The sequence below is a fragment of the Colossoma macropomum genome, unplaced genomic scaffold (assembly GCF_904425465.1).
Source record: "Colossoma macropomum unplaced genomic scaffold, Colossoma_macropomum, whole genome shotgun sequence".
In the NCBI taxonomy this organism is placed as follows: domain Eukaryota; kingdom Metazoa; phylum Chordata; class Actinopteri; order Characiformes; family Serrasalmidae; genus Colossoma; species Colossoma macropomum.
Genome location: NW_023494786.1, coordinates 30,522,668 through 30,666,846, shown reverse-complemented (window position 1 = coordinate 30,666,846; position 144,179 = coordinate 30,522,668). Strand labels below are relative to the sequence as shown.

The 144,179-nt window shown below is 39.1% G+C and overlaps 2 protein-coding genes across 2 annotated transcripts; one reads left to right on the top strand and one right to left on the bottom strand.

The window, feature by feature from the left end:
• Positions 1-42,412: 42,412 nt before the first annotated feature.
• olfml2bb (olfactomedin-like 2Bb) lies at positions 42,413-65,444 on the bottom strand. The gene is made up of 9 exons (XM_036565309.1): positions 65,003-65,444; positions 62,023-62,289; positions 59,857-59,964; positions 56,198-56,359; positions 51,858-52,044; positions 48,946-49,419; positions 46,645-46,821; positions 45,925-46,211; positions 42,413-43,011 (listed from the first exon to the last, which is right to left on the bottom strand). Exons 1-9 carry the CDS (start codon positions 65,195-65,197, stop codon positions 42,694-42,696), a joined length of 2,175 nt encoding a protein of 724 aa, XP_036421202.1. The 5' UTR covers positions 65,198-65,444; the 3' UTR covers positions 42,413-42,693.
• Positions 65,445-80,486: 15,042 nt separating this feature from the next.
• On the top strand, positions 80,487-128,520 carry si:ch211-267e7.3 (ADAMTS-like protein 2). Its single transcript, XM_036565308.1, has 18 exons — positions 80,487-80,589; positions 91,729-91,865; positions 99,261-99,336; positions 99,590-99,692; positions 100,052-100,197; positions 101,910-102,033; positions 102,335-102,415; positions 103,357-103,532; positions 110,090-110,516; positions 112,418-112,781; positions 114,902-115,005; positions 116,369-116,495; positions 117,800-118,013; positions 119,991-120,146; positions 121,614-121,784; positions 123,137-123,313; positions 125,509-125,653; positions 127,796-128,520. Exons 1-18 carry the CDS (start codon positions 80,521-80,523, stop codon positions 127,915-127,917), a joined length of 2,919 nt encoding a protein of 972 aa, XP_036421201.1. The 5' UTR covers positions 80,487-80,520; the 3' UTR covers positions 127,918-128,520.
• The last annotated feature ends 15,659 nt before the right edge of the window (positions 128,521-144,179 follow it).

Genomic DNA, 144,179 nt, shown 5'->3' with positions numbered 1-144,179 from the left:
TGGAGTGGGCAGCTCATGTTTTATCAGCTTGTGTAATAATTTCCATCTTAGCTGGTGCACCTGTTTGGACACAGCTGGACTCAGTATGGTCTTTGAGCTGCTGGAGGTGTAAGGTTGGCGTTGGGCAATGTTGGGTTGCTTCCATTACTCAGAGTCTAATGAGAGACCACTCCTTTTGGCACACAGGAGGCCTTGTCCTTTGTTCATTCAGAGCAAATGTAGTTGTTTTGCTGTCACTCATTAAAGTGGCAGTTCAGAAGATTGTTATTAAAGGGCTCATATCATAGAAAAACCCATTTTCCTCTTTTTAAAGAAAAACAGTTTGATGTAGTATGTAGAGATTGCTACAGTTTGAAAACATACCGCTCACTCCTCTGTCCATACAACATTCAGAATTCAGTGTTTTTGTGATGTCACCACAACCGACACATTTACATACACCTATCAGGCATAACATCATGACCACCTCCTTGTTTCTACACTCATTGTCCATTTTATCAGCTGCACTTACTATATAGGTGCACTTTGTAGTTCTACAGTTACAGACTGTAGTCCATCTGTTTCTCTGCATACTTTGTTAGCCCCCTTTTACCCTGTTCTTCAGTGGTCAGGACCCCCATGGACCCTCACAGAGCAGGTACTATTTGGATGGTGGATCATTCTCAGCACTGCAGTAACACTGACGTGGTGGTGGTGTGTTAGCGTGTGTTGTGCTGGTATGAGTGGATCAGACACAGCAGTGCTGCTGGAGTTTTTAAACACTGTGTCCACTCACTGTCCACTCTATTAGACACTCCTACCTTGTCAGTCCACCTTGTAGATGTAAAGTCAGAGACGATAGCTCATCTGCTGCTGCATAGTTTGTGTTGGTCATCCTCTAGTCCTTCATCAGTGGTCACAGGATGCTGCCCACAGGACGCTGTTGGCTGGATATTTTTGGTTGGTGGACTATTCTCAGTCCAGCAGTGACACTGAGCTATGACTGACTGTATGTGGTTTTGGGTGCGACTTTGAGAAATCGGTTTGTGAGGATGCTCAAACAGTGAGACAAGCGACCAAAATTTCTGACATGCCAGAAGGCCATCCAATCATCCGACTGTTCAGTCAGAGCTCGTTTGGCGCAAATAATCAGGCATTGCTGCCCTCCTCACATTGCACAGCAAACAACGGTCATTGAAGCTAAAAATTGGCCCGATCATGAAATTCAATCAGCTGCAAACAAATCAGCCTTAAAATGGGCTTAAATCACACAATGTATGCCTGGCTTTATAAGGCGTTTCAACCCAGACTGCTTTTTGAACGAGGTACAATTCAGGTCAACCAATCAGAACAGAACATTTGCATATATCAGTCTTGAAGGCACAGTAACAAAAACAGCCTGTTTCATTCTAAGGGATATTCTAAGAGAGATTGGAAATGGTCATGTAAACATGAATTACTTTTCTTGAACATAAATGCACACAAACATCAACAGTGGGCCTCATGAGAAAAAAATAAAATCTAAAAAAATGTAGGATGTGAGCCCTTTAATAGTAAATATTACTTAGTGTGTATAGTCTAGTGCAGAGGTGTCAAACTCAACCAGTAAAAGGGCCATATTAAAAAATCTCATCAGATCTGTGGGCCAGAGATACAAATGTTTTTAATTCATTTTTAATTAATGTGGTGCTGTAACCCGAACTGGCCACTGTTTATTCAAAACATCAAAAAAACGTGTTGTAGTAGAGCTTGAAATATTACATGGACACTTGAAATATTCAAATTTTAAATGACCCCAGGAGCTCAGTCTTTTAAACCTACCTACCTGCTTAAACTAGACACCTGGTATCGTTTCTTTGTTGAACATTCATTAAGTCTTGGGCTTAATTTCCAAGCTTCTGAGCTGACGTTAAGTGTTTTTGCTGGTTGAACTGCAGCTGAAATGTATTTTGTTGATATGACTGGTGTGGAATCGTGTAGAACTTAGACGTAACCGCCGTCCCATAGACTGTTGTTGTGGTAGGAGAGTCGGAGTGCATATTAAGTTGCAGTGCATGCTGGGGACTGTAGTGCAGCACATTGTGAAACGGGCTAATATTAATAGAAAATTAAAATACTTTTGTGGGCCGGATAGGATTGTGTGGCAGGCCTGATCTTGTGTTTGACACATGGGGTCTAGCGTACAGTCCGCTGATTAACTGTCCGTCAAGAGAAGGTGCAGCTAACCGTCTGGCTTGTGGTACTGAAACAACAGCAAACAACATTAGAGCTATAAGACTGACTCTATAGAACATCCTTCAGGGCATCTGGCCTGGGTGCCAAGTGATTGTTCACATTTCTCTATGAACACTTGTAGTTTGCATACTTGTGTCACGTCAGAGTAAATGTGTGAAAATCTGAATGCAGCGCAGCACTTTGCTCCATAGAATCTGCTTCATTCTGACGTCGACTTCTGTGTGTGGCTTTATGCCGTTCTCTAACACGCTGCAGGTTGTGGTGGTTTGTCAGAATGCAAGAATGTAAGAACAGACCACTGACTGGAACCTGAACCACATGAAAGATTTTTTCACCACTTACGTGTTTTTTTCCAAGAAATTGATCATGGAGCATTATTAAGATGACAGAGAGAACATTCAAGCCTGCTCCATAAAAACCATTTGGCATTATCTGACTGCTAAAAAATCCACTGCATTAACCCTTTAAACTCTGAGGGTCTGTATGTGCCCCACACTTCAACTCCTCACTCTCAGAACTAAAGAACTTAACGCTTTAGTCTCATAGCAGCCAACAGAGCCATAAAACTGTGGTAATATCAGGTTCAGTTCAGTCTCGCTGAGGCAGACGTGATCTTTCGAGAATACAGATCTTTTTTGGGCTAAATATGGGGGCACGTAGACTTTTTAAGGTGGGAACAAACTGAGTGTTGAATTTCTAAACCAAAACAATGCTTTGTGAAAGTGGAGCTCAAAGTAGGGTATAATATATCGTACTGAAGAGCTCAGTGACCTTAAACATGGCACTCTCATAGGATGCCATCTCTGCCACTAGTCAGTTTGTGAAATATCTCTCCTGCTAGATCTGCCACTGTCAACTGTAAGTGCTATTATTGCGCTCATCAACACTGCCTATGATTGTAATGTGAATATTATGGTTGAAAAGTCCCCAAAAAAGCTTCAGTTGAGCATATACATGTTACATACAATGAAATTAAACATGACCTCTTGCATTGTAAAAAAATGTTTCCAACATTGTTGACTGACCTCAAAATGCTCTTTTGACTAAATTGGCACAAATTCCCACAAATACATTCCAAAATCTTGTGGAAAGCCTTCCCAGAAGAGTAGAGGCTGTTATAGTCATAAAGGGTGGGCAACTCTATATTAATGCCCATAGTTTTGGAATGAGGCATCTAACAAGCTCATCTGGGTGTGATATATAGGTGTCCACATACTTTTGGCCATGTATGTAAATGCTCTACACTGAGCAATGGTGTGAAATTTGTCCACAGCTATTCCAACAAGTCACTGATGGAATAAATCTGTCTGCAAAGCTACTTTCTCATCTGTTTCTGCACAATGACCTGTGTATGTGTTGCATTTGTATTTCTCTATTATGGACAGTAATGGACATCAAACCAGGACCGTCAATTTTTGTGCTTTAAACTTCAAGTTGTGAACAGCTGGCCTGACCACACCCTGTTGGCAAAAAGGCCTGTAAAGCCTGAAATGGTCATTTATAAGTCAGAGGCTTCAGGTCGGGAGTTTAACGTATTAACGTATTAATGTCACACACAGAGGCTCAAAAAGAAGGTCCAGCTTGATGTTTAGGCCTCAAATGATCTCAAAATTCGCATTATACTGATGAAGATATGATGAGAACTGGACATAATTCACTTACGTTCTCAGAAGATGCCTCCTTCACCAAGTTTAGACTGAGTTCTCTTTGAGTTCTCTTTCAGTCATCAGATTTATCCACTTGGGGAAGGGGTCCGAAACACAACCCACATTACAAAATGTTGCATGTAATTACACATTTCCACCAGAGAGGTCTCCAAATCACCAAAACGTACATAGTGCAGCTTTAAAGAGTTCAAACTATTTGAATTTCACTGAACAGATTTTGTATATCAAGCTCACCTCAGACAAAACTAAATTGAAAGGTGTTTCTGAAACGTTATTTTACGAGTTATTGATTGTACTCCAGACATTAAAGGAGCCGCACTCGAGGGATTTGGGCTGGGTTTAGAGGGGGCATATCACCACAATCCAGCACCAAAAGTTTAACAGGTTGTCCTGAGAGATCAACAGGTTATGCGAAATTAGGTTCAGCTCAGCTTGTTCAGTATTTGCCAATTCAACCTGAATGTGATTTTGTTCCTGTCGGTCTGTTAAACATTTCACAGCTCATCTTGTTTGCTGGACTGTATTGAGTTTCTGGCTAATTCCAGTTTGTTTAGTTGCTGCTGACCAAAAAGAGCACTTATAGATCACCAGTAGGTTGGGAATGTGATGTCGTCCTGCTTCACTCTCGTCTTCAGAATCTGACTAAATCTGTTAAATATTATCTTACAGTAGTGAACATAAAGTCATATGCAAATGTTTGGGTGCGCTTGGTCAAATTACTTGTTGGCTCAGTATTGGCTCGGCTACACTGTAAATGAGGATCATCCTCAATGTACTCTAAGTTTAAATAAAGGTTAACTGATTGATGTCTTGTTGATTTTGGAGGTGAAAATAAAACATTCTCTACAAAGAACACAGTTTAATGCACAATGTTTCTTCGCTAAATTTAACATATTGAAAAAAAAAACACAAAACATAAAATATGACTTATAAAGTTTAGATTTAACCCTGGAGGACTGGTGTCCAGCACAGTTTAGAGGTTCCCCACTCAAACACACCCACTTAACCTGGCAATTAAGAGACAAGTGTAATTTAGTGTGTTGGAGCAGGTAAATCACCAAACTGTGCTGGACACCGGCCCTCCAGGGCCGGAGGTGTGCACCCCTGCTTTAGAACCAGCCGTCTCACTGGTGATATGAAATACAATTCTATCTTTAAAGCATCTCTGCTCCTCATTTGTTTGAGCTATAGAGATGTGTTTTTTCACCTTGAAACTAGAAAGAGCACAAAAATGCAGGCCAGACTTTGACGTTGTGGGTCATTTATTTCCACGTAAACCTCAAGATGACTACCTTTTCCAATGCCTTCAGCAAAATGCTCGTTCAGTCTGTTTGCATCATGATGCAGAAGATACAGACTGTGTAAAAATGCAAAATACTGGCCTCTTCTTGTGTGCAGTTTGCAAAGTGCTTGTTTGTAACTGTGGACAGGAACTGCCAGGAGGACTTTCTTATATAAGCAGTGTTCCATAAAAATGCAGTGGGACGCTGCTCAGGAAAAGGGGCATAACTTGAAAACAAAAAGGAGTAAAAACTTCGAATAACTTGTATTTTATGTCTAAAAGTTTTGTGCATTTTTTTTTATTAACATTGACTTTCAATATCAAGGCTTAACATTTATTTTTTCAATAAAACTGCAAAAAAATTAAGCTCTTTTTGTGCTACATTGGTTTTATGGGCTAAATCATAAATATAGTATGTAGAAATATTTACTGAATGCCATATATCATTAGCTGAGGTTGTGCTGAATCTGGTGATGTATGTAATTTATGGTTCTGTCTGTGCAAAATGAAAAAGTATGCAAAGGCAGATGTGTGTAAATGTAGGTCTTTGTAGGGTTTATGTTTTTTCCAGTATGTAAAACTCTAAACTAAATAGAAATTGTGCACTAAAATTTACAGAAAAAAAGTCTCATTTAAACGTGTTTTTTTATTTTTCTATCTTATTTTCACTTAGAAAATCGACAAAACACATCATTTGACTGGGGGTGTTTACACTTTTGCACACAACCAAGTTAACTTAGCAACTGGCTCTCAGCAGAATGATACAGTTATTGTGAAAAAGTTGACCGTGTCGTCAGATCTAACTCGTATGTTCTCCGTAAAGCCCAGTTTACAGTACATGCTTTAGTCGTTTCAGGCCACTTCTCACTTCTGGCTGTCCTGCTGCTGGTCAGAGTGAATGATTGAGTCAGTGCAGTGAGATTTTGTCTGCTTTAAGCTGCATGTGGCTCTGCTGCTCCACGCTGTTTGAATTAAGTCCATGTTTTTTTTCCCCCTTTTTTCCCCTCCTCACGATGTCGTGGAAAAGCGGACTTTGTCCAAGCACACTTTTTGATGGACGCTCTGGAAAGTTGGCCCCTCACGAGCCCCAGAGCCGCTCTGACTTTTCCATGCGCTCAGGCTCCTCGGGAACAGGAACGCTGAAGCGTCAAACTGAGGCTCGGCTCGCATTTATTTTTAGAGCGATTGCGTTCTGTCAGGCCCAAGTGGCCACGTCCTTGCAAATCCATCTGCAGTGTTTGTTAAATAAACTGTGAAGAGGGGCCAAATGTGCTGTAAGTCTGTCCTGGCCGTGCCGACGGAGCGCAGGGGCCTTTGTTTGCTCTCATTGTCCACTGCCAAGTATTTGCTTATTAACAAAAGCCTGCTGAGTTTACCTCCACTCCTGGGCTTTGTTGAGCTCCTCTGTCGGGTAGAAGGACGCCCATCGTCGACACTGCGCAACATCAAAGCCCGCTGTTGCTTCGTTCGCCAAGTCTGTGCTGTCTTGCTGCGGCTGTCTGTCTATTCATCTGTCTCCACTTTGTAGTAAATATTGTTCTTATTCGCCCAAAATGCAGACATGAGACACACTGCAGTGTTGGTGCGATGCCGAGCGTCTGTGTGGGGCTTTGTGAGGAATAAAGTCACGCTCTCAGTCTTTCATATGTTGAGCTGGACTTATTTTCCCCCCTCAATTACTTTATCATGCCAATCAAATAAATATGATTAAAATACATTCATATGTTATAATTTTATCAAATTAATTCAAACAGCTGTTTAAACAATTCAATATTGAGAACTTAAATATTGCAAGGCATCAATAGAGACAGTAATAAGCTAAATATATACAAAATCATCATTTATAGGGTACTTTCTATTAGGAGGTGTCTATCCGAAACCCTGACCCCTATATTTACACTTGTGAAAACTATATTTACATACTTGATTTTGATTATTTTCAACGTAGTTTTTTAAAAAAAAATGTTTGACTTCTTTTAAAGTGAAGTTGAAAGATTTAGATTCATCATGAGTTTCATTTTTACATTAAAAAAAAAACAACTGTGTCACAATTTAATGTCAGTACCGAAACACAGAGTTCTAGTATGTGGGCGGAGTCTCATTTAGCCACGCCCCTGTATTTTAGAGCAGGAAGTGAGACTGTCCCTCATGGCCACATGGTGAGCAGTTAGATCCCAGATTGTTTTGAAGTAAATGTGTCCCAAAGTCTGATAATCAGTGTGGAACGTTCAGAATTGTCACCACCGAAACACATATTTTTGCAAGTAAGTAAACTTTTTTTGTATTTTCATGAAAAATATGATGGTTTTATGTGTGAACAGCTGTTCAAAGCTGTGTCTGCTGGTCATGTACTGGTTAGTGTTTTTGAGTTCTGCTCAAAATGAGTCACTACCGAAACAGTCACTACTGAAACATTTGGTAAAGTTTCAGTAGTGTTATGATTGTTTTGGTAGTGACAAAATGGAGTGTTCAGTGGTTTATTTTAATAAAATAAACATAACTAAGGTACAGGGTCACTCAAAAGCAAAAGTCCCTAATGTGTTTTCAACTCTGACTCTGAACCAGTTCAGTAGAATCTTTCATACACAGCTGCAGCTTCAGTTCCACTTTCGGAATAATGCACATCTATGTGTTTCTCCCCTTGTTGTGAGGTGAGCACTCATCATCTCCATCAGGTGTTTCAGCTGCCTGTCACTTACACTCACTGGCCACTTTATCAGAAACACCTAAACACCAGCTCAGTCAAATCAGCCAATCAAGCAAACACGGGTCACCGGCTTCTGTTAATATTCATCAGAAATGTGGAAAAATATGATCTAATGGTGTTTTCACATTTAAAGGAACCTGAAAGGGAACCAGCTGCAAATGACCTCAGTGCTTTTAGTGTTCACAAGGCCATCTTTGATCTCAGACCACTTCTTCTCACCACAACTCTACATCTCAGATCCCACCTGAGTAATGCCGAATTGTGTGTATTGTTGTTCAGGTTCATCTTATAACAGATCTGACTGGCTGAGTCACATTCAAACCCATGATAACCTTTTTCAGTAACACCAAGCTATTAAAAGCCATTAAATGATTACCATCATTCGTGGAATTATTTTTAACCTAAATTATTTTTTTTATTATATTACATTATTATACTGTTTATGATATTTTGGACACTGTTTTATAAAACAAAGGAGCCACTCAGGTCTACCTTACAGTGATTTTAATTCTGTTTGGGGGATTAACGTAGCATCGCGCTTAACACCAGCATTTAAAGTTTGCTGAAATCATGTTTCAGAAACTGCAGAAAATGTGCGATCAAAATATTGTAGGACTTGTAGTACACGTTTAACCATATGTGTTTACTTTTATTTATTTTTTTATCTTTTCTTTTCTGCAGAACAGATGGATTCTGCTGATAAAACAGCCACTTTTGACAATCCAGTCAAATTCTGCAGGATAAAATCATATTCCATCTAAATTATTTCCTGCCTGAGTATCCTGTATCATTCATAAATGCATCTCATTAAGGACAAAAACTGCGTTATGATTTCTGATTCACATTGACTTTAACCTCAGTGAAATCAGACGAGCTCTCGTCTCTTATTGCTTTAGTATGTCAGCAGTGCTGTCGATTCACAAGCTCATACAAACCTGCTTGGTTTGGTCTGTTTAAAGAGGTCTGAGTTCATTTGACCCAGAAAACTACGAGACAGCGGCCTGAGTGCACTTAAAATGGTCCAAGTGTCCAACACCATAAGTCAAGTCAAGTCAAGTCAAAGGTGTTGTCACAAAGCAGCTTTACCGAAAAATCCGGGTCTGAGCCCCTATGAGCGTCGCCAGAGGCAACAGTGGCAAGAAAAACTCCCTAAGAGTAGGAGGAAGAAACACTGAGAGGAACCAAGACTCAAAAGGGGAACCCATCCTCCTCTGGTCGATACCGGATAGCAAACAGGATTAGTATGAAATGTTAGAATAGAAAAACAGGTGGAGCAATGGTTAATTAGGTAGTTTGAGTTTATGCAGCAGCATCAGGAGGGTCAGGAGGGTAAAGCTCCATGGTGGTTGAAACCCTGGTGGTGACTCTAGCAGCTCTCGTGGCTCCCATGTGGCAACTCAGGCAAATGTCACTCAATGGCTCAAATAAAGAGAGAGAGAGAGAGAGAGAGAGAGAGAGAGAGAGAGAGAGAGAAAGAAAGAAAGAAAGAAATTGATTGACAGGACAGGTCAGTTTATGGAGCAATATTAGAGAGTAATAGTGCAAACTACTGATATTGGCAAAATGCTTGTGCAAACATACGTTTTGAGTCTAAAGTGACTTAGACTGTGTCTTGAGTCTCGAGTCTTTAGTAGAGAATTTTAGTTTAGTGTTGTCATTATAGCTGCAGGCATTACATTGTATGAACCTAAACCCTATTAAAACCTGTCAGGTTCAACATAACAAAGACTTTTATTATAGAAAAACCTTCAGTCAGCCAACCTTTCAGTACGTTTTAAAGGAATGTGATCTGTAATTTAGTTTCCTTCAGCTAGATTTGCTCTCAACTTGCACTGAAATAGCTGGTGTGCTGGCCAGCATAGACTGTCCAAACTCTGTGGTAGCCAACAGCTTCAAGTTGTTTTTCCTCTTTCCTTTAAACGACACATTTACTGCATGTAGTGCTTCATTGTGTCAATCAGCCTGAAGGTTTTTCTATAATGAATGGCTCAGTATTTGAAGCCATATTGGGCCTCAAACTGCTGTGAGCTGCATGAGAGTTGCTGTGCAGTAATGATTATGCATGACCGCAGCAAAACTCACAGAGAAACACACGTCAGTCAGTATCAGGAGTTTCCACACCTGGAATAAAAACGATTAAAAGCTACAGAGAAAACGGGGCTCCTAACACCCACCTGGAAGACCTGATAGACCACCAAAACTGCCCCCATCAGATAAACAGCACTTAAAGCTTTCATCTTTGAGAGAGAGGAGAAAATCAAGCTGCTTCAGATCTGAAAACATCCACAGGTGTTTCTGTCCATCCTTCCACTGTGAGAAGACGACTCAGCGCTGTGGGTCTGAAAGGATGTGTAGCTGTCAAGAAGCTCTAACTGAGAAGCTCTTACAAGATGTCTGTAACTTTTGATAGGCGTTTAGATGTTATTATTTCACTTGCTTAGTTTATCTAAAATACAAAAAAATATGCTAAAGTTTGGCCCAAATGACATTTGATTTGTTATAAGTGAAAATAAGGAAAGACCATACAACGATACATACTTTGCACATTTTAATACACAATTACTGACAACAAACAAACAAACAAACAAACATAAATGTGACCTGTGAAAAAGTCCAGCTCCTTGTATCTACACTCGTTGTCCATTTTATCAGTTCCACTGACCATATAGTTTCACTTTGTAGTTCTACAGTTACAGACTGTAGTCCATCTGTTTCTCTGCATACTTTGTTACCTTGTTCTTTAATGGTCAGGACCCCATAGGACCCTCACAGAGCAGGTACTATTTGGGTGGTGGATCATTCTCAGCACTGCAGTGACACTGACGTGGTGGTGGTGTGTTAGTGTGTGTTGCGCTGGTCTGAGTGGATCAGACACAGCAGTGCTGCTTGTGTTTTTAACTGCAGTGCTTAGAATGATCCACTGTCCGTTCTATGGTGGTCCTGTGGGGGTCCTGACCATTGAAGAACAGGGTAACAAAGTATGCAGAGAAACAGATGGACTACATCTACTCTAGAAACTGCACCTATAAAATTAGTGTACAAAGGAGGTGGTTTTCATGTTATGGCTGATCAATGTAAACAGTAACTGTGCTTTAAAATGCACTTTCACTGAGAAGGTCAACAAAACGTGCAGTCTGACCAGGGGAGCCCGGACATTTGTGTCGTATATATGGACCAGCAGAGTTGCAGCTTATAACGGTACGTTTGCTAGTTTCTGACAGAACATGCGTTGTTCTTTGTATGTTGGGGTGAGCCTGTGCGTTCCTCTGCGTACTGAATGTCTCTGGTGGGTTTGGATTGTGTAATCACCCCTTCACTGCCCAGCGTCCATCTGCAGACTCTACCAGAATCCAGACCAGCCGAGCAGAACAGGAAACACCTGAAGGAGGTTCTTCCTTCTGCTAATGTTGCAATCATTACACAACCCAGGCTGTAGAGACCCCTGAAGTTTACATAATCATCCCCAGCACAGATTAGTCCTGAACTAGACTCAGTTCCAGCTGTTCTTGAAGTATGCAAATGGCCGAGTGGAATGAAATCCGATTGGGTCCCACCAGACCTCAACGGGACCCAAAAAACACGAGTGAACATACAAAATTCCACCATCTTCCCCAGTGCTGAGTTGTCTTTCAGATGTTCTCCTCTAACCAAAGAGCTGAGACAACATAAGTTTCATTCTGCACTAAGAAAAATGGTAAAAACAATAACTTTATGTGGTATTTAACTTTTTTATTCAACTCACATAAATACTTGCACAAACAACATTTTACATTCGTTCAGTCCTCAACAACACATCTTCTGGCTGCTTCACTTTTTACAGTGAAACAATAACAATAATCTTCATTTATTGTGTTAATAATCTTCATCTCATTTCAGTTACACAATCTTAAAGTTCTTAGTAAAGATAGATAAGCAAATCTCTGCTGTTGGAACAAAACCTCATAACTTCAAAATATGAACTTTACAGGAGAAGGAAAGAACATACTTTTCTTTTAATGTAGGTCAATGGAACCAGACATTTTTCCAAGTAGGTTTGGGTCATTTCTTTTGGTCCATTATATCATAAAATTTAGACACAGTGTAAAGGACAAAAGGAATTTTAAAATTATGCCAAAAACTGAAAAACGACAAAAATGAAGATACAAGGTTTTCTTCTGACAGCAGTGAAATGTTGGATGTTTTAGCTGTTGTAGAATTCCTGATGCTGTACAATACATCAGAAACTCAAAAATCCTGTTTAATTAAGTGGCTAAGATGTAAACAGAGTCATTCAGAGTGGTTTGGTGTGAAACGCTCTGTTATGGAGAAACTTACTGAGTCAGAATTGTTCACAGTGGTGGTGATAGGAACCAGACGTCCACCTCTAAAAGCTCCCTCACAGACAGTTATTACATGAAATGGCTATGAATTCACTGCCTTAGACATTGCTTTATGACAGTTTTGAAAAGGCTTTGCCCAAAAATATATTTAAAGTCCCTTCATGGTGGATGAATACATGCAGGGTGTTGTGAGGCAAAATAGTCCCAAAAGAAAACTTATTTTTACCACTTTTTACCACTATTGAACCATCATCATTATTCCATATAAAAACTCAGAAGACTCGTTTTGTTTCACTGGTGCCAATAACCACTGTAAAGAAACTAATTGCTAAGATTCCATAATTTTACATTTAGCCATTCAACAAAATATCTGTATAATTCTATCGTTAAGATGTACACAAAGTCATTCAGAGTGGTTTGAATTAAAAGTAACATTAATTAAAATGAATGAAATAATAGCTCAATTACAAATTATAGAAGGAAAACAGTGGATGTCGGTGAATCACTTGCGTTTTGTCACCGTGCTTAATGAACCTGGGCTTTGAAACTCTGTCCTTTCCCCAAAAAAGCAGTGACTGATCCTATTTTGATTTACTCTCATATGAAAACCATTCCACTCAAACGAACCCATGTAGCACCAAACCAGTGAAACTAATGCTATTCTAAGCGGCTTGTGTCGAAACCTTCCTACTCAATGCTGAGCTGTCTGGTCATTTTCAGTGCTAATTGCTGGGGCTAGCTGTGGGTTAGCGTCTGAACTAGGACGGCTATAATGCGTATGTGTAGTGTGGGTCTGGCTGGGAGCGAGCAGAACTGTGCTGAATCCATTAAGAGCAGACTGGGTTAGCTTATGTAACCCAGCGCGAGTTTTTCCACTGAGTTATGACCCAGCTCTCCAAAACTGGCCTCCCTCATCATCTAAAAGTGCTCCCATACCACCAAACACTGCTCCACCGGCCTTACATCCGCTTACTGTGGCCCACTCTGCACAAAAAAACCAGATATTTTAAGTTTTAGGGTCTTCTTGGATTCTGTTCTCCTTCGAATGGATCTCTTTCAGGAGCAGCAGTTCTCTAATGACTGATATGATGATATGAGTTCTTCATGCCACTTCAGATGAACAGAAGTCCTACAAGTGTTCACTGATTGAAGCAGAATTGCATAGTGATGTGTTATTCATGAACAGGTCGGCTCTTAAACGCGAACGTTGGGAGCTGAGTCGTGTTCTACGTTAAAGTGAAACAAATGGGTAGATCTTATGAAACCGTAGCTAAAAACCTCAGGACCCTCCTCCAGGATCTTCTTGAAACATTCTGGCTCCGCCCACTCATCATCCTTCATTATCTCCCACACCTGTTGCTTGTTAGTCTGGCTCTAGTTTTGCTCTTGGCAGTTTCTTATCTGTGTTTCCAATTGTGCCTTGTTAGATCTACTGATTTTTACTTTTACCTGCCTTTGTTGATGACTGGTTGATGGATTTGCCTTTATATTCATCTTATTATCCCTGCCTCTTGAAATTTAACCAAAGAACATATTTATCTGACTTACTTGATAATTTACTTTTGATTAATTTGTTGATTAGAAGGTTTTATATATATTATATATATATATATATATATATATATATATATATATATATTTATATTATTTTTTTTTAATAATGGATCTGATATTATATATCACTAATTTTTGGAACCAAAAATACTGGCAATGCAACTGAATTAAGTGCCATTTGGAAATCGGCTCTTATTGGTGAATTGAATCATTGATCTAACTCACTGAAATGTCTACCAGAAAAACATTCTGTGTCAAAACATTTAATCTCTGGTCCATTGACTTCAAGTAAAATTCCAAGTACCAAATAAAGAGAAATCCACTCACATGGATCTCTTATTCCCCATATTTAGCAAAAAGAACAACTGGCAAGCTCACAAACAGCTCACAGCTAGTGATGCATGACTCGTTTTCTGGAGTTGAGTCCAGTTCTCGACTCCTGCTGCCTGAGTTGACATCATTAACTACTAATTTTAACCAAGGCAGTGCCAGAGCCATGGATACGGTCAGGTTTATAAATATTAGGACGCTGATAAAGTATTGTTATTTTAACTGACTACCACAGCAAATTGTAGTTGAAATTAAATAATAAGGTAACACTTTATTTGGATGGTCCCCTGTAGATAGTTTGTAAATGCTCAGTCTGTTTATAAGTAACATTCAACTAAATATCTATTAAATGCAACTGAACTACAAGGTCAGTGTGAAAGAGTTTAGTCAATCTCCCTGTTCCTAACCCTAACCCTAACCTCAAGGCTAAACTTACATTTACTCCTAACCCTAACCCTAACCTCAAGGCTAAACTTCGTCTACTCCTAACCCTGATAATCAACAGAACATTACCAGAAAGTTTGTTAATGATTTAAGTAGTATTATCTGTAGAGCATCTATAGGGGACCATCCAAATAAAGCGTGACCAATAATAAATATCCAAATCAGGGGGACGTTGTTGCAGTTACTCTTGCCCCCTTAGTGCAATCAGAGACTCCCGAATCGGGGGGGGGGTGACTTGAGCAGACTACACAGTGCAGTTCTGGAGGGATGGACTGAGATATGATTTAAATAACTGATTTTACATCATTGATGTAACCATTATTTTATGAAAAGTACCTGGAACAACAAAGCGGCGTTACTAACTGGATAGGCACGTTTTCAAATTCACTCCAGATCAGCTGAAAGTGATTTTGGTCCTGTTTTCTACTGTGTTCTGCAACATTTTCATTCATTTCATTCCTTCATTTCTAATCCCAGTTCACTGCAACCTTAATAATTAATGATATTTATGATGAGCTTGTGTTTCTGTAGTATTAGCTGCGAGGTGTAGAGGATTAGGGCTGAAGTACAGGCATTTAGATGGTTTGTGATCATGTGTTTGCCTTTACAGTGGCTGCAGTCTCAGCATGACGTAGAAGACATCACGATAATTATACAAGCTGTTCTATTCTAAATGCCATCAAAATTAGCTTCACGGATACTGCTCTACTCCCTTGAGCTGATCACTGCATTATGTTTGGAATAACTTGAATAACTTGGATTTGACTGAAACGAAGAGTGGACACCAAGTTTTTGACTCAGTGTTAGTGATCAAGAGTCGATCCCGACTCCCAGACGCATCAGAGTCGAAGAATCGACTCTTTGGGAGTCAAATCTCCATCGCTATTCAGGTGGTTCACCCCCAGGTTTTGTCAGGTCATTGATTGCACTGATTCAACATATTCTACATATTCAAGTCATATTTTACTAAAACCTAAAGCATTTTTCTATGTTTTCTCTGCTCACTGAACAACAATCAGCAGCCAAATCTGAACCATCCCTGCTGTACAACAAAATGAGTAAATGCTAGTTAACACTAACTTCAGTGTTACATAATTAAATGCATGAACTGCTTAATGTGATGTGCTTAGCTAGTGATAGAAAGCTACGATATACCAACTAAACAGCTGCTTATTCACTACATATCATAATTTAATAAAAGAACCCCAGTTTATTTATTCTTGACTGGCAATATGTGGTAAATTTCAAGTCATTTTTACAAGAAACATGAGAAATATATATTTTTTAAAATCAAACTTTCCTGCTGTCCCTCCTTTAAAGCTTTTGTAGCAATTCTACAACCCTTCCACCAGGGCAAATATACATGTAGTAGACCATCTTACCAAAAATATGAAATACCCAGGAAAAAGTTCAGTACACTTTATAAATGTCTCCCTCACTGAACCATAAACTTTAATATGAATATTTATGAAGTACATGAAAATAGATCCTTCCTAAAATCACCATCATTACAAACCAATGTCCTGAAAGGAAGAGCAGCGAAAACATTTGAAAGCCTCCCATTGCTACCATCCAACCAGTTACCTACCACAAGAATGATGACTCATAGTCTTCATTCAGACCACCCAGTCAAACCAGTACAAAGTGAGGAAGGAGTCAGACATTTTGCGCAAAACAATTTGCCACTGGCGATGTAGAGTCACCACGTCTGATAGCACTCCTATAGCACTCTTCACCTAACTAAAGACCTCCCTGTTTTCCCTACATACCCAACAGCACAGATATGGGTCATTCTACAGAAACGTCCACTTTTCTATCTCTCCATGGGTGTCACTGGTGTTACCAACCCTCATTGGTGTTACACATAAGAAAGGTAACACCAGAGACATTTTTAATGAAAAATGCATTTTACAAAATGTCTGCTACAGAGCATCAAACCACATGTTGTCAGTCATGGAATATCCACTAAAATATGTAATGTAACCCAAAGTAGGTCACACCAGTGACTTCAGCTGAAAGCTTCATATGAAAAAATGAGCTAAATGAGAAAATTTCTGATAACTGAAAGACTCACCATGTGCTTTTCTTCACAGATCCTCAGAAAATAGGTAAAAGGAAGTCAAGTGATGTCATCAGTGTGACTTTTATTTCAAAATAAGAGATTTTTTGTTACGCAGTAAAACCAGTGACACGACTCCTGGGGACCACAACTTTCATTATATATTTTATAATTTTTTTTGGCATTTGTTTTCTGTATGTCATTTAATTTATATATTTCATAGTCATGTATAGATTATTGTAGTTGAAATTGCAGAAAAATGTTTTTTTTTCATCAAAAAATGAAGAGACCCTTTTTCTTCACCCTTTACACATGGCTGTAGGGACAAGCACATCTGTAGTGCTTGAAATTCTATATGATTGATTTCATGACCAATATTGCTAAATTGAGGCTCAAGAAGGTGGAATTGTAAAAATAACTTATTATTTTATTTGAAAATTTTAATAAATTGTAAACCTTACATGTTTTTCAAGTGTAATATATCTGTAAACACCAGGGACACAAAAATGGACGTTTCTGTAGAATGACCCACATACCACTTTGTGTTCTGTGTAATTCCCTGATTGACAGAATATCTATTACCAAACTGTTCAACTGCGCATACACAGCTTATACAGTCTTCATTGAGAAGCACTGACACACTAGAGTAGCCACACATCAGCGTAAGGTCGCCATGCTCAATGCCAAGCTAGAGGGGTATAAAACCCCCAAGCCTTGAGCTGTGGAGCAGTGGGAGCTGCGTTCTCTGGAGTGATAAAGCTCCATCCAGTACCGTGGATGAGTTGAAGTGATCCAGAACTGACCATCCAACATCAGTACCTGACCTCACTAATGCTCAATCAAATCCTCACAGCAATGTTTCAACATCTAGTGTAAAGCCTTCCCAGAAGAGCAGAGGCTGTTAAAGGGGACAAAGGCTCCCTATTAATATCAATGATTTTAGAAGAAACAAATAAAAGCGGCTTCCAGTGAGGTCAAATATTTTGTCACTGAAAACTCTGTAACTGTACAGTAATTCAGGTGCAATATGTGTTTTTTCCTGAACATTAGTGCTACTTTTTATTGGGTTTTTCTTCTTCCATGTTGTTGCTGAAGGGCCACCCATGGTTGTTTTCACTGTGCTGAATGTCTCGGATGCCTGGCAGTTCTCCAAACTGAATACAGTCATGCCGTCACTCATCCGCAGAGTAGACAGGAAGAAATGGGGTCATTAGGTCACTGTCTGGTCACTCATTCAGTGTACATGTCAGCAAATGAGACCAAAACAGAGTGCAGAATGAGGGGCTGTTTCTTGTTTTCGTTTATGTTGGTTTATAGTTTTGCCCCATTTTTTAAACTTGGTCTTCAATAATAGTTTGTGTGAGAGAATTAGTATGGTTTAAAATAAATTGGGGATGAATAGAGACTAGAAAAAAAAGAAAAAATATACATTTATTAACCTCTTCTAGATGGTCCAGGCTTCCATTCCTCATTCTGGTGAGCGTCAGCCAGTTTGCATTGCTTTCTATGTAATTAATGAATATAAGGCTTAGGATGCAATGAGCAGGGGAATTCCACCAATGTTTCAAAATTCCCGCATAATTCAGTTATTGAGATATTAACCGTGTAATTCAGAGTAGTCTGGTGTGATGCATCAACTCAGATTTATTTTAAGTGGTGGTGATAGAAACCAGAAGTCACAATGACTATATGTAATGTTGATGATGGTAAAATAGTGAAAAATATGGAAAATAATATATATATAATATATATATATATATATATATATATATATATATATATATAAATTCACCTTAAAGATGAATCAGACTTTCTGGTGATGCATCTTGAAGGTGGAGGAACTTGCTTTGGAGTGGATTTTCAGAGCAGTATTATTGATTTATTTATATTTTTACTAGCTAATGCAGAAAGATTGCAGGTATCTCACTGCAGCAGCCTAACTGTAGTAACTGTCGTCAGATCATCATTATGGAGGAAATGATTACTTAAATAACAGAAATGACTCGTTGGGTGAGGAGAACAAGCTAAAAGCTAAAGTTAGCAAAGTGTCTACCCAGCTGTCTAGATACTTTACCTCAATTTGGCTTCTTTTCTTTGGCTGAAGGGGTAAAAATGTGTCTCTGGTGTCCATTTTGTGCTGAAAAAAAAGATTTTCTTTATGATTTTATTCGACAACTGTGGTAAGAGTTACGCTAATGCTAGCACGGTATTTATTAGCCTAAAATCAGTGACTAGGCTAGCAGTCAGGATCAGTTGACACCACAGGGATTCCCAATAGTTGTGTGATGCTTTTGCGTAATGCGTGATGGGTACTGTAGTTAGAGAACATCGATGAATGAATACATGAAAATGATATCAAATTGTGAATTCTGTCAAACTGATGAGGTTGAGGTATAATATGAGGTATAATGCTGCACTATACAACACAACAAATACATACTAATGCTGGTTTTAGGCCGGAGTGCCCCTTTAAGGGGATAACCATTTCATTTTTTTTGTGTGTTCTTATAAACCACTTTCACTAAAACAGATTTTTTCACTCTGCAGGCTTGTCATTTTCACAGTTCTTGGGTTGCACATGGTGGAGCACGTCAAGAATCACAAGAGGCCACATCAATCAAGAATTCCACTACTCAGTAAGTCTTAAGTAATGGAAAGGCCTCAGAGGAACACGCTCAGTGGTTTTCCTGGCCTTTTAACACGTTGCACTTTGAGATTCTTTCGTCGAGGGCACGGCGTAGCATCTGTTTCACCACTCCTGCATCACTGGCGTCCTGTGTCAGAGCGGTTAGGGAGGTAACGGGCAGCGGCGTGGGAGTTTCCTCCCCCTGTATGTCCTCTCAGGGAGGTTTGGGGGGGCAGAGCTATCGCTGTCTGTGATCTGGTGTGAACAAGAAGCAAAATTAAATCTTTTATAATAGAGAGATGAAGGTACCCAATAAGCCGCAGTGTATATACTTAAGAAAGATGGCTGTTCAGGGGATCTTTAGTAAAGGAAATGGTTCTATTTAGAACCATTTCATGCATCACTGGCTCTTTGCATGGTAAAGGTTCCTCAGATTGATGGAGAATGTGTTGCATGTGGTTCTACACAGCACCAAAAAGCGTTCTTCTATAGTTACAAAGCGTAACAACAGAAGAACCCTTTTTGGTGCTATACCTCCAAGTACCTTCACATATTCTAAATGTTCTGTACTGATTTACAGGTTCTTCCTAGAATCTTTACATTGTGTGAAAAAAATAGTTCTGTAAAGAACCATCCATTGAAAGGTTATTTAGGGAACCCAAAGTGTTGTTTTCTTTGGCATTGCTTACATAATGTAAAAGTTCTACCCTCCTAAAAAAGATGGTCCTTCAAGGGTTCTTTAGTAAAGAAAATGGCTTTATATAGAACCATGAACACTCAGAGAACCCTTTGCACGAATAAAGGGGTCTTTGCTTAGTGAAAGGGTTCCTCAGACTGATGAAGAATGTGTTGTAGATGGTTCTATATAGAACCTCTCAGTTCTATATAGAACCTTTTTGAGAGGGGGATCTGCAATTGTTATGTTATTGTCATGATGACAAGCTATAGAAGCAATAGAGGCAATAGAAGAACGCTTTTTGGTGCTATATAGAACCCTTTTCAAAAAGGTTCTATATAGAACCATCTACCGCACATTATCCATCAGTCTGAAGAAACTTTTCACGATGCAAAGAGCCCTTTAATCATGCAAAGGGTTCTTTGAGTGTTCATGGTTCTATATAGACCCATTTTCTTTACTAAAGAACCCTTGAAGAACCATCTTTTGTGAGCGTTAAATTGGTACAGAACTCTTCCATGCTGTGAAGGTTCTATCTCAGGGTAAGTGTCGTTCCTAGACTGCAGTATTCAGTAAAATATGTGATGCTTCTTGCTGCAGTTCCCAGTGATGAGATCCGGCCTGTAGACAGATCCTGAACTTCAGCTCTAAATTATGTTTTATTGGTCCTCAGCTGGAGTTTCTTCCCACAGAGCTTCATAAAATGCACTGTGTAGTTCAGTCCTGGAAAACGGTCCCTGTCCCAAGGCTGCTGCTCCACGAAGCCCAGCTCAGCCTAAACTGATTCTCAGTCACTGGAGAGGCATTGGGAAGGCTTTAGAATAAGCATTAGGGGATGTGCTGTCATAGCCTAATTACATTATCTGAAGACAAACTAAGCTCAGATGTTTTTGACCAGTTTGGCCATGAAGTTAAAGCTGCACTATGTAAGGATTTTGTTATAACTGAAAGAAGTAGCAGAGTCAGAAGCTGAAAGACAGAGGTTACTGACTAAGAAGATAAATAACATGCTAAAATATGGTGTAAAGCCTGAAATAATCATTTTAAAGTCAGAGGTATCGGGTTGGATGTGGTGGGGTTTTTTGGACCATGTCATACCTCTTTACATGTTAATGTCACACACACAGGGCCAAAAAGAAGGTGAATGTTTAGGCCTCAGATGTAAAGTCAGCATTATACTGAGGAAGATGTGATGACAATAGTGGATAATTTACTCACATCCTCAGAAGACACGCCCTTCACCAAGTTTTGACTGAGTTGTCTTTGAGTTCTCTTTCAATCATCAGATTCATCCGCTTGGGGAAGGGAGCCAAAGCACAACCCACATTACAACACGTTTTTCCACATGTTGTGTGCAATTACACACTTCCACCAGAGAGGTCTCCAAATCCCCAAAACTTACACACTGTAGCTTTAAATTGTTTCTTTCCTATATGCATCAAATATCCTCAGTTTTGTCTGCTTATGAAGTTGAGGTAGCCTAGAGACGTGAACCAGAACCCAGAAGGTCAAATCTCAGTACTCAGTTACAAAACATATAAAGCGGACTTCCACTATTTTTATTTCTGTGTAGCTCAATCTTTAGGATTAAAACTTAGTCATTCAGAGAAGTTGCTTGGTGCTTGCAAACAGACTTTCTTCACAGTGGTGGTGATAGGAGCCAGGGGTCAGAATGCAAACATTGCCATTTAATTTACTACACAAAAGCATCAGTGGACCTACACGTGTCTCCTGTGTTTTAATACGCAATGTTGATAATGATAAAACGGTGGTAAATCTGGGGAAAAGAAAAACGTGTCCACACAGCGATTTTTCAAACTGTCTGCATAGTTAAATGGTTAAGATGTAAACAGAGTCGTTCAGAGTGGTTTGGTGTGAAACGCTCTGTTCTAGAGAAACTTACAGAGTCAGAACTGTTCACAGTGGTGGTGATAGGAACCAGACGTCCACCTCTAAAAGCTCCCTCACAGAAAGTTATTACATGACATGATTATGAATTCACTGCCTGAAGTCTGAAACATTGTTCTATGATAGTAATTTCAACATCCACAAATAATTAACGTCCAGTTTACTCTACCGCCGTGGTCAATGGGAAAAGTTGGGTTGACAGCATGTCTTTGCTGACTACTGTTGCAGCTGGCGGTGGCAGAATTTTGGAATAACCATCGATTGCCATTGATTTCCTACCACCAACATATAGATGCGGCATGCAAGTGTGACCTTTCACACGTATGCAAAATAAATATTATTTGAAATGAAATTTGATAATGCTCTATAAATGTTGAGTACAGCCTACCAACAGAAGCTATGACACAACACTTCCATTTTTACATAAAAAAAAGGTGTTTCTGTTGTTTTTGTTTCCCCTCATATTCATTTATATGACGTTCAAAAGCACACATTGGGATACTCACTGTATCAGCACTGATCCTGAAAAATGCTCCCATATGTAGATATAGTCCCACGTCCCACACACCTTTTGAAGTCTGAACAGATTATAAAAAGACTGGTCTCACACTGTCCCACTGGTTTCTGCAGGTTTTTTTTTGGGTGACTGAAATATTGGGGATCCACACTGAATGATTAGGGATCACACACTACTCAACTTTTAAGCTGTTGCTGAACCGAATGGAGCTCACTGAACTCACTGAACTCGCAAGAACTCACGCAAACTCATACAAACTCCCGGAGACCCAAATAAACAAAGGTGGAGCTGCTGCTGCTGTTTTCTCTGCCGTTTGCGCTGCCACAGTAAAGAAGCAGCAGGTAAACATGTGTAAGTGAGGATCATGGATTTAAAAATGTGATCTATTGGTATTTTTTAGACTTTTACAGATACATAAACTCAATTGTGCCTTAAACTCAGCTCATTAAAAAGCTTCGCTCCACACCTGAGAGACTTTTTGCCATTTTTCTTTGTTTACTTGCTGTATTTTCTTCTTTCGTGCTATCCATTTTCATTGGCTGTTGCAGGAATACATTCAGATTGAGTCATTGATCAGTTTACACTAGATTATGCTGAGTCGGGTAGAAAAAATCAAAGTTTGATAAACTCCAACTGGTTCGAAACGCGATCAGGAGGCCAACAATCGGAGTCTGCGCCCCTCACACACCACTCGATTCTCTCTCCAACTGTCGACTCTGACTGACCCAAAGATCTGCAGACTAGAGCCAACCAGCACAGACTCAGCCAGAATGAGAATCGGGGGAACAGTCAGGGTAAAAGTCTTTTAACCTCGGCTTAAGGCTCATGCACAATTTTAAAGGGGTGGCCGGGGTGGCCAGTTCATTTCCTGAAATGTGATTGGCCACCCCGGATGCCACCCCAAAATTTCTGCCATGTTATTGGTTTCCACCTCGCTGCGGGTGTTCACGCCTTTAAGAAGAGAGTGTTTTATTCTAGATCCGCCTCCGCTTGGGCTCCGACAAGCATGCAACAGTAAAAAAATTAGGAAAAAGCTATGGCACGTCACCCAGCCTGCCAGGCAGAGCACTTCAGCTGAATTATCTCTCTCCAGGTGGCTGAATAAACGGCCTATACTGGGAGAAAGTGGAGGCATTGGGCCCCAGCCGCTCTTCGGTGTCCCTATTAAACATATATCATGTGTAAATCTCAGATATTTGTGTGACGGCTCGGCCATGACTTCATTAATCTCTTTCCCATCACTCTATGTGGGCTTACACTCCACACATGCAGGCAGGATGTTGACCGAGTGCGTAGCGGCTGCGGGGACAGGAATCTCCCTCCATAGTGTAACAGGAGAGGCCGACGAGGCCTGAGGAATGTCTGTAGAAGGCCTGGTGATTAGGGGAGGACTGATTTCTGCAAATCACTGGGCTTGTGTTGATTCAGCTGCTTCAACACATGCTAACCCACGGTCAGGGGGCTCGTGATCATTATGGGGTTTCTCCTCTTTTGACAGCTTTCAGCAAGAAGAGTAACGTGTTGTAACAGAGGGGAGACAAATAGGTCCTCAGATACGTTTTATTATTCGATTTTTACCAATGTAATGTTTTTATTAGGTGTAATGAGACAGGTTGGACACATACTCCGACGGGTTCATGACAAAAGCTGAGTTTAGCTGATGGAGATAACATAGATTTTCCATTTTGTAGAAAATACAGTGTGAGACATGGTGTAAATACAGACTTCATGAACATTTTACTGGAAATAAAAAACAAAACACAGTTGTCTTATTCACAGTAACTGTTTAAACCCAGTGTTCATTTTTCATGTTTTTTTTTATTTAGTTATATATATATATATATATATATGACGTATATATTTAGCTGCAAAATTGGTCCAAACCTTACCAACATTTCTTACATTGATAATGTTTTTCACACTGTAAACTAGGGATACACAATGATATCAGAATCATAATGGTATCAACAGATATTCAGTTAAAGTGCATCGCTAATGTAAACAAAGGATCCAAATGTTCTTTACTGCATCAATAAATGAATGTAGGGTGGTTATAAAGAACTTTCTGTGGACAGAAAAGCTCGGCTACTGCTTCATCATTGGAATTTGGCTGGACTTGTTGGTTTCCGATTGTAGTAGGTACTATAGGTCATTTATAGCTCCACTGTTTTCTGTAGCTACTCGCAATATAGCACATCATTTTACACAGGAGTTCAGGTCGTGGCACACAAAAGCTCATCATTTTATCAGGAAGACATACAATCTAATGCAAAGAGCTGTTTAATCCTAAAATGTTTGGTAATGTTTTTGAGCTGTTCACTTTCCATGGTCGGCGCTCTGGCTGTGAGAGTGAATTTCCTTGTTTTTTGTTGCCCTCTTTAAATCTCAGAGTGGTGAAATACCTGAATATTGAGTTAATGGAATCACAGGGCTTTAAATGATTTTGTGATGGTGTTCTGGCTTTAAGTCAGAGCCTACCTTAAAACTTTCCAGCACGCCATTAGAAGTGAGAGACTTGATGGAAACGCAAATGGCCTTTATAAGCTTATAGCAATGTTGCCTTAAATTCACCTAAAGTTATATGTGTTAATAAAAGCTCTTATCAAAATCAATATGAAATTAAAACACAGAATGAGTGTAGATATTGGTGAACGCTCGCTCTCTGGTGTAGAAAATTCATCTCTTTTGAAAAGAACACATATGAGTCATTCTAATATTGTGGTGGCAAATGTGTCCTATGACACTGTACCTATGAAAATGAGCTTAAAATGAGAATAAAGCACATCGCTGCTGTCGGAACAAAACCTCGTATCTCCATTTTTGTCATTTTTCAGTTTATCACATAATTTGAAAATGCCTGTTGCCCTTTTACATTGGGTGTAAGTTTCATGATGAATGGACTAAAGGAAATGACCCAAAATGACATGGAAACAGTCTGGTTCCATTGACTTACATTAAAAGTCAAGTAGGTTTTTTCCTTCTCCTGTAAAGTTACCATTTTGGAGATACGAAGTTTTTTTCTGACAACAGTGATATACATTGATTTCTATAAAAATATAGTTTGATTATTTTTGTTTTTGAACTTTTATTTTAGTATTTTTTTCATGTTGTGCATGACTTTTTAAAAATCAATGCATTAAAATCAGCATCTGTCCTGTGTTATTTTAAATGTCGCTGCTGTCAGAACGAAACCTCGTATCTCCAAAAAGGTGACTTTACAGGACAAAGAAAAACGTTCTTAACTTTTAGTTGAAGTAAATAGAGAAATATTTTTTTTTCCAAGTAATTTTGCACCATTTCTGTTGGTCCATTTATCATAAAATTTTGACACAACATAAAGGGCAACTGATCTTTTCAAATTATGTGAAAAAATGAAAACAAAAATGAAGATAAGGGTTTTGTCCCAACAGCAGCGATATATTTAAATTTTATCATAAACATATTCGTCATGGGTGTTACAGAAGCATAAAATACAAAATGCCAAAAGTCCACATTTAGTGATTTTTTTTTTTAATATATTTCTGATACATTTGCCTAAAATACTGACAACTTAATGTGTCACAGAAAGATTGTGTCAGTGGTGTAACTCATAAAACCGTAAGCGTTTTTTTAAAAAATGAAATAACAACATGAACACAATGTTTGTAAATGTATATGTACAACAAACTTTAAAAACCATGAATGGAAAAGCTCAGATTTTAGTAATTTTGTCAGTGGTGTTATGGTCAGTAGTGTAACCACTGTTCTGATATTGTTCAATAACACAGACTACTTTTCATGAAATACATATCAACATTTGCTCCTTGTCTGCCTTTGCAATGGCAGAATAACCTGTCTAGTCAAAAATGATGGCTAGAAAACTGAAATTGGTCCCAGGTCGCACTACTGACAACCTGTTGAAGCAGCTGATCTATTTATCATCATTAAACCTTAAAAATGACACCAGATTGACAAACTTTTTCAGATCTTTAGTCCTAATTCAGCATAATTAGCTTATAGTGTGATTAAACTGAGCCTGTTTAATGCAGACCTGTGCTCTGAAATCAAAAGATGTCAACGGTGCTTTGGTCATCAGTCCTCGGTGACGGTAATACTATCTTACAATTCCATCCCAAATGACCTCCAACTCCGAGTATTATCTGAAACGGCTGGAGTGACAGAGCTTCAGTGTGTTGAATGTTCTCTGAAAGAGCTCCAGGAATTCCTGGTGTGTTCCCCGGCTCTATGTACACTCGGATGAGAAAAGTTCAGTAAAAAGCATTCCCATGATCCTAATCTTGATAAATCAGTCTGCTCTTGGTCTGCTTTGCTTTTAGGGGCCGGAGTCCGTGAGGCATACATAACAATCCCACAATTAGCCCCATTCAGACTGGCCTTCTGAAGTCGCAGGGCTGATTTTTGGTGTTATTTCGACCTGATGATTACTCCGGAGGGCAGACGAGTGGCTTTCTCTCTGATATCGTGCCAGAATCTGCCCCATGGGAACCTGAGAGGGGAAGGTGTTACGACCTGATTTCAGTCTTCTTGCATGTTTCTCTCAGAAATAGAGAGAATGACAGAAAGAAAGAGAGGGAGAGAGAGAAAGAACAATCCATAGATCTCTCTGTGCTTGGTGCAGGATGCTTTCATGCTTTTGTATTCATTATTTTTGCTCCCTCAGTTGAGCTCTGGGGAAACATCTCTCTGGCTAATTAGAGTAGACCAGCATGTTAGAGAGCTTTTCTAGGCATGAGTCCATTCAGACTGACTCGCTGACCAGCTGCACCGCTAGATCATGCTCAGCGGTCGAAAAAATCGAATGTTTGATATTCTCCAACTGGTCTGAAATGCGATCAGAAGGCAAAAAATCGGACTCTGCACCCTCACACACTACTCGATTTACTCTCCCAACTGTCGACTCCCACTGACCCAAAATCTGAAGACTAGAGCTGACCAGCACAGACTCAGTCAGACTGAGAATCAATGCTAAAATTGAGCCAGTGACATGTCTCCTCCTCCTTTATAATGTCTCTGTCCTAGAATCACTTGCACCAACCAAGCTGTAAACAATCCAAGGAGGGTACAATAAGTCTGATGATCACTTTCAGCTCAGTTGGCAGAACATCCTTGTTTTTTAAGTCGGTCCAAAACTTTGTAGTAAACGATTAGGCATGCAAGCACAGCAGGCGTTGTTACATCCAGATGAAAGGAATGATTTGGCAAAAAATCAAATGTGCACTCTTCTTCATTTTCCCCAGATGTAGTCGATCAGCCATGTTTGCTTTGCAAATTTGGTAACACTTTCTATGAATGTCACCTTTGTAAGCATCTATAAACACATTCATACCATGTTATAATGCATTCATAAGGCATTATAAACATGGCTATAAATATTTATAAAAATGCATTACATGTTATAGCCATGCTTATTATGCATTATGAATTGTTAACATAATACATTATAAGTACTGTTCATAACAAATTATAAGAGCTCATAAGTTTTATTTGTCCGCTCTAAGTAAAGCGAAGCGCACTGTACTAAAGCCTCCTCCAGTATTCAGAGTGAGGCTTCAAGTTGAAGTATTTACTGAAGGATTTACTGAAACACTAAAACATACACAATAAAGCACATTACAGGCTTCAAATGTCAGAGTTTAAACTAGAGCTGCCATCAGTGTTTTACCCAATGTGGGAAAGTCAATGTACACCACCGTTAGCTTGGTATTTGTCTTTACTTTACACTCTCCAAGCTGGAACTCACTTCTTTGGCACTGACAGTATAACATGTTATCAACACTATTTATAATGCATTTATAATGCACTATTTATAATAGCATGTATAATAAACATGGCTATAAAGTGTAATCCAGTGTAATTCATTTTTATAAATGTTTATAATCATGTTTATAATGCCGTATGAAGGCATTATAATATGTTATAAATGTGTTTTAATAGATGCTTACAAAGGTGACATTCATAGAAAGTGTTACCGCAAATTTTACTACTCTAGTTTAGCACTGGAACTACCAACATTGCTAACAAACACTACAAGTAAATAATCGTCAATTTTTCTTTCTGCAAATGTATCCCCAGAACTCTTCTCAAACCACATCCAGCTCTTTATTAAGGCTGGGATGGGTCAACACTGATTCAGCCCGATTTATTTTCCAATTTTCTCCCCAATTTAGTATCCACTTCCACCCACTAGTTAGAGCTCCCCCATCACATAATACCACCAGCGCTAGGTGGGTGAAGGCTAGCACAGGCTTCCTCCACGTCCTGTGAAGCTCCACCAAACCTTTTCAAACTGCTGCTAATGCAACATCACTGGACAGCTGAACGTGGCCAACCGCCAGATCTTTTACGCTAACAGACATTTGCGCTGGTTAGATTGGTGGAGACAGGGGGGCCATCCTACCCACCTAGAGAAAGCAAGGCCTATTGTGCTCTCTTGGACTCCTGGTAATGGATGTCTGTAGCATCACCAGGGATCGAATTTGCGATCTCCAAAGCTTAAATGGTTGTGCCATTCGAGAGCATTCAGCCTGATTTTGACACGATTTTGTCACAGCCGACAAATTTCCAGCATGGGGCCCGAATATGAGCGTTGGGAACGATGAACAGGTCTTGTAGTATGACATAATCAAAGAACAGCAATGTGGCATCTGGGACGTCCCACGACACCCCGATGAAAAGTGTAGCATGTCAGACTTTTTTGTATTTTCTTGCCTAGTTTAACATTTCCTATGATTCCCTAATGTTAACCAATAGCATGACAAAGCGCTGCCTGGCGAGAAAGAGGAACGCTCCTGTCAGGAAGAACAACGAAACAGAAGAAAGGTTCACTGAGCTGTGGCTACAATTCCTCTGCCTTTCTGACGTTTCCTCGAGGGAGTGACATGACAGAACATGACATAACATGACATAACATGACATAACATGACGTGAGTCCAAAAAGATAAATGTTGGTGAGAAACAGTGTTTATAGAGTCTGTTTACATACATTTATATAATGTTCTCGATATGTTAACACATTCGTTACCTCAAGTTCTCTTTGAATGATAGACAGCCCATACTGTCCTCTTCGTGATGCTCGTTTTTTGAACAATCGTTTTTTTTCTTTCTTTCTTTCTCTTTTCAGAACACAAATCCATCAGCATATAATAGCCAAGTGTGTCATTGTCACAAAACCACCTCAAAACATGTCACATATTTGAGCGTCATGAGCATCATGCAGATAAAAAAAATTCATAAATTTAGTAGATCACTTGGAGGTCTGTATGTCACAGGAGAAAGCTTGATGAGTTCATTTTTCTATTTAAAATTTTTTTGGTAATGCTCATTACCGCAGTGTCCATATAGATTCCAGATGACAGATATTTATAATTTCTTCACTTTTTAATTAATTTTTAAAAATGGGTTTGTACAACTTTAACTGTTGAATGTCTTTAATTTAAAATAAACTTTTTCTTGTAAACGGCGCGTGTGGCACAAATAATGAACAAAAACACTTGGCTGGCAATGTGTTGCAGTAATGACATTAACAGACCATATAAAAAAACAGAAAGTTACAGAATTTTAAAAAGTGTAAAACCATTAAAATAAAGTATAAATATTTTAAATAAGCTTTCAAGTACCTAGGAGCTACCACAGTAGGAGAACATTATTTCCAGATCTATCTTGCATAATGAGTATTGAGGTAAAGAGAATTTGGTCACTTAAATTGTAAAATGGTACTAAAAAAACAATTTAAAATCAATTAAAATGTAAGTGTATTTTAATTACTCAACCAGGCATCATTGTTTGTATATCCCAAATAAGAAACATTACATTTTAGTCATTAATTTTTTTTTCCATTATTTGGAAATGGTAATTCTTAAATACAGAAGCTGAAATCTGGGTAGATTTTAGTTGTACTTAACCAAGAACTTACTACCAGACACAACACACACACACACACACACACACACATGCACACATTCCCCAGTGAACTACAGTACAGCTTCTAAGTAGAGTAGTTAAATTATACTGACTCAAATCAATGTAATTAATTCAATTCAGAACAGAAGTGGATGTTCTGTGTCCTGTGCCTGAAGCCTCCCCATCAACCTGGCGCTTGTAAATAACTCGAGGACGTTGAGGCAAAGGAAAGTAGGTTGAGGCTGCTGTGCTCCTCCCTTGGCTGATCTAATGAACAGACTGCAGGGTCTGATTTCACCAGGATGGCTGCAGCCCACCGCATACTCCACACAGCACAGCTGCAGATATGGAAAGTGCAGTCTGGGAGTTTGCTGGTATGGGAGGAACTCGGCAGCTCTGGGAAAGAGAGCCTGGACCCAAAGGTTTTGTCGGAGAGTTTGATCAGAAATACAAATCCAGAAACTGTTTTGCATGTTGAGACCTCTTGATTAGGCTTTATTTAATTAGGGTTACTGTAAAATTCCTGGGCACTCAATCAGTGGCTTCAATAAATTCAGTGGACAGGTAGCTATGGTCATGATGAAGTCTAAGGTAGATACACTATATGGCCAAAAGTATGTGGACACCATCATGACCATCATACCATATGAGCTGCTTGTTAATCCTATTCCAAAACTATGGGCATTAATATGGAGTTGGTCCCCTTCGGCTGTATCAGCCTCCACTCTTCTGGGAAGACTTTGCACAAGATTTTGGAGTTTGTCTGAGGGAATTTGTGACACTGATGTTGGACGAGAGGGCCTGGTTCACAAACAGTGTTCCAGTTCATCCCAAAGGTCTTCAGTGGGGTTGAGGTCAGGGCTCTGTGCAGGCCACTGGAGTAACTCCACACCAAACCCTCAAGCCATGTCTTTATGGAGCTTGCTTTGTGCACAGGGTCTCAGTCATGCTGGAACAGGAAAGGGTCTTCCCCAAACTGCTGACACAAAGCTGGAAGTGTATACCTGTCTAAAATGTCTTTGTGTGCTGTAGCATTAACATCATCCCTTCACTGGAACTAAGAGGCCCAAACCCTGAAAAACAGCTCCAACCCATCATCCCTCCTCCACCAAACTTTACTGTTGGCACTCTGCATTCCGGTAGGTAGCTTTTTTCCTGGCATCCACCAAACCCAGGTTCGTCCATCAGACTGCCAGACAGAGTCTGGTGGTGGCATGCTCTACACCCCTCCAGCCGACTCTTGGCATTGCGCATAGTGATCTTTGGCTTCTGTGCAGCTGCTCAGCCTGGAAATCCATTTCATGAATCTCCTGACGCACAGTTTTTGTGCTGATGTTGCTTACAGAGTTTGGAACTCTGTAGTAAGTAATGCAAAACAGAGATTTTTATGCACTACATGCTTCAGCACTGCTGCCCCACTCTGTGAATTTGCGTGGTCTAGCGCTTTGTTGTTGAGCTCTTGATGCTCCTAGATGTTTCCATTTTACAATAATAGCACTTACAGTTGACTGGGGCAGATCTAGCAGCACAGAAATTCCACAAACTGACTGGCACCCTACAGCAATGCCGCTTTTAAAGACACTGAGCTCTACAGTACAACCCATTCTACTGCCAGTGTTTGTCTATGGAGATTGCATGGTTATGTGCTTGATTTTATACACCTGTTAACAACGGGTGTAGCTGAAACACCTGAACTCACACACTTTTGGCCATATAGTGTAGATGTCAGTTCAGATCAAGAACCTAATCGTCTTGGCAATCACGTTGCCATGCTGCCTAGTATCTAAACATGTCATTAACAGTGCACTTTTTCAAAACAGTTGTCCTTAAATTGAAGGTAGTTTGAACTAATCAAACACATTCCTTGTATACAAATGGTTTGGTTGGACAAAAAGAGGCAGTTTAAGCATATGAACATTTTGCGTTCAGGAATGAAGTGATTTTTTCCTGGACAAGCAACCAAAACCTTGGACAGTTCAGGCAATCCTGGTCGGGTGGCAACCCTAGAAGACATTTCCTCCAACACGGTGCACTGTAAACTTTAACAGGAATTTGAGACTGAGCTGTTGGTGAGAGGTTTAACTGTAAAATCTGAACTGATAGTTATTTTAGAAACTACTTCATTTACATTCTTGAATTCAAACTTTCTGCATAAATCAACAGTTGAGATGTGGACAAAGTCATTCAGAGAGAAATTTGCTGACTCTGGTTTACTGATTTTTTACAGTGGTGGCGACAGGAACCAGGGGTCACGATGACCATAACACGAATATAGCCATTTTATTTACTATCTAGAGCCACCAGTGAACCTACACTTGACAACTTTTATATGTTTTCTTGACAAGTTTTATATGTGATGTCAATGATGGAAAAATGGTAGTAAATCAGTTTTTTGGATACTATTTTTCCATACGAAGTCCTGCATCTTCCATAAACGTATATATATGGACAACATATCCGTAACCATTTAATGTAATAACTTTCTGTGAGGTGACTTAGAGACATTACACTCTTCAGACATCTGGTTCTCATCATCACCATGGAGACCAATTCTGACTCAAACACCTATGAATGTCTTTGTTTACAACTTAATGACTTAATTATGCTGAGATTTTGAAACTTGGTGGAATTCCCCTTTAACAATCTACTGTCTCAGTAATTTAGTCACAGAGACTTGACAGGGGGCTCCCATAAAGATTCCACTGTGCTGTCTCATTCCGCTGTGATGAAGTGAGTTTGGTGAAAGGGATTGGTGCTGCTAACCATGTAAGATAATGGCTTTACAGAAAGCAGCAGTTCAAGCTTGTCTCCAGATGAAAAAGACTGGCTTGCATTTCCCTGCAATGTGATGTCTGGTTGCCATTCAGTTGTGCAACAAGTCTAGACAACATAGCCAGTCTGGAACTCCAGGCCACCACGGAGATGACTTGCATATGTAATCTAACCTGGGAATTATAGCTGAAAAGGGCTTTTATAGCTGAGTATGGAGCTGAAGCACATTCACGTTCATATTAGTCACGTCTGATCACGCTTCCTGAAGGAGCCAGATGCAGGGAGAGCTTTCTTTCCACATCTGTACCTCCTTTATGCTCGTACATCATATCGGTTCTAGGGGGTTCCTGGAGTTATCTGAAAGAAATCTGAGGCTTTACTCTTTTTTCCCTGTCAGTGCATATATAGATCATCCATTAAAATCCCTTAAAGCTTCAGAATCAGTACCGTTCATCAGTAGCACCTCTCGATCAGCATCGCTCTGCTGAATGGTGTTGTCTTTTTTCTTTGAGCGGCTATCTATATGGTCAGGAATGGATTACGTTCCTTCTGCCAAACGGTGCGCTCTTCTAAAGCTCACTGTGATTTATGCATGTCCAGAGTGTTTACGTCCATAATAAACACCACAGTCCCTCTGAGAACTTGACATGTTCCCACGCAAGGCTAAGATTCTTTGTGGATTCCATTTGCATTTCCACAGCACTAGAAGGCAATGCAATTTGTGGGATATAGTGAAATTTGTGGAAAAACACTGCAAAAAATGATATCTTAGCAAGAGTAAACAGCTTAAATGTAGTCAATATATATAATATTTCTCATTATGAGACTGTTGTAAGATTTATAAGATTATTTAACTTATTTCTAGACATTTTTACTTGTTTTTAAACAGTTTTATCTTATAAAAGTGTCTTATTTCATTGGCAGATCATGTTACTTGTTTTAAGCATTATTTCTTGAATTGAGCAAAATTATCTTCATTATTTCTCAAAACAAGTAAACTAATCTGCCAATGGAATAAGACACTTTCAGTAGATAAAATCACTTAAAACAAGTGAAAATGTACAGAAACAGGTGGAATAATCTTATAATATTCTTACAACAGTCTCAAAATGAGAGATATTAGATTTATTGACTACATTTAAGAAGTTTTCACTTTTTAAGATATTATTTTTTTGCAGTGAAACTATAGTGAAAAGTAAGGTTGCACAAAATATCATTTGTCAATAGTTGTCAAGATGTTGTCTTGACCCCTAATAAATCACATATATATGTGTTTGTCTGCACCTCCAAAGTTCAGTCTTAGAAGCTGGTTGATCATTTTCTGAAGTAATCAAACACATTCAGTGATGTTGAGGTCTGGACTCTGGGGTGGTCAGTCCATTGTTCAGCTTCTTTGTTTGATGTGTCCATCTCCTTTTCTCAGTGAGGTTCTTCTTGATCAGCTACACATCCTTTCAGACCCACAGCGCTGAGTCGTCTTCTCACAGTGGAAGGATGGACAGAAACACCTGTGAATGTTTTCAGATCTGAAGCAGCTTGATTTTCTCCTCTCTCTCAGAGATGAGAGCTTTAAGTGCTGTTTATCTGATGGGGGCAGTTTTGGTGTCTACCAGGTTTTCCAGGTGGCTGTTAGGAGCCCCATTTTCTCTGTAGATTTTAATCATTTTTGAACTCCAGTTTTGGAAACTCACTTATTTTTCTTCAACTTTTTTCCTTCCTTATGCAAATGGATTATCATATATTTTAGCTCCCCAGAAATATCTCCCCAAAATGTATAACTCGTACTTATTGGTCGTTTTGACTGGAAACTAAAGAGATGAAGGGAGGTCTCTAACTTTTGCAGAGTACTGTATACACCGATCAGCCATAACATTAAAAACACCTACATGCTTGTTTGATCAATTCTAAAGAGGATCTCAGTTAACAGCTGTGATGAGCTGGTTATTTATCTCTTTGTTATTATTTATCTTATTTATTACTGAGTTCTCTAGTTTACAGGACTTTTCTGCCTCCTGCTATGTGATATGATCTCATGCTATATTAATACTGTGGACAAATCTAAATCTTAAGCCTGCATAGCTGTAACTTATCAAGCAAAGTCTCTGCCTTTCTTTACCCTTTAAAACTGCATTTCTGCAGCTTTGCTTGATGTTGTTTTGCTGTGACACGTTCCTGACCCCTGCTCCACTGGAGTTCATCTGAAGTGTATGTCTGAGTTATGGTCCAGTCCAGGCTGAATCACTCTCTGTGGTCTGTAATTATGTTTTTCTGGCTCCGGGCTTTTGTTGTTGATACTCCTCAGATGGAGGAACTGATAATTGACTATGACTTTTCAATTGTGGTTACTTACTGTAAATATATTTCTGTATTTTTGGCAGGTCACATTAAGGGGTGGACAGTATGGCGATATGTTATCCCTATCATGAGAGATTACATTACAGTAAGCTATTCTGAGTATGTGTTGTGTACAGTCACTGAAAACCTACATGGATAATAAAAAAGTCTAATTATTGAGAGCTGCACTGCAAAAAATGATATCTTAGCAAGTGTAATCATCTTAAACATAGTCAATAAATCTAATATCTCTCATTATGAGACTGTTGTAAGAATATTATAAGATTATTCCACCTGTTTCTGTACATTTTTACTTGTTTTAAGTGATTTTATCTGGTGAAAGTGTCTTATTCCATTGGCAGATTAGTTTACTTGTTTTGAGAAATAATAAAGATAATTTTACTTATTTCAAGAAATAATGCTTAAAACAAGAAACATGATCTGCCAATGAAATAAGACACTTTTATAAGATAAAACTGCTTAAAACAAGTACAAATGTCTAGAAATAAGTTAATCTCACAATATTCTTATGACTCATAATGAGAAATATTAGATATATTGACTACATATAAGATGTTTACACTCGTTAAGATATAATTTTTGCAGTAGTATAAACATCAACACCCAGTGTATACTAACTGTATGAACTACATAACAAGTACACACTTAAAAAAGAAGGTTCTTTAGTAAGGAAAATGGTTCTAGATAGAACAATGAGCATTCAAAGAATCTTTTGCATGATTACAGGGTTCTTTGCATTGTGATGGGTTCTTCAGATTGATGGAGAATGTGCTGGGTTCTATACAGAACCTTTCTGAAAAGTGTTCTATATAGCACCAAAAAGGGTTCTGCTATTGTTATGATATCAAGCTTGTTACAATAGAAGAACCCTTTTTGGTGCTATATAGAATCCTTTTTAAAAAGGTTCTGTATAGAACCATCCACAACACATTCTCCATCAATCTTTCATCATGTGAAGAACCCTTTAATCATGCAAAGGGTTATTTGAGTGTTCATGATTCTACATAGAACTACTAAAGAAGCCTTGAAGAAAAATCCTTTTTTAAGAGTGTAGTTGATTAGATGGCAGCCCATTATGAGTTATTTTATACATATATTTTTACCAATTGTTTGATTTTTTTTTCCTCAAGCTCTCGCCTGGAAGATTCTTGAAGCACCATTCCTCAACAGAGCACAGGGGTGGGTGAATGGGTGCGGTGGCTATCCTACTTCTGACACCAGTGTAGCATTGGCATTGAATAACACACAGGGGAGGCCATGTGTCTCCTGCAAGAAGTGCTTTTTTATTGACACACCAGCAGAAGAGACACATACAGAGCAGTGAACTCACAGGGGGGGTTTACCACCAGCCACAGGCTTCCACCTCACAGTGCCCCCCACTCTCACACATTCACAACCCCCGACAGAGAATAACACAAATAACATACACCACATAACTTTCACTGGCAAACATCAACACAAATAACATAAATAGTCTCTTTTCCGGAGGGCATGCACCTCGCATGATCTCCCTGGCATGGCTATCAGCATGGCCATGCCTCACAAACTTCTAGAGGACAGCATCAGCCTGTAGCAGGTCACTATGGTATTTCATTGCATGTGAAAAATTAAAGATATTGAATTTTATAATATTTTCTTGCAAGCCCTATTTTTGTCAATGCCTTGCAAATTTAAATATCAAATCTCTCAGAAAGTTCATTGTCATTGACGTGATATAAGCTGCTGAAGGAGGAGCCGTTTAAATGTAGCGATACTGTGTTTTAGGGTTTAAAACACAAGAAGGAAGATTAAAATGAGCATCATTATCTGGTAACTCTATAAATCTGCCTCCTGTGTTTAAATAACGGTTCTTTATTTAGAATATAAATAAACTGCTGTAGATGAGCCTTGAAGAGGCACAAGGATATTTCCTTCAGATTGTGGTAGCAGTTGATTTCTAATAGAGGGAAGGACTTACCACAGTATATTGAAGTTATTTGTGTGTGGGTGCCTTTATGAGCTGTCCCAGGCAGACAGCAGTCCTGGCCAAAATAAAGCCTGAGCCGATGCCTCTGGGAATTCCCACCCCCGCTTTTTTGGGAACTTTTGCATATGGCGGCCTTCCAGGCTCCTACAAGCACACTGTAAGTCTGGATGGATACCAGCTCCAGTGTAAAATCGCTTTACATCTAGACACAACTGCTAAAGTCATCATTACGGCTAAATTATAGCTGGATATTTGTTGAATCAGCATTAATTGTCAACCGGCGTGGATTTAGAATTACAGTTAGAATCGCAAGACCATCTGGAAAAGAGAGTTTAAAGGAAAACGTCAGGTCAGCTTGAACAAGTACAAGAACAATAAAGAAGAGGCTGCACTGATGACATCACAATGGCTCATAAGAAGCAGGCTGCTCTGATGACATTGCAATTGCCCATAAGCAACATGCTGGACCAATGACATCACAATGGGTTATAAATTACATTCTGCCCTGATGACATCACAATAGCCCATAAGTAGCAGGCTGCCGACATCACACCGGCTACACTGATGACACTGCAATTGCCCGTAAGCAACATGCTGCACCGATGACATCACAATGACCTATAAATAACCGGCTGCGCTGATGACATCACACTGACACATAAATTACATTATGCCCTGATGGCATCACAGTAGCTCATAAGTAACAGACTGCACCGATGACATTACAATAGTCCATAAACAACATTCTACATTAATGACATCACACTGGCACATAAATTCCTTTCTGCCCTGATGGCGTCACAAAAGCCCATACGTAGCAGGCTGCTCTGATGACATGGCAATTGTCCATAAGCAACATGCTGGACCAATGACATCACAATGGCCTTTAAGTTACAGGTTACACTAATGACATCACAAGGCCCAAAAATTACATTATGTCCTGATGACATCACAGTAGCCCATAAGTAACAGGCTGCACCTATGGCATCACAATGTCCTGTAAGTTGTAATCTGCGCTGATGACATCACAATAGCCCGTAAGCAACATTTCACACTGATGACATCACAGTAGCCCGTAAGCAACATATCACACTGATGACATCACAATGGCCTATGAGTTACTGGCTGCACTAATGACATCACGTTGACCATAGATTACATTCTGCCTTGATGACATCACAATAGCCCGTGAGTGACAGGCTGCACATATGACTTGATTCATTTTAAAATGATTAAATACTTACGTGCTGCATGTTTGTCTGTCCTCTGGGGTAACTGCTGAAAGATCTGCTCACTCCACACTAGCTTTAATAGAGCACATGTGTACAGAGAGTTTTATGAGCCTGTCCTCCCACCATTTGGAGTGAGTTATTTAGCTGTTTCATGGTGTCATGCACTTAGACACAGGCCCACAGTACATTGCTGGAGCTGTGTTTCTGAAGGTTAGCCTGGCTCACACACCTTCCTCCTGTCTGGCCGGAGCGTCCCTGAGGCTTTCTTCAGGAATATTGCGGGAACTGGATGTTTCTTCTACAATGAAGTGATGGAAAAACTAAATCTCAGTCATGCTTGCCAAAAATAGAAGGCAAGACTGAGATTGTGTGGAGTAAATCTTATAAATGAATTAGGTATACTTGTAGTTCATTGAACCATGTGGAGAAAATGTATGGAGAGTGCAGATTCTAAACTTTCAATCCACACCACGTACCATTTCAATCCAATCCATTTTATCATGTGAAACTGATGAAAAGTTACTGTTGTGTGTATTGTTTTTGCAAAAAAATCATCCTTCACATATTTTACGTTTGATTATTGTTTGATGTCGAAACAAACAGTAAAATCAGAAGTGCAGACTCAAACATGTTGAATGTAAATCCAGCGTCAGTGTAATTTATTATGTTACTAACGCCTTAATAAATAGTGATATAATAGCGATAGACATTGATAACTCTTCAGAGGGTTTCCCACACCGTAGGTACATTTGACTTGACATTTGACATCGCAGTTGCCCATAAGCAACATGCTGCTCCAATAACATCACAATGGTCTATAAGTAACCAGCTGTACTGATGACATACTGCTGGTACATAAATTACATTCTGCCCTGATGACATCACAATAGCTCTTAGATAACAGGCTGCACTTATGACATCACAATAGCCCATAAATTACATTCTGCCCTGATGACATCACAATAGCCCATAAGTAACCAGCTGCACTTATGACATCACAATAGCTCATATCAGACTGCATTGATGATATCACACTGGCTACACTGGTGACATCGCAATTGCCTGTGAGAAACAAGTTGCACCGATGACATCACACTGGCCTATAGGTAACCGGCTGCACTGATAACATCACACTGGCGCATAGTTTTTATATTTTGTTATGTTACTAACTTTGTAATTATTTTTAAATGGTGATATAATAGTGATAGACACTAATAACTATTCTGAAGGGTTATCACACAGTAGGTACATCTGACTTGTGTACAGATCTTAAGCATGCTTTAGTTCATTGTAATTGTATTCGCCAGGACTTTTCCATCAGACTCCATTTTCTGGAATAGTATTTGCCTGAAAATAAGTTGAAATGAAACATTTCCAGACATAGAAAACAGTTTCACACCAGGAAAGATTATATAATTCTTCCTGGCGTGTGTATAGGAACATTAACCGCTAGCTTTTTACCTCTCTTTATGAGGACACTGCAGACAGGCACACTCTGATTACTCCCAGTTGTTGTGGTTATGAGGAAAACAGCTTCTGCATATATGCGGTGAAGCCTATTGGAGTTGACTTTGGCCATATATTTTCTTTATATATGACTTTTAGTATGATTCTTTGCTGAAACTAGCTGAGTTTAATCCAAATACTATCTGTCGTCTGAATTTAGTGGTCTCCTTGCTGTTGATTTTGGTCTAATGTGATTTTGTTTATTTTTTGTGTCATTCTCATTAATGGGTAATATGGCAAAAAATACAACATTGCAGTACTGAAAGGGGAAGTTCACCAATTTCTCAGAATTTCTGCATAATTAAATCGGTAAGATGTAAATAAGTCATTTAGAGTGGTCTGAAGTGAAGAAAGTTATAACATGAAATGGTTACAAATACTGGACACAAAGTTTATGGCCTAAAAAATATTTTTTAGAATTTTTTTTGGTGGAGGGGTCCATGATGGGCGTTGTAAGGCAATATAGTCCCAAAAGACTTCCCACTATTTTACCATAATCAACATTACATATAAAACCTCAGAAGACACATGTAGGTTCACTGGTGGTTTTGGACAGTAAATACAATGGCTATATTTGTGTTGTAGACATAGTGATCTCCGGTTCCTATCACCACCACTGTAAAGACGTCTGTAAGTTTCTCTACAATGAAACCAAACCACCCTGAATGACTTATTATTGTTCACATCTCAATAGTTGAATTATGCTGACATTTAAAAAAAATGGTGGAATTCCCCTTTGAGACATTTTCATTAAATACAATACACAATATGTTTGACATTATTTAGCTAATCTGAGGTTCGCGAACAAGTTGGGACAGAAAAAATCTCTCTTCAGCCTCACAGGAGTGAATCCAGCCCAAACACAGATTGCACATCACCCTTATATCACTCAGGACAGTGACTTGGAATGTCTTGTATTGTATGTTGCATAATCATCTTTTCTTCATTTCAGATGATGAAGTGCTGGCTGACCCACGGTGTGTGTGTCATGGTGTAATTTACAGTACCTCCCTCGAGTTCTGTCAGTCTGCGTGAAACAAGCCGGCCTGGCTGCAGTGCTGGGTGATTGATTCTGCAGGTGCTTTGAGGAAAGGAGCTCATCCCTCAGAGGTGAGATGGTGTCTGTGGTCTTGGGAAAGCATTGCATGTCAAATAATCTCACGCTTTTTTCATATCCTTGCTTGTTTTCATCAGATTTTACTGTCAAATAGCTATAAATATACATGATGGTTATATTATATAACATATAATGATAGTGCAGCGTATTTATTCTTAAACCTCGACTTTCTCCTTTCCTGTTTGTTCAGAGTTGATTCTATTTAAACTCCATTCTGGGATCCAAAACTCTGACATTCCTCTGGACTTGGCATACTTGTATAGAAACTGTGTACTTGTAGAGTTTTGAGAAAAATTCATATGTAAGTGGGTCATTCTCGATTTCAGGTGGATACATTTTTTAAAAAATCAGTTTCTTTCATCCCAAAACTAAAGTAATATGTCCATTGACATCTCCTATTATCATCTATGCCAAAAAGGGAGCTTAATTCCAAACATATTTTACAGTCACTGGTGTTGTATGAATATGGTGTAACACCAGTGACTGTGACTCCAGCAACATTCTGGTTAAAACTGAGGATTTTGTAAATTGGCTGACTCTCTGGTGATCAGGTGACCTTGTGCAACTATTTAAAATCAGTAATAAAAATAATAATAAGACATTATTTTGACAACATTTTAACTACTTAGCCATTAAAGCGCATAACACCGGTGACACATAGAAGTTATGAGCTGCCTGATGAAGAAAATTACTAATAAATTAATGAAATATAGTGAGCAAGTGTGACTCGCCTTCTTGTGCCTTGAGATGCTTCCTCTCTGATGAGCCTCGACCCAAAGAAGCAGTTTAACAGAGCTGAAAATACTGTGTTAAAATGTAAAATAAGAGTCCTGATAACACCAGTGACCCCAATCTCTGTGACCAATGAATTTTTCAAAATAAAATACATATTTTTAAATGTAGTATAACGTCAATGATATAAAAAGTAAACATGAATCTGTTTTATACAAATTCCCAAGTTAAACCTCTTAAAAATATTGTTTTATATTAAAAATAGTTTCTCAAATGTTTTGTGACGAGCTGTTTTACAAGCAGACTGACTATGAAACAGGATAAAAAAAGAAAAATCAGAGAATCATCAGGGAAAAGTATTATTTAATCTTAGGTCAACTGTGTTAATGTACATACTGAATTTTGGAGCTGTGTCTAATATTTAAAGCATCTTTTTTTAAGCCCTGCAACCTCTGTGACATGGTTTCCCACTCCAAATGGAGAATGACCCAGGTTTTAGTTAAAAAAAAGACAAGTAACTTATTAAAGTGTAGGATAAATTGTCAAAAGATTTATTTTAAATATACTACATTATATACAACAGTCATATACATTGTAAGCAGTTACGATAAAAACTTTGTCATTAACACCTCTGTGAACATCGCACACAAGACAGACATGCACTTTGCACAATTCAACTCAAAATAGTGGCATGTTATAAAAAAAGAAAACATTGACACGTAGACTGATCTACAATCCACTCAGACTTATAAAAACGCTATTTTATACAAAAAGTGCTGAACAGTATTCTAGTTAACGGATATGACAGTAATTAATAGGCAAAAATCACATCATAGGTCACTTGATGGCCATTGTCCCATGAGTACAGCTTGCGGTCCTTTGGGTTGTAGTCGATTTGTGTGGTGTAAGTGTAGTTGTTTACGAAGGGAAGTCCTGGCACCATCTGTGTGTGCGTATGCGTATCGAATGCGTAGGAGATGTTAGCGTGCATGCGGTCATAGCTGTTCACGGCATAAAGGACGCCACAAATGACGAAGCAGTTGCCATAGCGATTCCTCCTCAGGCCTGTCCTCCAGATGTTCTCTTTCTGCAGGTCGGTTGGGTTCAGCTTGCTCAGGATAATCACCTCCTGGGAATGATAAGAATTATTATTATTATAATATTTAAGACACACTGCACACACTGCAGATTCATACCGGATTAAAATCGCTCCACAATTATTACCATTACACTGTAAAACTACACACACTGCAGATTCATACTGGATTAAAATCACTCCACAATTATTACCGTTACACTGTAAAACTACACACACTGCAGATTCATACCGGATTAAAATCACTCCACAATTATTACCATTACACTGTAAAACTACACACACTGCAGATTCATACTGGATTAAAATCACTACAATTATTACTGTCAGACTGTAAAACTACACACACTGCAGATTCATACTGGATTAAAATCACTACAATTATTACTGTCAGACTGTAAAACTACACACACTGCAGATTCATACTGGATTAAAATCACTACAATTATTACCGTCAGACTGTAAAACTACACACTGCAGATTCATACTGGATTAAAATCGCTCCACAATTATTACTGTCAGACTGTAAAACTACACACACTGCAGATTCATACTGGATTAAAATCACTACAATTATTACTGTCAGACTGTAAAACTACACACACTGCAGATTCATACTGGATTAAAATCGCTCCACAATTATTACTGTCAGACTGTAAAACTACACACACTGCAGATTCATACTGGATTAAAATCTCTCCACAATTATTACTGTCAGACTGTAAAACTACACACACAGCAGATTCATACTGGATTAAAATCACTCCACAATTATTACTGTCAGACTGTAAAACTACACACACTGCAGATTCATACTGGATTAAAATCACTACAATTATTACAGTCAGACTGTAAAACTACACACACTGCAGATTCATACCGGATTAAAATCACTCCACAATTATTACTGACAGACTGTAAAACTACACACACTGCAGATTCATACTGGATTAAAATCACTACAATTATTACAGTCAGACTGTAAAACTACACACACTGCAGATTCATACCGGATTAAAATCACTCCACAATTATTACCATTACACTGTAAAACTACACACACTGCAGATTCATACTGGATTAAAATCACTCTACAATTATTACCGTCAGACTGTAAAACTACACACACTGCAGATTCATACCGGATTAAAATCACTCCACAATTATTACCGTTACACTGTAAAACTACACACACTGCAGATTCATACTGGATTAAAATCACTCCACAATTATTACAGTCAGACTGTAAAACTACACACACTGCAGATTCATACTGGATTAAAATCACTCCACAATTATTACAGTCAGACTGTAAAACTACACACACTGCAGATTCATACTGGATTAAAATCACTCCACAATTATTACCATTACAGTGTAAAACTACACACACTGCAGATTCATACTGGATTAAAATCACTCCACAATTATTACAGTCAGACTGTAAAACTACACACACTGCAGATTCATACCGGATTAAAATCACTCCACAATTATTACAGTCAGACTGTAAAACTACACACACTGCAGATTCATACTGGATTAAAATCGCTCCACAATTATTACTGTCAGACTGTAAAACTACACACACTGCAGATTCATACTGGATTAAAATCACTCCACAATTATTACTGTCAGACTGTAAAACTACACACACTGCAGATTCATACTGGATTAAAATCACTCCACAATTATTACAGTCAGACTGTAAAACTACACACACTGCAGATTCATACTGGATTAAAATCACTCCACAATTATTACAGTCAGACTGTAAAACTACACACACTGCAGATTCATACTGGATTAATATCACTCCACAATTATTACCATTACACTGTAAAACTACACACACTGCAGATTCATACTGGATTAAAATCACTCCACAATTATTACTGTCAGACTGTAAAACTACACACACTGCAGATTCATACTGGATTAAAATCACTCCACAATTATTACAGTCAGACTGTAAAACTATACACACTGCAGATTCATACCGGATTAAAATCACTCCACAATTATTACAGTCAGACTGTAAAACTACACACACTGCAGATTCATACTGGATTAAAATCGCTCCACAATTATTACTGTCAGACTGTAAAACTACACACACTGCAGATTCATACTGGATTAAAATCGCTCCACAATTGTTACCGTCAGACTGTAAAACTACACACTGCAGATTCATACTGGATTAAAATCGCTCCACAATTATTACTGTCAGACTGTAAAACTACACACACTGCAGATTCATACTGGATTAAAATCACTCCACAATTATTACAGTCAGACTGTAAAACTACACACACTGCAGATTCAGACTGGATTAAAATCTCTCCACAATTATTACTGCCAGACTGTAAAACTACACACTGCAGATTCATACTGGATTAAAATCGCTCCACAATTATTACTGTCAGACTGTAAAACTACACACACTGCAGATTCATACTGGATTAAAATCACTACAATTATTACTGTCAGACTGTAAAACTACACACACTGCAGATTCATACTGGATTAAAATCACTACAATTATTACTGTCAGACTGTAAAACTACACACACTGCAGATTCATACTGGATTAAAATCTCTCCACAATTATTACAGTCAGACTGTAAAACTACACACGCTGCAGATTCATACTGGATTAAAATCCTGTACATTTAGAGCAACCTTTAAGGAACTTGTTTTTTAGTTTACACAGTATGTATCCTATAGTACGCTGAAAGAGTAATGTGGAATTTATTTGTATATATAAAATATATTACATAGACATAATTTTGTATTTCATATTGTATAATTTTGTATTTGTATTGGCAGTTTTTTGTTGATGTAAAATTTAATTTTTTTTTTGTGTTGGTGTTTAGTATCCAGTTGGTGTGCTGCTTAGGTAGTGAATCAAAGACGATACTGAGATCACTAATGACTTGAGCTGACCTGGTATAAACCTTCTTCGTCCAGGGCTGGGTACACCATCCACAGGCCGCTTTCATCCACAGCAAAGTCAATGTCTGAGTGCCCCCTCCACCTCGAGGGCGTCTCCTCCTCCTCTTCCTCAAACACGGCATCATGCAGACTGGTCCAGGCAGCAACGTACCTCAGACGGAGGTCAAATTTGATGATGTCGCGAGAAAAGGCCCGATTATAGTAGAATGCTCCACTGTAGACCACGTGACCTGTGCCAATCCAGTCGTAGGGGAGTTTGTAGGAGTTTGTAAAACGTCCTGAATGGGGGACAAAATCAGAAACATCCATAACAATGCCTACGTTGTCAATCTTCGAGCTGTACATGTGGGACAGTGGTCATTAAGTGACCCACAATGTGATATTTGCCTACTAATCACTGAAAGGGATCATGTCAATTAAGCAGAATACCTTTTTAGCACTTTAGTACCAAATAGTGATTTAATGAATTGTTATTTTTGATAATGTGCTACTATTTTGATTGCTTTATTGTTCTTTGTGTGTCTAGTTGTGTTGTGTAAATTGCAGGTCAGAAGAAATGGGCCAGAATGTTGACATACTAGCAAAGTTCTTACAGTAACTGCTTGCAGTCTACCCCACATTAATGGTGCACGCACTGCAGCTCATTTAAAATGATGAAAAATTACTGAGAATTGAGATACGGCAAAAATGTTGAAGACTGAGTTGAATTACCTTGCTTAAATGCTTCCATGTCACGGAATTCCAGCAGGTTGCTGCCATAGTAGTAGTTTGTGACATAGATGACGTTGCCGTTTCCTTTTGGATCTTTCATCCAGGCACCTTCGTTGCGACCGTATGCGTTGTGTGTCACAGGATCACCGATAGTAGCCAAAGTGTCCTTGCATACACCTATAAATTACAAAACCATAGACAGGGAATAATTACGCCACAAGTTTATTGCCACACAGCAGGAACACTACATGACCAAAAGTATTTGGACACTGTCATAGGATGCCACCTTTGCCACAAGTCAGTTTGTGAAATTTCTGCTCTGCTAGATCTGCCCTGGACAACTGCAAGTGCTATTATTTTAAAATGAAAGCATCTAGGAGCAACAACAGCTCAGCCCCAAAGCAGCAATCCCCCAAACTCACAGAAGGGGGCCACTGAGTGCTGAAGCATGTAGCAGGTAAAAGCCTATCCTGTTTTGCATCACTCACTACAGAGCTCCAAACTGCCTCTGGAAGGAATGTCAGCACAATAACTGTGTGTCAGGAGCTTAATGAAATGGGTTTTCATGGTTGAGCAGCTGCACACAAGACAAGGATCACTATGCTCAATGCCAAGTGTCGGCTGGAGTGGTGTAGAGTACACCTCCACTAGACTCTGGAGCAGTGGAAATGTGCTCTCTGGAGTGGTGAATCACTCTATCTTGATGGATGAATCTGGGTTTGATGCCCGAAATGCACAGTGCCAACAGTAAAGTTTGGTAGAGGAGGGATAATGAACTGGGTCTGTTTTTCAGGGTTTGGGCCCCTTAGTTCCAGTGAAGGGTGATGTTACAGCCCACAAAGACATTTTACACAAATATATGCTTCAAACTTTGTGTCAGCAGTTTGGGGAAGACCCTCTCCTGTTCCAGCATGACTGAGACCCTGTGCACAAAGCAGCTCCATAAAGACATGGTTTGATGAGTTTGGTGTGGAGGAACTCCAGTGGCCTGCACAGAGCCCTGACCTCAACCCCACTGAACACCTTTGGGATGAATTGGAACGTCAATTGTAAGCCAAGTGTTCTCATCTAACATCAGTGTCTGACCTCACAAATGCTCTTTTGACTGAATGGACACAAATTCCCACAAAAACACTCCAAAATCTTGTCAAAACCATCCCAGAAGAGTGGAGGCTGTTATAGCTGCAAAAAGAGGGACCCACTCCATGTTAATGTCCATGGTTTTGGAATGGGATGTCCAACAAGCTCATATGGGTGTGATGGTCAGGTGTTCACATACTTTTGGCCATGTCGTGTATCTAAATTCAGTCTACAATAAACAGCATGGTAAAGTTTACCAGTGTACCAGCATTATGAACACTACACAAGTTATAAATAAGAGATGTAGAAGATTAACCTAGTATTCACCAATCAATCACTAATCTAATAATGACATGATTATATAAGCTCACTGGTCAAAAAAGAATTTCTCACCACTGACCACCACATGCTAAGTAACAACAACAATTGCTTTACTCTAAGCTGCTGGAAAGACTTATTTAACATAAGAAATTGCTCAAATTAAAGGGGAATTCTGCTGAATTTCTGTGTAATTCAATTGTTGAGATGTAAACAGAGTCATTCAGAGTGGTTTGGTATGAAATAATTGTTGAGAAATACTCAAATGTCTTTACAGTGGTGGTGATAGGAACCAGGGGTCACCATGTGTACGACACAAATATAGCCATTTTATTTACCATCCAAAACTACCAGTGAACCTATATGAGTCTTCTGAGTTTTTATATGTAATGATGATAATGATAAAATAGTGGGAAAAACTGGGGGAAAAAAACGTTTTGTGCCTTACACCACCCTGCATGTATCCCTCCACCATGAATATATATAAAATATTTAGTTTTAGGCCAAAACCATCTAAAACAATCAGAACAATGTCTCAGACATCAGTCAGTGCATTAATAACCATTTCATGTAGCATCTTTCTGTGAGGGAGCTTTTAGAGGTGGACGTCTGGTTCCTATCACCACCACTGTGAACTGTTCTGACTCGGTAAGTTTCTCTAGAACAGAGAATTTCACACCAAACCACTCTGAATGAGATTTTACATTTTAATGATTTAATTATGCAGAAAGTTTTAAAAAAAGCTGTCAAAATCAAATGTCTGTCAAATCAATGTCTGGCATTTTTTTTGTTTTTTGTTACTTTGCTATGAAACTCTCTAAAGGCTATAAAACAATCAAATTAAATTCATTATCATAACAAAAGCAATGTACACAGTGGTCAATGAGCAGTGAACAAGCTTACCGGAGTTCTTTGGGGCCACTGTGGTTGCTGCAGCAGGTCCCTCGTCCCAGGTGAGGCGGGATTTGTGCTTTTTGGCGGGAGCAGTGGAGTTGGGTGGTGGTTTTGGAGCTGTAGGAGGGGCAGTGATGGATGCTGCTTTGTTGGTGGCCGCCGGCTGTGCGGTGACGGTGGTTGAGGTTGTCAAGACGACCGACATTGTGGAGCTGGTTGTAGTTGTCTCCTCGGTTTTCTCTGTCTCCAGTTTAGGCCGCTGCTTTGTCACGGTGAGCAGATTCGTGGTGGTTGGTCTGTCCAGAGGATCAGCTGGTTTGTTGATGTTCTGTGAGCTGGCGCTTGGTTTGGGTTCAGGAGCCGTGGTGGCTGTGGTTAAAGGGCCTGTGGCTGGAGTAGCAACAGTGTGCTGCTGCTTGGGGATCTGGTCTTCTATTATTAGATCCACTGAACCGTCCCCACTCAGGACATCATCCGTCGCTGCTGTGGAGGGTAGAAAGGGGAGAGAAGAACTTTTAATGATAGGTTGGCCAAAAAATTGCACAGTTTCTGATAGTAGTCAATCAGCCAAGATATGCGTGTTTCTTTAGTTTCACACTGAAACTACAAGGCTAATGCAGTTAACAAGTAATGGAAGCTTATACCTCAACAATTAACATTATGCAAACTGCAGGCCTAAACCATTAAATAATTGACTCAAACCATGTGGAGCTGTTACGTAATTTCTAATAGACTGGCTTATGTGATTTCTGACTCTGTATCAGTATATAGATATTATCTATCGACAAGAGGACAGACAAAAAGCTTCAAGATGGCTGCTACCACTGTTTTTAACCATGCAACATAATAGGGTCTATTGTTATATTGATATAAGTGTGTCATACAGTGTCAGAAACCAAGGCATTGTACGTGACAACAGCCCAAATTTTCTGCATTTGCCTTTAGAGAAAGATATGTTTGATGCAACGACAACACGGCTCATCAGCTGATGAACACCATGTCTACTGTGAAGCCTGATGGCGGTAGTGCCATATTTTTGGGCTTCTTTTCTTCAGCTGGGACTCTAGTCAAGGTAGATGGGACTAGTTGCAAATATCAAGATATATGGTTTTTTCAGACTTTGCAGGCCTCTGTCAGAAATCTGAAGATGAACAGGAATTTCCCCTTTCAACATGATGATGATTTGAACTCCACATCCAAGCCAACCAAGAAATGGTTAAAGGAAGGAAGATGAGTGTCTTAGAATGGCCGAGTCAGAGCTCAGACCTCAAATCTCTGAAAATCTGTGAAATGACCTAAACCAGGCTGTGCACAGGAGATCCCCCAGCAACTTGAAGGTGTGTAAACTTTTGTGCAAGGGATAAAATTGCTTCATCCAAGTAAAAAGACTTATTTACTTAGAGGCAATCAGGGTATCAAAGGCTTTTTATTTCAATTATTTTCCTAATAGTTGTCTGTTTGCAGGATGGAAAAATGTCTGTCATCATTTATCTTGACCACGAAGATGTTTTATATCCACTGTTCTTTGATAATCCCAACTCCCAGCACACCTGAGGCAGTTAGGAAAGTTAATCTTGTGCCCTTGATCACCTGAGTCAGGTGCTTTTATTTGTATAAGTAGATCAGAAACATGGAGTGGTTAAATGTCCTCAAGTATTGGATCCAAAAGAACACGGCTAACTCAGTCGAACCTTGTGTGGCCATCTAAAAACCACAAAACTGGATAAAAACATACCAAAAAAGAACAAAAGCTGATTTTCTTGTGCCAAGTTATTTTGACACTGCATTCCATTATCCAAATTAGGCATTCAGGATTGGAAAATAATGTCCAGCTAAACTGGACCCCAGCAGTACACTGCAAAAAATGACAGGCAAATGAAATTATCTTAAATGTAGTTGATACATCTAATATTTCTCATTTTGAGTACCCAGTGAAGCCCACAACACTCTCAAAATGAGAAATACTAGATGTATCAACTAAATTTAAGATAATTTCACTTTCCAAGATACGATTTATGGTTAAACCCATAACGTAGGCTCTGAAACCTCCCAGAAAGGTCAAAGAGAGACTACTGTCTTTTGCAAGGTTGATATACACTGACCGGCCACTTCATTAAGTCCACCTCCTTGTATTTCTTTATCCATTTTATCAGCTCCACTTACTATATAGGAGCACTTTGTAGTTCTACAGTTACAGACTGTAGTCCATCTGTTTCTCTGCATACTTTGTTACCCTGTTCTTCAGTGGTCAGGACCCCCATAGGACCCTCACAGAGCAGGTACTATTTGGGTGATGGATCATTCTCAGCACTGCAGTAACACTGACGTGGTGGTGGTGTGTTAGTGTGTGTTGTGCTGGTACGAGTGGATCAGACACAGCAGTGCTGCTGGAGTTTTTAAACACTGTGTCCACTCACTGTCCACTCTATTAGACACTGCTACCTTGTTGGTCCACCTTGTAGATGTAAAGTCAGAGACGATAGCTCATCTGCTGCTGCACAGTTTGTGTTGGTCATCCTCTAGTCCTTCATCAGTGGTCACAGGTTGCTGCCCACAGGACGCTGTTGGCTGGATATTTTTGGTTCTCAGTCCAGCAGCGACACTGAAGTGTTTAAAAACTCCAGCGCTGCTGTGTCTGATCCACTCGTACCAGCGCAACATACACTAACACACCACCACCACGTCAGTGTTACTGCAGTGCTGAGAATGACACACCACCCAGATAATAACTGTGGTAGTCCTGCGGGGGTCCTGACCACTGAAGAACAGGGTAAAAGGGGGCTAACAAAGTATGCAGAGAAACAGATGGGCTACAGTCTGTAACTGTAGAACTACAAAGTGCACCTCAATGGACAATGAGTGTAGAAACAAGGAGGTGGACTACATGAAGTGGCCAGTCGGTGTGAGTATAGCAGGCTGACCATTCTGTTCTCCGTCCTCATCCTCTTCAGTATCAGCTTTATAGAAGGTCACGCTCCTGATGCTCATCCCATTAGGTCCCATTTTGGTCTTTTCAGGTTTCTGCTCCTTTGGGCCTTCAGAGTGACTCCTCTTCAGCAGTGGCCTGCTGGAGCCCTGAGCACCAACGAACTTCTCCTCATACTTCTTCTGCAAACCAAGAACAAAAAGTAGGCCAAATAGGATGAATTAGATTAGCGTAAATACAGATCAGACTCTGAGAACTTTTTTTAGTTTGGATGCCAGCTTTCTGTGGCTGTATTACTAACATATTTCATGAAATAAGGAGAATTTGTGGTTGAGATGAATGCTTTGAATGGACTTTTGGGACACTGGCTTTGATCTAATGATACTGTATTGAAAAGTCTGCCGGGCTGACACAGCAAAGTCGGCTAATTCTTTCCACAGTGCTGGAGCTTAGCACGAGTCTCTGCTCGGCCTGCTAACAGCTGAATCCTCCCTGTATGTGTGTGTGTAGTTCGGAGTGTGTAAAGGCTTAACGGTCTGTGTATAGAGTTTTACAGTGGTTGTATATGGCCTTAGAGCTTATTGTAGGTGCTGCTGGTCATTAACTTTAACATGCATTCTTCTTATAGTCTCGTAATTTTGTAGCAGGCTACCTTCCTGTAGGCTACATGCACTTTAAACCCAGTGTAGATTAAAGCCTCTCTCAATGGTCAGTCTTAGGGGTTGGCTAACAGAGTTTATACAGTGTGGGTATTTGGGTTGGGCACTTACTGCAGTGCATGCTGTAAACCCTGTACTTTACACAAATGGTTTACAGGAAACGACAGCCTTGACTGTTCAACCTCTTATTTAATATCTGTGTGTTTGTATGTGTATATAAATAAAGATAAACAATTAAATCACATCAGTGCATCTGAAATTAGTTAAACGTTTTTTTTTAGCAGCTAGATGTGCCTCTGAGTTAGAATTACTCTGCTGGAGTGGCCAGAAACAGAACTGGTCATGCATATTTTTGATTTTGGTAAGAGTAAGGCATTTTGTGTTCACTCTGGTCAGAGCTTATAACTGGTCATGTGCTATATTTGGGATCTACCCTTAAACTACACTATAAAAACCAAAAGGCCCATAACATGGAAAACTTTTTTAACAAAGGTTTAATGTAGTATGCAAACACTGCTAAAGTTTCTAAGCATAAAGATAAAAAAAAATAATATCTTAACAAGCAAAAACTTCTTAAATGTAGTCAATAAGTCTAATATTTCTTATTATGAGTCTGTTGTAAGAATATCATAAGATTATTCCACCTGTTTCTGTACATTTTTACTTGTTTTAAGTGATTTAATCTGGTGAAAGTGTCTTATTCCATTGGCAGATTAGTTTACTTGTTTTGAGAAATAATGAAGATCATTTTGTTTATTTCAAGAAATCATGCTCAAAACAAGTAACATGATCTGACAATGAAATAAGACACTTTTATAAGATAAAACTGCTTAAAACAAGTAAAAAATGTCTAGAACTAACTTAAATAATCTTGCAATATTCTTACGACAGTCTCATAATAAGAAATATTTGATATTTTGACTACATTTAAGATGTTTAAACTTGAAGATCTCATTTCTTGCAGTGTTCACTCTCCAGTCCATATCTAGACTCTAAGCTGCAAAAATAACCCATTTTCAATTCCTTGTTTTTGTGATGTCATGCAAACTGTGACGTTTACATGTACCCGCCTACTCCCAATTTAGCCCCGCCCACTTACACTGAAGTTACAAGGAGTGTTTCTGCCTGGACTGCTTTTTGAATGAGGCACAACGCAGGGCAGCCAATCAGAACAATGCTTAGAGTCTTAAAGGCACGACAACGAAAACAGCCTGTTTAATTCTAAGGGATGGTGGTCATGTAAAAATGAACTGGTATAGAAAACCACACAAACAGTAGAAGTGGACAAAAAATTAAATAAAATACCAAAATAAAGTAGAATATGGGCCTTTTAAAAGTTTGGCCAACTAGAAATTTTAACTTTCTGAAATAGCTTTTTGTTTTTAACTTTCTAAACTTAATTTAGTCAAAAGTTCTCCTTTTTTAAACCAACAGCTCAGTTAAGTCAAGAAAACAGTTTATGGTCATTACAAGTTCCCACCCACAGTTTACAGCTCTCCCAGTCATAGTGCTCCCACCTCGGGGTTGGGGGTGGGGGGGCTTCCCCCTCTCAGACTCTTGCCATGGAGAGTCTCTTAAGTTGGACAGTTGTGCCACTCTGGAACAAAGAAGCTTAAATTTCTGTGTCCAACACAGAATGAAAAGATGAACTAACCCAGTGTGACCTGAGCTAAAGCAGCTCCTCACACGCTTCGAAAGAACAGTTACACTCTTAAAAAAGATGGTTCTTCAAGGGTTCTTGAGTAGAAAACAGCTATATATAGAACCAGACACTCAAAGAATGCTTTGCATAATCAAAGGGTTCTTTGCATCATGAAAGGGTTCTTTAGACTAATGGAGAACGTGCTGTAGATGGCTCTCAATAGAACCTTTTGGAAAATTGTTCTACATAGAACCAAACACTCAGAGAACGCTTTGCATGATTCAGGGATTATTTTGCATCAGGAAAGGGTTTTGAAAAGGGTTTTATATAGTACCCAAAAGGGTTATTGTTACAAGCTTGGCACTGTAATAATAGAAGAACCCTTTTGGGTGCTATATAGAATCCTTTTTGAAGAAAAATGGCGTTATATAGCACCCAAAAGGGTTCTTTTATTCCTATGATGTCAAGCTTGTAAGAATAGAAGAACTATTTTGGGTGCCATATAGAGCCCTTTTCAAAAAATAGCACGTTCATGCACATTTTCCAGCAATCTGAAGAACCTTTTTTAAGAGTGTAGCTCTTAGATTTGTAGATTACAAAAAAAAATGGTAACACTTTCTATGAATGTCACCTTTGTAAGCATCTATAAACACATTCATAACATGTTATAATGCATTCATAAAACATTATAAACATAGCTATAAATATTTATAAAAATGCATTACATGTTATAGCCATATAGTTTATTATGCATTATGAATTAACATAATACATTATAAGTACTGATCATAATAAATTATAAGAGCTCATAAGTCATATTTGTCCACTCTAAGTAAAGTGAAGCGTACTGTACTAAAGCCTCCTCCAGTGTTACGAGTAATGTGCACCACCGTTAGCTTTGTATTTGTCTTTACGCTCTCCAAGCTGGGACTGACTTCTTTGGCACTGACAGTATAACATGTTATTAACACTATTTATAATGCATTATATTAACAATTCATAATGTATAATAAACATGGCTATAAAGTGTAATCCAGTGTAATTCTTTTTTATAAATATTTATAACCACGTTTATAATGCCCTATGAATACATTATTACATGTTATAAATGTGTTTATAGATGCTTACAAAGGCAACATTCATAGAAAGTGTTACCAAAAAACTACAGCAAAGTGTTAAAACTGTTTTTAAATTCACAACCATTTAATATTGTTCTGATGTTTCTTTCTGTGATTTCATGTTTTCAGCGGTGTGACTGTCTAAATGCCTGATTATTGGAAGACACCATGAGTTAAATCCTGACAACAGCTCACCCTCCATGATTAGGAGTCTGAGATGAACACCCCCCCTCCCACAGGCTGGGGGAGTCATAGCCTGTGGATGGGAATTGGTGGTGACTAAACTGGGAGAGGAGCTGAGTATAAATACAACAAACACTTTATGTTGTTTCAGCATATAATGGGGCAACCGCATTCACAGCTTGTGGAAATAAGCTCAAATTAAAGCACCCCAACCTGTTTTTATTTTAGTTGCTTATAGTGTTTGTGTGGTTTTATTCACAAAAAACAGTGAAAACATTTGTCATTTTTATGTGACCATTTTCCAACCTCCCTTTATCCCTCAGACTGAAAGAGGCTGTTTGTGTCACTATTCCTTTAAGACTGATTATGTAAATGAGCTGTTCTGTTTGGCTGCCCTGTATTGGGCCTCCATTAAAAAGATGAAACACTGCTTATAACCTCAGTGTGAATGGGCGGGGCTAAACTGCAGGAGGCTGATATATTTGTAAATGAGCTGTTTTTTTTCATGACATCACAAAAAATAATCTTTTTTATATAATTTTTACAGCCTAGCTTCAATATTCACTGTATTGTCTAGACTGGCTATGGAATGGTATGTTTTGAAATTTTAACAATGTTAATGTTTACATACTACATCAGCTCTTATTTCAATGCAGGGAGAAAAATGTTGATTTCCCCAAAATATGGGCCTGTAAACCCCTCACCATCCCAGGCTTGTTACACACATACTTACATCCGTGTGTGAGAAGGCTGCAGCCACTTTCTTCTGCAGCGAAGGCTCCAACTCGCTCAGACGCCTTTTCTTCTCCAGCCGTTGGTGGGCACGTGACCCCTTCGCCTGCCCCTTTTCTCCTTTCACACTCCCTCGATCCTTTGTTAGGTTTACGGAAAATGACTAGGGAGAAAAGATTTACTCAGAAAAGACTGAACTCGACTAAACTTGACTTTCTCTTGCAAGTAGACAAGTCACAATCGCAAAGCTTTACCATATGAATAATTATGATTAATGATTTAATTGTCCCTTTTTTGTTATGCCATAATTAAAGTACAAGTCCTAAGTGGACAAATTGTCTGATTAGCTATCTGCTTCCTAGCTGTCAATACTTTGTAGCTCCCAGCCGCAATACACAGCTCGGGCTCAAATAAACAAACATTACTCATCGCTGCCCTCTAAAGGTGTTACAGCGCCAGTCAGAAGCTAAAGGGTAATTCCAGACGCTTTTCAACATTCATGCATAATTAACTCATTGAGATGTAAATAAACTCATTTAGTCTGGTTTGTTGAGAAATGGTTCATTGTAGAGAAACTTACATGCTCAGTTTTCTTTTCAGTGGTGGTGATAGGAACCAGGGGTCACAACACAAATATAGCCATTTTATTTACTATCCAAAACCACCAGTGAACCAACACGAGTCTTCTGAGTTTTATATGGAATGTTTTCTTTGGGGACAGTTTAGCTTTACAACACCCTGCATGTACCTCTGCATCATGATTAGCTTTTAAAAAATACACTGTTGGCCAAAAGCTTATCTCAAATCTACCATAAAACAATGCATCAGACATCAGGCAGTTTATTCATTACTGTTTCATGTAGTAACTTTCTGTGAGGGAGCTTTTAGAGGTGGACGTCTGGTTCCTATCACCACCACTGTGAACAATGCTGGCCCTGTAAGTGTCTCTAGAACAGAGCGTTTCACACCAAACCACTCTGAATGACTCTGTTTACATCTTATCCATTTAATGATACAGAAAATTGGTGGAATTCTCCATTAAAACTTTTGCTGTTTTTGTAAGATTCATGATGAGTTTCAGTAAATGTGTTTTCTTGTAGGAAATTAATACCCAAAGAAATCAAATTTTTTTGGATTTACCATTTTTCCATTATCAACATTAAATACAATCAGAAGAAGTGTGCAGGTCCTCTGGCCATTTAGTATAGCCAGTAAAATGGTTCCTGTAATCACCTTTGTAAGCAAAATCTCTAGAATGGATCATTTCACATGAAACCACTCTGATTGACTTTGTTTATATCTCAATGATTGAACTGAATGTAGAAATTTGAAAGATTCTGGTGGAATTCCCCTTTCACCACATGATTGTGCAAGATAAGTGTGGAAAACAGTGTAGTCAGCTTAAATATTTGTGAGCAGCTCACATAATTGTAGCTGGGTGTTTATGTAATAATTGTGACAGGCCTAATTGGCAGTAAGTGAAGGTAGAGAGTGATTTTACTGCCATAGTAGACTGAAATGAAAACACTGAGTATGCGAATAGGAACAGCACAGTTTAAGGGATAAACAAGAAAACTAATGGTCTGTTCTTTTAAGCAGTAGCCCAGTGTGGACATGCTCTGCACAAAGTCATGGCACTCGATTAGGACAAGCACAGTTCTACTAAAATCAGGAGTTCAGCAGCCTAAACCTTCAGATTATAGCAGAATACATGGAATACATGTCAACACTGCCGTTTGCCTGCTTGGGTTCAGTGACCGTGTGAGGTCATTCACGCCAACTCACCGAGGGTCTGTCCAGCCATGTCAAGAATTTCCATGAAAAATTACTGCAAAAGCTTCAATTTCAATCAAGCAACCATGCAAAGCTTCAAAACTGTGCTCCAATTCATTTATTAATTTTAGTTATGAATTTTTAAAGTTTGCCCATCAGAGTCTAAATTGCATTTTAAATATTGAGTTTATCTGCTTACAGAATGACTGAATAATACAAAATGACACGGTAATAAAAATAGCACTTAAAATCAACTGATTTTGGGCAATAAACTATTACCTGCTATTAACAGGTTCATTTATTGGAGGGTTAACTTTTTTGTGCAATATTAAAAAAAAATTGAAATGTAATCTTTCATATATTTTTCAAAAATAACTATAATAGATATTCCTAGCAAATCAATGAATTATAAATGTATCTCTTAAATCTTAAATGTAGTCATTATATCTACTATTTCTGATTATCAGACAGTTGTAAGAATATTATGAGATTATTTAACTTATTTCTAGACACTTTTACTTGTTTTTAAGCAGTTTTATCTGATACAAGTGTCCTATTCCATTGGCAGATCACACTCCTTGTTTTAAGCATTACTTCTTGAAATAAGCAAAATTATCTTCATTATTTCTCAAATCAAGTAAACTAATCTGCCGATAGAATAAGACACTTTCACCAGATAAAATCACTGAAAACAAGTAATGTAAAAAATGTACAGAAACAGGTAAAATACAGCCTTATAATGAGAGATATTAGATTTATTGACTACATTTAAGACATTTTCACTTGTTAAGATATTGTTTGCAGTGCAGAATGCCTACGGAAAGTCTGTTCTTTGGTCTTGTTGTTGAGTATGGAGCCCCTAAGGGGCCGTGGTTAAAAAAAAAGTTAATGACATTGCATTCCCTCGCAAATGTTTTGCATTCCCTCACAAAATATATGCTCGTCAGACAGCAAGCAAACATAAGAACCAGAGGTGCCCAATGACATTGCCTACACTAGAGCTTTGTTTTTAGCATAGCTAACGTTAAAGGTGTTTTCTCATTTTCTCCAGTCTGTGCTGAGTTTACAATTTTAAAATTCAATGAGCTGCTCCAAGTCTGAGCTTAAGCAAAGTACAGCTTTTGCAAGCGAATGCAAACCGTTTGGATAGGAATGCAAAACATTTGCGAGGGAACGCTTTGCCATCAACTTTGACCACGGCCCCTTAGGGGCTCCATAGTTGAGGGATGTATTAGACACAAAATATCCTGCCTTGTAAGTTTTTCCTTGAATTTCTTCATGGAAATCCAGGGCCTTGGTGCGCTGGCATGGACAGACTCTATTATAGTTATAAATGCTGAAGAGTCATTGTTTGGACAAAACCTTGTATCTCCATTTTAGTTGATTTTTGTGTTTTTTATGAAAACATAACGGTAACACTTTACTGTAGGGCGCTGTTCATAAGGCTACATGACAGCTACATAAGCTTGTCATGACAACTGACATAACCCTGCATAACTGTTTATAAATGCTTATTCCAACAGGCATCATTTGTCATAAAGGCTACTTTAGCTGACTTTGATCAAAATTGGCAAATGCAACCTTTATAGCGGATGATGTCTGCTGGAATAACATTTATGTAGGGTTATGTCAGTTGTTAGGAAAAGGTTATGTAGCTGTCATGTAGCCTTAAAACAGCACCCTACAGTAAAGTGTTGCCAACATAACTTGAAAACACCAGCCACGCTTTATATTTTGTGAAAATTTCATAATGAATGGACAAACAAAACTAGCCCAAAATTACTTGGACAAAAAGATATTTTTTATTTACTTCCATTATGAGCTTAGAATGTTTTCTGAGTTTCTAAATGTGAGTTGAAACAGATGAGAGACTTTTGGATCATTTACCTTTTCTATGTTGTCGACGCGCTCCAGCAGCTTTGTGGTGACCGAGTGCAGCTTCAACAGGTCCATTCCATAGAAAGCCCCCTCCAGCAAATCCATTATGGTGGAGAGCTGTCAAAGCCAAACATCTGGTCAAAATCCATATCACACTAATACAAATAGACCCAAGGATGAATCTCTTGGTATTGACCTCTTAAATCACACAGTTATTATTCAGTGATTAATCTTAGGACACATTATTCAGTATCTACTATGAATTATTCAGTAGTTTATAATAAGCTGTAGTTATAGGAGTGAGTAGTAGAAATGTGGGCCCACATACAGACCCTGCAATTCAGGTCCACTTTACTGAAGCGCAGCGTTCATAAGGCTACATTACACCTACTGCCATAAACTCATATAACCACTTATGAAGGTTTATTCCTACACTTTCTGGAGCAAAATGGCATCAGAATTCACCAAAGCAGTCTTTATGACAACTGTCACATATTGGAATAAGCTTTTTAAAGGTTTATGCAGGATTATAGATGTAAGCAAAAGTTTTGGCACCCCTGTCAAATGACATTTTGTTGATTTTTTTTTTTTTGTTGTATTTTGTTGAAAATAAGTTCCCACATCCTCTACAGAGAACAATTATTGCAGATTTTAATGAACAACTACTGCTTAGTTGCTGAATTCAGCATATTAAAAAAATAAATAAACATGAAATGTGGGTCTGCATAAAAGTTCTGGCACATTTTCTGATGTGTGTTTTCCAATATGGTAAACTCAGCAAATAAACTGTGCATTAAAAAATGCCATATTTACCTGCAGGTGTGTTCCCTGTGGAGGAGGTGTTCACTTATTTACACTTAGGAAATCAACAAAACATGATAATTTACTGGGTTGCTCAAACATTTTCATTTGAACTGTGTACCAGTCATTATTAAAGGCTTATGTAGGTGTCATGTAGCTGCTGTTAAGTAAAGTGTTACCAAATTATGCAAAATTCATGTCTACACTTCTAAAAAGATGGTTCTTTATGGGTTCTTTAGTAATGAAAATGCTTCCATATAGAACCATGAACACTCAAAGAACCCTTTGCATGATTAAAGGATTCTTTGCATCTTGAAATGGTTCTTCAAATTGATGGAGAATGTGCTGTATGAGGTTTATATAGAACCTTTTTGAAAGGGGTGTATATTTAGCACCCAAAAGGGTTCTTCTTTTGTTATGATGTCAAGCTTACTTCAGTAGAAGAACCCTTTCGGTGCTATATAGAACCTTTTTGAAAAGGGTTCTGTGTAGCACCAAAAAGGGTTTTTATCGTTACCATGTCAAGCTTGTTACAATAGAAGAACCCTTTTAGTGCTATATAGAACCTTTTTGAAAAGGGTTCTAGATAGCACCAAAGGGTTTTTTTATCATTATGATGTCAAGCTTGCTTCAATACAAGAACCCTTTTGGTGCTATATAGAACCTTTTTGAAAAGGGTTCTATGTAGCACCAAAAGAGTTCTTCTATTGTTATGATGTCAAGCTTGCTACAATAGAAGAACCTTTTTGGTGCTATATAGAACCTTTTTGAAAAGGGTTCTAGATAGCACCAAAAAGGTTTTTTTTATTGTTACCATGTCAAGCTTGTTATAATAGAAGAACCTTTTTGGTGCTATATAGAACATTTTTGAAAAGCATTCTAGATAGCACCAAAAAGGTTTTTTTATCATTATGATATCAAGCTTGTTACAATAGAAGAACCCTTTTGGTGCTATATAGAACCTTTTTGAAAAGGATTTTATATAGCACCAAAAGGGTTCTTCCATTGTAACTAGCTTGACATCATAATGATAGAACCCTTTTGGTGCTATATTTTGTTTATATCATTAGGATGTCAAGCTTGTTACAATAGAACAACCTTTTCTGGTGCTAATCAGAGCCCTTTTCATAAAGGTTCAATATAGAACCTTCTACAGCGCATTTTCCAACAGTCTGAAGAACACTTTCACAATGCAAAGAACCCTTTAATCATATAAAGAGTTCATGGTTCATGGTTCTACATAGTACCATTTTCTTTACTAAAGAACCCTTGAGGAACTGTCCTTTTATAGTGTGCATGTAATTCGTTTCAGAAGACAGAAATGCTTCGTTTGGTTCTGTCTGTGATCTCCAGGCTGGTCCAGAGTGGACTTACCTTGATGTCACTGTTCTCCGCCTCCTGGAGCTTCTTAAACCTGAAGTCTCCCTCGCAGGGGTTCAGGGCTGAGGGAGGGGCGATGCACAAACACTTCCTGCAGTTGGGTCCTCCTGTCACCGTCTCCACCGTGTAAACGTCCTCAGGCTTCCCGTTCCCCTCCTCAATGCGCCGACAGGCGCTCCGGCTCAGCGGCCTGACCACACACTTACAGCGGCAGTCCGGCCCCTCCGACAGGGTCTTCACCTTATCATAGTCGCCGAGGAGCTGGAGAGGTCAGTTAAGACCCACAGAGTATAATGAACATGCTCAGATGGAGGGGGACGATACAGCAAAATATAAACATCATGATAAGACATGATATGATATGTATCACGATATTTACTTTTACTATAGGTTTGATACAGTCGTGTGCAAAAGTTTAGGCACCCCTGGTCAAAAGACATGTTGTTGTTGATTTTAAGTGTCAGTAAGTTACACGTCCTCTACAGAGACACACCTCTGCACATGTTAATGCACTGTTCATTTGCTGAATTTAACATACTGGGGAGAAAAATATGAAAGGTAACCTGTGCAAAAGTAATGGCACATTTTGTATGTTTTATTTTTGATCAATATGTCAAACCAAATAAATAGAAATTTTGAATGAGTGAAGAAAGAAGAATGTCTTCTGCAGAGGATGCGTCAAACTCGTTATGGTTATATGAGTAAACTTATTATATTGTTCTTTGTTTTATGTTCTTCTTCTCTTTTATTCTTTTTTTCTACCAGTCTGATTGTGTGATTCGGGCTTGTATACAGCTTTTTCATTGGTTTTCATACAATCTTCGTTAAATTCCAGATTTTTGTCCCATATGAATGAATTGCACGAGCATCTACTGGACTTCTGCTTGACCAAAAGACACTTTCACATACAGGATCTCTGGGCAGGCCCACAAGCTTGTATTCAATGTTGTTCTGACCTGCACTCATCTGTGTGTCATTTTTTTTCCATCCCTCATTTCTCCTATAGACTCCCATTCAAACTCTGTTACTTCATTGCCCTACATGTACTCACTAAGGGTAGGACCTCAAACTCTACTGCAAAAATACCATCCATACTGACCTGCACTCCTCTATGTGTCGTTTTTTCATCCCTTGTTCTTCCCATAGAGTGCCATTCATTTTCCCCCAAAACCCCAGCCCTGTTTTTTCCTTTTGTTAACAGAAACCAAAATGCATGTACTCACTCACAGCAGGTGCCCAAGCTCTAATCCACAGTCATACTGACCCACACTCCTCTATGTGTCGTTTTTTCATCCCTTGTTCCTCTCATAGACTCCCATTCATTATCACCAACAAACAAGACGTATACTTTCCTTTGACTGACAGCCACCAAACTACATGCACTCACTCAGGGCAGGTCTCCAAGCTCTAATCCCCAGTCATACTGACCCACATTCCTCTATGTGTAATTTTTCATCGCTTGTTCCTCACTTAGACTCCCATTCATTTTCAACAACACGTAGCTACCACTTGGCAACTCCCTATGAACAACTAAAGAAACACCCCATACATCATGGCAACTGCCTAGCAGCAATTTAGCAACCATCTGGGACACCATAGTAACCGCCTAGCAACAACCCAGCAGGAAGTGGCAACCATTTAAGTTTCCTTCAGGAAACGCACATTTCTAGTTTTCACATGTAATTCAACCAGAGGTGTTCAAACTTTTGCATGTGACTGAATGTTGGAACAGAGAACATCAGTAGTGAAATAGTGTCAAATACAATGAATACATTTTTACGTAATGTTTCATGCACTAAAACAGGCCTAATTGTGCTCCCTCAGTAATGAAACGTAGTTGTTCATTGTGACCATATCCACAATAGACTCAGAAAAGCATGCTGGGATGTAATTCATCACAATGCTGATAAATAAAATCATATTTTCCACCCTAGACTTAGAGTTAACACCCAGAGACTACATGGTGAGTCTATGGTGAACTACAGTGGATCCAGGTATCTTCTCTGAAGGTATTTATTTAAGCCCAGTCTTGGACTAAATTGCTATGTCAGTGCTAAATCACTATTACTGGGGTGTCCAGTGTTGTCCACAAAGGGCTGGTGTAGCTGCACGTTTTCATTCCAACCAAGCAGAAGCACACATGGTTAATAGTTTAATAACTGAGACCATAGTGTTTAAAGGGCCCATATCATGGAAAATCGCTTTTTGAAATAAAGTAGGTTGAAGTAAAACATAGACACTGTTAAAGTGTCAAAACATATCACTCAAGTCCAGTCCATACAGTCTATATATGGAAACAAAGCTGCCAAAACAGCCTGTTTTGAATTCATGGTTTTTTGTGATGTCATCAAACGGCAACCCATTTTTACCTGTCCGCCAATTCAGCCTACAGCAGTTTAACTCCGCCCATTTTTGCACTCATATGTGAGTGTTTTAGCTTTGACTGCTGCTTGAACGAGGCACAGCCAATCAGAACAGAGCTCATTTACAAATATTAGTCCTAGGATAGGCTAAAAAATGGTCATGTATAAGTGAATTATGACTGTTTTAAGTACACAAAAACTACGCAAACTTCATAATTACACCTAATAAATGCATATGGATATGGGCTCTTTAAACTTATATTCATCCTGATATATATATATATATATATATATATATATATATATATATATATATACATACATATATATATATATATATATATGTGTGTGTGTGTGTGTGTGTGTGTGTGTGTGTGTGTATAGATAAAGTTTTTAGTGAATATAATTTAATTTCTAATTTGATTTTTAATTGATTTAAATATTTCCTCATTTGTAAAGCACTTTGAATGACAGCAGCGTATGAAAGGTGCTATATAAATAAACTTGCCTTGTCTAATGTCCTAACATTTGTCCTGGTTGAGCAAAGCTGTTAAGAGATTTTGATATTCCAGTAAATTCGTCAGCTGCGATCATAACAAACTACACCTCACCTGTGTTAAAATATTCTCCTGGTTGTCCATTTCATCCTCCAGTGTTGCTCCGTTTCCTTCCAGTCCTTCAGTAACAGTTTGCTGATCTTTTGTCACGCTGTCCGTCATGCTGGTCCAGGCCACTGGTGCCCAGCAGAGTGTCCAGAACCCGACCAAAAGCAAGATCCTTGAGTGCATTATTAGAGATCCAAGCATCCACACACTGACCCACACACAGCTGGTTAAAGATCCTTCACTGGACAGTCCAAAAACTTTCTGAGGTATTGCTCTTTAGCCTATTTCCTCGTGACCCTGCGTGTTTGCATGGCTTAGTTAAGAGTCTGTTAATCCGCCAGTGTGTTGAAAAGCTCTGCTGATGGAGTACAGATCCCGCTTAATGCAGATAAAAAGGAGTCCAGGAGGTTTTGCTGTAGCCTTGGATGGCCAGTGATGAATGGATATTTGAAAGGTCAGCCGGCTGGCTGGAAGGAAGTGGGAAGGACCTGAGTGAAGTGTTGGAGACAGGGAGGAGTCAGAGGTTTGCTAGGTGATTAGCTTTTTTCTTTAACCCCTTAAACTGCAGGCTTTTTGTTTAGACTTATTAACTACGCTGTTAGAAATTAAGGTTCTGTACTGGTACATCTTTAATTCATCAAGGTACAAACAATGTAAATGTTCCCTCAAAGGTACAACAGTGGTTTTAAGGTCCAACTGTGAACCTTAAATAAGTTTTTCCAGGTGAAAAGTTCGTATTTGAACCTTTTCATAACCGAATGTTTTAAAACAGAACAGTAAAATAAAAGCCTGGAGACGAGACGGGGTGTGTGGAGTCAGTACAGCTTAGAACATATCATTTCAGTGGATTATGGTTCAGTTATGTTCCCTGACTAAAGGTACTGAGATGTACCCTTGAGGGAACAAGAGGGGTCCTGCCCCAGTGACAGTTTAGTACCTTTATTTCTGAGAGTGTGTCATGACTTATTCTGTGACTATGAAAGTCATGTGTTCTGTAGTTATAAGCACTGGGAAATGAAATGTGGGCCTACATACAGACTCTGAGTTTAAAGGGTTAAAACAGCAGTTTTTACTATATACACAATAGAAAACATGTTCATTCCAACTCAAGGAGGCTAATTTGTAAGTTTGATTTATGTGAGTTGTTTTGGCTTAATTCAAAGAACCATTTTAAGCTGCTTTCTTCCATAACTGATCATTACCACACACTGATACAAACCACCAGCGCCACCTAATGGGCTGCCACAGCCTCGTTAAAATACACAGTTACCCCCATAAGTCTGCTCTCAGCATTCTCATTTTTGGGCCATAAGCGCCATCTACCTGTCAGCACACATCATGCAGTAAGTATACTTCTTGGCTGTAAAACTGAGATGACCTTACTGTGGGCCTTAAAGAGCCCATATGCCTGATTTTTCTTATATTTCATTTTTTACCCTTATAAGTCCATGTATAAGGTTTGTGTGGTTCTCTATACTAAACAAGGTTATAATTTATTTCTACATGACCATCTTCCAACCTCTCTGTATCCTTCAGAATGAAACAAGCTATTTTTGTTACTTTGCCTTTAAGACTGATATATGTAAATGAGCTTTTTTCTGATTGGCTGCATCTCATTCTAAAAGCAGTCCAAGCTTTAAACCATGGATGTCAAATTGAACCACTAAAAGGTCATATTAAAAAAATGATGCATATGTTTTAGTTAATTTTTAAAAAACGTTTTGCTGTAACTTAAACTGCCCATTGTTTATTCAATGTGCTGCAGGCCTGATCTGGCCCGTAGGCCTTGCGTTTGACCTATGGGCTCTAAACACTCCTTATAACTTCAGTGTGAATGGACATAGCTAAAGTGCTGTAGGCCAAATAGAAATAGGTAGATATATGTAAATATTTTTGTGACATCACAAAAATGATACATTCAAAACAGGCCACATGGACCTGTGAGTGAACAGTGTCTTATGAATAAGTAATACAGTGTTTACATATTACATTAAACTTCTTTATTTCAAAAAAGTGAGGAAAATTTGTTCTTGCATGATATTGGCCCTTTAATTTTCATCACACCTGTAGTTTTAACTGTAATTTTACTATTCATTTTCATATGAGCACTTTTCACATGCATTTACAAAAGTCAACCTGAAGTACACCCCTTAGAACTTCAGTTTAAATGGGCGGAGCTAAACTGCTGTAGAATGAATAGATGGATGCTTTTAAATATGCTTTTTTTTTGTGACATCACAAAAATAATAACTTCAAAACAGGCCACAGCTGGACCATATGGACTTGGGAACGAGTGAAGCACGTGTTTTGAATAAGTAAATACATTTTTACATATTGCTTTAAACTATTTTATTTCAAAAAAGTGAGGACAGTTTGTTTTTGTGTGATATTGGCCCTTTAAGTTTCATCACGGCTGTAGTTCATTTGTATTTTACTATTCATTTTCACTTGAGCACTTTTCACATAGAGCTATAAAAGGCAACCTGAAATCAAAATGGCCCTTTATTTACGCTGTAAGTCCTTGTTCCGGGTCATATTAAGCATGATGAATGGATCAGGAGAAATGACCCAGAATTCCTTAGGAAAATATCTGGGTCATTCTACAGAAACGTCCATTTTTGTGTCCCTAGTGTTTACAGATATATTTCACTTGAAAAACATGTCAGGGTTACAATTTATTTATATTTTAATATGAAACAATAAGTTATTTTAACAGTTACACCTTCTTGAGCCTCAATTTAGCAATATTGGTTTTTAAATCAATCATATAGAATTTCAAGCACCACAGAAGAGCTCGTCCCCACAGTCATGTGTAAAGGCTGAGGCCATAAAACATGTTTTTCTGCTATTTTAACTGCAATAATCTATACATGACTATGGAATATATAAATTAAATGACATAAAGTAAACAAATTCCAAATAAATATTATAAAGTATATAATGAAAGTTGTTGTCCCCAGGAGTCGTGTCACTGGTGTTACTGCGTAACAAAAAATCTCTTATTTTGAAATAAAAGTCACACTGATGACATCACTTGACTTCCTTTTACCTGTTTTCTGAGGATCTGTGAAGAAAAGCACATGGTGAGTCCACTGTGTCTTTCAGCTATCAGAGATTCTCATTTAGCTCATGATTTCATATGAAGCTTTTAGCTGAAGTCACTGGTGTGACCCACTTTATTCTGAGGTAACTGTGAAAAAATAGAATACAAATGGATTAAATTACATATTTTAGTGGATATTCCATGATTGACAACATGTGGTTTGATGCTCTGTAGCAGCCGTTTCGTTTTCATTAAAATGTCTCTGGTGTTACCTTTATTATGTGTAACACCAATGAGGATCGGTAACACCAGTGACTCCTATGGAAAGAAAAGTGGACGTTTCTGTAGAATGACCCATCTTCTTCCATTAAGCTTTATTCAAAGTTAAGAACATTTTTTCCTTCTTTCTGAAAAGTGACCATTTCGGAGAGGTTGTGTCACGACAGCGACAATAAGCAGGTGTGGCCACAATAACAACTTAAGGCGGGTGAATTTTAGTCGTTTTAAAGGACATACTTTTTAAACAGAACTCATGCCTTGTTCTGTAGATGGTGTTGTGCCCAACTCAGAATATGCTAATAATGTCACATTTCAAAACTTCTATCAAAAACTATGAATACATTGACATTTATTCCACATTTAACACACTGTATAGCTACTAAACCCAATAAACAGGACTAATTATGGTCTCTTTCTTGGTGAGTGTTCTTTAAATACTGATGAAGCTTTTAGAAAATGCATACTGTGTAATACAGTATGATGAAAATGATCACGATAACAATAAATTATTGTCATATTGCCCACCCCCCTAATCACAGCTATAGCTCACGGTGATAAACAGAAACGTTCCCAACCAGGTACGTTTTGTCCTTCACACATTTTTCCCCTGGATGTCATCGGATGTTCTCAATTACAAGGTTGTTCAGCAGCCAAAAGATGAGCAATGTTGCACACTTGCTAGCAGCAAGCAAACACTCCTGCACACTGAAATGACATCACATGGACGTAGGGCTGCTATTGACCTAAAACACTATTATACCAGCACCAGCTCCTCAAACTGCAGCCTAAAACTGCCACAGCAACTTTACTAGCACACTGAGTAAAGCTGGCTGGTGCACTATTAGTGTACCTCAAAGGTACAACAGTGGGTTTAAGGTCCAACTGTGAAACTTAAATAAGTTTTTCCAGGTGAAAAGTTTGTATTTGTACCTTTTCATAACCAAATGTTTTAAACAGAACAGTAAAATAAAAGCCTGGAGACGAGACGGGGTGTGTGGAGTCAGTACAGCTTAGAAAATATAATTCCAATATAATGGATTGTGGTTCAGAAATGTTCCCTGACTAAAGGTACTGAGATGTACCCTTGAGGGTCCCACCCCAGTGACAGTTTCATACCTTTTTCTGAGAGTGTGTGTGTGTGTGTGTGTGTGTGTGTTTGGTATTTTGGTATTTTGGTGAGGCTGCCAGTCTTCTGATGTCAGTTCAGTGTGCAGCAGTGTTACATATGGCTTACATATGGCAAAATTGACAAATTTTAATCTGTAACAGCCTCATTGTTAGACATTCTGTATCATTCATTCATTTCTGCTGAAAATCTGTCATTTAAAAAAAGTAAAGTGAACGCGAATAGAAATAACATAATTAGAAACAACATTAAAAACATACAAAAACTAATTAGAAATTAAATTAGGATAGATAAATAATCAAACTAAAATGTGAAATAAACAGACAATACAATAAATAGACACTAAATACAGAATAAACTAGACACACAGAAGTGTACTGGTGCATAGTGTTCAGTCCATGTATAGTACTCTGTTATTTAAAAAAACACTTTACTGTAGGGTGCTGTTTATAAGGCTACATGACACCTACATAAGCTAGTCATGACAACTGACATAACCCTACATAAATGCCTATAAATGCTTATTTCAATAGGTGTCATCTGTCATAAAGACTACTTTAGCAGATTTTGATCAAAACTACCAAATGTAGCCTTTATAGCGAATAACGCCTATTGGAATAAGCATTAATAAACATTTATGTATGGTTATGTCAGTTGTCATGACACGCTTATGTAGGTGTCATAAAGCCTTATGACCAGCACCCTGCAGTAAAGTGTTACCAAAATAGTTTTTCCAATATAAGCTGCACTATGTATGATTTTTGGTTAAAATTAAAAGTATCAGTATAACTCAGTCAGGAGAAAATAAAAATAAAAAAACTGTCTAAAATACGGTGAATGTGCACGGCTACAAGTTGCCCTGTAAAGCCTGAAATAGTCATTTAAAAATCAGAGTCTTCATGTATTAATATCACACTCACAGGCTGAAAGAGAAGGGCCAACTCAATGTTTAGATCTCACATGATCTCAAACTCAACATTATACTGATAAAGATATGATGACAATAGTAGATAATTCACTGATATCCTCAGAGACACGTCCTTTACCAAGTTTTGACTGAGTTCTCTTTGAATTCTCTTCTACACATCATCTTCTACACATTGTGTGCAGTTACACATTTCCACCAGAGAGGTCTCCAAATCCCCAAAACTTACATAGTGCAGCTTTGAGATTATTATAATAATGATCATTCATTAAACTTACTTTTAGTTGTTTTGTTTTTTATAAAGCATTTTAATATGCGTTTTAATGAATGAAATGTGATAAATAATTAACATTTGTTTTTACTATTATTATTATTATTATTATTATTATTATTTACTCTGTTTTACTCTACCTTTAAAACTGATATGTGCTAATGAGCTTTGTTCTGATTGGCTGCCCTGTATTGTGCTTCATTCAAAAAGCAGTCTGGGTTGAAACGTTCCTCATAACTTTAATGTCAGTGGGCAGAGCTAAACAGCTGTAGGCTAAATAGGCAGATAAGGACCATTCTGCCTAATTAGGTTAAGCTGCGGCCCAGCCAAAAAAAAAACAAACTATAAACTTTAAACTATAACTATACTTTAAAACAGCAATGAACTGTTCAGAGCATTATGTTATGATCCATTTCAACCAAAAGCATTGATAGAGATAGTAAGAAGCTAAATATATACAAAATCATCATTTATAGGGTACTTTCCCAAAATGTTACCCCCTAAATTTATACTTGTGAAAATAATACAAAAAGATACTTTTTTGTTATTTTTAATTTTTTTATTAATTTCTTTTAAAAGTGGAGCTTTAGATTTATCATGATTTTATTTTTTTATTATTTTATTTCAATTTCAGACATTTTTTAGTGGATCCATACGGTTAGGTGGTCTTACCACATTTCTATACATTCTAACAGGTAAAATCCTTGAATAAACTGCAGTATTTCAAATGAAGTATACGGTTGGATCACACGCTGCTCGTACTAAATCATGTATAGTGACAAATTCTCGTGGAGCGTCTGCCAGGTGTGCTGATAAAGAGGTGAAAGCTCTAAAATCTGCTTAGCTTGTACTCACAAAGCCTTCACTGGCTGCCAGTATTGTGCGCTGAACATTTACAATAATGCCTTTGTGACATAATTCAGTTCAAAGTGCTAAGATTGTTGTGGCGAACAGTTTGATATAATGTACTGTCATTTAGCTGTCTCACACACATCAGCGGTGCGGGGTTTTATTCTGTTGAGTAACACTTGATCATTACAGCTTTGGTGGAATGTGCGTTCTCCATTTTATGTGACAGGCCGACCTATTATAGTTGGCACCCACACACACTAAACAGATGAACAACGGTCTATTGTGCAGACACAAAGGCCCTCAGCAGCGTGTGGAAGTGATGAAGTTTGTCTCAACTCTGACACACACACACACACACACACACACACACCTACAGCTATGCGACTTAATGAAGGCTCGTATTTTAAATCACAGGTTCTCATTGTGTTGCTGCTCCAGATAATAATCAGAGAAGAGAGAAAGAAAAGGATTTCAAAACCTCTCAGAGCCAAAAAACACTCTTTGATCTGTGAATATTCAGATATTTCATTAGAAAGACATGCCGTGAGAAACTGTGCATTTGACAGTCAGTCAGTGGTCACTCAGGGTTATGGAAATGAAATGGCCCACACAGAAAAATCAAATAAAATGACAATATACTGGACGTCCATGTGCTACATAAGAGCTTTCATGGGAGCTGCCATTACCTTAATACATACTGCTTAACTATATATGTATGTTACGCTCTGGTACGGAATTGGTTTTGATTTGGTGTCTCAAAATGATAGCTTATTTTCTCAAAGTTAGTATTATGAATGACTTACTTAAAAAAAAATTGAGATTTTTCAATGTTTTGAGAAAATAAGTCGCTATGTTGAGAAAAGAAATAATTATTTTGAAACACTAAATCGACAACAGTCAATATTTTGATGAAATAAGTCATTATTATGAAATACTAAGTCAATATTTTGAGAATGTCATTATTTTTAATGCAATATTTTAAGAACATTACTCATTATTTTGAGAAACTAAGGCATTATTTTGAAATACTAAATCAATATTTTGAAAATATGTCATTATTTTTTAAACACCAAGTCAATATTTTAGGAAAACTTGTCATGATTTTGAGAAAATAAGGCATTATTTTGAAAAGCTAAGTCAATATTTTGAGAAACAGTCATTATTTTAAAATATTAAATCAATATTTTAAGAACATGTCATTATTCTGTGATACTAATTTAATATTTTGAGAAAATAAGTTAAAATATTAAGTCATCATTGTAAGAATATGTCATTATTTTAAAATATAAGTCAATATTTTAAGAAAGGAGTCATTATTTCAAGATACTATGTCAATATTTTGAGAAATTATGTTATTATTTTGAGATTCTAATTCAATATTTTGAGAAATTATGCCATTATTTTGAAATACTAAGTCAATATTTTGAAAATCTGTGATTATTTTTAGACACAAAGTCAAGATTTAGACATACTGCCAGAAACAAACAAGGAAAAAGCTATCTATCTATTTGTTTTAAATAATTCCAATTTATATTGGTATATTTGATTTTGCTTGTATAGAATTCTAAGTTCGAAGTCACTACTGGCACATGTACTTAGGCATGTGTAGGTAATGTTTGTGTTTTTTTCACAGAGGACAGAATATGTTTGAGGTGTTCCATGAATAGAGTGCATTTTAGGCCTCAAAACTCTTTAAAAATGTACTTTTTCTTTGGTGGTTTTTGACAAAATATTAAGCAATGTTAGTGTTTAATCTTCAGAAAAGGTTCTGTGCTGGTACATTTTTTATTCATCAAGGTACAAACAATGTAAATGTTCCCTCAAAGGTACAACAGTGGTTTTAAGGTCTGATTGTGAACCTTAAATAAGTTTTTCCAGGTGAAAAGTTTGTATTTGAACCTTTTCATAACCGAATGTTTTAAAACAGAACAGTAAAATAAAAAGCCTGTAGACGAGACGGGGTGTGTGGAGATCACTTCAAAGGCTTTAAAGTTTTTCTTGTATTAGTAATTTGAACTAATGATTCTCATAACCAATCTGACACTTCTGCTAACATAACCTAAAAAACTAAACGTTTTAAGACTATTATCACAAAAAAGGACTGACTGACAGTGCTGAATTCTGGCTGACAGGGTTGAATGTTACTGGACACAGAGATTATACTCCCAATAATTGATATTAATGCAGTAAAAACATATAAACATAAAGCGGAATGGACAGAGGAAGATATGTTTTAATCAAAATATTTTCATTAAAATCTTTTTTCATGTCAGTTTTACTTCATTTTCATAATCGAAGGTTAAAAATGGGTGACAGAGCTGTGGATTTAGTCTAAACTAAGCAACATTCAGTAGTGCTTAGCTTGACAGGCTGCACATACTGCATGATAACTACTAACAACTGTTTACATGAATTAAAATATATATATATATATATATATATATATTTATATACACATTATTTTTCTTTCAATAATTCTGGTAACAGGGTTGAATGATCAAGCTTTAGCCATGCAGACAAATCAATGTTTTGTGTGTAAATTGAGAAAATAGAATGAGAATACTTACTCACTTACTCGTCTGATGCTCATTCTGCAGAAAACAAGAAGATGCTGCAAATTTCTCTATTATGATAAATGAAATGTTCCGTTTTTTTACAGGAGGAACAGGTTTGGGTAACAGGGTTGTCCATAAAATGTGGAGCTCAGGATTAAATGACTGTTTTTTGTTAAATTAAATAAATTATTGGGGAAAAATAATTATCGTAACTTAAATTGTTTGTAAAGGAACCAAATAACATTGCTATTATGGTGTTACTGTTAGATTTCAATGAACATATTTCATAGAGAAGTTCAATGTCAGTGAGGTGGGAGAGCCATATTAAAGGTGGAGACCTTTTTTGTGATCATTAAATGCTCAGTTTAATCATTTTATTTGAAGCTAAAGTACAGATCGCGTCACTGTTTACAGGAAGCTGTCACTTTATTGCTTTTAAAAAGGTAAAAAGGTAATGGGACATAAATTGAACTCTATTTATGGAATGTGCCATTTACCCTTGATTCTATAATAATGTATAGCAAGCAATTCACATATAATGTAAACGTATATGAAATACACGTACCTCTGTCAAATGTAGGTACATATATGGCCATATATCAAATTGTGAGTCGTTTTAGCATTAGTTGAATTAAATTATAAGTGAAATTATTGCATAATCATTACAATATAAACAACAGGATAGCAATCATTACTCATTTTCATCTATTTTATGAAATTTTATAGACAGATGGGGCAAAATACGTACAAAAATGGATGCTGTCAGGAGAACGCACACTCAGGCAGGTCCTAATGGAAGGCAATGCCACTGTAAGCTCTTCAGAGGGAAGTCTGAACATGTCTGTGGTGTCATACTCTTGAATTTACAGCCCACCTTGAGCACTTAATTCATTCAGTGATACACCGTTGCTATACATGTCAGAGAGTACAATGCTGTAGTCCCGTGAATCTCTGCACGTCTTCTCCCCAAAGTCTTTGTAAATCAGTTTCTGTCCAGAATGTTCTGCTGTTTTTGATAAGTGATCATCTACTATATAAATCTACATTTCGCTGTTGTCGGAACAAAACCTCATATCTCCAAAATGGTAACTTTACAGGAGAAGGAAAAAACCTACTTTACTTTTAATGGAAGTCAATGGAACCAGAATTTTTTCCAAGTCATTTTGGGCCGTTTCTTTCAGTCCATTCTTCATGAAATTCACACAAATTGTAAAGGGCAACAGGCCTTTACAAATTATCTCAAAAACTGAAAAATGACAAAAATGGAGATATGAGGTTTTCTTCTGAGCACAGTGACATACTGACCGTTTATTATTTTTTTAGGTAAATCTTTCTAGAACCTAGAACCACTTTAACTATACTATCACTGCAGTACATTTCTTGCTATTGACAAATTTGCCAGTCATCCTATACCCTGTCCATCAATGGCAAAGGGACCCAGGCAGATCATTTACACTGGGAAGGAAGTGGACACGTCCCCACTGCTTTTCCGAATGCCCCATTTTATTCCTATCATCTTCTAAAATGTCAGCTGCAGCTCTGATTACCTCGGAGATGACGAGGGTAGTGCTGGGCTTTGTCTTAATAATGATTGGACAATCACACCTTTTTGTCTGCACTATTAAATGTGCTAATTAAACTAATTAAACTCATTCAGAGTGGTTTGGTGTGAAACGCTCTGTTCTAGAGAAACTCACTGAGTCAGAACTGTTTACAGTGGTGGTGATAGGAACCAGACATCTGAAGAGTTTAATGCCTCTAAAAGTTTACATAAAGTGGATAGGAATAAACTGCCTGATGTCTGACACACTGAGTGTGTTTACATGCACTTAATAATCCAATAACTGCAGAAAATCTGATTTTGCCAGTAATCCGATCAACACGTTTACATGCACTTGAGTAATCAGATAATGGGAAAAAAAACTCCGGGTCTGCATGAGTCAGGCAGTAATCAGTCAGTAAACTCACAGAAGAAGACGTGATGTAAACGTGACGTGAATGTAACTAAAACATCATGCCACAGCTTTTCTTAAAATGTTATCAATTTAGCGGAAAATATGAACATACATCATCTAGAAGATGTAGAATATTCAAATCCTTCCTTTCATCAAGCGTGTAGTTTGCTTTAGCGTCGCTCCAAAAGTGTTTTGTTGCCATCTTGCAGGTGCTGCGTTGCTGTTTCTGGGACAGCGCTCTGTTTTTGCACATGTGCAGACTGAGAAAAAGAAAGAAATCAGAGTGAGTGGATTTCTTAATCGGATTTCCAGGCCTTAATTCGATCTAAGAAATACGAGTTTGCTGTTCACACAACCACTTGAATAACTGCCGAAATCCGATTATGGTCAGATTATTAAGTGCATGTAAACACTCTCTTTGTTGTACAATAGTTCTGAGAGAAACTTTTGGCCAAAAATATGCTTTTTTTTAAAAACCCATTCATGATGGAGACATGCAGGTTGTTCTAAGGCAAAATCTTTTCAAATTTTCCACTATTTTGTCACTTTACTGGGAGAATTCCTCTTTAAGCCGAGCACATGGGGTAGAATCAGTAGACCCTGCACTGCTGCATCCTGAACGCTCGATTTCAAATTTGAAATTCAGGTAAGGGTGCTGGTCTAAAGTTGCAGTGCTGCGGCTCTGTGGATGAATAGGCCAACTACTGGTTTTAGCTGAAAGATGAGCTGCGAAGTGACCGATAGTGGCCAAAATTGGGGGACGGCCATCATTCTAGTGGTATTAGTGTTAAAGATAACAAAAACATCATAACTGAAAAAAAATATTCTCTTTAAAAGTCAAATGAATCTTGGACATTAATCTGCACACACATCTCTCCGGAAAAACATTTATTTCCATATTTCCAAGTTCTTCATGAATATCACACCAACAATAACAAAAAATATTGTTACATCATTGGACGTTTATTCATGTGGCCAGAGCTATTTTTGTAACAGGACTGTCATTGTGAACATGTTTGCGTGTAGCGTTTGACACTTTTTCCACTTTATCCTTGTCTTCAGCTCTTCTCAGCATGAAGTGACGCCCACGTCAACAGTACAGCGGCAGCACCAACATGGTAGCGGCAGGTTAGTGGGTGTTACTGCTCACATTTTATTCTCTGGCCCTTCACCATCATCAGTTTCTGACCAGTATTCTCTGGACATCTTTGGTTGGTGAACTAATCTGAGCCCAGAACTTGCTCAATATTCATACATTTTACTGTGTTTTTTCTCAGGCCTGTCTTCAGTAAGCTCTTTAAAAGGTGGTTCTTCAAAGGTTCTTTAGTAAAGACAATGCTTTTGTATAGAACCTGGCTCTATTTAGCACCAAAAAGGGTTCTGCTATTGTTACAAGCTTGACAGCGTAAAAATAGCAGAAGGCTTTTTGGTAGCTAGAACCAGTTTGTGAAATACCCCCTGGTATTTAGGGGTCCCAGGTTGGCTGGTTACTCCGGCATAACTCACTCACCATAGCGTCACTAATGCCACACTCTTAAAAATGATGGTTCCTCGTGGGTTCTTTAGTGAAGAAAATGGTTCTCGGTAAAACCATGATCAAAGAACCCTTTGCATGATTAAAGGGTTCTTTGTGTCATCAAAGGGTTCTTCACAATGATGGAGAATGTGCTGTAAAAATAGACAAACCCGTTTTGAACCCTTTTCGAAAAGGTTCTTTGTAGAACCATCTACAGCACGTTCTCCATCAATCTGAAGGACTATTTTACGATGCGAAGAAACCTTTAATCATGCGAAGGGTTCTTTGAGTGTTCATAGTGTTAAATAGAAGCATTTTCTTTACTGAAGAACCCTCTAAGAACCATTTTTAAGTGTGTAGTTTTATGGGTGACAAAATGTTTGGTTCAGCATTTCTTCTTTTGTTCTCCTGTTTTGTCTCTGGTTTTAGGAATGGGTGATAACTTTCATCACTCTTCCCACCAAACTCTTGTGAAACTGGGCAGGTTTTCAGATTTACAGATTTGCTGTGACACACTGTAAAGGTTTTCAGTGGTATCCTGGGCCTAGTTACAGTTCCTAGGCTATGAAGGACCGAATGAACCAATTTGCTACAGCGCCACCCTGAGGCAGAACAGTGCTGCAGCTCTAGTTACTTTTAAGCAATAGAACACGAGAGGGAGTGTGTTATGGCGGAATAACATCACGGCTGTGATTTGGTCGCCGTAGATCATCACAGCCGTGATGTTATTGGCGATAACTCTCCTCGAGTGTTCTATTGCTTTAATACAACAGTTAAATAAATACAGTAATAAATTAATAAACTGGGTCGTGAACGCGGCGTTTAATATGTTTTAATGTTCGCAGTTCCTTCACCAAATTATAGTTCCTTAACAAGCAGCTTGTTACTACGTCAGAGTAACGAACTCCGCTCATTCGCTGGTTCTATGTAGAACTCATGTTTCTAAATAGAACCTTTCCCTTTGCTAAACAACCCTCGAAGGGCCATCTTTTTTTAAGAGGGTAGAACGATTTTCAAAAAGGTTCTGTGTAGAACCATGTACAATACATTCTCTATCAATCTGAAGAACCATTAAAGCAGGGACATGGTTCTATGTAGAACTCATGTTTCTAAATAGAACCTTTCCCTTTGCTAAACAACCCTTGAAGAGCCATCTTTTTTTAAGAGGGTAGAACGATTTTCAAAAAGGTTCTATGTAGAACCCTATTCCACACATTCTCTATCAATATGAGGAACCATTTAAGCATGGAAATGGTTCTGTATAGAACTCATGGCTCTAAAAAGAACCATTCTCTTTGCTAAAGAACGCTTGAAGAACCATCTTTTTTAAGAATGTATGTTTGTAGTGTACCAGTGTGTAAAAATTTTCAAAAAAGTTCTGTATAGAACCGTATACAACACATTCTCAGTCAATCTGAAGAATTTCATGATGCAAAGAACCCCAAAGAATTGTGTAAAGCGTTCTTTGAGTGTTCAAGATTTTATATAGAACCGTTTTCTTCACTAAAAAATGCTTAAAGAACCGTCTATTTTAAGAGTGTAGAACAATTTTGATAAAGGTTCTAAATAGAACCATACACAACATGTTCTCTATCAATCTGAAGATCCACTTTAGCATGGAAATGGTTCTGTATAGAACTCATGGTTCTAAATAGAACCTTTCACCTTTGCTAAAGAAGCCTTGAAGAACCATCTTTTTTAAGAAGATAGAACAATTTTCAAAAAGATTCTATGCAGAACCCTATACAACACATTCTCTATCAATCTAAGGAGCCATTTAAGCATGGAAATGATTCTGTTTAGAACTCATGGCTCTAAAAAGAACCATTCCCTTTGCTAAAGAGTGTATCAGTTTTCAAAAAGGTTCTATACAGAACCATATACAACACATTCTCAATCAATCTGAAGAACCATTTCACGATGCAAGGAACCCTTTAATCATGTAAAGGGTTCTGTGAGTGTTCAAGAGTCTATATAGAACCATTTTCTTTATTAAAAAAACCCTTGAAAAACCATTTTTTTCAAGAGTGTAGAACAGTTTTCAAAAAGGTTCTACATAGAACCAAACACAAAGCATTCTCCATCAATCTGAAGAACCATTTAAACACGTAAATGGTTCTTTGAGTGTCCATGGTTCTACACAGAACCATTTTCTTTGCTAAAGAACACTTGAACAGCCATCTTTTTTAAGAGTGTACCATTGTAGTGTACGTGTGGAACAGTTTTCAAAAAAGGTCCCATATAGAACTCATGGTTCTAAATACACCCAATCCCTTTGCCAAAGAGCCATCTTTTTAAGAGTGTACCATTGTAGTGTACCAGTGTGGAACAGTTTTCAAAAAGGTTCTATATAGGTCCATTTAAGCATGGAAGTGGTCCTAAAAAGAACTCATGGCTCTAAACAGAACCATTCCCTTTGCTAAAGAACCCTTGAAGAGCCATCGTTTTTAAGAGTGTACCATTGTAGTGTACCAGTATGAAACAATAAGGTTCTATATAGAACCACATTACATTCTCCATCAGTCTGAAGAACGATTTAAGCATGGAAATGGTTCTATATAGAACTCATGGTTCTAAATAGACCCATTCCCTTTACTAAAGAACCCTTGAAGAACCATCTTTTTTAAGAGTGTACCACTGTAGTGCACCAGTGTGACACAATAAGGTTCTATATAGAACCACCTTACATTCTCCATCAGTCTGAAGAACGATTTAAGCATGGAAATGGTTCTATATAGAACTCATGGTTCTAAATAGACCCAATCCCTTTGCTAAAGAGCCATCTTTTTTTAAGAGTGTACCATTTCCGGCCCGTGACGCTTCTGAGCTCTTCGCTGCCAATCAAACCGCACGCTCCGCCCCCCGCCCCTCGCTCCGGAACGCCCCGCCCCCTGTCCGCCCCGCCTCCCCGCGCTCCTGCAGGTCGGTGCCTCCTCCCTCCCTCCGCCGGGTCTGCGCGGCATTAGGGCTGCAGCAGCTGTCCGTGTCTCTGCCGCTGAGCCATGCTGCGCTGCTTCACACGTACACTGCTGCTCAGCGCCTGGATCCTGCGCGCGGCGGCCAGCCTTAAGGTAAGAAACTTTCTCCAGCGCGCGACCAGCTTTCATTCCCTCCACGTGCGATTCACGTGCATAGCTGCAAACGTCGCATTGCATTTCTCTGAGAAAGCGTGATCAGCAAGGGGCATGCTGGGTTACTGGGTTTAGCCAAACGCGGCTGCTCTCGTTCCCCCTCTCTCTCTCTTTTCTTTGCGCCGAGTTTGCCCTCTGTAGCCCCTGCAGATCAAAGCCCAGCTGGAGCCTTTTTGTCTCCGTGGAAGTTGTTAGAGAGCACAGGGTCTGAAACTAATGAGGCTAAAGCGAGCAGGGCTGCGCACTGAATCACTGCAGGAGGAAAAAAGAGGAGAAAACGGTGTTTGTAACTTAACTTCTATGAGTTTGACTCCGCAGTCATTACTTGGGGGTGAAGGAGCTGCTCAGCGTGTGTGACTGGTTCCCATCCTGACCCCGCTCTGACAGGCACCTTGTCCAAGCATCAGCAGACTAAACTGGAAGAAGCAGTCTGCGGAGACCTTTTAGTGCCTCTTTTCCAAACTAAGGCTGTTTTGTGGACTCCAGTGGGGTATGGGGGCGGGTGGGGGTCCCTGGGGTTAAGAGCTTGGTGGTGCATTAGAAAGTATCTGGCCGAAGAGGCTTTTGTCTATTTCACATCTAAACATCCAAAGGGGATTCGGACACAAAACATATGGGCATGCAAACTCTTGTTTGGACAAGCGTAAGGTCCCTGCTTAAGTGGGGGGTTGGTGGGGTGGGGGGTTGGTGGGGTGGGGGGGGGGTGAGTGGCTCTGTCTCAGTTATTTGAGCTTTGGAGAGTGGGTCTGCAGAACATTATGCATTTTATAACCCTTTTATAACCACTTTATAACACTGTGTTTTCCCCTGTTAACTGCTTAACTCGTATAGAAGTTCCGCAGAGCGTAAATGGTAAACAAATGTAACAGTGCGCGCTCATGTCAATAAAAGACAGCAACCAAAGGTTGCTTTATGTTTAAAGTCCCGTTCAGGCATTGCACCCTGGACGCCCCAGGGCTAACCCTGAATTTTCTAGCCGAGAGTATAGTAAACATGCATAATGTACATTTTAATGTGGGTATTAGGGCATTTGTGGAGGTATAAGCCTAATCTGTGATTGTGCTGCCTTTAATGAAGAACTGGACATACATAACTGAGTGTGTAAAGGGCCTCACTTCTCATTTTGCTATAATAATGAATTAAATAGTTGCATAATGATTTACATTCACATTTAATTATATTAATCTATTGCAAAAGATGTTTCTTTCTACAAAACAAAATAGCTTTTCATCAAATTTACATCATAATACAGTGTTTCCCACCAGTCTGAAACAACCCATGAGAGAAAGGCTTATTTTAACCCATTAAATGGCCAATGCCTGTCAGCAGGCCCAAAGCTTTATTACACAATTCTATAACCTAAGAATAGCTCAGCCACTTTGCATTGAAGTCCCTGTAGTTACTGAATAATAAGACTTACTATGTAATGATCCTGGGATTTTAAGGGGTTGAAGAAGATTTATGCCAGTGTTTCTCAATCCTGGTGCTGGAGGCCCACTGCCTCCACTTTTTGGTCTTTTCCCTGCTCCCAACACACCTAATCCAACTGATCAGCTCATTAACAGCCCATTATTGTGTTAAAGTGGGTGTGTTAAAGCAGGAAAAGCACAAAATGTGCATGGCAGTGGGCCTCCAGGACCAGGGTGGAGAAACACTGAGTGTGTTTACGTGCACTTAATTATCCGATAACTGCAGAAAATCAGATTTTATCAGTAATCCGATCAACACGTTTACATGCACTTGAGTAATCAGACAATGGGGAAACTCCAGGTCTACATGAATCAGTTAGTAACCAGATTTCTGCTTTCAACCAGCCAGTAAACTCACAGAAGAAGACGTGGCGTGATGTAAAGTAAAACTTCATCCCGCAGCTGTTATTTTTTTAAACATTGCGGCACTTTACCTGAAAATATGAACAGACATCATCTAGAAGATGAAGAATATTTAAATCCTTAATTCCGAACAAGAATGTAGTCGGTTTTAGCGTCGCTCCAAAAGCGTTTCGCTGCGTCTCGTGGTGACGCTGCTTTCTGATTTCCGGTACCGTCATCTGTTTTCGCACATGCGCAGACTGAGAAATCCGAAAGAAATCAGAGTAAGAGTTCACATGCACTGAGAAATCTGATTACTGAGCTAAAATCCAGCTCTCTTTATCAGATTTCTTAATCAGATTTCTAAACCTTACTCCAATCTAAGAAATCAGGGTATGCTGTTTACATGAACATTTGAATAATCAGATAACTGCAGAAATCCGATTATGATCAGATTATTGAGTGCATGTCACTGATTTAGGTTGTGTAGATGACTAAAGGAGAAAAAGAATGAGGCATCACATCCGCGACACTGTGTTATGTTTATTTTTATCAATATAAAACATTTTCTTTTTGGAAGTAACTGGGTGTGTACGTGGTAGAGGTGGCCGATATCGCAAAAATAAAATATCGCGTTACTTCAAGAAATTTTCATGATACACGATATGTCACGATATTTATTTTTTCAGACATCTGGTCAGTTAAAAAACAGATAAAGAAGAACTAGTAGCACTACATTACAAAAACATGTGAAATACAATGATTTTTATCAATATTAGGCACTGCGCTGCACTAAATACAGTTAAATGGGACTAATTTTGCTCTCTTTATAATGAAATATCCAGTTGGTCAGTGTTCAAGTACTGACAGTATCCACAATATGTTCAGGAACGCGTATTGTATTCTGTTGTGACATAATTTATCACAATAACGATATATGTTGTCATATTGCCCAGCCCTAATTCAACAGCCGAATGTCTCTGCTGGTTTTAATGAGCTCTGCGTGAGCGATAACTAACGCTGAATCTCACTGGTTATCGCTGGTGATAATTAGCACCTGAAAAGGTTCGTTCTGACCTGCTCTCTGACCTGCTACCGGCTCTCAGCACTAACGGCTGTTCACCGTGCTGTATGCTGAGTTTGAGGAGGTGTGTGTGATGCTGTGCCTGGCTGCTGTTAAAGTGCACTGACGCACGCTGCAGGGTGGAGTGATTATCCTGCTGTCTAGACAACAGGAGTCGGTGTAATTTGCCTGCAGCCGCTGGCCCTTTCATCTGCCCCGGCCGTTTGGGGCCTCCAGCCGCCCCTGTCTCCGTTTTTCCTTCCTTCATTTTCTTTCAGCGCCTTCTCCTTCACCTCTCTCTCTCCCTCTCTCCCTCTCTCTGGCTCTGGCTCTGCTCGTCTCTTGTGGCTCTGGCTTTCTAACGCTCTGCTTTAACCTCTCTGCCTTTCTCAGAGCGAGGGGGTCTACAGGAGGGTCCACAGCCAGTCGTCATGAGTTCTGTAGTTCTGCTGAGAGTTTGAGCCCAGAAGTCCTGGCATAGTTTTCTCTCTTTCTCTCTCTCACCCCCTCTTTTTCTTTGTTTCTCACAGCTTCTCTCACTCTTACTCTCTCTCACTTCCTCACGGTTTCTCTCGCTTTCTCTATTCTCTGTCTCTCTATTTCTGTGTTCTCTTTTCCTCTATTTCTCTCCATTTCTCTGTTCTCTATTCCTCTGTTTATCTCAGTTTCTCTGTTCTCTATTCCTCTATTTCTCTCTTTTTCTCTATTCTCTATTCCTTTATTTCTCTATATTTCTCTGTTCTCTGTTCCTATATTCTCTCTATTTCTCAATTTCTCTACTCTGTATTTCTCAGTTCCTCTCTATTTCTCTCTTACTCTATTTCTCTCTCTTTCTCTATTCTGTATTCTTCTATTTTTCTCTTTTTGTCTATTCCTCTATTTCTCTCTATTTCTCGATTCTCTATTCCTTTATTTCTCTATTTCTATTTTCTCTATTCCTCTATTTCTCTCTATTTCTCTCTATTTCTCTTTTCTCTTTTCTCTATTTCTCTATTTCTCTATTTCTTGATTCTCTATTCCTTTATTTCTCTATTCTCTTTTCTCTATTCCTCTATTTCTCTCTGTTTCTCTTTTCTGTATTCCTCTATTTCTCACTATTTCTCTATTTCTCTATTCCTCTATTTCTCTCTATTTCTCAATTCTCTATTCCTTTATTTCTCTCTATTTCTATTTTCTCTATTCCTCTATTTCTCTTTTCTCTGTTCCTCTGTTTCTCTATTCACCATTCCTCTATCTCTTTCTATTTTTCTGTTCTTTTTCTCTTTTCTGTCTATTGTCTCTATTTCTGTATTTTGTATTCCTCTGTTTCTCTCTATTTCTCTATTCCTCTCTTTGTCTCTGTTTCTCTCTATTTCTCTATTGACCATTTCTCTATTTCTCTGTATTTCTCTCTTCTCTATTCCTGTATTTCTCTATTCCTCTATTTCTCTCCATTTCTTTTTCTCTATTCCTCTGTTTCTCTCTATTTCACTATTCTCTATTCATCTATTCACACTTCCATTGTTTCTCTCCGTTCCTCTGTTTTTCTCTCTCCCTCTTCTTCTCTTTTTGTCTCTTTCTCACAGTTTCTCCCACTCTCCCCCTTGTCCCTCTCTCCCTCTCTCTCTCTGCAGCCTGTTCTCTTTTCTCTGTTCTCTCTCCCACTGTGCCGTGTTTCTCCCGGGCCGTATCTCATCTTTCCTCAAGCTCTAAAAGGATTTCACCCTCTTCACCTGAGGCAAACCCTTCAGAACATGCTTCCCTCAGCACAGCTGTTCGCTGCCGAAGCCTGCGCTGTGCTGTGCCTCTATAAGGCTCCGGAGTGTCACTGAGGAGCCGCTGGTCTCTCTACAAGAGAGGTGTTGTTTTGAAACTCACTGATTGAGTTTACATTTCAGCCGTCCTACTACAGGTTATCTTTGGCATTTATCACCACGAGCTACTCAGTGAAGTAATAACTCAGTAAAGTAGTCACAGAGTCTCAGAGTCAAGGAACTAAACCAGTCTTTCCCTCTGTGTTTGTAATATGTACCCTACAAATGCACTTAATATCATTTGATTTATAGTTGTAGTTATAATTTAGTTGGTACACCTGTTATAATGCATTTGGTAAATTTACTGTTGTATGCAATGTTGTATTTGTTTCATCTCTTTGTTTAGAGGGAACAATGGTTAATCGCACCGATTGTTGAATAAAAAATGATTTAACAAAGCCAAAAATTCATTATCATGAAGTAGAGCTGGGCGATATGGCCAAAAACGTTATCACAATAAACAAAATTCATATCGTTCGATATCGATACATATCGCGATAAATGTCAAATCATGATTTCTTTCACGTTTGAAGGCTGATTTTGCTCCTGGGTGGTTAACTGTGGTTTTAAACTATCACTTATGGTCCGATCATGACAAACACTCGGCAAACAGTGGAACATTTCACTAATCTGTCATGGAAGAGTGGGAGAAAGTTTCTGAGCTGTTTATCAGCTGGAAAAGCACAGCTGCAATTTTTGTAATAATCATGATTTAAGAAAGAAAACAGATTATTTTAGCGGTCTGGTGTCGAGCGCTCGGCTACCCCGCTACAAACGCTAAACAAGTGGCCAACAACAGTGCTAAACTCTTTAGTTTCTCAACGTCAGCTCGGTTCGGGAGGTCACTGCGGTCACTCCTACCACATCCATGTCAGAGCAGATCACAGTATTCAGACACCAGCTAGACGACTGGGTTTCTCTATACTATCGTAGTAGTTTAAGGGGTGAACCGCAGTATATCTGACGCTCGCTGTGTAAAAGCATTATCTGCAGTGTGAATCTCTCACACCAGTCACAGAGTCCTCCTTTTAGGCATGTTTAAACTGAAAGCGGTGATTTTGTGTCTTGTTTGATCTACAGTATCATCAATTCACCGTGTTTTGCCGGAGCGCTGCTTCAAGTTAGCCAGCAGCTAAAAACAGCTAGCCTGGAAAGACAGCGCTCTCCCGCTCTCCAACGCCTCACAGCTTCCTCAGTTTACTTTCGAACATGATCCACTTCTTTCTTTCACTTTCGTTGCTCGAGAATGCACTAATACTAAAATACGACGGTTTGGCGCTGTAACACGGCGCTGCAGACGTGATTTAACACCGCTGAAGTTGTTAGGATGCACGGAAAGAGGTGAGTTCGCTGTAGGTCAGTACAGTTACACCACTGACCTCGTCACTCACACTCGGTCACAGGAGAACAGATCGCCGGTCGCTCCACTCAAACAGGGAATGTATAACTCCGCGTTTCAGCCGTTGCTAAAGTATATTTGGCGACCCTTTTTTTACTCGTGGCCCCCTCCCTCTCTAATCAAGTCGAAAAATTCGGAAGTGCGCCCTCTCCTGGCGACAGCAGAGTAGTGTCGCTTTCCTTGCAGGAGAAAGCACCACCAGGGCTTTCGCTAAAACGTGGAAGTGTGAGAATGGTGTATTATATCGAACATTTATCGAACCTGTCTTATCGCTCTATCGAGGAAAAGTTATATCGCGATACTTAACGTTATCGTTTTATCGCCCAGCCCTATCATGGAGTGTTAAATATATAAGAAAAGATTTCACTCGCCTTGTATTGTTCTGATTGAACAGAGGCACTATATGGACAAAAGTATTGAGACACCTACGCATTACACCTACAGGAGCTTTAATGAAAATCCCATTCAAAATCCATAGGCATTAATATGGACTTGGTCCCCCTTTGCAGCTGTAACAGCTTCCACCCTTCTGGGAAGCTTCTACAGTATTTTTGAGTGTCTGTGGGAATTTTTTTGCCCATTCATCCAGAAAAGCATTTCTGAGGTCAGACGATGTTGGACGAGAGGGTCTGGCTCCCAAACTCCATTCTAGTTCATCTCAAAGGTGTTCAGTGGGGTTGAGGTCAGGGATCTGTGAGGGCCAGTCAAGTTCTTCCGCACCAAACTCACCCAGTCAGGCCTTTATGGAGCTGCTTTGAGCACTGGGGTTCAGTCATGCTGGAACAGAAAAGGCTCTTCTCCAAACTGTTCCCACAAAGTTGGAAGCATAGAACTGTCCAAAATGTCTTGATTTGCTGAAGCATTAAGATTTCCCTTCACTGGAACTAAAGGTTCTAGGTCAACCCCTGAAAAACAACCCCATATCATCATCCCTCCTCCACCAAACAGTTGGCACAGTGCAGTCAGGCAGGTAACGTTCTCCTGGCATTCGCCAAACCCAGACTCGTCCATCAGACTTACAGATAGAGAAGTGTGATTCGTCACTCCACTGAATTTATTTCCACTGCTCCAGTCCAGTGGCAGCGTGCTTTACAGAGCTCATCAGTACGACCCATTCTACCAGTGTTTGTCTATCAAGACTGAAAGGCTATGCGCTTCATTTTATCCACCTGTTAGCAATGAGTGTGGCTGAAACACTGAAACACTGAATGTTATGCTCAGCATCTTCAGAAATGACCACACTAGGTGTGACACCATTGACAATACTCACAAATAGGCTTGCAGACCTGCCAACCTTTACGCATTTTGAGTAGCAGGTGCATGTTTTGCCATGTGATTATGCTGATACGATTTGTCTACACAAAAATCTGGTAACACTTGTGAGTTCAGTTCAGTACTCAAGTCTAACAGCAAGAGGCAGCAGCATCTAGCCTTCTGAAAAACAAGAGAGGAAGAAGAGTTCGATCAATCATAGCGGTGGGTTCATTCCCCCGGGATGTCAAATTCATAATGTCAGTCATTTCAAGAGACTGCAAATCGACAGCAACACGAAATGGTCTTTATTTCTCGCGATCCCACCTCCTCACTGGCTTTACCTCCTTTGCAAAGGTAAACAAGCTGGGGTGGTTGTGGAAAGATGAAATTGTGGTTTGAGTTAATGCAGATCTGCCAACCCTGGGAAAATATTTAACGTTAATAATGTTAGCTTACTGTTAAATAATTTTGCTAGCTTGCTTGTCTGCCAAGCATTTAAGTCGACAAATATTAAGTTATATTTTCTGTGTGTTGTAGATTATTGAAAGTCACTTTTCAGCTTTTATATGCTTTTCTTTTTATATACCGTATTCATAATTACACTGCAGCCAGTCCCGTAACCGTAATGCGCAGATTGTGGCAGGGTGGAAAAAAGCAAGTGCATGTGCCACAGAAATAACGTTACCTAGAAAGTTACCAGGAGGTGTGTTTTTGTGTGTTCGCGTGCCTTACAGTTAAAATAAACATGACGTCAGATGGGGAGAGAACAGCAGACCGTGCTGAATAAGCGGTGAGTGGGGAAGTGACCGTGTGCTAGGTGAAGTAGTTTTTTTGTCTATTCAATTTTGTTATTTTAAGCGTTACTCTATTGTGCTATGCAAAATATTTTCCCAGGGTCGGCAGCCAGTTGCACCAGCTGAACGCAAGTTCGACCGAAAGTTGTGGTGTAAAGTCCGTCCTAACCCTTACGTTGAGAGTAGTTCGTTTAAAACTAGCAACACACAGAATTTCGGTTGCACCACAGACACTTACGGTACATTTTAACTTGTTGAGCATAAAAAGTGATTGTAGATTAAAATCCTGTCGCACAGAATGACGTTTTCACTCTCTGCAGCCAATCAGTAACTCTACCCAACATAAACATAAACAGTGTTTATTCAGTTCTGCTGCTGAAATGTTTCCGATGTTCAAACTGGGCTCTTGTGCACAATATTTGAACGGTACATCAATAAGCGGTCGGTAATGTTAGTGAACCTACAGCTAATGTAACTTTTAATTGCTGTTTGCATCTGCTGGATGACAGAAGGGTAGCGTTAGCTGTGTTAGGTATATCGCTGTTCTTGGAAGAAAACCTTGTATCTCCATTTTTCAGTTTTTGACATCATTTGAAAATGCTTGTTGCCCTTTACATTATATGTAAATCTCATGAATAATGGACCAAAAGAAGTGTCCCAAAATTACTTGGAAAGACGTCTGGTTCCATTGACCTCCATTAAAAGTAAAGTGTGTTTTTTCCTTGTCCTGTAAAGTTACCATTTTGGAGATACAAGGTTTTCTTCCAACAACAGCGATATATATATATATATATATATATATATATATATATATATATATATATATGTATTGTATGATAATAAGGTCAGTGTCACACACAGTGAACACTGATGTAGCTGCTCTTATTACTCTGAACACTGTTGACTTGTGTACTTGAACAGAGTCGCCCGCCAGGTTTTGGAATGACCCTCTAGAAAAATATCTCAGTGCCGGACACAAAGCAGGACTCAGGGCTCCGTTACGGTCTGTGTTGTGTTGCAGATCTGCGGCTAGGAGGTCTGTGATCTTTTCAGTCTCCGATCGATGAAAACTGGTGTAATCTATCCTGGAGAAGTGATTACCGATGCAAACCGAGACGTATTTCGTTTTCTTGCAAGCTTTCCCATCGATCAAATCGTCCAGCCATTTTAACTGACTATAGGGTATGTGTGAATTTTAAAGCTACGTTGAAACTACGTTACTTGGTACAACTGGGTAAGTTCTAGTAGCTCATAAACCTAAATGTAGTGGCAGTTTACTTTTAAACTAGCCTACGATTGAACTTTTGATCAGCTGGTGCAACTGGACTTGTGAGATCGTATGCATTATATTATCATCCGATCATGGCGTGTAGCTGTTAACAGTTGATGATCTAATAAGAGCAAAAAAAAGACACAAAAAGCAGCCTTGCTATCCCTTTGCTGTTGTAGTGGTTGGTATAGTGTAGTAGGTAACACCTCTGCCTTCTACGCTGTAGACTGGAGTTCAATCCCCGCCTGGGCAAACACCCTATACCAATAAGAGTCCTTGGGCAAGACTCCTAACACTGCCTTCACCTACCTGTGTAAAATGATCAAATTGTTAGTCGTGCTGGATAAAAGCATCTGCCAGATGCCGTAAATGTAGCACTGTAAACTGTCCCTGTTGTGGGACTAATAAAGGATTATCTTATCTTATTTGGCTCAAGCCTTGCAGCAAAGGCTGAGGCAGGCTTGTGTGCTGCAACTCTGACTTATCACTGCTTCCTCAACTCACATAAAGTCCTTTACATCACAAGCCACCAGAGCACATGGTTTAATAAGTCAGAAGCATTCACTTAAAGTGCAGACCACCGGCATCTGCACCACTAGAGGGCCTATGCGAAGAGGTTACTCAATGGGTCAATAGCAAATGGAAATTCAAATCATATTCAAATGAAGACTACAGTAACTGCTTTGACTGTGACTGGAAACAACTGGACAGTCTTTGAGTCTCGCATGTATGAAGCTTTAGTTTGGTCTGGGATCAGTTAATGCTTTAAGACCCTAATGAATAGAATTAAATAGGCAAAGCATCAGCACTTTTCTGTGATGCTTCACACATATGGGCTTTGACTTTTGTTTGTGGATGCCCTTCATAGGCGCGGAGGGAGTTCCTTTCTGTCTGAAGATTCTCCAGAATCGTAAACTCTCTCATTAGCAAAGCAGTTTGGAGCCAAAAGCCTCTGCCAGCTGCTGCTGCATCTCACAATAAGGCCCACTGTGGTGGATTTATTGTACAGTAAACATGCGATTTCTTTAACTTTCCTCTTTCAGGTCCAGTTGAGGGGGTGGGTGGGAAGAGCAACAGTGGAAGTTTTAATATTTTTCACACGCTTTTGAACCAAACCACATATACGAATTAGCAGAGACCCACAGATGCCACTTGTAGCCACTGAACATGACCTTGCTTGAACCTCAACTTTGTGAAAAGAAGCATGGATGTGCCAAATTTTTCAAGAGTATTTTTTAAATGAAAGGCTCGACTGAGTGTGTGCAGCAATAGTGTGTGTACTAGTTCATTGTTAATGATTTTTGCTCCTGGTGACTCTCCTACAAAGTTTTATTGCAACCCTAATTGTATCCCCCTGATTCGTCCATACAGGTGCTTCTGAAAGCATTTTAGGATCCTGTGAAGAATTAAAAACCGTGCAGTGAATGGGACTTTTAAGGTTTTGCCTGTATGATATGTAACAGTAATAGAGTTACAGCCCAGCACTGCAATAGAATATTCTAAAACAAATTTCTTCGGTTAAATTAGATGATGTATTTGTTGTTGGTGAATCGACTTTATTATAAAACATTTTTGAAATGTAAAAAAAATCACTACTTGCTTTGATGGGCCTGTAATTTATATAGCATAGCATAGCATAGTACGTGTGCAGCATGCTTGTGCAGCAGCGAAGCAACGTGTCTCTGCCTCTGTCAGGACAGCAGTGAAGGGAGGGCGGAGGTCCAGCCGGAAGAAGTGGCCCAGTGGTGGGGTGAATGGAGCAGCTGGAGCACCTGCAGCTGGACCTGTGGAGGAGGGGTCCGCTCCCAGGAGCGCCATTGTCTGCAGCAAAGGTACTACCAGCAGCAAAACTAACACCTACAAGCCTCTACCAGACAGAGGTGACCGTTTATGAGACCCAGGAGACAAGTGCCAAATTTAAGGAGGGCCCTGTTTTTTTTCCATGAAAACACATTTCAACCTGACCGTTATTTTTTATTGTTGCATGGTCGTGTATCAGAAATATGCTAATTCGAACTGAACCCGACTATAGCTGACAACATTCTGTCTGAACCGAATTTAGCCCAGAAAATTCTGTCTGAACCCGACTGTAGCCCAATAAAATTCTGTCTGAACCGACTGTAGCCAACAAAATTCTGTCTGAACCGACTGTAGCCCAACAAAATTCTGTCTGAACCGACTGTAGCCCAACAAAATTCTGTCTGAACCGACTGTAGCCAACAAAATTCTGTCTGAACCGACTGTAACCCAACAAAATTCTGTCTAAACCGACTGTAACCCAACAAAATTCTGTCTAAACCGACTGTAGCCCAACAAAATTCTGTCTGAACTGACTGTAGCCCAACAAAATTCTGTCTGAACCGACTGTAGCCAACAAAATTCTGTCTGAACTGACTGTAGCCAACAAAATTCTGTCTAAACCGACTGTAGCCAACAAAATTCTGTCTAAACCGACTGTAGCCAACAAAATTCTGTCTAAACCGACTGTAACCCAACAAAATTCTGTCTAAACCGACTGTAGCCCAACAAAATTCTGTCTAAACCGACTGTAGCCCAACAAAATTCTGTCTGAACTGACTGTAGCCCAATAAAATTCTGTCTGAACCGACTGTAGCCCAACAAAATTCTGTCTGAACCGACTGTAGCCAACAAAATTCTGTCTAAACCGACTGTAACCCAACAAAATTCTGTCTAAACCGACTGTAGCCCAACAAAATTCTGTCTGAACCGACTGTAGCCCAACAAAATTCTGTCTGAACCGACTGTAGCCCAACAAAATTCTGTCTGAACCGACTGTAGCCAACAAAATTCTGTCTGAAACCGACTGTAACCCAACAAAATTCTGTCTAAACCGACTGTAACCCAACAAAATTCTGTCTAAACCGACTGTAGCCCAACAAAATTCTGTCTGAACTGACTGTAGCCCAACAAAATTCTGTCTGAACCGACTGTAGCCAACAAAATTCTGTCTGAACTGACTGTAGCCAACAAAATTCTGTCTAAACCGACTGTAGCCAACAAAATTCTGTCTAAACCGACTGTAACCCAACAAAATTCTGTCTAAACCGACTGTAGCCCAACAAAATTCTGTCTAAACCGACTGTAGCCCAACAAAATTCTGTCTGAACTGACTGTAGCCCAATAAAATTCTGTCTGAACCGACTGTAGCCCAACAAAATTCTGTCTGAACCGACTGTAGCCAACAAAATTCTGTCTGAACTGACTGTAGCCCAACAAAATTCTGTCTGAACCGACTGTAGCCAACAAAATTCTGTCTGAACCGACTGTAGCCCAACAAAATTCTGTCTGAACCGACTGTAACCCAACAAAATTCTGTCTGAACCGACTGTAGCCAACAAAATTCTGTCTGAACCGACTGTAGCCAACAAAATTCTGTCTGAACTGACTGTAGCCCAACAAAATTCTGTCTGAACCGACTGTAGCCAACAAAATTCTGTCTGAACCGACTGTAGCCCAACAAAATTCTGTCTGAACCGACTGTAGCCCAACAAAATTCTGTCTGAACCGACTGTAGCCAACAAAATTCTGTCTGAACCGACTGTAGCCCAACAAAATTCTGTCTGAACCGACTGTAGCCCAGAAAATTCTGACTGAACTGACTGTAATAAAAAATTAAAAGACTAATTATGAGCCACGCAAAATACCGTTAATAATTTTAAATGTTAAGTGCCTTTGAACAGCATCCCAAAAGTTATTAGTCTGGATAAACTTTATGTAATTTGTTGTTCTCATGCTGGCCAGGTTAAAGGTATTGCAGGAGCATAGAGCAAGCCCAAGTGCAGACCAGGTGTCTTTAAAAGTGGCTATGAAAAACCAAATGTAAAATCTGAATCTGACTTGAAACCGGCAGATATTTGAGAAATTATGTCAAAATTTGAGCAAACCCAACATGAATATTGTGATCCTGTTGGGTTTTCTACAAGAAGTTCTACTCCCACCTCCCCCAACCCTACCCCCTTGGACTCCACTCACTAATTATTGGTGAAAGGCTTGATAGGTCAGATTGACCCTGCTCTGAACCCTCCTCACCCTGGGTAGCGTCACTCACCATCAACTTGTAGGTTAAAAAATGCATTTCATGTGGGATTATATAGCCCTGAATACTCAGTGTGGAGAGCCCCCCCCCCTTTCCTTTTACTTTACCAACTGCATTAACAGCCTCAGATTTCGTAACTGGTTCATTCTGGGTTTTGCTTCCAAAGCTGCGTCCAATTTACTGCCCTACGTGCTTGTTGAAGTAAAGGAAGAAGGAAAGTGACAGTTAAGAAAATTACATTAGCTGAAGTTTCCTGATGAAAATTGCACTCAAACCCAGCTTTATTATGGGTAACCAAATACTGAACATAAGGTGGTAAATGCTTATAGATGATTACAGAGCCTCACTCTTACTTTCATTTGTAAAACATGGTAAAACGTACCAAGGAAAAAAAAAGTAGAACCAGCATATTCTACTGTTATTTGATGCACGTTTTTGATTTGTTCTTAGTCTTACATTTAGAATATATGATAATGTATAATTTTATAGGGATGTCATATTTTTGCATCATTATAAAATCACTAAAATTGTTAGCTAATGAAAATCATAGTCACAGCATGTGTACCAACTGAGTACCATCAGTGTTTTACCGCTATAAATCAGGGCTGCATGATAAATCATATTTTTATTACTATAAACACTTTGATTAGAGCTGCAGTGACAGAACAGATCGAATTACCTCATAGATGAAGTGCCAGAGAAGCTTTATTACATTGTCAGCACAAACCATTAGAAGCCTAGTGAGAGCTTCTCTACACTGGGACTAAACCTTGCTCTGCTCATGGGTGATGAATGACTTAACCATTAGGCCAAATAGCCAATTACAGAATGCACACTCAAAAACTCCCCCATCCAGAACTACTATGCAAAAATGCATCAAACATTAGGATTGTTCTCACACTGTAATGGCTACTGTCACAGCAAACATACTTTATAACTAAACTAAATAAATAAAAATATTTTTGTTCTCATGCATCTCTATAAAAATAAATATATATTCATATATAGTTTTTGTAGCCTTTATAGTTTCTTGGGCTTTTAGTGCACAAAAATGTGCTTGCAGGTCTAAGTAGCTGTAAGTATTGCATTTCTTTTTGTTTGGCACAATAGTGAACGATTCTTTTCTAATTTTATGTTGTGCTATGTGTTTAAAGCTTGGTATAGTGTAGTGGGTAACATCTCTGCCTTCCATTCTGTAGACTGGGGTTCAGTCCTACACTATACCAATAAGAGTCATTGGGCAAGACTCCTAACACTACCTTTGCTTACCTGTACCTGTGTAAAAGTGATTAAATTATGAGTCGCTCTGGATAAGAGCATCAGCCAAAGGCCATAAATGTAAACATAAAGGAAAGGTTAGTTAGATTTCTGGTTAGACATCCACAAAAAAAACAGGTCACATCCCATCAAAGGTACACTATTTTAATAATGATTTATTGGGTCTCTTATCGTCATTGTAATATTTGACATCTTTATTGAATATCACATTTTTATATCAATATCATACAGCCCTTCTACAGTCTAAATATGAAAAATGCACACAACAAAATTACAAAATTATAGCTAAAGCTAAAACAGAGCTATTTGTTAATTGGATACCCCACAAAAGTGCGTTTAGTTAGTGTTAAATGTAGACACTACAAGACAAACTGCAATCAAGTCAGCTAATTTCTGTGTATAACAGCGTTAAAAATGCGTAATTTACCACTTTCAGTAGACTCTAACATGTATGACTGAAAAGTGATACAAAAACAGTACTGTGCAAGCTTAATACTTCATAGCCAAGACAGTTGACTGTTTATCTTGGCAGTAAATGTTTTTTTCCAGTGAAAACACTTAAAATATATATAAATAAACAAAAATACAGTCAAATATAAGAAGGTTTGGGTAGCTATAAATACTCAGAGGTTTGAAAACGAGTGCATTTACGTGCACTTAATAATCCGATAACTACAGAAAATCAGATTTTGTCAGTAATGTGTAAAGTAAAGTGTTAACATGCTCTTGGGTAATCAGATAATGGGGAAACTCCGGGTCTACATGAGTCAGACAGTAATCAGATTTCTGCTTTTCAACCAGCCAATAAACTCACAGAAGAAGGCGTGATGTAAATGTAGCGTAAAACTCAAACTTCATGCTGCAGCTGTTATTTTTTTTTAATATCGAGTCACTTTACCTGAAAATATGAACGTACATCATCTAGAAGATGAAGAATATTTAAATCCTTCATTTCATCAAGGCTGTATTTGGTTTCAGCGTTGCTCCAAAAGTGTTTTGCTGCGTCTCATGGCGCAGCTGCTCGCTTATTTCCGGTACCGCTGTCTGTTTTTACACATGCACAGACTGAGAAATCCGAAAGAAATCAGAGTAAGAGTTTACAAGCACTGAGAAATCTGATTACTGAGCTAAAATCCAGCTCTCTTTATTGGATTTCTAGACCTTACTCCGATCTAAGAGATCAAAGTTTTTCTCTTTACATGAACATTTGAATAATCAGAGAACTGCAGAAATCCATGTAAACGCACTCAGTGTTTAACAGACTGTGTTATCCAAGCTCAGCATAGCATTTGTTTACTTATTTGGGCATTCAAGTAAGGCATCAAAAGGGAATGTTAAACATTCCACAATACATGTTTTTTTCTTTGAAATTTGTTAAAATGTGATAAACTGGAAAATGGATGTTGTTGAAATGGGAAAAAATGTAGTTTGGGGAGGATAAAGTGTAGCCTATGTGTTGGAAACACTGGCTTGCGTGATCAGTACACAAATTATGTCAATAATGTTTTGTCATAATTTAGTCAAGTATACATTTCTGTGAGTTAATCTTAATTTTTCTTAATTTTTTTGTTTTCATGCTGTAGATTCACCTATATTTCAAAAGCAGAACATGGATTAGACCACTTTAGCCCCCGCCAGAGGGAGAGGGGAGAAAAGAGGGGGAGATTTTGCTTCTTATGTCCTCCAGAATAGCCGCTCAGGCTGAGTAATGGCATGTGGAAGGATCATGAATTTACCGGTCACTGGCCCACATGACACAGGCAATTCCGGTCGGAATGACAAACATATTTATAAAATGCCTTTTAGAGCAAATGGCCAGCCATTTTGGGAAGATTCCTCTGCAGATAAGGGCTTATGTTGAGCTAGGCCAGCTGGCCCCCATTAGCACTCCCCTGTGTCTGTTGGGGAGGGGGGCTCAGTGGTAAGGCAGAAAGATGAGGAGGAGACACATCTGGAGTGGGCTGAAAGGGGTGGTGCAGGATAGTTGTGAAAAAGCCTGGGAAAGTTCTACATCTGTAGGCCAGGTAGGTTATTCATGAGAGACGTGCAGTGTGTGTCTGATCCCGGGTGATGAAAGACAGCATGTGCTGCCAAACATCAGCGCTAACAAAGAGGTTGAGGATGTCAGTGGACGTCAGCTTTGAGTTCCTGGATTGATCAATTGCTGGTAGAGCTGCACAATATAGACAATATATGATATAAGATTCTGTTAAATATCACGATTGCAGTTTGGCTTACAGTGTATTAAAAAACACAATTGTGAGTTTATGGACAGGAAAAAAATCAAGAACTGGCTTATAATTATTTAAACGAGTTAGATCATGTGAATGCTTGATCTGAGGTCGGTCCAGATGGACACGCAGTAAACAAACTTTGTGATTGGTTGGAGGGCTTATTTGCGTATTGCAGCCCTTTATCCGATGCCAAGACTGCAGTAGTAATTAACAAACGAAATGTTGTGCAGCCCTGATTACTTCTATAGTACTGTTGATACTAAAGTTCTGGAACTAGTGAGCCACAAAAATCCACTTTGTGTCCTAAATGGATCCCTGAAAATGAAACAGGCTACTTTAAACAAAGTAGTATGTGAGCTCGTTCTGATTGCAGCCATAACATTCACAAAATCCTAGTAGGATTAACTGAAGTAAATCAGATTTTGTCAGTAATCGAATCAACATGTTTACATGCGCTTGAGTAATTAGATAATGGGGAAACTCCAGGTCTACAAGAGTCAGACAGTAATTAGATTTCTGCTTTTCAGCCAGCCAATAAACTCACAGAAGAAGATGTGATGTAAACATAATGTAAAATCATCATGCTGCGGCTTTTTAAAAAAAAATGTTGCGCCACCTTACTTGAAAATATGAACCTACATCATCTAGAAGACGAAGGATATTTAAATCCAAAGGCGTTTCGCTGCGTCTCGTGGCGACGCTGCTTTCTTATTTCCGGTACCACCATCAGTTTTCGCACATGTGCAGACTGCACTCACTGATAAAGTACGTTTACATGCACTTGATAATCCAATAACTGATGAAGTTCAGATTTTGTCAGTAATCAACGTGTTTACATGGACTTGAGTAATCAGATAACGGGGAAACTCCAGGTCTACATGACTCAGGCAGTAATCAGATTTCTGCTTTGCAACCAGCCAGTAAACTCACAGAAGAAGACGTGACGAAAACGTGATGTAAACCTTCATACCGCGACTTTTTTTCAAAAACATTGTGCCACTTTACCTGAAAATATGAACAGACAACACTTAGAAGAGAATATTCAAATCCAGCATGTAGTCGGTTTCAGCGTTGCTCTAAAAGTGTTTTGCCCCGCAGCAGCACTGCTTACTTATTTCCGCTCTGTTTTCATGCATGCGCAGACTGAGAAATCCGAAAGAAATCAGAGTAAGAGTTCACATGCACTGAGAAATCTGATTACTGAGCTAAAATCCAGCTCTCTTTATCGAATTTCTTAATCAGATTTCTAGGCCTTATTTCAATCTAAGAAATTGCAGTATGGTGTCCACATTAACTGCAGAAATCCGATTATGGTGGGATTATTGAGTGCATGTAAATGTACTCATTGATGGTCTCATTAAAGCAATTAGAAATTAAATGTACACAATGTTCTTCTTTCCCCAAATGTCATTGATTTATAATACTTTACAAAATACTGCTACCTATTAGAAACGTAATGAGGCAGGTGTGGGGTGATTTAACATGCAGTTTGCTTGATGCCACATAAACCTCTGTTACACGTTAGCTTCATTAGCCTCACAGCTCCAGTGCAAAACTAAACTTCGGCAAACTTCAGACATCAAACATGTCTTGGCTGATCAACTCAACTGCATTTGGGTAGTTTTTGTTGATTCATAAGTGTGATTGTCTCTTTCTAGGCTCACCACCACGCACAACATCAACAGTTCCTTCTGCATTGGATCGCCCAAGCAGTACCAGCTGTGCACAAACCAGGTAGGGCACAGTCCTCGCCAGTATTTTACGTGATTTGAGATCTCCCAAGTAGGGGCTTTCTGTGTATAATTAAACGATAAGCAGAAATAACGTGAATCGTAAGCATTGCCTGGGTGGAATATTCCACCAGAGCCAGCTGGCATGCCCCTACATTCTCACACGTGTTAGTTTAAGGCTGTAATATCTGCAAGCTGTTTGACATGCTGCCTACTCTCTGAGCTGCGTCTTTATTGATGTGTGGATCCGTGCCTAGCCGTGCCCCAACAGCAGAATCAGCTTCAAACAGCACCAGTGTTCCCAATTCAACGCCAAAGCCTTCAGCAGGAAACATTACGAGTGGGTTCCCCTCTACCCAGGTAAAAAAAAACCCTCTTTATGGTTTTTTACTCATGCCCTCTGCTTCTGTCCATCTTCCTTCTTTCATAACACAGATGCTCTCATCTTCCCTTTGCTCTCCTCTGTTCTTTTTCTGACTTTTCCTCCATTTTGCTATGCTACAAAACACAGAACTTCCACTGATGTACCGCTTTTATGGCTTCGGGCCAGCCGATCCAGGCTTATATCTCGCAGATGCGCGTTTGAGGCTATTTCCGAAGCCTGTGGTCTCGGAGGAACAAAAGGGGCCTTTCTATAACACAATGAGGAACTTCTATCTCCAGCGGAGCCCTCCAAAGCCTAGAGTTTAACGGCATTAATGATGTCATGTCTTGTCCAGATGATTACATCAGCATTTCCAACAAGCCGTGTGACCTCCAGTGCACGACCACCACAGGGGAGAGGCAGCTTTTGGTTCCAGCTCGTGATGGGACCTTCTGCAGGGACGGGGTCTATAAAGGTGTCTGCATCGAGGGCCATTGCCAGGTACACCATGCTGACACACTGACTCCAGTAATGTAAATCTCTGAGCACTGACTTAAGTTTCAGATTTTCAGATGATATGATTCAGAATTATTCTGAAAAATGCACTGGTTATACCAGGGGTTGGCAACCCAAATGTTGAGAAGAGCAATTTTGTCCTTTCAATAAAAGTCAGACCACCTTGGGAGCCACAACATTTTATGTCCATTTTACCATCTTGTAAATTCCTACTATAGGCTAAAAAATAAAATAAAAATAAAAACTCAGACTTACTTTGCTCTGCTTTAAACTTTCGCTCATCTATAGCTGCTTTTCTCGCATCTCCGGCAGGAAACTTTTTCGCAAAAGTAGAAGAGTTTCTTGTAAAATGTCTCTCAGCGTTTGATTTTTTGCGAGGCTGAATTCAGCTTCTCATTCACAGCTTCTTGTTTGAATTTTCCCGTTACACCTTAAATGATAAATGATGCCTGGGGCACCATAATGTAACTGTAGCACCATTTAAGGTGGAACGGGAAAATTCGAACGAGAAGCTGACTTCAGTTTTGCGACTTTTTAGTGTTTGACAGTTTCTCATTGCAGATTAAACAGATCAGGAAACCAGCTGGAATGATTATAAACGCAAATAAATCCTTTTGTCTCCAAATTATCGATGTTCGTCTTAAATCTTTCTCTTTGCCGTTTCGTTAGCTACTAGCTAGGCGAGAGTTGTCTGCATTGCTATGGTGAACAGCAGTCTGAGCGCCAGCCTGCAGGGTTAAAGGGTGAATTAGCAGTTCTACATTAACTCCAGCATTTAAAACCATTTATTGTTAAACTGTGTTGAACGATCAGCAGAGTTTTATTTTACTGTAAAGGAGGATTATTTTATTATTACCTAATAATCTAATTCTGCTGTGGAGCCGCAGCAGGGCAGTAAAAGAGCCGCATGTTGCCGACCCCTGGGTTATACAAATGTGACTTAGTTAACTGTTTCATTTATTTTTCAATTTAAGTGACCCTTATTAGTCCCACAATGGGGAAATTTCACCTCCACATTTAACCCATCCATGCAGTGAAACACCACATACACACTAGTGAATGCACACACACTAGGGGGCAGTGAGCACACTTTCCCGGAGCGGTGGGCAGCCCTATCCGCAGCGCCTGGGGAGCAGCTAAGGGTTAGGTGCTTTGCTCAAGGGCACTTCAGTCTGTCAGCTCAGGGGATCAAACCATGACCTTCCGGTCACAGGGCTAGTTTCCTAACCTCCAGCCCACGACTGTGTTGGAATATAAACAAAAACAACAAAACAAATTGCACATTAAATATCATTGTAATTAATTACAGTCAATTCTAACATTACAAAAAGTCAGTGCACTTGAATTGCTTCTTTAAGATCGATGCATCTGTGCACTTTTATACCCCTGACTTTTCCAGACAAGATCTTCAGTTGTTTTCATTAAATTCAGTTGTTCTGTGCAGCAGCGCAGTGGTTTGCAACCTAGTAAAGCAGATTCCTACGGCTCTTGCTAATAAACTGTTAATATGCCAATAACTAGGTAGCTGTAAAGTTTGAGAAGATAATTGCGGCCCTTAGGGGTTCAGTCAGGTAGGTCTAAGTAGTTGTTAAGTTACGCAGCCTAATCATTTAAGAAAAAGTGGCTATTTCAGCTGTGCTTACTCAAGAAAGGCTGACCTCTCTCTGTGCTGATGTCCTCTGTCTGCCTCTGTGTAGGTGGTGGGATGTGATGGGAAATTGTACTCCAGTAAAACTGTAGACAAATGCGGCGTCTGCGGTGGAAGTGGAGACTCTTGTTACCGTGTCTCAGGATCTTACCGGAAAGGGATCACACAGTTAGGTATATCTTATGCTGGCATTAACAGGTCACAAAAGTCACAGAGACTGTGTTCTGGTCAGTTCCACATCACCCATGCTTTCAGACCACATTATGCAACTTAAATACCTCTTTTAAACCCAGTTTTCCCAATAAAAAGTTTTTTGTGATGTCATTTATTCACATATATTTCTCAAAGAGTTAATTTTATGGTGAAGACTGAACTTGAAGTGTATAGTCTTTCCTGGATGGACAGTGACTTTTTGCAGCATCTATAATGGCATGGACTAATTTGAAATTGTTCATATTTTCTATGATTCATCAGGCTACGCGTTTGTGACCAATATACCTATTGGAGCCACCGACATCCAGATCATTGAGCGACGAAAGACTGAAAACATATTGGGTAAAATTCTAAGCCAATTCAAAACACTGAAGTACATTGCAAAAATGGTATCTTGTCAAGTAAAACTGTCTTAAATATAGTCAATAAATCTTATATTTCTCCTGTTGAGATGGTTGTAAGCTTAATTTAGATTGTCTGACTTATTTCTAGACATTTTTTACTTGTTTAAGGTAATTTTATTAAGTAAAATTATCTCATTGTACTGGCAGATAATTTTGCTTGTTGTAAGAAATGTGCTTGAAGCCAGCAAAATTATCTGCCAGTGTAGTGAGATAATTTTACTTATCAAAATTACCTTAAACAAGTAAAAAACATCTAGAAATAATCTAGACAATCTTATCATAAGTGCACAACCATGTCAAAATGGGAGACATTAGGCTACGTTCACATTAGCAAGTTGAAGTGGCACAAAGCCCTAAAGTGACTCAGATCTGATGTTTTCAGGGTTGTGTGGACACGCAAATCTGATATTTTCAAATCTGACCCTAGCCACTTTCATATGTGGTCCTAGATCGGATACGTATCCGAATCGTGGCCATGCGACCTTAATGTGACGCTCAGATCTGAATTCATGTGCTTTTTTTCCACTGTGAGTGATTACTTCACGTGACGTTACTGAGTAGGATGTGCGCGTGAGGGTCATTTCAGGACGCCGGTTCACTTACCTGAACAAGTGTGAACCATCCCTGTCAGAGAGATCGGATTTGAGCAAAAAATCGGATTTGAGCAATGAGGCTTGTAATGTGAACGTAGCTTTAGATATATCGACTAGATTTAAGATCATTTCGCTTGACAAGATACCATTTTTTGCAGTGTACCAGTAATGATGAAACATAAAAGCACACTCCTACCTACAGTAGCTATATTATCAGTACCACACAGTGAATGCTTAGCAAAGAGAGTGAACTGAGTGCTTGTGGCTTTCTTTTTGTACACTCTAGCTCTGTCTGATGAAACTGGTCACTTCTTCTTCAATGGAAACACAATGATCGACAACCCGCGAAACTTCCACATAGCAGGGACAGTATTTAAGTACAGGAGGCCGGCTAACCTCTTTTCAGACGGCTTTGAGTACATCATGGCCCAGGGTCCCACCCAGCACGGACTGAACGTCATGGTAGGTATATAGGTATGTATTTCTGTTTTTAAAAGTATTTTGTCTGTCTTGAAGTATAATTTGTTCCTGTTATCCAGAAACCTGCACATACATGCAGAGATCGAAACTATGAATAACCCAAGGAAAAATGTGTCAAAAAATCAAAAGCTATCCTTTATTTTAGATAACTACTTAGCGCTACTTTATAAGGTCCACTTTATAGTAGTCCTTCTTTGCCTTGATGCAGATTTGCACACTCCTGGCATTCTCTCACCCAGCTCCATGAGAAGCCACCTGCTGTAACAGCTGAGTTGGAGAGGCTGAATTTGATTCCAAGATTTTTTCATTGTGAAGGCCAAAACCAAAAACTGTCTGAGATAAAGTTACCTGGCAAGCAGATTATATACAGCATACAGTATAAGAAACAAACACTGGTACATAAGAGCAGCACTACACAACTCAGAAACTCAAATACAAGAGACTTGTGGCAAATGGTGATGGTTTTGAGTCCTAATGAGGTCAGAACACCGATCAGGTAGGGTAATTAGTAGGCTGACAATGCAGAGCACTGGAAAGTGGAAGAAGGTCTGGCTGAGTGTGCATTAAATTTAGGTGGTATACAGAACATAAGGGGAAGGGACAATTTATAAGACATCTGCTTGATCTTCCAGATGACTTTTGGAGGACCTCACAAAGCAGTTGCTGAGTCTTCAGCAGGCAGAGGTTACAGTACCTTGTGTAGAGCTAGACCCTTTCCCCAGGTTGCAGTTTGGGGGGCCATCTGACAGCCAACAGCTCTGAACTCCCAGACCTTCCCAGCTGTACAAAACTGATACTTCACTGCAAGAGCAGTCCAGCTGAGGTCCAAACCATGGTGGCAGGGTGTTGATTGTCCAGGATGCACTGGAATGGGGTCACACTGGTGGAGGAGAGGGGCTAGAATAATGCGCATACTCTCTCTGCCTATTCATAGTATTCAATTACATTATTAAGAAGACGCCATTTTGGTAGGCAAGCTGTAACTCTGATTCTCTGATAGAGCTCATCTCATCACTGCATTTACAGCCCTGCAGGTGGATAAAAAACAACAAAATAGACCAGAATGACTGCAAAAAAGGTTTCAAGACATGGAGAGGCTTTAGATGCAGTCTCCAGAAAACGCCACGAGAAGATTCTCTAGATTGGTGGACTGGATCTGTTTAGCCTGCACATCTCTAGAGTTCAGAACATTCCAGTGCGTGATATTTTCTAAAAACTGATGAAAGTGGCTTCCAAAGCTGCCAAAGCTTGTAAAGAATAGACTCATGCATAAATATCAAGCTCACGTTAACTTCTTATTCATCAGCTTCTCATTTGAATTTTCTGTTCCACCTTAAATGGGGCTGCAGTTACACTGAGGTGACTTAAACATAGAATGAATTTCAGAAGTTGGCGAATATGAAGCCAGTATCAGCTTACCTCAATAAATGCATCAATTTACCTCAGTAAATGTGTTAAATGGCCTCATTAAATGATCCTTAATCAACAAATACCCTCAAACCTTCACTTGAAAATGTTTACTGAGCAGCTAATGAGCAGCACAGCGAAGCTATAATCCGCCATTAGAGGTACTTATCGTGTCTCACTGGCTTCTGTACTTCATTTATCACACTAATGAGTGCACTTCTAGTGGTATATGTGCTATTTTTGCATACTATTTAGTGTGCTAGTATGCGGTTTGGAACGTGCAAATAATAACGCCGCAGGATATCTCAGCCATTTAGACCACAGCTTTCGTTTGTCATCATTACAACCACAAATCAAATGAAGTCAAGTCAGTACACTTAAATTCACTGGTTAATGTGCTTTACAGATTGAAAAAGCGTTTAAAAACGTGTTATAAAGCCTTTGCTGGATCATACATACATCATCTAAACCACTTATCCTTCTGGGTCGCGGTGGGGTGCTGGAGCCTATCCCAGCTGTCATTGGGCGGAAGGCAGGATACACCCTGGACAGGTCGCCAGTCCATCGCAGGGCATTTGCTGGATCAGTTATGGCTTTTTTATCTCATTACAAACAGACACAGCACTGCTGAATGAACTTGAAGTTGCCAGCCAAAATGGTGGCAGCGCAATTGTGATGTAATCGGAATACTGTCAATTGGGGAAATTGAAACCACTCAACTTGAGAGCCTTAACGGCGTCTGCTCTTGGGTCATTCCCTTAATCTACCCGTTGGATGAAAAGTGGTACCCAGAAGTGAGGCTCACCATGAACCCCAGCTTGTCTGTAAAGGCTTTCCAGACACAAGACGAAGACTAGATCTTGGTTAAACATGATGCCAGAAAGGTTAATACAAGAAAACCTGATTGAATGGTGTAATTATCAGAGGGAGTAAACCAGTAATGATGTAAAATGTTAGAAGTCAAATGATGTTTGTAATAAGTCACTATGGGAAGGGCAAAGAGACACGGTTTCCTCCTGGAGCCTTCATGGAAACTTTGTGTTGCTGCACCAAGCAGCATTATACATGCTGTACAAAGGTGGGCCACCAGTATTTGTCTTCCAAAAGTTGCATGGCGCACTCTCTACTGTTCCATCTTTGCAGCAAACTAGGTGCGTTAGAGGTCAGTTTTCCTCCCCAGGTGGTGAACATCCTCCTCAACCTCCTATAGGACAGGTGCTATGATGCATACGAGAGGTATTATGGTCACTGGCCCCATTGTTATGTTCACAGTTTTTAGGAGATAGGAAAGAGCATCAGCTATAGAACTTTATTCATGACGGAAATTTTGATCCAAGCTCGGAAATGGCCTGGAATCATTTGGTCTTGAATTCCATGTGATATAATAACCTTGCTGAGGGATGTCTGTCCTAGCAATTCATAGCCAGAGAAGGCGTGCTGAAAAAAATGAGACATAAATTGAATGGATCCAGCATACCACTGAAAGGACAACTTCAAATTCATCCTCTCTAACGTCCAGTTTATGTCTGAGAAACTGTGGGAGCTCGGACATACGCTCTGTTAGCAGGCTGACACTAGGAGAATTTGAGGGATGGACTCTGTAAATGGGGCTTTTTGCTAAGAAAGCAATTTATTGAGAAAGGAGTCATTACACCCAGTTAAATATCTCTGTATTAAATTCAAAACTTAGGATTTCTTGTCACAAGTTGTATTTTCACAGCTCAAGGCATTGAAAAATTGAACCCCTTAAAATTCCAGGCTTATTACATACTAAGGCTTATTATTCATTAACTACAGGGACATCAGTGCAAACTAATGGAGCTATTCTTAGGTTTTAGAAGTAAAACTTTGGGCCTGCCGGTGGGCCCATGGCTTGGTAAGGGGTTAAACCTAACCTGAGCCTAACAAATATTTGGAAAATGGTGTCTTAAACCTCCTAAAGCTAACACAAGGCCCCATCAAGTTTAGAAAATATTTGAAAATCTAATCATCTTTAGTGTTTTTTGATCATGAGTGAGAGAAATCTGAAAACCCGTAGGGAAAAATAAAGCCCACCTGGTTGTCTGGGATGAAAGATTTTAGATAGGTAGGTAGGTAGGTAGGTAGGTAGGTAGATAGATAGATAGCCTCCAGGTACTGGGTCTGAACTCTTGTGATGGTTGCGTCTATCACATTACACACTGTCTGAGCATCCGTGTGAGGAGGAATGTAAACACAAACAACAATGGCGTGGGACAGTTCCCTGGGCACGCAATAAGGCCGAAGACTCACCGCCAGCAGTTCAATATCCCGACAGCAGATTATCTCCTTCACAGCTACATGTCCTGGGTTACACCATGTGATGTTCACAAAAAGCACGAGTCCCCCACCTTTGCTTTTGCCGCTTAGTTTGGCATCCCTGTCCACTCTCACGGTGGTGAATCCGGGAATGTCCACGTTAGCATCGGGAATGTTGCCGGTTAGCCACGTTTCCATGAGGCATAAAAGACTATATTCCCGGTATAACCGCTGATTACGAACCAGTGCCGCTAGTTCTTCTGTCTTGTTGGCCAAAGAGTTCACATTCCCACATCGCCACAGAAGGAATAGATGGAATAGAAACCTCCACCGTTTCTCCATTTGCTTAGCGACCCTTGGTTCGGAGCGCTAGCAGCTCTTCCCTTGTATAAAAAGTTATTCCTGCCTGCACGCATGAAAACAGGTTTCATTCCTCAATACATAGAAAATAGTCAGTAAATTAGCAATATAAGCGTATAAAGAAAAGAAAAAGTAGGGAAAAGTGCAAAAACAGTATACAAAGACAGAGCTACCGGAAAGGCTGCCATCCAGAGTGGCACCGGAAGACATATGTTTTCTGTGAAAACAAAGAATGTCTCCTTCCAGCCTGCATCTCCACTCCTCTAATGCCAATCGTAGTGCTGAAAGCTCCTGGTTACTGATATTATAATTGTGTGCACAGTGTTTTAGGAGGGAGGTGCACAGTTCCCTCAGTGTGCAGAAGACTGTAAAGCAGCGTCAGAAGCTTGTTTAGAGCAAAGATGTAAGGGGCTGCCACAGAGATGAAACCCTGAAAAGGCAGCTGTAAAAGTTGGCATACCCCAGTGACCACTACAAGTCTTTGGTGGTTGTTGGCTTTGGCCATTAACTAACTGCCTCTACCTTCTTCTCCTCTATGCTCCATCTCTCGGCCGTTCATATATCAATGGTACATAGCTTTAACAAATAGCTGGTTCTCTAACAAATATTGCAACCTTGCCCTGAAACCCGCATGACACTTAAAGTTTGCCGAGGGCATTGTGTGTGAGAACATCACTAACAAAGCATAGGAGTACTGAAGGAGAGTTTGTTAATCCGAATGGCATTACTAAATATTCCAAATGCCCGGAAGCAGCTCCTGAGAACCAACATGGTGCACCACAGAGCTGTTCAGTAGCTGCAGGCACCAGGGAGAAGGAGTGGTAATGGTGTTTGTGGGTTGAGACTCTAAGATTTGTTGGTTTCAGTTTAAGTGCCAGGTGTCTGCTACAGTTAAAGAGTGCTACAGCTCTGGGGAAAAAGCTGTTAGCATGTCTGGTTGTGCTGGTTCGGTTGGCCCTGAGTCTTTTACCAGAGGGCAGTGGCTACAAGAGATAATGTCCAGGATGACAAGGGTAAACCGTTATGTTGCCATCGTGCTTCACTGCTTTGCTGTTGTAGATGTCTTGATGTGCACTTCTTCAATATACCCATCCATGGCTTTGGTTTTTTGCTACCAACAGAGGATAAACCCAGTTGTGCAAAGGAGTAGCTCCAGCAAGAAGGTCAGTGGTGCAGTCCCTGGGGTAATGAGAAGGGAGACATGTGGCTTTGGTTTTGCTAAATACCTCCATGAGATCATGGATGGGTTGGTTGGAGACTTAGGGATTCTTAATGGAGGTGGATACTCAGGGCAGCTTTAAGCAATTTTTGTAGCATGGAGGAGATCAGGATGTGATTTCTGGCTAAGTCCAGTTAAAGCTTGGGTTATGTTGCTGGGGCCATGGTAGTCCTAGGATGAGCTAGTTGGTTGGAATGAACCATTAAGAAGAAGAGAAGTTCATAGTGTATCGTAATAATGATAACAAAGAACTGTCATTTGAGTTGCCATTCCAGTCTCTACTGGCCCCCCAACCAGGGCCTAAAAAGAGAGGGTATATAAAGGGTATTTACAGGGAACACAGCTTGTAGATCGCAGTCGTTAAAGGTGAATGATGAGAATCTGGCGACAGATGAGCCACAGCCAAGCTAATAACAGCCCAAACCAGTGAGCAGAATGTCATCTAAAAACACCACTGAGTGTGTTTCCATGCACTTAATAATCTGGTAACTGTATAAAAGTCAGATTTTGTCAGTAATCCAATCAACATGATAATAATTGGAAACTCCAGGTCTACATGAGTTGGGCAGTAATCGGATTTCTGCTTTGCAACCAGCCAATAAACTCACAGAATAAGAAGTGGTGAACACATAACGTAAAACTCAAACTTCAGACTAAGTAATCCGAAGAAATCAGAGTAAGAGTTTACATGCACTGAGAAATGTGATGACTGAGCTAAAATCCAGCTCTCTTTATCAGATTTCTAGACCTTAATCTGACCTAAGAAATTAGAATATGCTGTTTACATGACCATTTGAATAATCAGATAACTGCAGAAATCTGATTATGATTGGATTATTGCATGCAAATGCGCTCTCTTATTGGACGTTAATGTGAATGGGCTGCAGCAGTTGGTGTTGAATATGTTTTGGCACATTTTAGGGCCCTGTTCCCAGTTTTAATTGGTTCAGTGGCTTGCACAGTTCCCAGGTCTCGATTCTGTTGAGCATTTTAGGGAAGAGGTGGAAAGGGCAGTTTGCAGCAGGACTGGGCAGCCATTCAGTTTGCAGCAGCTGCACAATGTATTTATTTCCAGATGGCACAATATTCCTGAACCCTGCACCCTTCATCTTGTAGAATCTGCACCCAGGCAAAGTCATGCTGTTCTGAAGGCCAAAGGATTCATTCAGATGTGTCCAAACATTTGAACGGCACTGTAGTCCTGGATTTTATATCTGTCTGCTGTAGCTTTGTTTGACATGAAAGTAGTAATTTATCTTTTTGTCTCTTTTTAAAGTACTACAACCTCAACGGGAAGATGCCTCACATCACTTACGAATACACAGTGCCTCGAATCACAGAGGCTAGGACAGCCACCCCAGCCCCCTCCACCCTGGAGCAGCCTCAGCTGGGCAGTATCATGGCTGCCGCTCTCAAAGCCCCAACTGCTCCAGAGCCTGCGGCCAACGCGTCTTCTCCGATTCTTCCCTTTTCCGGGAATGAGATTGAGGCTCGCGAGGAGTTACGAAAGAAAGGGAATCAGAGCACTCATGCTGCTTCTAATGAGCGGATCGAGGTGCATGTGCATCCAGAAGATGTGCGGTGGGAGCTCCAGGCCCCTCACAACCTCAGTGACCCAGCAAGGGTCCTGCCCTTTAGACCGGCTGAGCTCCACAATGAGCTGGAGAGCAGTGCTGGCGGCCATGTGGCACAGGGCGGCTTTGGTAAGTGCAGTGAACCTCTTGTACCCCTTATAGGGCCAGACAGTTCATAGTAGTGACTGAGACCTTAAAATAAATAATTTAATCTTAAGGGTATATTACAGAGTAAGAGTGCAGTCATTTATCAACACATGACATGATATACATGATATCAACACACATAAAAAGTGCAGCCCATCCAAAATACAGGCAAACATACATCGATCAGGCATAACATTATGACCACCTCCTTGTTTCTACGCTCATTGTCCATTTTATCAGCTCCACTTACTATATAGGTGCACTTTGTAGTTCTACAGTTACAGACTGGAGTCCATCTGTTTCTCTGCATACTTTGTTAGCCCCCTTTTACCCTGTTCTTCAGTGGTCAGGACCGCCATGGACCCTCACATAGCAGGTACTATTTGGGTGGTGGATCATTCTCAGCACTGCAGTAACACTGACATGGTGGTGCTGTGTTAGTGTGTGTTGTGCTGGTACAAGTGGATCAGACACAGCAGTGCTGCTGGATTTTGTAAACACTGTGTCCACTCACTGTCCACTCTATTAGACACTCCTACCTGGTCAGTCCACCTTGTAGATGTAAAGTCAGAGACAGTAGCTCATCTGCTGCTGCACAGTTTGTGTTGGTCATCCTCTAGTCCTTCATCAGTGGTCACAGGACGCTGCCCACAGGACGCTGTTGGCTGGATATTTTTGGTTGGTGGACTATTCTCAGTCCAGCAGCGACACTGAGGTGTTTAAAAACTCCAGCAGCACTGCTGTGTCTGATCCACTCAGACCAGCACAACACACATTAACACACCACCACCACGTCAGTGTTACTGCAGTGCTGAGAATGATCCACCACCCAAATAGTACCTGCTCTGTGAGGGTCCATGGGGGTCCTGACCACTGAAGAACAGGGTAAAAGGGGGCTAACAAAGTATGCAGAGAAACAGATGGACTACAGTCTGTAACTGTAGAACTACAAAGTGCACCTATATAGTAAGTGGAGCTGATAAAATGGACAATGAGCGTCGAAACAAGGAGGTGGTCATAATGTTGTGCCTGATCTGTGTATATCCAGTGATTATGACAAAGGTGTTATATTGGTATCATGATATTGAATGTAGAAATAGCAGCTGTATATGAAGGTTAATGCAAAATTGTATTTTGAATGTTGTGTCTGAAATATGCGGTTTAATCACAAACATAAATTAGGAAAGAAATCAGTCTATACTCTAGAAGCCACAACTTACTGTGCTCTGCTTTAAACTTTAGCTCAGCTTTAGCCGCTTTTCTTGCATCTCCGGCAGGAAACTATTCCAAAAGTAGAAGAGTTTCTTGTAAAATGTCTCTCAATGTTCAGTTTTGTGAGGCTGAAATTAACTCCTCATTTGGCAGCTTCTTGTTTGAATTTTCCCGTTCCATCTTAAGTGGTGCAGCAGGCACCATTTAAGGTGGAACGGGAAAATTCGAATGAGAAACTGACTTCAGCTTTGTGACTTTTTAGTGTTTGACAGTTTCTCGTTCCAGATTAAACGTATCAGAAAACCAGCTGGAGTGATTATAAATGCAATTAAGTCCATTTGTCTCCAAATTATCAATGTTCATCATCACTAGGCGAGATTGTTGTCTGCGTTGCTTTGGTGACCAGCAGTCTGTGCGCCAACCTTCAGAGTTAAAGAGTGAACTAGCAGTTATGCATTAACTCCAATGTTTAAGACCATTTATTGTTAAAACTGCTGATTTTACGGCAAAGGAGGATTATTTTATTTTTGCCCTTTCAATCTAATTCTGCTGTGGAGCCGCAACAGGGCAGCAAAAGAGCCGCATGTTGCCGACCCCGATTATGGAATTTCCACTCTGAAGCTGGATCAGTTTCAGTAGCAGTGCTTCAAATGCACTTTCCTCTTCTCCAGGTTCAGACTCCAACCTCATTGAAGGTGATTCCTCCAGTCTGAAGAATGACACACTAGCCGTTGGCCAGCCCGTGGTGAAGAGTCTACTCTATGAGCTGCTGTCCCAGGCTGTGGGCCCTCAGCCACCTTGCCCGGACTCCTCAGCTCGCTCCGACTGTGCCATCCTGAAGCTGAACTCCAGCTCCTCTCTGGATAACAGCCTTGCTCTGGAGATTTTTCATGGCAGCCACGACCTGCACACTTCCGAAGGAGAGCTGGTGCTGGGGTCGCATTCTGACTCTCAGTCCAACGACACCGCACACCACCACACTAACCTCCTTCAGCTCCACCAGGTGGAGCCAGTGCAGGTCCCTCACACTGAGAGGTAAGAGGTAGACATGTAGGACTTGCACAGGTGGAAAGTAACTATTATTTCTTACTGTAATTAAAGCATAATGGTTACTTTTAGTTGAGATTAATTCTAATCAAATATTCAGCTTTATTGTTTCAAGAGTTTTTGTACTTTTTTTTTTTCAGATTACAAAAAAATAACTATAAAAAAAACAAGGGAGCAGTTAGCTCATCTGGCTGGCCAACTGATCTTAACTAAATAAGTACTGTGTTTCACTATTACTAGCCACTGTGCTTTTTTCAGTTTTGTATAAATTTAGAATAGACAACTATGACAGATGTTAATTAAACCCAAACCTGTTGTCTATATGCTCTATGCCTGTTTGCAAGCTAGTAATGTAAACTAACAGTTCTGGTAAGCTAATGGTATAGCCCAGTGATCAGTAACCCAAATGTTAAGACGAGCCATTTTATCCTTTCATCGAAAATCAAACCGCCTTGGGAGCCACATTTTCTGTACATTTTACCATCTTGGCTGTAAATATGTCTCAGTATGTGCTGATGTACTAATGTAGACTAAACAATATAATATTAACAAAAGCACAGACTTACTTTGCTCAGAGGGGAGGGGACGTGGCCATTGCCGACATAGCCATGATATAGGAATCAAAATTTTTAGGTTCTAGATAAAACAGTTTAATATCTGTCAAACTACAATGCAAAAAGTCACGATTTTTGTTCTGAAGGTTTTTTTTTTTACAAGGCTGGAAAATTAAGCAAGATTATTTGACAGTGTGACCGGCCCCCTTTAAGTGTGGACTTTTCACCCCTGACCACTTGTGAACAAATCATTATTTTGAGTTGGCGTTTAGTGGTTGAACTGGTTGTCCAGTTTGTTCTTTGCAATATCTATGCAATACTTACAACTGTGTTACACACTTTTTAAAAAATGAGGTACGAAACTGTCACTGGGGCAGTCAGGGAACGTAATTAGTCAGGGAACATAACTGGACCATAATCCACTGAAATGATATGTTCTAAGCTGTACTGACTCCACACACCCCGTCTCGTCTCCAGGACTTTTATTTTACTGTTCTGTTTTAAAACATTCGGTTATGAAAAGGTACAAATATGAACTTTTCACCTGGAAAAACTTATTTAAGGTTCACAATTAGACTTTAAAACAACTGTTGTACCTTTGAGGGAACATTTACATTGTTTGTGCCTTGAACGAAAAATGTACCTGAACAGAACCTTTATTAATAACAGTGTAGGGCCCAAATAAGGGTCCAGGCCTGTTTTCTATGCCTATAACCCCCATCATTTTCTTTAACTCCTGCTCTAATCCTAACCCTAACCTTAACCTCAACCCAAAACCTAAACCCAACCATCACCCTGGTCCAAATCCTAACCGTAACCCCACAACTGTTTAGAATCAGCTGAGTTTCAACAGGTAGTTTAACAATTTGAACTTCTGTAGATAATCTATAGGGGACTATAGTGGACTGTCCTAATAAAGTGATACCAATTACACTCTTTCAAATTATGCCTCTGATATAAGAACGATTCATCTTCAGCCTTAATGTGTTACAGACTGAAGGATTCTAAATAAATAAATAAATAAAAATTCTCACAGTGTAACGTCATAAAATCATAAAATTCTGTGTTGTAGCAAGTCAGTACCGTATTGAATTTAATTTCATTATATCTCTGTTGTCAGAAGAAAACCTTGTATCTCCAAAATGGTAACTTTACAGCAGAAGGAAAAAACCTACTTTACTTTTAATGTAAGTCAATGGAACCAGACTTTTTTGCAAGTCATTTTGGTCAGTTTCTTTTGGTCCAATCATCATACAATGTAAAGGTCAACAGGCATTTTCATAATATGTCAAAAACTAAAAAACGACAAAAATGGAGATACGAGGTTTTGTTCCGACAGCAGCGTTATGCTTGTCAAGCATTGGATATTTGACACATTCAGTATTAGGTGGGAATGTTTACTTCTGGTGTTCTAATTTACACTTGACTTGTACGAGCAAATCTGAGAAGCTGTCTTTTGTTATATGCTTTAAATCTTGGTGTGTTTCTGGCGATACCTTATTCACTTTTTTCACTCTTTCATTCCCCTTTTCACCCTCTCTCTCTCCTCTGCAGTAATGAGTTTGAGGTGGTGTCTCTCGACCATGATGTCAGTCTGGCTGATATGTACAGATGGAAGGTATCTGCGTACGCACCCTGCAGTTCAACATGTACCACAGGTGCAATTATGAACCAACACCACACATACAGACACACTCACACATACATACATAGATGCACGCATGCATCAAACCGCTTGGTTAAAGGGCCCAATATCATTCCAAATCAAGTTTGATGTACATGCATTCAAAGTATGGAAATTAAGCTGCCTGTTTTGAGTTAATCTTGGTTGTGATGTCACATCCTTTTTGAATTCTAACAGTGTTTTCACATATAGTTCGTTTTAAAAGAACCAAAGTGAGTTCTGTTAAAGTGAACCTGGAAGGGAACCAACTGCGATTGACCTCAGTTCTAGTTGTGGTCACAGTGTAAGTGAACTATAAAGAGGACTCGGTTTTCTTTCTGGTCCTTTGAGATCTCAGACCACGACTCCATTAGAACTCGGACCCCTTTCACAGCACTCACGGTGGGCGCGGTGCTCACAAAGCGTTCTCCCTTTCGGGTGGTGAGAGGAACCACCAGACCCGCCTGCTGCTCTCCTATTGGCCGTGCTGAAAAGACTGGCTGAAGTGCATCACGCAAAATTGGAAAAATGACCCAGTGGGTCTGCCGCGGTGGGTTCCGTTTTTGGCTGTGCTCCTCACTGAGCTCCACCCGGTGAAACTCCGCGTCAGTGGTGAATCTTCATTCATTCAGCTTCAGTGAAAGCAGTTTAAAATTGTGTTGCGTGCCCAGTTTGAGCCTTTAAGACGGTAAAATCACGCGGGCTCTCGCATCTGATCGCTTTAATATGTCAGGGCTGCTGTCTTGTCGCAGATCACAGACAGACTTTGTCCTGAGTAGAACCTTATAAATGACCCTTGGTCTGTTTTGCCTGCTGAAGTGCTGAAGACTGTGGCTGTGTGTACGATGGACCTCGAGGTCTTCACCATAAAGCAAAGCTAAAGCGGACTGGGGCTGTTTTGTTTTCACAATGTACAAATCAATCGAACCACAAAACGACTCTACAAACAAACTGAACCGAGACCACCTCAAGAGTTGGTCTCAGTTCGGTTTGTTTTTGGGGCTGTTTAGAGGGTCTGAGTTCATTTGGCATGTTCACAAATGCAAAAGAAACCACTTCAGACGCTGAAACGGCCCAAAGTGTGAAAACGCCCAAAAGGATAAAGGGATTTTATAAGCGGGTGACAGAGGAAAAAATAAAAAAATGTAAAATGTGTAGAAATGTAAAATATGAGCTTTTGTGTTTTTGCAACTGAGTTCAAGTAGAGGTTCTTTGTATCCAGTGATGCTGTTAGATTTGCTGTATCTTCAAAAATGCAAAAATTACTTTTACTAAGGAATGCACAAAATTTGAGGATCTGTTCCTTCTCTATCTCTCTTTCCCTCGATCTCTCTCTCTCCCGCTTTCTCTTTTTTCAGGTATCAGCACCTCGTATGCTTTGTGTGTGAAGTATGATGGCTCAGAGGTGGATGAAAGTTACTGTGATGCTTTGACTCGACCTGAGCCCACGCACGAGTTCTGCACAGGCAAAGAGTGCCCACCAAGGTCAGAGGGAGCGGTCATAATCTACAATCATCATATGAGGGATATGTGTTCCCTGCCAGTCTAAAGTTTGGCCTTATACTATTATTTTTTTAAAGTAAACAACAGTACTTTGTTGTACTGTTGTAAAACAGATATTTAGTGATCTTTTGGTAAATTTATTTTCAACATTCAATTTCATGTTCATCAAAGGCTTTGTTCACACAGCAGGTAAAAGTGGCCCAAATCTGATCTTTTTCTTCATGTGTGACACAGATGTGTGTCTGTGTTTCAGTGTGAACAGCAAAATCTGACATCACACCGAATCTGACATTTTCAGTTCTGATTAGAGACGCTTTCATATGTGGTACTGAAATCCGATACGTATCCGATACGTAGCAATGCGACTCAGTCTGAACAGCCAGATGGGAATTCATGCGACTTTTGCGTCAATCCAACTCGACATTCGTCATAACTTTGAGCTGCTGAGACTCATAAACATTTGGGCTGATGTTTCTACAAAAAATTTTACAAAAAATTAGAAGAGACCCTTCATGTTTGAAGAGATTTCGAAAGAAATGGCTGAACGCGGCCGTAGTAGAACAGTTAAAAGTCTGAAAGCAAAGTTTAAAGAACACGAACCAAGGAGCCCTTTTTACGGCTCGGACACATTCTGGGTGATGAGCCCAGCTGTGGGTCAGTGAAGCTTCATGATGGCTCCAGTGATGCTGGTGAAGATGAAGCTGAACCCTCTGGGAGCGACTGGCGTTCGTTGGCAGTCGTGATTGTTTACCTCTGGATGAGCTGCGTGAAGCAACGTGAAGCATTGTTATTTTGCAGGTTAGTTTAGGAGCTGATCTGGTCAGACTAATGTCGCATAGATGTCACATTTAAAAGATATTTGTGTGACCCAAATGTGTGCCACTTGTACCTGCTGTGTGAATGTAGCCAAATTGTCTTCATGGCTGTGAAGAGCATGTTTGCTTAAATATTGATTTGACAATTTTATTTCTTTTCCGAACCATCGTTAAAAGCACAGATTGAATCTCTTTTAGCTCAAAGGTGGTTTAAACACCTGAAAGGGTTTGGTTTTGATGTGTGGTGACATGCATTATTCCAAAGGTAGTGCTGTTAGGAATGCTGTCACAAACATTTACACATTATATTGTTTTCCACTAAATAAACCACATTTACAATCTGAAAAGCTAGGTTTCCTCAGTCCTTTGATGGGCCATGCATGTAGATTGTTTGCCTGGGTCCATGTTTTGCATATGTATGTACGCTGTTGTTGTACATAATAGTGTTTGTTGTACGTGTGTTTGAGGCAGGTGGGAGACGAGCCGCTGGAGTGAGTGTTCCCGGACGTGTGGTGAAGGCTTTCAGTTTCGGACGGTGCGCTGCTGGAAGATGATGGCTCCCGGCTTCGATAGCTCAGTGTATGATGACCTGTGCCATGGTGCAGAGCTGCAGAAGCCCATGGCACGCAAAGCCTGCAAGAGCAAATCATGTGGACCTCAGTGGGAGGTGTCGGACTGGTCTGAGGTCAGCCTCTTTCCTCTTTAACCCTTACCATATGGAACTATTTAAATATAATTATGTAATTACTCAACTAGTTACCTTTCTGTAGTTATTCTGTGCCGTTTGGTTGCCAGCAATCTCCTGCATCTGCCTCATCCATTTTTCCAGATAACTGAATAAAATTGAAATACAACAGAGTGTTTTTTGACGGTTTCACAGTAGATTTATAATTCTTCTTAAAAATGTAATTCTATATCTAATGTCTTGAGGACGCTATACAGTCCTAATACTACTGTATTAATTCTAATGTTTTAATTAGTATTATCAAAAATAGATCGGCTGCAGTCCTGTAACTGTCCGTAAGTGTGTGTTGTCTTTCTGCAGTACTGTAGTTAATATTTTAAGAAGGAACACGAAAAAATCAAACAATTACTAAAAATAAATTAATAAAAGACAATAGTGGCATAATGACCTGACATCAAATCAGCTGTTTATTTCTATGCAGTTTATGCAGCTGCTATGCATTTGTTGTTGTTTACAGGATCTCCATAATTGGTCTGTTTTAATGACAGATGCAGTTCAGTGTTCTAGAACAGCTGACCACACCCATCATATACATACAAAAAAGATGGGGCAGTAGGTAAAATCCGAATTGAAGTGGAGATTTGCAAATTCACTTTGACCTGTAACAAAACTTTGTTTTGTTTGTAAATTTACACTCATTCTGAAACGAATGAATGCAGCACTTTTCAAAAAAGTTGGGACAGGGGCAGTTTAAGACCAGGACTGTTTATAATGTCCAGAAAACTTTTAAAAGAGCTGATGTAAACATGCTCAGGCATTAAAGGAGTATCCAGAAAAGGCCGAATCCTTTTTCACCAAGGATGGGGTGAGGCTTGCTGCTTTTGCCGAACAATGCAAATATTCCAAAATTAAAATGAAAATATTCCAGCTGTTTTACAGACAACAATCCTCAAGGATTTTAGGTATTTCACCCTCTATGGTGTGAAATAGACAAAGAATGGATAATTTTCTGTGCAGGAAAGGCAAGCCCAAAAACAGCAACCGAAAGGACGTGATGTTTTATCCCTCAGACGGCACTAGATTAAAAAATGACGAGCCATTGTCAATAAACACTGTGTGCTGCTGCATCCACCAATGCAGGTCTAGACTGTGCTATGCACAGTTGAAGCCAGACATCAACAATGTCCAGAAACACTGCCAACTTCTTTGGGCTAAAGCTTGTGTGAAATGGACTGATGCACAGTGGAAACTGTGGTCTGACGAATCCACCTTCAGATCGTTTATAGAAGTCAAGTCAAGTCAAAGTTTCTTTATATAGCGCTTTTTACAACAGGTCTGGTCACAAAGCAGCTTTACAGAAAAATCGCCAATGGCAACAGTAGCAAGGAAAAACTCCCTAAGAGCAAAAGGAAGAAACCTTGAGAGGAACCAAGACTCAAAAGAGGAACCCATCCTCCTCTGGTCCACACCAGACAGCAAACAGTTTTAGTATAAAATATTAGAATACAAAATGGGGAAAACAGGCAGAGCAATGGTTAATTAGATTAGTTTTAGTTTATGCAGCATCATCAGGAGGGTCAATTCATGAGGGTGAGGTTTGCACATCATTGTACAGCATGAAGCTCAATGGTGGTCAAACCGGTCCAGAAGCACAGGATTGGCACCTGTTCAACTCGGCAAAGAAGGGAAAACACACAGAGAGTCAGTTCTCAGTTGTAATGAGTGACTGATCACAGATTACAGTGTGTATATATATATATATATATATATATATATATATATATATATATATGAGTGTTAATGGTGCTTTTACAGATGTTGCAAGTTAAAAACTAATTACGAACTATTTTTGGTACATTAACCTATACAAACGTCAACAGTGAATGTAATATATAATATAATAAACAAAAGAAAAGAGAAGTGTAGGACGTGGGCCTTTAATCTGTAGTTGATGGTAAGTGTATTGTGGTGCTGCAGTGTTCAGCGCGCTGTGGAGGTCGTGGAGTGAGGAGCAGGGAGGTGCGCTGTTCCATGGACACTCGGCTGTGTAATGAATCCACCCGTCCACTCAGCCAGAGGGAGTGTGAAGGGCCGCCCTGTGATCGTAGGTGGACCGTCTCTGACTGGGGGCCTGTGAGTTTCTTTGCTTTATTTCTGCTTTGTCTGCTGATCGATACACCACCTGTTTTTACCAGTTAACCCCCATCCTAGACAAAGAAGCGTCTCTCCGTATGGTGATCGGCTGGTGCAGTGCACGGTGCACTGAGAGCAACAGAAAGCACAACAATGCTGCTTCATCTAATTATTTTAGTTAACGAATTACATATTGTGATATATGTTGTTTTATAATCATGAGATTACAAAGAAGCATTTGAGACACCTTGCCTTTAAAGGAATAGTTCAGCAAAATGTGAAATTTAGACAGTTTTTCTTTTAGCAGGTGTATACCAGGTGTGTTAATTGGACAGGACATGATTGATGTCTAAAGTGGCTGCTTTAGCAGCCTCAGCTTCCTATTAGAGCTGCTTGATTATGGTTATAATCATAATCATGATTATTTTGGTCGATATTGAGATCATGGTTACTTAACACAATTACTCATTGACTTTGGAAACATCATGCCTTTATTGAACTTAAAAAAACTTGTCTTTTTAACAGTGGATTTCCTTGAATGTTAAATATAATTCAACTAAAAAACAAAGTAAAAAAAGGTAAAAAAGATAAATAAAATTAATCATAGATACAAATAAAAAAATAGAAATAAAATGAATGAAAGATAAAACTAAATAAGATTAAAATAAATAAGATCAACCATGTTGTAGTGCGCTTCCACAACCTACTGAAGTAAAAACCTACTAAACATAAATAAAAAATGATGAATAAAAATAAATTACCCCAAAATAAATTAGATTAGTTTGTGCATTGAGGAAGGGGTGAAAGTGCACCTCTGTAAAGGGTAGAGATGCGCTGGGGAGATGCGCTGTGTAATATTCGCCACATTATTCCTTTAACTCATATAGAAGAAAAATATATGGACACGTGTTTTTTTATATTTGAAATACTTTGCAATCCATGCTGCTGTATGTTCCAAACACTAAAATGTATTTCAGAATGTATTGCTATATTAACCAAATATTTAGATTTATTTTAAAATGTATGGGGAAATATTGCTCATAGAAATGTCCCATACAAAAATAAATATACGTAAATGTGTTTATTAAATATGTTTGAAAATGTATGAATATAGCTATCTAATGCATTTCCACTGTTTGGAATCACATTTAAAATGAATTTGTATTCCAGTATCCTATTTTTAAATATTATCAAATGGACCTTTAACATGACCAAAGCGAGTGTTGTAGGTATTGATACTCCGTGAAAATGCAGTTATGATTTGATATCTTGTTTATTTGAAGTGCATTGTGTGTGAGTGTCTTACTGCATACGTACATGGTTAATGCAAAGTACAGTGCAGAAGTCAGTACCATTCATTCAGTTCTTGTATATTTTTGGCCATTTTTATACTAAACTGTTACTGTTTCCTGGCCCCTGGCTCTGGTCGGCTGCCTCTGCCCTTGTTCTTGCTGGCGGCTGTCTAAGTGCTCAGGGCCGTGCGGAGAAGGCCGGATGATGCGGTACGTCGTCTGTAAGAGTGGGAATGGTAAGGTGATATCAGACGGCCAGTGTGACCCGGACCTGAAGCCCCTGGCAGTGCATCCCTGTGGAGACAGAGACTGCCCTGCCCACTGGGTGGAGCAGGAGTGGGAGAAGGTAAATGGGCTCAGCACTAATTTACAGCATTTAAATGTTTATTAGTGGCAGCGGATAAAAAATGAAGCAACCGTTGGATTCAGTTCTATTTAGGGTGTAGCTGTTTTGCTGAGCCTCACAACTTGATACATATCGTCACTGTCGGAACAAAATTGACTACATTTTACAAAATAGCAAAATACTAATTTTTTTTGTATCTCTAAAAAGTAATTTTACAAGAGAAGGAAAAGTATTCTTAACCTTGAAGGCAAGTTAATGCAACAAGATTTGATTTTACATCATTTTGGAATATTCCTGTTTGTCTGTTTGTCATAAAGTTTTGACACAGTGTGAAGAGGCAGCTGGTTCTTTCAAATTATGTTACAAAATGAAAACCACAATGGAGATAGAAGGTTTTGTTCCGACAATGATACAATATGAAACATAGTTTGTCAAAGCGATTTTCGTGCAAATTTTATTCTTGTATATTAGTTTTATACTTTAGTTTTTTAATGCTTGTGTGGTGTTGATGTGTTTGTTACTCAGTGGTCTGCTGGACCCACCGCATTATTGTTTTTATAATCAATACAGCCAAAACAATTTATGTAAAAATACCAGATGTTTAAAATATCACAAGTGGTCAGCGTAGGGTTCTCCTTTAGCAGCTGTAGCCAGTCAGCAGCCTGTCCATGTTGTTAGTCCTCACATACACACACAGACACACACACACACACACACACACACACATAGATACAAATACATACACACGCAGACACACACACTAACAGCAGGCCATGTAGGAGGAGAACAGAGTGAAGGACACAGCACCTCCACACTGTTATTCCCCGCGGGTTCACCCAACACCAACAGAGTGAAGACACTGAAAATGGGTTATTTTATATGTTCTTCACAGAAAATGAGAAAAGGACAAGAAATCTGAGGTTGAAATAATAATAAATCACATCATTTTTCATTCACATTGAAAATGGGCCCCACAGACCTGAACGCCACACAGGGGTTAATTATGAACTGTACTGTTCTTTGTCTTGTTTATTTAGGATCTAACTTAAAGTTTTTAGTACATACAGAAGCTGTTTGTGCAAGTGAATAATCAGGTTCATGTAATCAGCTCCACTTAATGTGACATAGCAAAGAATTGTTATTTACAGAATTATTTACATAATTGTTTCTCATTGAAGACTGATTTGAATCAGACCTGATGCTCACAGCACAAATAAAAGATTAGTTAGTGCTCATTTGTGTGTTACGGCCTTCTGTACTACTGACATCACAGTATAATTCATTGTCCCTTAGGCTGTGTAAAGGTGTCCATGAGGGGATTTTCTACAGAATCTCTTTGTGAATGTGTGCAGTGTAACGCCACGTGTGGGCGTGGAGTGAAGACTCGGCAGGTGGTGTGTGCGGGGCTCGAGGCCGGCGTGTTTAAGGAGTATCCGGAGCACATGTGTGCCAGCGCAGTGATGCCTGAGCAGAGTGCTGCATGCTTCGAGAGACCCTGTTCTAAATGGTTCACCACAGCCTGGTCTCAGGTAACCCTCTGCACACTGTCAGCTGTTAAAAGAGTCATTCAGACGTTTAGAAGTTGCTAACGCCTGATTCACACATGCTACCTTTGTGTGGTGTGAGCGATGTGGCAGTGTGACCGCTTGAACGCGCTGGCCTTTCAAACATACAGTGTTTGTGCTGCAGAGCAGAGCAGCGAGAAAGTCATACAGATATTCCTGTTTCCAGACGGATAGATGGACACATCGGTCACTCTGCTCAATAAAAATATAATTTATAAATGTGCACGATATATTTGTTTATCCTCAGCAGCATTCTGACTTGTGATTAGGCAAAAGTTTCAAGCCTAACCAAGACAAACTGGGAAATCTGTTTGTGATACAGAATGCTTAACTAGTATTTTGTCATGAATTAAATTTAAAAAAAGTTTTCTTTTTAATTTTCATCGATTTTCATGGCTTATTTCAGTGTATTCTGCTGTGCGACATGCGGAAAAAATCGGCACCTGGTCTATTTTCGAAATACCGCACCGTGTCTGGGATGCTCTGCTGCTTCACACATGCATCCTGTGTGAAAGCACTAACATGGGTGCCGAAATGAAATGCAAGACTCTCCACGTCGCTCACGCCACGCAGAAGCAGTATGTGTGAATCAGGCCTAACAGTGAATGAAAGTGAATATCCATTAGAATTATGGACATGACATCATGCTAATTGGTGGCACATAGTTAGCCACATTAGCCCAGTCCCGTTTCACTCCTCGCTCCTACCACTTAGCCCTACCCCTCTGTTTTGCGTGCTTACACCTAGGGGGTAGGGTGTCCCGGTTCTTGTTGAGATAGAGGGGTAGGGCGAAGTGTTAGGGCTACATGGATCTCCAAACAGAGGTTTTTCAGAGGCTCACTCCAATGTTATGAGAAAACACACAAATCTATAAAGTCAACATTATGTGTGTATCACAAATGGTCCATCAAACATTAACAGAATCCAAAGTCCCAGAGCTATTGTTACACACCCTAGCTAGCATGTTGTGTAGTTAGGCTAAGTGCATCAAAACTTGTTTACATACCACAAACTAGTCCACCAGTATTCCCAGTCTTTAAAGATGTCTTTGTTTTCTAACATTTCTCGGACAGTCTCAAAAGGATGCCTATTGGCATTTTGGAAAAGTCCGGCAAAAACTTGTCATCAACGACTACTGATGACATGTTGGATACTTAAAGGGTTGCCCCATATTGTAGGAGTAGATTTCAACAACTACCCCTTGTAAAATGGAGAAAATGACACGCGAAAAGAAGGACTAGGGGTAAAAATAAGAAATAGGTTTGAACCTTGATGCTTTTGTCTACATTCAAAGATTTCATACTTTGAAAGTTTCATTTTCTTTCTTTTTGAACTGCTTTAAAACTATTTTTTTATTATTTTTATGTTAATATTTTCCTTTTTTATGTTATTTTTCTTCTTTTCATGAAGTTGTGAAATGACGTTCAGGTTGTGGACCATGCCTGAAGACCTTTCAATCTAACATCCTATAAATTTCCTATTTCTATATTCCGTTTCTCATGACAAAGTCCCACACCGCACCACCACCCATCCCCTCCCGGTTCCTCAGTCCTGTCTCTCCTACCTCTGTTCATCAAGGGGTGTCCTGCCTGCTTGCTTAAGAACTGGAGCCCAAGTTCTGAGAATTCTTTCCCCTCCTACAGTCTCTTCTCATACTCCTAACACATGTTGAAGACATGGTGCGATACACTCAGTGGCCACCTCTCTCACATGCAGGAGACAATGTAATATTCTACACCCAATAATTACACCTGTCTAAGAGGAAGCTGATCTCTTAAAATATCCTCAGAGGCCACTTTATTAAGTTTATCTATAGCTGTACCTAATGGGCTTCTATACCATTTATAGCAATAACCTGATCTGTTTATTTGTTTATTTACTGTATTTGTTTATTAGTATAAATCCTTGAGAGACTTGTTAAAACAGAGTTCCTGTCAAATAGATAAACCTCTTGACCTTCCCTTGATGTTCTCATTTATATTACTCATACATTAAACCCTTAAGCACTGGCCATTTGGACAGAGCCCCAATTATTTGGTGTATAGCATTACATTTTCTTCCAGTAACCTTAGAATGTGTGTGAGTGTGTGTGTATGTGTGTGTGTCAGTACACTTTGTGTGTGTATTAAGCGAGTGCTCTGTGTCTGTGTGTCTTACAGTGCAGTAAGACGTGTGGGAGTGGTGTGCGGGTGAGGGAGGTGAAGTGTTACCAGGGGGAGGAGATCGGCCATAGCTGTGACTCAGCGCTGAAGCCACAGGCCAGACAGAGCTGTGAAGTGCAGGCCTGTCCCACAGAGGCACCAGGTAAAACACACACACACACACAAACACACACACACACACATACCACTTAACTGAGCTGCCAGTTTTTTAGATACACCTACCTTGTATCTACACTCACTGGCCATTTTATCAGAAACACCACCCCTAGAAGTGCTCTTTAAGGCTTTACAGTTACTGACTGATCTCCATCCAGTAAAAAAAAACAACCACCATAGGACCACCAGTCCTATTATTATTTGGGTGGGGGATTTTTTTCCAACACTGGAATGGTAGTGTGCGTGTAGTGTGTGTGCTAGTATGAGTTTATCAGGCCCGGTGTTGTTAGTGCTTTTAAACTTTGTACACTCACTGGCCACTTTACTAGAAACCCCTCTACCACCTTGTACATTTAGACCCCGTTTACCCCTGGTCACTATCAGGATTATATCCATATGCAAATGCAACCAAGACGGACTCCCGGTGCTGTGGCCATTCTGCTACCCTGCATATGGGGAAAAACGGCCACTGGACCGCCACCACTAATCAGAGGTGTCATTGTTCCTTCATTTCAGCTGAGTTTAATTCAGTAGCCTTCAGTTTCCCGAGCTGGTTAAAATAAAGTGCTAGTTTGGAAAACCTTTACTGTACCTTGTCATTATTCACTGTCTCACTATAATATGTTTTAAGCATGTGGTTCATGACTGGCATTTTGCATCCGTCTCTCCAAGCCATGTTCAACATCCTAAACCCTACCCACTATTGTCATAGTGCCCCTTTTCCTTTTTTCTACTTAAGGGGAAGTGATTACCTCCCCAATATGCCACCACATCACTCCTGACGTGTTTTTTTTTTAGTTTAATTTGGTTGTCTGTTTTGTCGGCCTTTGATCAAGCTAGTTAGCTTAAAAAAGTGCTGTTTGGTTAATGTTCAATTCACCTAGTAATTTTTCACTGCCTGGCTTCAGTAAATACTAGTACAGTTATAGTAGGTTAATCCCTTAAATGGCCAGGTCCTACAGGTGGGCCCAAAGTTTTATCACACACTTCTATAACCTAAGAATAGCTCAGCCTTTTTGCATTGAAGTGTCTGTAGTTACTAAATAATAAGACTTAGTATGTAATAAGCCTGGGATTTTAAGGTGTCAAATACTCTTAAATAGCCAATCTTCTAGCCATCAACATTGACTGCCGGTGTAAGGAAACAAACAGCACCTTGCAAAGTTGTGATTTTCTTTTAAATAGAACAGAAAAACGAGGGGCAGCACAGGCAATTGATTGTAGTGTATCAGCTGATTTGCTTATTATGTGTCTGTAACGTCCAGGCAACCTACTAGGCCAGGAGGCTAGGAGGGACCGGAAAGCCAGGACTGAGTAATTAGGGCTGAGCGGGTGCTTACACGCTGCTCGCTGCTCAGTCTTGAGTTCACGTAGCTACATGCATGCATGTTGACTCAGCCGGTAACCTCAGTGTCCGTCTCGAGTTTAGAGTCTTTGCTTTTCTCAAATTGTTCTTTAGCTAAAAAAAAAGTCTCTTGAGTGTGTCTCACTCTCCATGTTCGACACCCCCCCATAACTAGTTACTTTTCCTGTTTACTGTGTTCCCCTTTTATTTCGTTCCTTGTCTAGTTTGTTTTCCTGCTTTTAGCCCCTTTCGTTTCTTTTCTGAGTTGCATCTTTCTCCTGACCCTCAGTTGCTCTACACTTGAGGCTGTCCTCTAGTGTCCACCAGGTAGTTCGCCCCATAGTGCTCGTGACTACTAATATAAGGGTTGTGAGTTCCAGGAACCCCCTGGCACGTTAGAGTGCCACATAACAGTCAGATTTCAGCCAGAGACACACTACCGAGTGTTAATGCATGTGGTTAAAGTCTTATTAGATACAAGTCACATGAACAACCAGCTGTAAATGGTGTCTTAAAATATAACCCATCTGTTGATGCACAGTTGGTGTTAGCCATCCTCTATATTAACCTTCTCCATTGATGAACGGGGTAAGGGGGTTATAAATTGGACAGCAACAGATGGGCTACAGTTTGTAATTTTAAACCTACAGGGTCCATCTATATGGTGGTGGTATCTGATGAAATGACCAGTGAAAATGACACAATCACACAAGATGCAGTTTTTTTACACAGTTTGTGCATGAAGAAAGAAAACAAGTTTTGTTTTTTCCTGTATCTCTTCAGCGGAAGACGTTTGTCAGGACAAGGCGACGGCTAACTGTGCGCTGGTCCTGCGGGTGAAGCTGTGCACACACTGGTACTACAGAAAGGCCTGCTGTCTGTCCTGCAAGACGAAAGGCCAGTGAAGATCTGCTGGACCCTAGCCGTGGCATTCCACAGAATGTGAACCCCCACCCCACATACTGGGCGCACTGTAAACCCCCAAACTGCACCCCAACCTGTACTCCAAACTGCGTAAAGAAGGTGCTATAATAAAGGGTCCTGCTCCACAGGCTCCTACAGGCAGCTCCCAAGACTGGACTGCAGTCTCTGGTTCACTGGTAGAGAAGGCTCCGCATGCTGGGTGCCACATGCTGCCTTCATGCACTGAAAAAAGTGATGTGTTGACTTTACATCGTTTCCACATGAATAAAATACTTTACATCAACATCATTTTGTCTCTCAGTGTGTTTACTTTTGGTAATAGTCGTGTTGATGTAATTTATTTTATTGATATGGGAATTACACATTAGAATCGAGTAAGTTTAATGCATCAGTTTTTCAGCATTCTCAGTGTCTGGGGCAATCTACTTTTGTTGTACTGTATCTTTGATTCTACTCACACATACACACGTTTGGTTATTTGTACAAAGTTTCCTTTTTTTGATTTGAATGTTTTGTGGTCACCTGTGATAGAGAAAGTGAAATAAAGTCGATGTTGGTCTAGCTTTGGTGCTAACCTATACACATGCACGAGCTGTGTTTGTGGATAATTTCACATACGGGAACTGTGAGAGTCAGTCCTAACATTCAGTTCTCTCTCATCGCATGATTAGGCTTTATGTCAAGGCAGAAGCTTTGGACTGAAATCTGAAAGAACTGGAAAATATTGGTCATTTTAATAAAGTGGCATTTTCTAATGCTGACAGTAAGGCTGTGTTCAGATTGCAGGCAAATCGGATTTGTTTTTCAAATCAGATTTTTTGTAGATGACTGACCGCTCTGTTATTTTCAAGTGAGCAGATCTGATTTGTTTGTCCAGACATCACCAGCCCATCTGCACAGGTTATCATGGTAATGACGCAGGCGTCAGTAACTACGCAGTTATGCTGGTGATGCGGATTTCAACACAGATGCAGGAGAGATGGAGATGCATCATCTCAGCCTTCTTACTCTTCAGAAATTCTCTGGCATAAGCGTGAATCTTTGGTGCTCTTCTTGAATCCCAGCACTTCCATCCCTCTGGATTTGACATTAACGTTGTTTGTCACGTTGCATGTGATGCGAATGATACTTTGATATCTGATTTGAGTGGCCCGAGCATCCAGACTGAGACGCATCTGAAAAATCCGATTGGAATCGCATTTCAAACCACCTCCAAATGTGATTTGGCTTTAATGTGGTTTTTAGCTGTCCAGACTATCAAAACATCAAAAATCAATCTGGATACAATCTAATTATGCCAAAAATCAGATTAGGGATGTCAGTCTGAACATTGCCTAAGATGCACTAATCACAGTAAATTGTATGTTTGCACTGTAGTAAATGTTCTTAATTAGGTTTATGACCTTGAAATAAAAAATCTGAAGGTGGGATAAAAGCTTAATATTGTAAGAGGTTATCAAGGTAAACAAATATGTGTTAATATATTAAGCTTGGGTGCTTTATTCAAAACTTCAAAACTGAATACATTTCTGCTGATTTAGTGTGCTGAAGGTCAGGCTGATGCAATTAACAAGAATGCCTTATTATTATACAGCATCTGTGCTAAATAAGAAAAAAACACAAAATACATTTAAAGCCTTTTAAAAAGAAAAATATGCAAGAAGTATTTTATACATTATTCTTATTAGAAGAAACCATGAATATTAAAAAGAATACAAGATGTTCACATCTGTGGACTGTTCACGTCATTGCTATCCAAAGAAAAGACGTGTCTTCAAAATGGTAATTTTTAATATTTTTAATATGTCAGTAGAATGAGAAGTTTTTGACACAATTTAAATATATATATTATTACCTACTACATATATATATATATATATATATATATATGTGTAGTAGGTAGTATGGCGAAACATTTTACATCACAGTGCACAATTGAAATGTAAACTTATATACACTTTATATCACAGTGCACAAGTGAAAAAAATACAACCCCATTTCCAAAAAAGGTGGGACGCTGTGCAGAATGTAAATAAAAATAGAGTGCAATGATATGCAAATCATGTAAACCATATTTTAAAGGGAAATACTTCAGAGACAACATATCAAATGTTGAAACAGAAATTTTATAGTTTTTTGAAAAATATATGCCCATTTTGAATTTGATGCTAACAACGCGTTTCAAAAAAGTTGGGACGGGGGCCTGTTTACCACTGAGTTTCATCACCTCTTCTTCTAACAACACTCTGTAAGTGTTTGGGAACTGAGGAGACACTGCTGTAGTTTTGAAAGTGAAATGTTTTCCTGTTCTTGTTTGATATATGATTTCAGCTGCTCAACAGTTCAGGGTCTCCTTTGTCGTATTTTTCATTTTATAATGTGCCAAATGTTATCAGTGGTGACAGGTCTGGACTGCAGGCAGGCCAGTTTAGCACCTGGACTCTTTTAATACGGAGCAATGCTGTTGTAATACATGCAGAATGTGGTTTTACATTGTCTTGCAGAAATAATCAAGGCCTTCCCTGAAAAAGACGTCGTCTGGATGGCAGCATATGTTGTCAAAATATGTTTATATCGTTCAGCATTAATGGTGCCTTCACAGATGTACATGTCACCCATACCATGTGCACTAATGCACCCCATACCATCATGAATACTGGCTTTTGAATTGTGTACTGATAACAAGCTGAGCGATCTTTAGCCCAGAGGACACAGTGTCCATGATATCCAAAAAAATGAAACATTTTGATTTGTTCGGCGACAGGACACTTTTCCACTTTGCCTCAGTCCATTTTAAATGAGCTCGGGCCCAGAGAAGGTGACAGCGTTTCTGGATCCTGTTTATATGTGGTTTCTTCTTTGTGTTTTAAAGTTTTAACTTGCATTTGTGAATGCAGTGATGAACTGTGTTCACAGACAGTGGTTTTCAGAAGTGTTTCTGAGTGCATGCAGTGATTTCCTCTACAGAATCATGTCTCTTTTTAATACAGTGCCGCCTGAGGGCCCAAAGAGCATGGCTGTCAAATACTGGTTTTTGGCCTTTAATGATATTATGTACCGTAGATGATGAAAAGCAGAAGTTCTTTGCTATTTTACGTTGAGAAACATTATTCTTGAATTGTTGCACTATTTGCCTGTGCAGTCTTTCACAGAGTGGTGAACCCCTCCTCATTCTGAAGACCCAGCCTTTCTGAGATGCTCTTTTATACCCCTATCATCTTACTGACCTGTCGCCAAATAAACACCAGGTGTTTTTTTAGCATTACACAACTTTACCAGCCTTTTGTTGCCCCCGTCCTAACTTTTTTGGAACGTGTTGTTGGCATCAAATTCCAAATGGGCAAATTTTTTTCAAAAAACAATAAAATTTCTCCATTTCGACATTGGATATGTTGTCTTTGTATTATTGTCAATGAAATATATGGTTTAAATGATCTGCACATCATTGCATTTGGTTTTTATTTACATCTTGCACAGCGTCCCAACTTTTTTGTAAATGGGGTTGTAAATCTGAAATGTTTTTATTGAGTAAAATATTAAAAATATAATTCAACAATGTTAAGTAATGTAACCCTAGCCCAGAAGCTTGCTTCTTATTCAACTGTTTTTTTTTTCAGTTAATTCTGTTCCACCTTAAATGGAGCAGCAGTAACATTCTTACACCTGTACCTTAGTTTAACTGCTGCACCATTTAAGGTGGAACGGAAAATTTAAATAAGAAGCCAACTTCAGCTTCATCTAATTTCTCAAGTCATTTTCTCATACATGCATCCAACTGTCAGACACTGCTGGGATTTACCGCTGGAAAATATTAGTCATTCACTCTGCAGCACCAGCTGGACCACGACTTGCACACAAGGCCCTGACTGTGGGTGAACCGTTATACTGCCCACTGTGTGGCTAATGTGCCACAGTATTCAGTGCCGGTTTTGTGACAGGAGGTCAGTGCATGCTAGGAAAAGCCAGGAGCACCAGAGGGAAGACGAGGAGAGACAGGCTGTAGGAGAGTGAAGGGCTGCCGTTCGGGAGTCGTGGTAAGAATGGCTTCAAGGGTTGACATCACAGTCGAGTTTGGAGCCATGGTTGAGTTTGGAATCATGCCAGTAAACATAATCCGACTACTTCTTACACCTACCCAGAATTCACCAAAGCTCCGTACAAAGGTTGCTCTGAAAGACAGAAGAACAATAACAAATATGAGTGACTTTAATTGCTAAAGTTTGTAAATCAGAAATTGTAAACAAAAATAAACTATTTCTTTTTTTTGTTTGTTTTTATTTATTTAGTTGCAATATTATCTATCTGTAACTAAAAGTTCTGTGAAATACCTCTTAAAACTGAATTTGAACTGAATTACTTTCGCTTAACACTACAGGGCAGTGGTTGTACAAATGAATGAATTAAGGTGCTCAGTCTTATTCCTGGAGATCCTTCAAGTAGTTTGCCTACCTGAACTCTATATCCCTGACCTCACTGGAAGGAGGCATCCATTTAGCCTGGACAGTTTTCTTTTCTGCAGATGATGTGTGACTGACCGCTGAGGCCTATGGAAGAGGAACTTTCTAATTAACAAATACAGTCCTATTTCCAAAAAGTTGGGATGCTGTGCAAAATGTAAATTAAACAGATTGCAATAATGTGCAAATCATTTAAACCCTACATTTAATAGAAAATAATACAAAGCAATTTTTTTTTTTTTTAATGTATGCCATTTTAAATTGGATGCCAGAAACACGTTTCAAAAAAGTTGGGATGGGGGCATGTTTACCACTGTGTTGCATCACCTCTTTTGTTGTATTTTTCTTTTCATAATGTGCCAAAAGTTTTCAGTGGCTGACAGTTCTGGACTGCAGGCAGGCCAGTTTAGCACCTGGACTTGCTTACTACAAAATCATGCTGTTGTAATTTGTGCAGAATGCACAATATGTTGCTCAGAATTAATGGCCACTTCACAGATGTGCATGTCACCCAAGCCATCTGCACTAATGCACCCCCGTACCATCACGGATGCTGACTTTGAACTGTGTACTGATAATGAGCTGGATGGTCCCTCTATTCTTTAGAGGGTGCGGCGTCCATGATTTCCAAAAAGAATTTCAAATCTTGATTTGTCGGATCACAGGAAACTTTTCCACTTCACCTCAGTCCATCTTAGATGAGCTTGGGCCCAGAGAAGGCGGCGGTGTTTGAACTGTGTTCACAGACAGTGGTTTTCAGAAGTGTTTCTGAGCCCATGCAGTGATATTCACTACAGAATCGTGTCTGTTTTTAATTCAGTTCCCGCCTGAGGGCCCAAAGATCACGCCCAGCTATTTCTCCAGATTCTCTGAATCTTTATAAGATATTATGTACTTATGAACCTCCAAGTTCTTTGCTATTTTAAGCAATTAATTTATATTAAGAAATGTTATTCTTAATTTGCTGCACCATTTGCCCACACAGTCTTTCACAGAATGGTGAGCCCCTCCATATCTTCACTTCTGAAAGACTCAGTCTCTCTGGGATGCTCTTTTTATAATCAACCATGTTACTGATCTGTTGACAATTAACATAATTAGTTGTGAGATGTTCCACCAGGTGTTTTTTTTTTTTAGCATTACACAACTTTAGCAGTCTTTTGTTGCTCCCGTCCCAACTTTTCTGAAACATGTTGCTGGCATCAAATCCAAAATGGGCACATATTTTTCAAAAAACAATACAAATTCTCAGATTGATACAGTTTTTGACATGGTTTTAAAATGCCTGTTGCCCTTTACATTGTGTATAAATTTCATGATGAATGGACCAAAAATGGCCCAAAATTACTTGGACAAAATTCTGGTTCCATTGACATACATTAAAAGTAAAGTATGTTTTTTACTTCTCCAGTAAAGTCACCATTCGTTCCGACAGCAGTGATCTTATATATTAAATGTACCAAATAATCACTTCATTAGACGCTATTAAAGACCTCTCTCTTCTCCATGCTGTTCTACAGTTAGAGTCTGTAGCCCTTCTGCACAGTCTGTGCTAGCCATCTTCTTGTCCTTCATCAATGGTCAGTTTCTGACCATAGTTAATTTTTTGCGGTGGACCACTATGAACCTATCAGTGACACTGTCAGGTTTAGAAACCACAGCGACATCACACAACACCATGACCAATACCGTATCAGTGTCACTACTGTGCTGAGATTGGACAATCACCCAAATAATCTGGACAACAACGATCCTGTGATCAGAAACTAGCCAGTAATGAACACAGTGGAGGGTGCAACAGCTACTGCCGATAATGATACTGTATGTAAACGACTGATATCAATACAGAATTGATATCGGCGAACCACTAATATAAAGGAACAATGATCAGTTTGACAAGTGGTTCCAAACTTTTACAGTCATTTTGAAGACGACAGAGAATGAAAGCTTTCTCACTTCTCCTCCACAGTTGAGCAGCTGAGCTTCACTCCCCATCACACTGAACGTCCCAAGTGGTCCGTCTCCTGTAACCGCGTCTCTAGCCTGTAGCAGGAAACCCTTGAAAGCAGTTTCATTTGCCTGCAGGGTCACTGTGGACAAAGCACATAATCAAACATCTGCCTGACCGTGAAAAGACCCTTTCAACCATCTGTGGAAGTGAGAACCATCATGATCTATGCAGACTGTCTTGACTGCTGTAATCCCACCTGTAATCTTCTGGCCAGCCATGTAAGTTGAGTTGTCTGAAATGACCAGGAAGGGTGGAGGGACTGACATTGCAGTATTACTGCCATGACCTGGTGTCATTCCAGCACAAGACTGAGTCACTGCACCACTGGAGAAAGCCGACACTCCGGACAGAGAGGAGCTGCCCAGCAGAAGGAGAAAGATCAAAGTACCATACATCTGAAACAAACAAACAAAAAAAAACCTGTATATAAGCATTTTTAAGCAAGTTTAAATCAAGACTTTCAAGCAATTTCAGGTGCATCACCACTGACGTGGCACTTTGGCCCAAATTAATGGTCCCTTCACTGATGTGCAAGTCACTCATGTCATGTGCACTAATGCACCCCCATACCATTACAGATGCTGGCTTTTGAACTGTACTGATTACAAGCCAGATGGTCCCTCTTCTCGTTAGCCCAGAGGGTGCAGCGTCCATCATTTTCAAAAAGAATTTCAAATTTTGATTCGTTGGACCACAGGACACTTTTCCACTCCACCTCACTGCTACTTAAATGACCTTGGCCCAGAGAAGGCGGCAGTGTTTCTGGATTCTGTTTATATTTGGTTTCTTTTTTGAGTTTTAACTTGCATTTGTGGATGCAGCAACGAACTGTGTTCATAGACAGTGGTTTTTCAGAAGTGTTTCTGAGCCCATGCAGTGATTTCCACTACAGAATCATGTCTGTTTTTAATGCAGTGCTGCCTGAGGGCCCGAAGATCGTGGCCAGCCAGTACTGGTTTTCAGCCTTTTCCCTTGCATACAGAGACTTGTCACAATTCTCTGGATCTTTTAATGATATTTTGTACTGTAGACGATGAAACCCCCAAGTTTTCTTCAAGTAAACTTTTAATTAATCCATGTTCAAGATGCCACATCTGAGTAATTTATAGAAGTTAATTCACTGATATAACAATATGTATCTTTACAATCATTTTCTTTCAGTTATTAAAACTTCAATAGCGTGAAGCACGATCCAGATATCATCAGTTTTAAGAAAAACTTTTCAATATTTTTGCCATTAACCAAAAAATGAATTATCAAAAATATTTTTACAAACTTTTAAAAAGTAAATTTTTGTATTTCAGTTTTTGTAACAGCTCTTCTACCTAAACACACATCTTTATTTTTCAAAAGCTGATTTGTTTGCCATTGAACAAAACAATGTTTAATTTTGGAACATTATTTTTTATTATTTGACAAAGTGGGTCTCACTTTTGCTAAACATGCTGGGTAAAGAGGGGACACATTTAAAGTTATTGTGGATGTCATTACATTACAAATGATCATTTATAACCATTTAATAATATTATCGTTTATAATCTTTTTTTGAAATTTAAAATCAATTACTTGAACACTGCTAACATTAACATAACATTAACATAACCGTGCCTTAAACATGTTATAGCAGATGTCATGCTGTTATGAGCTGTCATGACAGATTGTGTCCAGTAATATAACAGTGTCATGTTACCATTTGCTTGTAATTGTCATGGCAGATGCAGGAATATTCATTTTTGGCATGACATCTACTATGACATATTTAAGGCATTGTTATGTAGCTGAGTTAAACTCTTACCCAGTTATCAATGTATTGAAATAAATATTTTTATTGTTCAATAATTATGTTGAAGTAATTTAAACTTAAGATAATACAAGATCCAATTTAAGAACCAATTTTGAAAATGAATGATTGAATTTTTAAATGGAACTATTTTATTAAATATTAAAATAACTACAGTGTATTCTTTTCAGGCCTACCTTCTCAAAGTCCTCAGAGCTGTTGTTTGTGTGCTGTAGTCCAGCATACACTGAATAGGACTCCAATATACTTCTAGGAAGAGCGAGTGCATATATATACACACCCCACTTCTTCCTCCTAAATGCACATCCTTATTGCTGCAGCCTGCGGAAAGGAAAGAGGAGATAACCAAAATGACGTGGAGTCCAAAACAAAACAATTATGAGAAAGTTATTACAGGAACAATGATAAACATTCCGTTTGACTCGGAGGGGAAGTTGACCGGTGGGTCCTCTGCGCTGTTGTTGTTGTATGTTTTCCTATACAAAGAACAGTAGATAGAATATACTACAAATATTACAATGCATTTTATTTATGTGGTGAAATATATGAATAGTTTTTCATATAAGCTGGTTTTATGCTGTATAATATTTACCCAAATGGTACTGCATGTGCTGAGCGTATGTAAAATTAAACTAAATAACAGTAATAATCAGTGCGCTGTTCAAACAGTATACTAAAGGGTGATTTCAGCAAAAAATGGACTTCAGGTAAAGTGGGACAAATGGACTGCAGTACTGACCACAGCTAGTCAAATGTAACTATTGTGGTGTGATGATTACTATAAAAGTGCTGGTCATTTGGCTTTTGTTTTCACTGGCCTGGTGTCCACTGAGGTCGTGGTTATAATCTGAAATCAGATTCCAGCAATGACACGTGGTTAGTGGACCAAGATCTCACTCTACAGATGAGTAATAAGTGGGTAATGACAGGGTAACAAGTTGTACGTACCAAAATCTGACATGCTATAATTCTTGTTGTTACTATATGACAGGTTATAACAGGTATAACAATTGTAGCAGTAACAAATTGGTAATGAAATTGTAAAATAATGGTTGTACTGACATAAACATTTTGTAATTATCCATTTGATAGATCTGACCGCCTGTGGAAAGAAGCTTTTTTTTAATTGGTTAATTTTTGGTATAATTGATATGAGAAATAAGAAGTAATTATATGCTAGCGTTTGTATGTAGTGATATCTAGCTGTTAATAAAATGGAAAAAAATAATATTTAGTAATTTTTTAGTAATTATAATTAGTCGTAAAGAAATAAATTTAATATTCCAAAATAATTTAATTACAGTAAAAGTGAGTAATACTGCACAATTGTTTTATTTTAGCCTTTTGTAGTGTTTTGTCAGATAAACAAAGCTCGTATTTTCAAAATGGTGACTTTACAGGAGAAGGAAAAAACATACTGTACTTTTAATGTAAGTCAATGGAACCAGACTTTTTTCCAAGTCATTTTGGGCCGTTTCTTTTGGTCCATTCTTCATGAAATTTACACACAATGTAAAAGGACAACAGCTATTTTTAAATTATGTCAAAAACTGAAAAACGAAGACACAGTTTTTATATCATATAGGGTTTTATAATATTAGGGTTATTGACCTAAAAACAGTGATGTAGTTCTGCTGAAGTGGTGTGGTATGAACCTCTTCAACTCCTTGGAACCACCTGAGGTTTCCAAAACACACTTCATCATATTCTTCATAACTTTCATATTTCATAATCTACATTCTAAAGGTGGGGGTCATATGAGGCTGTAACTGTCTTCTTTCCAGTCAAATAGATGGGGGATGTAATTTTAAACCCTTATAATAAAAGAAGCTGAACTCAATTTTTTTTTCTACTGAAAGTCGACCCATTTTTCCACAAATCTGGGTTATAAACTATAAACAGATGGCGTCTCTTCAGTGATCTGCTCTGTAAACATTATTTTTATAAAATAATACAAAGAGCGTCTAAGATTTTTGGTTTTCAGCAGTAAATTGTAAGCATATAGCAATATGTGTGATCATAAAACACATGCCCTGTTAATTTGAGGGAAACTCCTTTACAGAAAATAAATAAATAAAATAAAATAAAAATTTACATTTATTTCATGCAGTTACTGAATAATTTGCCTTACGATTTGGTCATGTAAATTCAGATGGACAAACCAAAATATACCCTGGTCAATGAAATACTACTTCACTTATTCAGTTGTTTCTTGCCCGTTCTGTGTTAAATGCTCAGGCACAGTGTGATACACAGGCACAGTTACAGACTCCAATTACAGTGAAACTAAACATTATTACAGCTTCTTTCTCAGTTACTGCATCTCACATCAGGTGATGACGTTAGTTCCTCAGAATAGTGTGACTAACTGCACTGATATTATGTCTAAATTGCTGCATTATAATCACTCATGCTTGTTCTAGACGAGCGTAGTTACTCAGGAACAGATGAGCTGAATATACTGAGATCACACAGAACCAGGGTACCTTAAATGTTCCTTTTGTGTTACCTATGCTCTTAAAATGATGGTTCTTCAAAGGTTCTTTAATAAAGAAAATAGTTCTATATAGACCCATGTGCACTCAAAGAACCCTTTGCATGATTAAAGGGTTCTCTGCAATGTGAAATGGTTCTTCAGACTGATGGAGAATGTGTTGTAGATGGTTCTATATAGAGCCTTTTTGAAAAGAGTTCTATATAGCACCAAAAATGGTTCTTCTATTGTTACAATGTCAAGCTTGTTACAGTAGAAGAACCCTTTTTGGTGCTATATAGAACCACAACACATTCTCCATCAGTCTGGACAACGATTTCACAGTGCAAAGAACCATTTAAGCACACAAAGGGTTTTCGTGGTTCTATATAAAACCATTTTTTTTACTAAAGAACCCTTGAAGAACCATCTTTTTTTAAGAGTGCATGATGGAGAAGTGGGTCTACATGGTTCTTGAAAGAACCTTTTTTAAAAAATGGTTGTATACAGCACCAAAAAGAGTTCCACTGTTGTTCAAGTCAAAGAACCTCATTTAGGTACTCTTTTTGATAAGAGTCTAGAGAAGCTGATGATTCCACATAAAACATATGAACACATATGATGATCTACACTTTAAAGAACCATGTAGAACCATTTCTCCATCATATACTCTTAAAATTATGGTTCTTCAAGGGTTCTTTAGTAAAGAAAATAGTTTTGTATAGAACCATGAACACTCAAAGAATGCTGTGTATGCATAAATGGTTCTTTGCATTGTGCAGATTGATGGAGAATGTGTTGTTGTTCTATATAGCACCAAAAAGGGTTCTTCTAGTGTAACAAGCTTGACATTGTAACAACAGAAGAACCATTTTTGTTGCTATATAGAACCATCTACACTACGTTCTCCATCAATTTGAACCATTTCACCTTGTAAAGAACCATTTAAGCATGCAAAGAGTCCTTTGAGTGTTCGTGGTTCTACATAGAACCATTTTCTGTACTAAAGAACCCTTGAAGGACAATTGTTTTTTTAAGAGTGTAGAAATTCAGTATTACGTTTATCTAGAATGACATGAAAGGAAAAATACAGAATAAAAGCGGTATGGAAGAACATAGTGAGCAGACTGAGTCAGAGAGGAAGCGTCAGCTGATGTTCCTGATGAGTCCATTCTTCTGTTGTGTTCAATATTTTTAAATATAATAGGCAGTGTAATAATAATTAATAATTAATTAATAATAATATTAAGGCAGCTCAGTTCAGGCCAGTAGGGTGTAGCAATTGTGCTACCATTAAGTTTAAAGCAGTGTTCAACTTCACAATAGTAAAAATGCTGCCTGTGGTCCAGGATCTGTAATATCCAAATAAAAACAATATTCACTACAGCTTATTTACCTTACACAGTCACATTTAAGAGGCTTTTAACAAGTCAAAGACTCAAAAACACAAAACAGACATAACAACATAAGGATGTAGTCTTAATGAGGCTCCTCTGATACATTTCCCAACAAAAAAAAGGCCCACTTACATATTCACCCTCTTCACAAGCAGGGCGGTAACATTCAAGCAGACGTAGCAGCCCGTCTGTTTGTCTATACACAGTTTTTATTGTTTATTTAATTACAGGAAATAGAATGAACATGGATACACTTACAAACAAACAATGGCTGACCTCTACTCTGCTGTGCAGAGGGAACAGTGAAGCTCAGTAAAAGGGAACTTCGTACTTCTGGCCGTCAGAAGTGCACGTGAAGCTGTGTTTGTCGTACTTCACCTGGTTTGAGTTCAGTAGCAGATAAAGAGGCATTCTGGTTTATTTCTTTATCTCTTCCTGCATGGCTGCTGTTGGTTTACAGCCTGTTGGTCTGATCTCTATTTCAGTGAGAACTCAGAGAAGAATGCCAGACCTCTCAACCAATGAAATTTCATTTTCCAGGTTAAATGATTTCCACACTGTGATAAACTCCCACCACTTTTCCACAGTTAGATCCACATCCAAATGCAGCCTGTACAATAAAACATAATATTATAGACAGACAGACAGACAAATTGGCTGACAAAAGATAGACAGACAAGTAGACAAGCAGAGAGACAGACTGGCATATCATAGATAGATAGATAGATAGATAGATAGATAGATAGATAGATAGATAATTTGGCAGGAGATGGACAAGCAGGCAGATAGAAAGAGTCAAGCAGTCTGACGGTCAGACAGACAGGGTCAGTTGGTAAGACATACAGGCAGATAGGCAGATGGACAGAGACCGACAGACAGACAGACAGATAGATAGATGGATGGACAGACAGACAGAAGACAGACAGTCAATTGGTCAGTCTTTCCCCCTGTCTGTCTGTCTGACAGGGTCAGTCAGTTGGTCACTTGGTCTGTCTGTCTGTCTGACATATAAAGTCAGTCAGTCTGTTGTTCAGTCGGTTTGTCTGTCTGACAGAAAATGTTGGTTGATGGGCTAGACATACAGGCAGATAGACAGATAGATAGACAGACAGATAGATAGATAGATATATAGAGAGATAGATAGACAAGTAGACAGATGGACAGACAGACAGATAAATAGATGGATGGAAAGATAAATTAGCATTCTGAAGATTTTTTTTTTTATGAGACAGAATTAGAAAAGGCTTCCACACACATTTGGTCAAGTATTTTGTAAGTACATACACTGACCGCCCACTTCATCAAGTCCATTTCCCTGTATCTACACTCACTGTCAGCTCCACTGACCATGTAGACTGTAGTCCATCTGTTTCTCTGCATACTTTGTTACCCTGTTCTTCAGTGGTCAGACTCCCACAGGACCCTCACAGAGCAGGTACTATTTGGATGGTGGGTCATTCTCAGCACTGCAGTAACACTGACGTGGTGGTGGTGTGTTAGTGTGTGTTGTGCTGGTACGAGTGGATCAGACACAGCAGTGCTGCTGGAGTTTTTAAACACTGTGTCCACTCACTGTCCACTCTATTAGACACTCCTACCTTGTCAGTCCACCTTGTAGATGTAACGTCGGAGACGATAGCTCATCTGCTGCTGCACAGTTTGTATTGGTCATCCTCTAGTCCTTCATCAGTGGTCACAGGACGCTGCCCACAGGACGCTGTTGGCTGGACATTTTTGGTTGGTGGACTATTCTCAGTCCAGCAGTGACACTGAGGTGTTTGAAAACTCCACTGAAGAACAGTCAGACTTTCACACTTTTCACACTATTTTGTTCTTTCTTTCTTTCTTTCTTTCTTTCTTTCTTTCTTCTTTTTGTTTTTCTATTTAGTTCTTTCTTTTTTCTTTTTTGTCCTTTTTGTTTTTTCTTTCTTTCGTCTGTTCGTTCTTTCTTGCTTTCTTTCTTTTTTCTTATTTTCTTTGTTTGTTTGTTTGTTTCTTTTTTCTTTCGTTTTTCTATTTAGTTTTCTTTTTTCTTCTTTCTTTCTTTCTTTCTTTCTTTCTTGCTTGCTTTCTTTCTTTCGCTCTTTCTTTATTTCACTCTTTTGCTCTTTCACTCTTTCTTTCTGTCCTTTTTCTTTCTTTCTTTCTTTTTGCTTCTTTCTTTTTTGTCCTTTCTTTCTTTCTTTCTTTCTTTCTTTCTTTCTTTCTTTCTTTCTTTCTTTCTTTCTCACTGACGAACAGGGTAAAAGGGGGCTAACAAAGTATACAGAGAAACAGATGGACTACAGTCTGTAACTGTAGAACTACAAAGTGCACCTATATAGTAAGTGGAGCTGATAAAATGGACAATGAGTGTAGAAACAAGGAGGTGGACTTGAAGTGGCCGGTTGGTGTACATGCATACACACATACAGCAAACTGGACAAGCTTCAAAACTGGTTTGGGCAGCAGAAGAAAAGAGACTGAAACACAAGATACACCCACTTTACAAAGACCTGCTCAGTAAAATCAGAAACCATTAATCCTCACTGCTTCTGTTCCCCATCACCATTACAGCTCACTGCTTTCACACGAGCAGAGTCTCAGGGAGAGGAAGGTAAGGAGAGGTTCTAATCACTGCTCTGTTATTTATATATGTAATGATATAGTTTATTTAAGACACTCCAAATACTCTGTTAGTGTTCATGTACACTTTAAGATTTCAGCCTTTTCAGAAAGGGATCAATGAAGGTGCTGGTCTGCTGTAGTGCAGCTGAACTGTGCTTTATTAAAGCCACACAGAGAGACGTTTTAGTAAGTGAGCGTGTCCAGTTGAGGGTCTTTATCGCGCTGATTAGCTGTAGCATATTAAAGAAACGCTGTTTGAATCTTTTCAGTTCTGAATAAAACTCACTGCACCTGTCATACTAGGCTGTTTGCTTTTCATCAGTTTGCCATTCGTGTCTTTCTTTCTTTCTTTCTTTCTTACCTTTGTCTTTTCTGTCCTTTTTGTCCGTTCTTTCTTTCTTTCTTTCTTTCTTTCTTTCTTTCTTTCTTTCCTTTTTCTTTTTCTAGTCCTTTCCTTTGCCATTTTGTTCTTTCATAATTTCTTTCTTTCTTTTCTTTGCCCTTTCTTTCTTTCATTATTATTCTGTCCTTTCTTTCTTTCTTTCTTTCTTTCTTTCTTTCTTCCTTTTTCTTTCTTTCTGTTCTTTCTTACTTTCTCTTTCTTCTTTTGTCCTTTCTTTTTTCCTTTTCTTTCCTTTCTTTTTCTTTTTCTTTCTTTCTTTCTTTCTTTCTGTTTCTTTGCCCTTTCTTTCTTTCCTATTTTTTGACTCCTTTTGTCTTTCTTTCTTTCTTTCTTCTTTCTTTCTTTCTTTTTTCTTTTCTTTCTTTCTTTCTTTCTGCCCTTTCATTTTCATTTTTGCCCTTCTTTCTTTCTTTCTTTTTTCTTTCTTTCTTTCTTTCTTTCTTTTCTTTCTTTTCTTTCATTTTTTACTTTTTTCCCTTTTTGTTTTTTGTCCTTTTTCTTTCTTTATTCTTTCTTTTTAGCTTTTTGCTTCTTTGATTTTTTTCCTTTCTGTTTCTTTTTTCTCTCTTTCTTTTTTTCTTTCTTTCTTTCTTTCTTTCTTTCTTTTTTACTTTTGCTCTTTCATTTGTTTTTGTCCTTTCTTTTCTTTCTTTCTTTTTTCTTTCTTTTTTCTTTCTTTCTTTTCTTTCTTCTTTCTTTCATTTTACCTTTTTCCTTTCATTTGTTTTGTCCCTTTCTTTCTTTCTTTCTTTTCTTTCTTTCTTTCTTTCTTTCTCTTTCTTTCATGTCCTTTTTCTTTCTTTTTTCTTTCATTTTTAGCTTTTGCTCTTTTGATTTTTTTCTTTCTTTTTCTTTCTTTCTTTCTTTCTTTCTTTTCTTTCTTTCTTTTTTCTTTTCTTTCTTTCTTTCTTTCTTTTTTTTACCTTTTCCTTTTTCATTTGTTTTTTCTTTTCTTTTCTTTCTTTCTTTCTTTCTTTCTCTCTTTCTTTCTTTCTTTCTTTCATTTTTACCTTTTGCCCTTTTCTTTGTTTTGTCCTTTTCTTTCTTTCTTTCTTTCTTTTCTTTCTTTCTTTCTTTCTTACCTTTTCCCCTTT

Coding starts and splice junctions, on each gene's coding strand:
- si:ch211-267e7.3 (XM_036565308.1), top strand. CDS start 80,521: ATGCTGCGCTGCTTCACACGTACACTGCTGCTCAGCGCCTGGATCCTG. Junction 110,517..112,417: donor TGTGGCACAGGGCGGCTTTG/GTAAGTGCAGTG, acceptor CCTCTTCTCCAG/GTTCAGACTCCAACCTCATT. Junction 112,782..114,901: donor CAGGTCCCTCACACTGAGAG/GTAAGAGGTAGA, acceptor TCTCCTCTGCAG/TAATGAGTTTGAGGTGGTGT.
- olfml2bb (XM_036565309.1), bottom strand. CDS start 65,197: ATGCTTGGATCTCTAATAATGCACTCAAGGATCTTGCTTTTGGTCGGG. Junction 46,822..48,945: donor AGTGGCCCCAAAGAACTCCG/GTAAGCTTGTTC, acceptor TGTAATTTATAG/GTGTATGCAAGGACACTTTG. Junction 43,012..45,924: donor ACGAAGAAGGTTTATACCAG/GTCAGCTCAAGT, acceptor TATCATTCCCAG/GAGGTGATTATCCTGAGCAA.